Consider the following 140308-nt stretch of genomic DNA (forward strand, 5'->3'; position numbering starts at 1 on the left):
TACCAATTCAAAATAAGGTTAAATATTCAGTGCGTCTTATAGCAATTCTTACGCGCGGACTTTTTAACGTTAGCACACATTCCACTGTGGGAGTTTCTCGGCAGTGAGCAGCTCACAGCACACTCGCACCCCCGGGTGCTCGTGCCTTTTATTTGAATAAAAGCAAAGTAACTCACACATTCAACTAGCACAGCAACTTACACCTCTCTCTAAAATAACTGCCTGTGAATCAGTGTGAGAACTGCAGGGACGGGGACCTCAGATTTAATGTGTCCAAGGTCACGCATTTTGTCAGTGACCTTGGACGTGTATGCAGAGTGCTCGCCGTACAGCAGATGGAGGGCTGCACTTTATATTAGGGGGGATAATCCCAGGTGAAATATGGCTTCAAGCCTCATGAATCCAGCACATTGGAACGTGGAGTCCAACATGAGGGCAGACCCTTACTGTACAGCCCCCGGTGTGCAGCAAAGCGAGCACAGGAGCCTTCAAAAGCCTCCTCTACAGCGGGGGAGACTGATAGGATCGAAGTCGAAGCCGCAATCCGGTCATTTCCCTTTGAGGGAGACCAGGTGAAGTGTGTGCTGTGCGTTTTGAGGGAGCAAAGGGAGACTCCAGTCATTTGGAAATCTTGTTGGATTAGTACAGAAGGGTGGTCACCCTTGAGAAATCTCAGGTCGTCCTTGTGGAAGGACCCCCGCGCCCCCCACCCTCTCAACCCCCTCTCTTCCTCCCGCATCCTTGTCTCCTCCCCCTTCCAACAAAAAAATCCCCCTCCCTCCCTCCCTCCCTCCTCCGTGCGCTTGCAGATAACCGTATTGGTCGCTGGGCCGGAGCGACTGCGCTCCAGCGAGCAGTTAGCGCATTATCACGCGTTTGAGCGGTCCGTGTGCGCGAGGCTGTGGATCCGCCTCATGAAAGTGGACAGGTGTAGCGCGCCATGTTGATTGGGAAATGAAAAGAATAAAAAATAAATAAATAAAACGCCAAAACACTGTGATATTTACCTGCTCTGTGAGCCAGTGCTGCTCTCTGCAGCTGCAGCCGCTGCAGCCCCGCCGCCCCCTCCCGCTGTAATATTTATGACAAAACAGAGGCAAATCATTCTGGTCACGTTTTTTGGCTGACAGCCGCGCTGTCCTGGAGAGCTTTGGAGTGAGCCGCGCTCCAGTGCCGGAGATCTAGCGCAGCGCACCGAGTCCCGCAGTAGGATGTAAAGGGGGATTCCCAGTCACCGAACTGGTAAGTTTAACACTTCTTCCATGGTAGGGACATGTTGTGATGAAAAGTATAAAAAAAAAACATCCTCACGATTTTGATCGCATCTTCACAAATATATATATTTTTTGTAGATGAGACAATTTGTGTGTCAGGGATTAAATGGGGTAGATAACGGATCAAATGGTGGGCCGCCTCAGTGGGGGGACAAGACCGTCCAGACCTCGTTTTGATTCTGGAGGCGAGAATAACAACTCGCCAGCACTTCAGATGGGCCAGAAATCCTCTTCGGGACATTTCAGCGGCTCATTTGTATCGTTCTCTTTGCATTTTCGGCGCGGCGTGGGACACGATCGATTCCTCTGTCCGCGTTGGGCTTTTTCGTTCTGTGCAGCAAAAATCCGACAACTGTTCGTCCCAGAGGAGGAAAGACAATCTAATAGAGAAGACATGAGACAAGGCTCGTAGTCATTTTGATCGCCGAAGTCTGTCATTAGTGATTGTTGATATGCGTCAGTCACGTGAAGACATGGAGGCTCCCCGATCATGTGGCTCAGTTCACAAACTCATATTATTTTTAACATGTAATGCTTTAATAAGATAATGTTATTCCACAATTTACATAATGAGTTGGTCTCGAACTGGCATAAGCAAAGGATTGTGCATCATGGTGCCAATGCAGTTCTGTACCTTCATCACAAAGACCGCAAAAACAATCAAATACAATACGAAAAAAACAGTTTTCTTTAGTGAAGCAAAGTGTTCATGAGGCACTCTTCATGTTTCTTCCAAAGATCTATAAATATCGGGCTTGCTGTGTCTCGCCATGTGTTGTGGAGCAGTGTTTCCTGCAGTGCTCTCTTGTTGATGGGATGCGAAATGAGAGGTGGTGAAGTGGGTTTCTCACTGAAGCAAATAGTTTCAGTTGCTTTAATGTCAAACTGCTGTCTATTGGCAATTAGCAGACGATGCTTTGATAGAAGATCTAATGCTTTGGATCAATTCCTGCCATATGTTTTGCTTCTTGCCGTGAGGTTTTGAGGAATTTGAAATAAAAATACACAGTTTTGGTGCATTTCTTCCACATTGCTGCCTTCCCACATTCCCATATGCCTTCTGAATTCTCACATGTAACTTCTATTGGTAACATAATGAGTTTTAATTGACATTTAATTGGCTTGGCATAAAATACCAATGCAGTGTTTGTCTTTCATAAGTGTAGTTCATTTGTAAACAGCCGGCACATTATGGAATCTTTGTCAAACAAATAATATCTTCAGAATGCCTTTGATACATTTTATCAATGCTGCTTGTTGGATTGCAAGATGAACATAAGGTGATCACATGACCAATTTAATCTCTACTCAATCTTATCAAGTCTTTTTTTAATCTTACGATCAATTCGATTCTTTGAAAATACAGTAACGAGCTCATCTTGATATCAAGTAGCTCAGACTGGGAACACCAGGTGAACACCACCTCCAGGTGGACTTTTCTGATGAGACTGATGTAAAAACGCAGAAGTTTTCATGTTACGTTAAAGCTCCCCTTCCCCGTGATGTTTCCTGACTGTGTGCGTGTGTTTCCCGGTCTTCTTGAATCCCAAAGGGAAAAATTGTTTTAATATATTCCCATTTCCGTTCACTCTCATGAAGGCAGCCATGAGTTTGCTCTGCATGTGGGTCATTGTGTGTTTGCGTCTGTGCGTTTATTTATAGAGAAGCTTTGATGCTGCTGGTGGAGAAATATTCCACCACACATGTCACTCACCAGTTAGATACCACAGCGTAGTTGAGGGAAACTAATATTTTGCTTTCCCTCTGATCTGGGGAGTCCTATTTATCTTTTATATAACAAGACGCTGAAGAGGAGATGGTCAGAGTCTTGGTGACGCTGTTATAGGACAACAGTGTGGGAAAAACACGCAATATTTATTCAACAGCTGCTCATTTCTCTCTTTTATTTTTTTTAGCATTTAAGGACTTGAATATTGTTTTACTTGTGGCAATGCTTGTGTTACGTCTATAGAATGGACGCACAGCTATGCACACATTTTGAAGGACCGAAAAAGGTTATGTTAAAGAACCAATATTCAAAGGGTTGGCTTTTCACTGACAATTCAAAGCGGTCCAATTTTGGCCAATGTGTAAAAAGTCACTGAAGTACCCAGAAACAATCACATTTACCGCTGCCTAAGGTACCAGAAATAGGCTTTCTATTAACGGACAACTGTATATTTCTATATTTAGAACTATATTTTGACAAACATGCTTTCTTAATCGCCACAGAAGTTGTCAGAACGCAGTCTCCTAACTAGCCGGTGACTGCCTTGCACACAGATGTATTGCTAGTTGAGACGGCTGAGGCTGGGTACTCCTGCTGAGACTGAAAACACACTGCACTTATTTCCCTTAACCCTGCACAGTAAATCACTATGTTCCACAAAGTTCAAAGAAACATGGAGGTACAGCAGATCGTAGCATCAAAGGACAAAAGCAGGAGGAGAATGGTGGAAAAGTGAGACGCACGTTGAGCAAATAGAGAGAAGAGATGGACCGATAAATCATTAGAAGCGAGTGCAGTGACCAGGACGAAAATGGACTATAAAAAGAGGGATACAGAGCAACATGGAACCCATACACAGAGATTTTATTGACTCAGTGTGGCCACCCAGAGATATCAAACAGGAACGCAGCTTCTCGCTCGCATTTTTGTTGTGTATCCTTGTGGCGGATCACAAGATCGGCCATGTGAGTGAATGAGTGAGTGAGGGAGTGGGTGAGGGAGTGAGGGAGTATCTCGGCGGTCCGCGTCAAATCTCTCATGACACCGCAGCGAAATGCATTATGATTTCCGATAAACACAATTTCTCCAAACAACTTTTATTGCCTATTTCATGCTGCCTGCTGACTTCACTATAGCGTTCACCGGCCTGTAGACTCTGCAGCCTGAGACAGTTGGAGATAACAGTTTGCTAAGTATCTTGAAGCCTAAATACGCCTGTAAGACACGAGTGCAGACATCTGCATCGGCTGAAATGAGAGTGTGTATGTTGTGTGAGAAGTGCCAGGGGAAAATAGAACGTCTTCCATATACTTGCTGTCCCGACTGGTGGGACTGCAATTGTGATTTAGTCCAATATCATGGCTCTCCTGGTTTTCTAATGAAACCTCTTTATGCGGGAATGGAGAATGAATCTCTGACATTTTTGGTGGTGTGTTGCTGGGTTCCTCAGGTCAGACCGCTTACTGTCATTATGGTGTGTGAGTGCAGCCACCAGCAGTGAAATACCTTAATCACTTTAACCTGGCAGACAACTTCAGTCTTTTTCTCTAGTACCCATCGGTTCCACTTACTCGTTTGCTCTTTTTCTTTCCCTTCAATTGCCATTTTCTATTATCTTGACCTCTTTAAATTCTCTCCACTTCTCTAGTGCGGTCATTCGTGGACATTCGTGGAGTGAGAGTCAGTTTCAGCTGTAAAACATAATATATATGTGCAGAAATCCTCTCCCTAAAGGCACAAATCTGCTTCTGAATGCTAAATTTGATTAAATCCAAGCTGGTGGTGAACACTGCAGGAATGCCAAATTCCAGATTTGCTTTTTCACTGCAATGTCTTGTTATATGACTCCTTGGAGGGTTTGACGACTTATGCTACGGATTAATACTACTAATGAAGCGTGTCTCTTTCTTTTTGTGCTGCTAGATGAGTAAGGTCAATAGATCAATATACGGGTGGGGTGTGGGGGGGGGCACGCGACTCCCCATTGTTAGCGAATGAGAAAAAGCTTCTCCGTGTTAACTCGCCACACCCGCAGCGCACCCTCTCCATTCGCTGAAAGACGCAAGTGGCAGGCGCGTTGTCTAGTGGAATATGTTGGACCAGTCCGCCTGACTTATTGATGGTAGCGCTGCTCGTGCATCCAGTAGAGGCGGCACAGAGCACACCGGAAGCTGCTCTCTTTGGGCCTGTGCATTGCTGTGTTCGTGGCACTGTCACAATTGCTGAAGCGGCGCTGGTTTCGCTACTTTGCTGATCTGCAAGTGGTTGTAGCGTGCAGCAGACAAACAACAAAAGCAAATATTCTATGAGGAAGGAATTGCATTTGTAAGGCCTTTAGGGATACATACGATACATTTCAGTAATGTGGTAACTACAGAACTTGTTTACAAGAAAAATCCACAGGCCACATTAGGGATCAAATGTTTTATCCTTCCACTTATATACGTATAAACCTAACGTTTTGTCCACACATTTGGTTAGACTGTCAGAGCATCTTATAGGTGCCTTAAAGGGACATATTTAAACGGATTGGTTAGGATCTTAGCACCAAAGGCCCAAATATCCTGTCCAACTAATTGTCAAATAGCACACTAGATCCTACGTTTCCCACAATCCAGCGCCATCATATTCATTTTGTTCACTTTCCATTCGAACTTATTTCTGCTTTGTTTCAAGCACAATTTGTAATGTCAGGCTGTAATCCAAATGGTTGAAAGCTTTCTCCACACCTGTGGAACAACGTTATAAAAGTGTCCACATGCAGATTCATACTCCCTCACAAGATAACTGTTACATTGGTGAAGTGCACCTTCAAATGTTGAAAAATAATAAATCAACATCTCCTGGTTGTGAGAGATTTACAGTGTTGGTGTCCAGATCAATCCAGGTTTTTCTTGCTGAACAAGAACATAATCTGTCACATAATCACATAATCAGCAGTGAGTTTCGTGGTTTATTGTAGTGCAGCGTTCCAGCTACCTTGATGCCCTGTGACTTTATTATCTATTCACATCTAAAACCTGCCTAGGCGGAGGCAGCTTTTAGGCTACTTCACTGCGTTCGAACAACCCATTAACTCCCTCTGATGAAGAGGGCTGTTTAAAAGGACAGATGAAGGGAGACAAAGCTGATCACATCTGATCACTTCAGAACATGTAAGAAATGTTCAAGTAATTACAGATATAATACGGACATAATGAAAAGAGGGTAAATTGGAGATGCATAAAAGCGTTTACCCTCTTTTTATAATATTTTATATTCTTTTAATCATTGCTATTCTCTTTGATGGGCATGTGAGCAGCCTTCCAAAGCGCTGATTTACGTGACAGCGTCCACTTGCTGCAACTTAATTTGACCAAATTTGGCCAGCTTTCACTCTCAATTTTGATTTCTTCTTGTCTCATGAAACTCTGATTGCATTGCCGCCTTGATTGGTGCTTGTGACGAGTGGGTCTTATTTTTTACCAGCTCGGCTCTCTGTATAGCCGGATGTAGGCTACCAAGGAGTGTTTTTAATGAATGTGTGGAGCCAAATGAAATCCATCAAGCACGCTGTCAGGTGATAATGATGTGTCCCAACCTGTAGACGACAAGGTCTTTTTGTACAGTGCTGCTCATATAGATTACCAACTGTGATAATTAACTCGCCTCGTATAACTTCATTATTGATGTTCTGGTAGCAACCTGTCAGAATAGTGGGATATAAAGTGCATGGACAAACGAGTGGGATTATACACAGCCACAGATATTCCACTGTGTAAAAGCAGAAAGCCGTGTTGTAAGATGGATGGTGAGGGGAGGTGAGGCAGCACAACTAGGACTATCCAAAAGCGAGATGGATAGATGTAGTGAGCAGGGAGCAAACATCCCCCTCAAGCGAGCGCACGATTCAGCATCCATCTGCACACCCCTATGAGCCCCCCTCTCATCCATCACTCCCTGACTGCACCTACCTCCCATTCTCATCCTACCTCCCGTTACCCCCCCCCCCCCCCCCCGTTCCCCCACCGTCCCTTTGTCCCTAACTTTTCCCGGGCATAAGCGCCGATGGGATTCAGCAGTTTCGTAAGCACACAAGATGTCTTTCACCTCAGATGGCAATCCATCTTCCGCCGTATCTGCAGGGAGAGCGTGCAGAGACGTGGGCTGGCAGTGTGGGCTGGTGGCAGTTTGCCATACATTGTGGACTACATGGTGTGATGCTGTGTCTTAGCAGGAGTCACGATAAGCCATTTTCAGTTATGTGACGTTTGGCATCACGTTCATGTACAGCAGTGTTGGTTTGAACGGGCCTGAAGTTGCACTTCCACCTGTAATACACCTACTCTATTCTGTTTGCTGCATATTTAAAGCGGTGTTTTCTTGGGAGGTTTCTGCTGCTGTGTTAATCAGAGGCCCAGGGTGGAATGTTGTTGCTCTCACTGAGCAGGTTGTGTTGTTGGCCTGTCCAGGCCGCCTCGTTGGGAGCCTGCCAGGGATGCTGCTGCCCAGCTGCTGGGCTGCTGGCTGTTAGCGGTGCCGGATGAATCAAGTGGGAAAATGAAGTCTTTGATCGATCGTCTCACTGCGGACATTAGGAATGCCTAAGAGAGCCATGAGTCAGCGTGCTGCTTGTGTCGTCAGCCTCCTGTTAGTTTTGTCCTTCACTCACCTTTCTTGACACATGATGCTAGTTTCCCTTTACTTGCAAACTTTCCACTCCTATAATAATCTTAGTTTCCCCATTCTGTATTCATCAAAGAGGAAAGAAATAACAATTTCCCCACAGATAATAAGTTTCTCTTTTAAATCTTATTTTTGGAAAGAAAACAATTACACAAATCCACTTTATTTATTGTTGTCCAAGTGTGAACGGCTCTGACAATCCCGTCCCTGAGGTGAATGCGAAGCTCTTACAGGAGAGCTGAATCATTTCCAGCAGCTGGAATTAAACCACAGCGGCAGGTTTACTGTTTAAAAATAAGAATTCCTGCCCAGAGGAGATACAGACACTTAAACCCAGACTTTTCAGATAACATTAGATGGCCAAACCATCAGCTTATGGAAGATTGAGCTGCTTATCTGTCATTCTTAAGTAGTCCCGCTTCCAGCTATTATACTTCTATTGATTTATAGCAATACTAAGTCAGTCACAGAGTCTGAAAATAACAGCTTCTTTTTTTTTGGAACTATTTTAACACTTTAAATCACCACACAAATGGTCTATAACAGACAGACATAGTCGTATGTGGAACGTTGTAACACCCTCAGAAAAATGCTGACCAAGCACATGAAGTGTTATTCATGGTATAATTAGATTATAATTATAATAAATAATTGCCAACTACCATGGTCACATCTAGATTGCAGAGGAGCGGGGTGATAAAATGGGGCCCTCGTGCTTGGTGCAGGATCAGCACTTTCAACAGCAGCTGGTTGAGACGTCGGCATGTAGCAGTACAGGAGACAGATTTAATAAACCTTTTCCGCCTCATATCAGACATCCCGGCAGGCGCGAGTGTGTTGTTTATCAGACATGTGCACTGGCCCGGAAGCACAGTTGTCGTCTCAGGTGAATTTTGTGTGAAGTAAGTGATGTGTGCTTCTTAACTTTGAAGTAGGATTAGAGAAGTGACATTATCTGAATAATGGTTCCATGTCAGATGTTTTTTGGGGGCTAAAAGGGGCACTGTATGCAGGTGTTACTTACTAATTACTAGTAGTTAATTGTACGTTTTTAAAAAATATAAATAAAAACATAATGACTGGCTGAAAAAGACAGTTTTGGCTTGAATTAATCTTGGCATCCACAAGCTCCTGCGGCAATCTCTTAATTGCCCTCTTTTGATAAAACTGTGCAGTTATCATGTGAATCCAGCGCATATCAGCTATATTTCACTCTTGCTCACGGTCTCATGTACACTGCTATGACGTGTTATTTTATTTCCCAAAGACATAGCTAATAGACCACGATAATAAAAAGCCATACAATATGTTGTTTTAGACTCCGTCTGGGCCAAAAGGAGGCCCACTTTTTGTCTTTGTGCTTGGAAGAAGCAATTTAACCTGTGATGAGAGACGTGTTGCCGGGAGAAAGAAACGAGGACAGCTGAGAACGCCTGCAAGGAAATTCCACAAAGAGAAGCGTAACAAAGCATGGAAGTTTTTACACTGGAAATAGGAGGTTGTGCAGTCCCTGTGTAATTTACAGTAATTTATAGGGTTAAATCGATTTACCAAAACCAATAGAAGACTCAGTGACTGAAATGAAGCCATCCTCTATGATGATAACGGAAATCCAAAGAACTATTAGGCACCAAAGCAGTTGTACTAGACTTTTTAGATTTAAATCCCCAATTGTTTTATATAATGTTACCGTAACCTCTTAGAGCATAAGAAAAACCACCCAAACCACTGTGTTTACACGGTCTAGTGTCCTTCCTTCCTCTGTCCCTATACATACTATTATGTGGGGACTGCTCCTGCCTGCAGGTCAGAATCACAGCTGACAAAATGTCATAAGCCCTGAATATGAAATGCAGGGCTTATGACATTTTGTCTTGCCCCCAAACTGCCTTCTAACACAGACTTATTTTTTCTACTTTATTGTTTGTGGACTTGTGGCTCTCATCCTTTACCTGATCGTCACAAAGCGAGTATTCATTATTAATGGGCTGAATGTGGCTCATTGTTGCCATTGGTCACAGAGTAACATAAACAACTCCTGTTGAAAGCAATGCAGTTCGCTCATTTCACCGGTACACAATCATCCCTTTGTGGTTATTGGCAGGACTGTTGAGAGAAATGGGCGACTGGTAGAATGAGTAATTGCAGAGAAGCGTTTTACTCATGTGAAAAAAGAACACATTTTCTGTGGAGATGAAAACTCGGATAACAGGTGATTCGTTCTATTGGATTTCTTTTTGATTGCGTAATGCTACATTTACATTAACATTTACGTTTTACATAAATGGTGAATTCAGTTTTTCTCCTGACATTAATTTACTGAAATGCTTCAAACACATACTTGCATGAGATGCAAGACACTGTCAGGTCAATGCAGTATTGACTTGTATGTTGCCTCTGTCATTGTTGTAAGTGATTTGCTTTCATACGTACACTATTCCTTTGTTTGCTCCTTGATTCTCTCATGGCACTTTGATCTCTACCATATTGAACAAAGAATGCTAACACACTTTATTTTGACGGCATTAACACAAGATATTCTGTGGTTCAGAGAGGAGATGGGTAGTGTGTTTGGTCTTTTCCCGGGCCTCAGGCTTGCTAAATTAGCAGATCAAGGATGCTTCAGATTAATATCCCAACACCACAAACCCCATGGAACCCATTTGTGAATTAAGAAAGACCATTGTTCCTTACTGAGTCCTGTTCTGCCTCTAGCTCCTTTTCAGACGGCAAATTAGGCGGAAAGAAAGTGAGATAAAACCATGGAAAAAGGGCATGCAAGAAGGTGAGAGCAAATGCCGGGGCAGAGGAAAGGCTAACAGCGAGGGCCGACGTCAACGCTGCTGGTGAAAACCACCTGTTGCTTTTACTTCAGAGACTCAGTGAATCGATTTTTTTCTCCCCTCTCCACATATCAACAAGAGGTTTCATATCTAATCAACTAAAGCTTTATGAGCTTCCTTCCCGAAGACGGGAGAGCGTGCCCTCGGCCATGAATCAAATGATCTACATGCAAAGCAGTCTGTCTCAGCCAGAACACTGAAAGGGGAGCAGAGTAAGAGGGGACGTGAGGGATGTAGGAAAACATATGAGACAGAGGAGGTGTGGAGCGGGGTCGCCAGGAGCAGGTCTCCCTCTGATAGCATTGTTTATGTGCCGCTGTCCGTGGATCATTGATCCATTCGTCTTCATTATGACTCCCTGTGAGATGTATTAACTGCTGCCACCCTCAGTTGGGGGCCTGCCATGTTGACACGGTTCCTGTACCAGCCTACCAATGTCCCTGCCACCTCTCCACTTGGCGGCAGAAGCTGATCGTTTTATTCCGCTTATGGCAAAAACAATAGCACGATTTTAAGTGTTTTTATTTTTATTTTTCTAATTAGCAAATATATTTGTATAGTCATTAATTGTACAAATCCGGTAGAGATAAATCGTACTATGACAGTATACTGATGTTGAGTGTCACTGCCATCTTTACAGTACAGTTGTGTATTGTTTCTTAATGTTTCCATTGGCCTTTTTTGCGAGCTTCCCGACCTATTTATCTGCTGTATGTTGCATAATAATGAATCAAACATCTATCCACTCCTGCTAATGTGAAGCATGGTTACATCTTTGTGATAACGTTTTGTAAAGTACATCAACAGTAAGCACAGTCAGGCTATAAATCCTTTTTCATTTGTTAAAATGTATTGACTGTTCTGGTGCCGAGTCCCTGCTTAATGCACTCCTGCTCGCAAATGACCCCCGAGAGACTTCCTGCTCCAATTCCTGTCTGAACTCCATTGCAAAGTATGGTGTTGTCTAACAACTCGAGCCCAGTGAGGCATCATGGGTCATCAGCAGCAGCGGCTGAGTCTGATCCCCTGACAAGATCCCTTTCACCTCGTTCTGTCAACTCCTCGCTCCCCGCCACTTGTCAAATCTGACAAATTTCACTCTTACTTGCTGTGCAGTGTTATTTTCGAGTAAATATGAGACAAGCTGATGGATAACTGTGTGATCTTTCTGTCATCTCTGTCTTTCTACTCTTTTCTTTTTTTCACAGCTTCAACCACAGATCCGGCTATCATCCTCATCGCTGTCTCGTTTGAGCCACAAGAAAAAGAAAGACGGAGCATGGTCTGGCGTGGTGGCCGCCGTTGCTATGTGTGAGGGAGTGCTGTGGCGTCAATGGAGACCGAAGGCTATAGTGACCTCCTGGAGACCAGCGATGGTCAGGGGGTAGGCCTGCTGGATGGAGGGGGTGAGGTGAGGATGGAAGAAGGCTGGAGCACACCCTACCCCCTTGGCTTCCAAGTTTCCCTGACCACGGTGCTGATGCTGGAGCTGGTGTTGGGCTTCAGCAGCAACCTGACCGTTCTTGTCCTCTACTGTGCACAGTCCAACCTGGTGGATTCAGTCAGCAACCTGGTCACAGTCAACCTCCATGTGCTGGACATACTGGTCTGTCTGCTGTGTCTGCCACTGACTGTCGCTGTGATCCTGCTACCGGCGAACGAAAGCGGAGTCGGCAGCTTGGCCACGCTGTGCTGCTTTCATGAGGCTTGTGTCACATTCACCAGTGTGGCCACAGCAGTCAATGTGCTGGTTATCAGCTTGGACCGATATGACATCTCTGTGCGTCCGGCCAGTCGTCTGCTGACACCCAGGAGGGCAGCACTACTCCTGGCAGCGGTTTGGGTCGTGTCTCTGGCTGTCTTCTTCTTGCCCTTCCTTGAGGGGGATTTCTTCTCTTCGGCGGTTAAGGACAATAAGGATGAGCAGCCGAGAGGGCAGAACAATGACTCTGAGTTAACCACTGGGCTGAGCCCCATATTTTCCTCCATCTCTCCTTCCTCCTTACCATCAACTCATTCTTCCTCCCCCACACACCACCTCACTCCAGTATGGCAGAACAGGACGCTGCTGTGCGTAGGAGGCCAGGGGTATTACACAGGCCTGGCTATGTATTACCACTTGTTACTCCAGGTGCCATGCTTCTTCATCGCCGTAGCCGTCATGTTGTTCACCTACTCTAAGATCCTGCAGGCCCTCAACATTCGAATAGGCTCCCACATGATGAGGAGTAAGCGTGCAAAGGACTCCACCTGCAGGATACGCTGCAGGAGGCAGAGGAGGAAGAAGGAGCTGAGTCTGCCCACGGAGGTAGTGTCCTCCAACCAGAACCAGAATCTCACCAATCCACCTCTCATCCCGTCGCTCACACCTACACCAACATCGCCCCAACCCCTGCGCTCCATGCCCCAGGCGATGTCTGACAGCGGAGCGACAATAACTACTGTCAGTACTGCTGCCACCACCCCGATAGCAACGACCCCGGCCACCCCTGCTTCTCCAACCCCAGTTTCAGCCCCAGCACAGCCCCATGCCACCTCCCCGCTGCCCGCGTCCACCATGGGTGTGCAGGCCTCGGTCTCTGCCATCATCGCCCTGAGGCGAGCGGTGCGCAGGCACAGGGACCGCCGAGAGCGCCAACGTCGCGTCCTTAAAATGTCCCTGCTCATCATATCCACCTTCCTGGGCTGCTGGGCCCCTCTGTCGGCTGTCAACGTTCTGATCCTGTGCATGGGTCCCAGCGACAGCCTGGTGCGGCTGCGCCTATGGTTCTTGGCGATGGCCTACGGAACCACTATCTTTCATCCCCTGCTTTATGCTTTCACCAGGCAAAAGCTGCGCCGTGCCCTCAAAACACGTGTCAAGAAAAGGGTGGTGTCCCTTCTCCAGGTAGACCCGGCTCCCAGCGGAGGGACAGTTATTCATAATTCCTGGGTGGAGGGGGGAGGCCAGAGGAAGAGTCGCAAGCCGCGAGTGGAGGCCAGTGAGGGCACTGACCGGTGCCTCACGGAGGCAGTGAGGGAATGAGGCCGTTCTTCAGTGTGTTTGCATGAGGCAGTGAGTGTGTGTGTGTGTGTGTGAATTTTTATCTATTTTACCAATTTGCTAGAGATGGATCATGTGTATATTTGCGCATGGATGTGAGAAAAAAAACTGTTAGTTTACAAAGGTCAGGACAAATCCTGTGACCACTTGTTCCAGGCAGATGTGGAAGCAGACGAGTCCAGGGCTTCAATTAGGGCCTTTACACGACTCTCTTTACACAGGGCCTCATTAGTCCACCTTCTGACTGACAAGGTGGCCACCGTGTCTCCATGACAACACTGGGGAAGCATACACCATAGCCATGTATGATAAAAACAATAGTGTGCAGTTGTATAGGATAACGGTTAGACAACAGCAAATGCATACATAACTGCTCCTGCGTGCACTTTCAACTTGCATGTGCATGTACATATGCCACACACACACACAAACACACACCTACACCTAAACAGGCACACTAATCTATATTTAGTCATTATCTGTGAAAGCACACCAATATCTACCTGCACAGATATTCTCAGTGAAATCAATATTAATGGAAGTCTATATTTCTCTTTATTTCCTTCATTTATTCATGCCTTAATTGAGTTATTAATATATTCTTGTGGTGCTGAATGTCCAGCTGTATGTTTACAATAATGTATCAGAGTGATAGGACAGATACTGTATATGGTATAGCAAATTAACAGCGGGTAAATACCAGCATTCAGAAGTTTACAAGCTTGTATGAAACTTCCAGGAAACTGCAAAAAAAACGGATTTTCAATTGCGAAAGGCACCATATTTTGGAAGGAATGTTTGTAAGTTAAAGCTCAAAGGCATGACTTTAATTTTGATTTATTGAACAAACCGAATGAGTAAAAATCCTGATGACGTAACCGAGGGCGTGTGATTGCGATTGTATGTTTGCATGTGTGCATGTAGGCATTAGTCTTTGCGTGTGCGGTTGCGTAAATGGATAAAGGAGTGTGTTTGCGATTATGTGCAATAAATTCTGAGAAAAGCAATGACCCCTGGGATGTGAACAAAGCGAATGTGAACACAGAGTTTATGGTTTTCTACATATGGTTTAAATTAATAGGGGGAAGAGAGAAGAAAGGGGACTTAATCATCTGATTAACAGAAAAAGGCCAATGGGCATAATGTAAAGGCAGAATACTTTGAGCAATCTTAACTACACAGGCTACAGTAATACTGAAATTGTATCACCTCAGTTTTAAAGTGGAAATCAAAGGGCAACATTTTGTGGAAATGAAATGCTGTCTGTAGTCACTGCAGGTAAACTAGCATCTTATACCGGAGGTATTCCATCATCGGGCAAAAGAAACTGGTGCCATGGGACGTCTCCTCGTATTAGCTGCTGGTTGCTCTGCAGGTCGGAGTCACTGCTGTTGGACAGAACTTTGAATGACTGCGGAGGGAAAAGGCCTCTGTCAGCTTCTGGACCGAGTCCTGGACATGTTTCACTATATCTATATCTCTCTTTCTCCTCAGGGCTTCATGTCTCATTTCTCAAAGTGCTGGACATAAAACAATAAACCAGCCCTCAATCAGCTGTTGTATAATGGGTGTTACAGTAGATTTATGTCAGTAAGTAGATAGAGTACACTTTAAGCTTTATATGGGCTCGTGGAGAGCGTCTTTTGGATTTTGGATCTCCTTCATCCTCAAACCTTTTACAATATTTGTGAGCCAGACAAAAATACAATAATTCTTGTGTATTCATGTACATATTTCAGGGATGTAAATATTGAAGTGTCTGTTTTGGGGGTTTTAGTCAAAGAAGATAGTTTTTATTTTAGTCACAATCATCTGCCGGACAGAAAATCAGCCATTGTGATGAACTCTAAATGAGTTTGAAAGCTACTGTAACAAGAAGATACATGTAAGTGTATTTGTGTTAATACTATATGTGTGTACACTGTACTGTACATTTATGAACATGTGTATAAATATTAGTATTGTATACAATTTATATTATGTGTTATTGTATAGATCGGAACAGAATCTGTATTAAAAAAGATGATCTAAGAACTGACTAATCTCAGTGTCTGTTTCATACACGTTTAATGTTCAATGCATTGGTTTCCATCTTTCAAATATAATATTTTACTTTTATATAATTTAACAAATAAATGTATTTACACATTTCTGCCTAGATGCCTTTGTATCTGCTAGGATACTATAATGAATATGTATATGGATGTCTTCTTTTTCATTTCAGATTTTTTACACAAACAAAAAGAGATAAAGAAAACTCAATTACAGAAAATGTATAGATTTTGCAGAAATGCCTTGTAAAAATCCATACAATCACATTTATGTATATAATGACATTCTTAATAATCACACTTTAAGAGTTCAGAACGATCTAATCTGTATTGGAAAAGATGACAATTTTGTTTCTCGAATATTGGCGACCTTTGCAACAAAAAGTTGCCTCCTTTACTGGGCCGTGGAGGCAGTCTGCTAAGAACGTCTTGAAATTCATCCTGCACAGTGTAACTGCGCGAGGCCTCCATAATACTTAATACCAATACACAAATACAGAGACTCCTTTTTCAAAGCTTCTCCTCCATTTCTACATTTCCCTGCTCCTCACTACTCGTCTCTTCGATCCCTAAATCTAGAAACTCCGTCCTAGATACCTGCAGTATTTAGTTCTGACTGTGGTGAACCCTCACTGGGAGGTAACAACTGTGCTAATCACCAATACTAATGACACTTGTTAGTCAGGTAAGAATCTGTCAAGGCAGCTCAACCTCAGAATGTTAACACTTCATTTATTTATTTTATCAAAACAAAACTGTGTGCTAATACATGTGTGGAAGCCTGTGTGTGTGTGTGTGTGTGTGTGTGTGTGTGTGTGTGTTTGTGTTTGTTTGTTGCCTTACTGACTCAACACCAAAGATTCCTCCATTCTGCTTGAAAATCTCATCACCTCCTCTTTCACACCCTCATTCCCTCTCCTGGTTCTCCTTTTTATTCCGTCAGCCTGCATCTCTCTCATCTCTTATCCACACTCAGGCCTTCAAGAACAAAGCGAGGAACAGCTGCAGTGTTGGTGAAGGAAGGAAAGTCACCTTGGGGGATGACAGAGGAATGAGAGAGAGAGAGAGAGAAAGAGAATCGGAGGCAGTATTGAGTGGAGATTATAGGAAGAAGGGGAGGCATAGGAGCTGGCACTGGGACATCATATGACTAATAAAGGGAAAACACTGCATCACTGCAGAACCTCAAAAGATAAAACAAAGTGGAGAAAGATGAGATTTCACAGATTTACTGTTTTCTCATAATATTGCACCATGCCCCTCATGTTAGGGTAGTATAGTATTTATAGTCTGTTACAGCTTTGACTGGATTGGGTGGACCGGCCGGTCCCAGTTCTTGCAGACGTCTTTAGATTTGGCCAATATTGAATAGATTTCAATATTATCTGATGCTGAGATGTTAATCGATACAGTTCTGAAAATGTTCGTGTTTACTCGAGGTATGTTGAGACGTGCTTGTTCATAACACAAGTAACAGAAAAGGAATTTGCAGATTGCAAGTAGGATGTGCCAAATACATGGAACACCTAATGTACATCATGTTAAATATGTGTATGAAAGGTTGTGATTAGGTATATGGGTGATACTAAATATGTAAATCTTAATATGTTTCATATTCATTCAACCTTCCACCACAGTGATGCACGAAACCACCGCGACCTCTCAGCGCATCAAGCGGGGCGCAAACTGTGACGTCATCAGCTTACGTGTCGCCTTTGCAAGTCAGAACGTTACGTTAGAATACGAGCTGGTAACAAAGCACACACAACGAAACGAGCTCAATGAGTCAAACGAAAACAAAGGCCTCGGTGGTGTCAAGTGTTGGTTTAACGGAAGTCACATCCATGCGATGTTATTCTTTATTTAACGTTACTCATAATTAACTGGTCCCTAAACACAGCGTTCATTTTTCTTAACCAAACCTTACTTGGTTACCCAATTGTTTCTATCATGCCTGCATTATGATCTCGCTGTTAAAAGGGTCGTATTTGTATGGGATCACGTTTTCCTGTGGAACAAGGGTTTATAATATCAAACACAGTCTTTCGCTGCTCTGCTCTTTCTCTGATGACGTGCCAACCAGCCTTTTGTGCTCACCAATGTCGCCATCATGTGTTCGAACTATAGCATATATAGCAATATAGCATGAGGAGGACTCGGTATTTCTCCGAAGTTACAGTCCACTGACATTGTGGCTTCTTTGTCATTGTTTTCTTTGATGAGCCCCGTGTTCTTTTGTGCTTCGGGTACTACACGTTTACCTTAGTGTAGAAAAAAAGCTGGTTGAATACAAGAACTATATTAGTAGTTGCTGCAGTACCTACCATGCGCCGAAATAGCTCAGTTGGGAGAGCGTTAGACTGAAGATCTAAAGGTCCCTGGTTCGATCCCGGGTTTCGGCAGCTACGTGTTCCTTTTAGTCTGTTTGTATTTTATTTTTTCAATCACGCCATTTCAAAACGATAGCAGGTCAATCAATGCGCGGGTATTACTGATTATTTGTTATGCGAAATTTATTAATGTTTCTTTGTCATGGTTAGGTGGTTTAAAAATAATGGTACTGGGGTTCAATACAAAATATGTGAATGTGAAGCAACAATGCATACAAACCCGCATAATTAGTGTGATAGTATCGCATTTCTTCTAAAAATCGAGTAGATTAAAGTATAATGCGGGGAAAGAACTTCTTGTGTGGACCCACATTCTCTAATTATACTTCTCACTGCTTCGTCTTTCAAATATTTGGATGTATAGTTCACTGTTTCTTGTTTAAAATCTTAAACACTCTTAAACAATGTTTACGAACACCGGAACCGGAAACACGTCAACCACGTTAGTACATTTAAAATTAGTTCACTAAAACCTTCACCAGGGGGCGATGTTGACTAATAGGTTATTGAACTTGAGCGGCTCTTTTGAAAGTTCATCTTCGGGCAATGAACCAACTGAACATTAGATCGCAGGAAATTCTCTCTTCAAACGTCTTTACGCTGTTACTTCTACGTCTGTGCCTTCTGACCTTTGTATGTAGTACATATGATCTACCATCATCATTTGTCTTTCACTTTTTCACTTTCTCCCAGTGAGAGTCCCCCAGTTAAGATCCAGACCACTCCTTAGTTTATTTATACACACCTTTCTCAGGGAGGAGTAAACTCGTTGCTCTCCAAACACGTCCTGTTAAATGTTTATTTTGTTTGTGTAGGTAGATTAGGTTTGCAGGAGAAAGACAAAGTGTCTGTTGTCTGTTTAAGAAGCAGACAGAAAGGGAGGGTGTGTTTAAACTTGACCTCTATACTTCATACTATTCGTCCTCCGAAGTTAAGAAACCTTGATAAATAGGGTTTTGTTTCTTTAAATGGTGCACGTCATTTACTTCTGAAAAGTTCATAATTCCTAATGCAACACAATGTTTATCTATCAGCAAATATGTTGAAGCATTATACTGTGAAAATGTTTCTTTTATGAAGCTTCAATGTTCAAATGTCAATAATGTTATTCAGCAGAAAAGGACTATAAAGGACTAGATTGTCTGAACAAAACACTTTTGCTCTTAGTAGAACTCCTCAAATTGTAACTGTAGATTTATTATATAACAGACTGTTACCATGGTACATTGTTGCAAAGGTCTGGCAATTATCCCAAACGATGATGTTCTCTAACAAACCACAGAAATAAAAAAACCTGTATGTTTCGTGGTACTGTAGCCCATAATGATGGGACGGTTACATTGACGCCTGAAGTCAAATGACGGTGGGATTTGTGACTCAGATCCAGCTCACCAGTTTCACAACCTTCTGACTCTTTATGGTCGGTCAGTGACTTACGTTTTTTTGGCAAGTGTGCGTGAGTGTAATTATATAAATGACGCTCCAGTTTATCTCCATTAGAGTGTCCCAGCAAGCAGTGCCAACGATTGTCCTGTAGCTGCTATGAACTTCCTGTATGCTGTTCAAAGAGCTTCATGTGTTCACCCGCCTCGGCCTTTCAGTCCTCCGTCCAGTGTTGTGATTAACTACTGTGAAGACTCAGATGCTGTTGACTCGGCAGATTTGTTGAGTTTGCGCGTCAGCACTGCCGAGCGAGAACAGGATGAGTGCTTTTGTTTCGCTGCAAAGACGATCACGACGGGGCCACTTCCTATATTTACTCAGCTCCGTTCCAAGTGCACTTCCTCCTTTCAGACCCGAGATTGCACTTTTGTAGCCTTCATTGTGTGCTGCCCTGAAGATGTCACGTGGCCGTTGAACTTTGGTGGGGATCCCACCAAACAAACATGAATTACAGTCGGAGAAAGTGAGAGAGGGACACACAAAGACCTCCAGAGATGGATACTGTTGCTTTCAAATGTGCTGTCATCAGGCGCCCGCTGGGGTTTCCGTGCTGCCAAAAACACAGAGCAAAACTTTCCTGGTCAGGAAAGCTGAAACGGCCTCTCAGTTCTTCCACCTGTTCCTGATAGCTTACAATCAGACAGCTACTGTAACTCACGCTTCACCATCCAAAGGCTTTTTTATGTTGTAACTGACTCATTTTAAAGGCCTTTTCTCATTGGTTTTGTACAATATTTAAAGAGGTCAAATCTATGAAGAACTCGCTACGATTATCCTGAATTGTTAACATTTCACGTTTAAGTGGTTACGGCCATAAATTTGGTCAGTGTTATAGTCTTGCTTCTCTTGACTCGGGCAGCATTCCAGTGTCTTTTCTCACTGGTTTATTTTACAAACCAAAAGCCCGTCAATTATGAGGGCTCTGAGTTGGTACATTTTGTCCATAGTTAGAATACATAACATTGCATTTCTCTTGATGGAACTCATTTTATATTGTGTTATAGGGAACGTGTTGGTGTTGCGTTGTTCAGCACTTTACCTGTCTGTGGAAACGAGCCCAAGCTGTGTAATTGACGAGGAGGACAGAAGGAAAATGAGCATTTGGGAACGCAATAACAGATCAGCTCAAAGGCTTCCTGTCAGCAAACAGCAATGAAGTAAAAGCCATTTAAGTTCAACTCCTTTTCTTCAGATGGCATCTCATTATTTTGGTCTTGGCAAAGCTTCAATTCAATGAGAATGAGAATGATAAAAATACTTTTATAATAATGAGTTAGACAAACCACTCCTTGCAGGTGAGCTGACACACCTTTGGAAAGCCGAGTAGATGCCAGAAAGTTTGTTCTGAACATTTTCTTGTGTGTTAGCCAGCTGCTGTTGGAAATGTTGAGGCCTGTAGTTGTCCTCGGGTAGAAAGCATTTAACGGGTTGTCCCTCCTCTGTCGTCCTCTCTTGTCTTTGCAGTTGTTGACGGACACCAATGAAACATGATCCAGTGAGACACGCTATAGAGGAAGAGACACAGAAGGACTTTCCCATTAACCAGTACGTTGAAGTCTTTATTTAAAGCACCCGAGTGAAGCTTTAAAGAGGTTGTAGCAATGGGGGTCACTGGATCAGGATGTTCTTTCTGTTCCTTGAGGGGTGCAGTGTGTGTTTTCACATCTTTATGGGAATATTGCCCCCAAAAAAAGAGTCCAACACAGCACTGACTCCAGCAAAACTACTTTGCAAGCCCTCATCCTGCTGCTAATCAACTGACAGTCTATAGATAAGCAATAAATGATTCCCCAAATTCCTTTGACGACAGGAAAGCTGTTCCAGCCAAGGCCGACGACACTCACTGAGACCGGGCGTAACCGGTTTAACACCTTCGGCCAGCGAGGACTCAGCACGCAGCGTTTGGCATCGCCTTCGCCATCATGTGACATCATGTGTTGTAGGACTGTCAGCACAGGTGATATGACGTTTTGTAAACACCAGGTGATACAACCACATACTTGCCAGCCTACCAATCATCCTTCTCCTTGTGTATGTTTATGCAGCGCTAATGTCATGTATTCTCCGGCCATCCCGTCTGTTTACACGGATCAGACGGCTTCTTGAGTCCGAGGAAGAAGGAAGGACTTGGCTCAGTTATGTTTGGATGAGTTTGTCATAGATTACTAGACCACACGGCAGACAGAGATACGTGAAATGAAGCACAGCGATACAGGCAACACTTCATCAAGGATTCTTTTGGTTCATATATTTTATTAATATTGGACCCTTTGAAAACGTTGATTTGATGATTCAGTTTTTAAGCTGGCAAAACACAAACTCCAACCAATAGAATTCCTGCTCCAAATGGACCTTTTGAATGTGGACTAGATCTTGATCCACTATCTTTGAAATGAGAGAAGGTCCTCCCATCTGTCTGTGTGTAGGAACATAGTTGAGCTCAATATGAGATGAGATCATTGCAATCTATTCTTGTCATTTCCCTCTTGAGCCCCCAAAACAGTCCATAGGGTTGGTATTATTATCTCTCTGAACTCATTCCATCTTTCTCTCACTGATATAGTACACTAGCGGTACTTTGGCATATAGATGGTGCGTGCTGCTGTGCAGTGTTAAGTTGCTTGTTGGATCCACTGAGCCATCACAATGTCAGAGGTTGCCAGGTGTCAGATGACCATACCGATGCTTCTCAGAACACAAGGTGAAGAGGTTAGGATGATTAAAAGCAGAGCTCAGACACTAAGGAGCCTGAGACATGAACTATCAAGTAACACCTGCGGCAGAGTAGCTACTCTGCTCGTCCTCGTGTGAACTGCAAGCATCCAGCTGTAATTTAAATGTTTGTGCAATGAATGGACTGGTACAACCTGAGCATGGTACCGTGTCTCTGTGGCTAAAATAACAAGAGTCACATGTCTTTTGTAATAAGTGGGGTAATATAAAAAATATGACATTAAAAACAAGCGTCCATAGAAATCAACAGACCTATATTTACATTTAATTTAATTTGTTGTAAAAAAGAGATAAATAATAATAGTGTAGTCTAGTTAAACTGTTCTGTCTGTGTACAGACATTTAGCATTTGGCATTTTGTCTAAACTAGATAGAGAATAGTTTCATTTGATGGGCTTAAGTTGGGAGTTATCATCAATTATAACGATGATCCATGAAGTCCATGCGGGCACAGAAGAGCCAATGCCGTGGAATAGGGGAGGGGAAAATAGGTCCCGTGGCAACAGGTTCCCATGAATACAGTGACATGTGATTCCAACCCAGTATATCACAGGACTACAATGTGATATGCTCTTAAATAGCTCTGGTCCATGCATGCCACTGAAGCACAAAAAGTTTAATATTATTGCTATTAAATGAGCCGAGTACATAATCATGATCTTCAGGAATAAGACAGCCTCACATATCTTATACATAATTGCCTCATTCAAATATCTTCTGGCCTCAGCTCAAGGTACTCAGCCACAGCAAGAACCCCGTCTCATTCTTCTTCACAAGACGCCTGCGTGTGCAGCAGACGTCAACAGTCCTCGGCTTGTGCCTACGTTTGCTACGTGTGCTGATGCTTTCAGGGGTTCTCCGTCAGCTAAGCCCTGCTGACACACCGGCTCACCACAGAAGATAAATGGTTGTTAGAACTGTTCACACACACACACACACACACACACACACACACACACAATGAGCGTTTAGTGTTTTCTAAAGTAAGGGCAAGTTGACTTGACTTTGGCTGGTAACGGGACACCTGATCTAACTTTTCATTTCAGCCATGTGTAGGAGGGACGTCGGTGAGGTATCTGTGGGTCTGACCTCATTGGGGAGGAAGGCGTGGTCATTCATTTAATATCATTTATCTTATTCCACAACGTTCAATCTATGCATCCGCAGCATGGTTCAGAGTATTTCCGGTTGTAGGACTGGAAGTTTTCTGACATGGAATAGAGGGTTTTTTATTTGGGTGCCAGGCTGGAAAATGTTCCCAGAGACGTGTGGAGAGGAGTGATTGCAAACTCTTAAAGGTTCCGTCTCAGGTCCCCCTTCCTTCCTTGCTATATTTAAGCTGTTAAAGAGCTTGTTAAGCGCAAATGTGCCGTCTTCTTTTCTGGCACAGGCCGCAACTTACTTCATTCTCTCCTACATTAGGGCTGTGCCATTTTTAGCATCATCTTGGGAGGTCACGTCCACCATCCCTCCCTCCTTGCAACACACAAGGAGATGAGTCGCTCATTTAGATTTTGTTTCCTTTTCTTACTTTCTGGGACACCTCACCTTTTGCCCAGGAAGGGCTGTCCAAGTTACCAGCTCTTTCTTTCTTTTTTTGGCAGAATACCTTTTTGAAGCGCCTATTAGAGATAATAGGTGGGAATTGAGGATTACGTTAGAAGCTGCTTCTGAATTCTCATCCACCTCGCTTCATTATCTCATGCCAGTACAGCTCGTGCTGGCATAATTAGCGTTTTTCCTTAAGCCGCGCAACCTTTGTGTTCCTGACAGCCCAAGGCGATTGGACCTACACTGGCAGTTTGTGTTGACATATCTTTTCAGAGAGTAAGCCACGTCCTGGCAGCACCCTCCCTCTGCTGCCACAGCGTTCTCCCCCAGTCTCAGAGGGGCAAAATGCCCCCCCTGCCCCATCCAATGACTTTCCAGCCACGGCCCCGTTTAATTCACCCGCTTTCTTCATTGTGAAAGTTACAGCTTTCTTCATCGTTCTTTTGTGCTTTTGTTGGAAAGCCTTTCTTGATCTCTGGGATTTACCGCTGGTGGTGGTGGGCTCCGGGGTCAGGGTTATGTAACCCGGATTATTACTTGGGACAAATTGCCTCTGGCAGATCTGAAACTACAGTACATCGGCCATAGTTTCAGACACATATCTAATGGCGCGTTTCCACCGAGAGGTATGGTACGGTACGGGTCGGGTCGGTACAGGTCGGGTCTGTTAACCATGATTTGGCGAGCGTTTCCACCGCCAACAGTAGCCTAGCCTTACTTGATAGGCGTGGTGTATTCCAGAAAGTAGTGACAACGTCACTTGATATGTGTGGTATATGACGGAAAGTAGATTGAGGTCATTCGCGCGAAAACTGAAAGCTAACCGCAAACAACAATGGAGGACATACAGCCGATCCTGTTCTTGCTTCTCGATATGTGGCTGTTTGTCAAAAGGAGACGACAATCTTTGTTTGAGCAAAGACCACGGTAAAGTAATGCTGCGCGGCGACATTGTTGCGACGGTGTTGTAGTTTAAAAATGGCGCCTCGTGTGTTGTCTTTCAACTTGCGGCACGCGCAAATGACGACACTCTTTCAACCAATCAACGTTCTGCAGTGAGTCTAGCTCCACCCTTTAGTACCAAACAACTGTGCCAGGTACCCCAACTGAAGGGTACCCAAAAAGTGGTACGGTACGGTTCGGATTTTTGGTACCATTCAACTTTTGGCAGTGGAGACACAAATAAAAGGGACCCGACCCGTACCGTACCGTACCGCTCGGTGGAAACGCGCCATAAAATGATGGTTGGAAGAAAGATCACATTATATTAAAAGCTGTATTTAAGAATGTGTTTTATTGCTGTACATGTCAGTCCGCAACCCAAAGTTCTGCAGATCTGCTGGTTTCTCCTTACTGGGAAGGACATCATGTGCTGGGTAGCAGGTGTCTACAGGTGCACAGTGACAGGACACGTGTAAATGAAAACAGAACACGTGTGCATGTTTCTATTTATGTTCGTGCGAGTGAGCGTCTGTGAACCAGGGACGGCCTTTCATGTGAATTATTTTACTATTAAGATATTTTTTTAAGCTCGTTGGCAAATTGCCAAATTGCCAAATTGTTTGTCTGTTGCATAGTAACATCAGTACGGGGATTTTCTGTAGGCTACTGAAATGCGATACGCAACTTTGGTGGCTACAACTTCTTTGTGCCGAAAGGCAGCTATTTACTTACTAATAATGTAACGGACAACCTAAAGCAATATGGTTTGCCAACAACACCCTTGAACAGTGCATTATTGACGATAAAGTACAGCCTCTCGTACCTCATTGCTTAAATGTTATTTTATATTTTTTAAATATTATTAGAAATAGGGCTGGTCTTTTATTTTTGTCTTGTATAGCAGTGTATGCATGCTCTTACCTTTACTTGTAGATTACGTTAAGTCCATTCACCTATCCTTCACAGTCTCTTTGTCTCAATAGACATTATTCCTCGGAGTCAAAGTCGTCTTTGGTCCGATTCAGACTGTAAGTTTTCAGTTATCAAGGACTGATAATGAGCACTTGACGTTCGCTACTTGACTGTTTTAGCTAGCACATGCTAACTATGCTATCAGTCTGTAATACGTGAAGAAAAACAACAGTAGAACGAGCCCATGTGCTCACACACGCCACCTTCAGGCAGGCAGAGGTACTGACTCCGCAGCAGTGACAATCAGGAAGAGGCTGCCAGTCCAGCTGCCTCCTTACTGCTTTTTAACTGCGCCGTTATGTCAGATTAGCACTAGTAGTACTAACAGCATTAGTACTAACATATGTGAAATACAGGAGCCAGGCTATGGGATGGGAGGACATGTGACAAAACAGTCTACAAGCATTACATTGGTTACATTTCTTTTCACATTTCATAATGACACAAGGGGAGGCTCCAGTGACCGCACGTCACTGATTGCAACCTACCTTTGTCTTTTTTCATTTGACGCTCTGACCTTCCCCCTTGGCATACTCTGGCCTAGGTCCTAGGACCCTCAGAATTCCCCCCGCCCCCCTCCCGCACCTTCCCTCGTCCCATCATTCCCCAAGGATTACTGGGTCTATTTTGTTTTGGCACCAGCAAGTGACAGAAAGAGCGTAACGAATGATAAGGCTGTACACTGAGGAGTTGCTCAGCTTTCTCACGGGCAAATCCATGCTGGCTGGTGTTTGTTACCCAGGATATATCTCATATATGTCAGACCTGCTTTATTAATGTGTTGGTCATCCCATCCTACCTCTAATTTTTGGAGGACTTCAAATTATTTTGTATCAACTGACACAATTGCCCCACTATTTTAGCTTTACATGACTCATTCAACCTGCACTTCTGCAGTGTATTTATTGTTTTCAAAAGTTGTATTAATAGTTACAGTCCAACTCATGCAGAGTCTTATCTGCGTGTGTACTAGATGCATACACCCTTCGTAGGTTCCTGGAGATAAGAGGTCTTGGATGAGTCCCAGTAGCAGAGTAAATGCTGTTATATCCTGCACATCACTGGTGACGCAGGACAATAATGTGTGATGTGTCATCCGCCTCTCTCCATATCTCTCTCTCTCTCTCTCCCTATCTCTCTCTCTCTCTTCAACCTTTACATTGTCATCATTGGTGTCCAGAGACACTGAAGATAGAAACTTGCCCTAATCATTTACCCAACAAATGACCTCAAACCGCTGCCATCACCACATTACCTCAGAGAACCCCTGCTGCGCAGTTGTCGCAATCACAAAATGGCAATAACACATTTGCAATCACCTCCCCCGCTTTCACACTAAAAATGCTGCAATGTGACTCTCGCATCACTGCTTTCGTGTAGGGACATTTGTCAGATCTACTGCTGTGAACCGTTTGACCTTCACAGCGAATCTATCTACTGCTGAGAATACCAATCTGCCACTTGCACAGTCAGTATTTGACCAACAAACTGTTACTCCCATTGCCATGTCCCATAGCGATGTCCCATAACCCTGTCCCATAGCCTTGTCCAATAGCCATGTCCAAAGCCCTGTCCCATTGCCTTGTACAATAGCCTTGTCCCAACTTGTCCCATAGCCTTGTTCAATAGCCTTGTACCATAGCCCTTTATCATAGCCCTGTCCCATCTTGTCCCATGGCCTTGTCCCATGGCCTTGCACCATGGCCTCGTCCCATGGCCTTGTTCCATCGCCATGTCCCATAGGCTTGTCCCATTGCCTTGTCTCATAGCCATGTCTCATTGCCATGTCTCATATCACCGGTCCGACTAACAATGAGGGAAGGTGGAAATTTAGTAAAAAGACAATACAATTTTGACAATAAAATGCACTTGGCTGGACAAATGGACACATCTATGTTTAAATGCCCATGATTTACCGGGTGTAAACCCATCAATTGATATATTGTATGTTTATTGTTTTTTACATGTATACCATTAAGGGTTTTGTTTATTGTTTATTTATTTTATGCATTTCTGAATTATCATCATTAGAGCGTCAGCAACAGTAGTATAGTAGTGCTAATAGCCATGCAAGGTCAGCCATTTGGTTCTGATTCATTATATTTATGAATGGAATCATTAAATAACAAAGGATTCTGCATCATTTAGTGTTTTCCTCTTAGAAATAGCATATGCACCTCCTCAGTATGTTTTGGGGGCTCTCCATCTCAGCTGCATCTGTATGTTTATGTCTGTCTGGTATTTTTCCACAGAATTGGTTGTGGTCTAGACAACGCGGTGGGTTTTTCATCACAATGGCTTTTTGTGTTAGGTTGTGTTCACCTACTATCCGACCTCCTTTTCTTCCTCCTTTACGCTATCACACACTGCAGCGCTGACTGTGCTCGGAAAATTCCACACTGCAGCAAAGAGAGGGGCGGCAGCCGAAAGAGAGAGGCCGACGTTGATTGGTTAAAGAGGGAAGGGATGTAAATATGCTCCAAATAAATAAATAAATCGATGAACACGTTAAGGACCGAGTAAATCCTGATGTTATAGATATAACAATGATGTGCTATCCAACATTATACGCCATGTTATAACATCTTTGTTGAAGAAGAAGGGGGAGCGGTATTTATGCAGCAAGATGGAAAGAAGTCGAGAGATGGAGGGATAGAGGTGTGAAGCTGTTAAAGTAACCTGTGCAGAAACATGCAGCATCCCTTATCATGCGCTCTGTGAAGAAGCAAAAAAATTATTAAAATGTATTAAACCTCGCTCCTATAATCACAGATTCATTTTTTATCCATTTGTTATCTAGCCTCCCCCATCCCACAGGCCGACTTCTTATAAATAACAAAACTATAGATGATTCACACAGATGTATATGATATAATAATGTAGCAGGTGCTTTCACTGAAAAACTGTATTTCTCATAACCATCATTGAACTGGCCCATTTACATTGATATTGAAACTTAAACATGCATCAAGTGACACCCACTAATCACAAACGTATTCAAAAAGTAGTCACTCTCTTTTAGCTCTGTCTTTGGTCTCCCCCAGTTTTTCCTCTACAGAGAAATATCAGGCCCTTCAGCAACAAAAGTGTGTCGCTAGGTTCACCGGCTAGTTAACTATTTCTGTCTGCTTAGCAGGCCTGTAGTAGGTTAAAGGCCTTCCCTCTCACCCGCAACATTTTTTAGCTTATTCTGGGGAATCCAGAGGAGTTCCCAGGACAGCTGGGAGATATAATCCTTCCAGCCTTTTCTGGGTCTTCCCCGAGCTCTTCTATCACTTGGGCGTTGCTCGTAAAAATACCGTATGTATGTATATGTATATATATATATATATATATATATATATATATATATATATATATATATATATGTAATAACGTAATAGGTAATAGTAAGATACCGAACCACCTCCGCTGACTCTTTTCGACAAGAAAGAGTAGCGTTTCAACTCCAAGATGTCTTCAGATGTCCAAGCTTCCAGGCCACCATACACTAATTTCAGCCGCTTGTATCCGCAACCTTGTTCTTTTGGTCATACCCAGAGTTCGTGCAACACTGAAAAGTTACACCCATATCCACAGAGGAGGCTGCTACAGTAGGCGATTATCCTAAATTCAAAGTAAACGTAACTCACACAGGCTCAAACAAACAAAAGTGACATGGAAACACACTCTGATCCAAATGTAACAGACGTCACGATGCAACAAATCATTCAAAGTGCTTCAGGGATCTGCTGCATACAGATAGATTCCAAACAACGGCCCTAATGCATTATTGACCAACATGAGACGATTTGCATTTTTGTCATGTTCTGTGTGAAAGGCCCTTCATACAAATGTTGTTTTAGACTTCATTTGATTTGAGTGACTCATGGCTGCAGGGAAGTTCTGGTCTGCTCTTTAAATGGGCATTTTCAGGTTTGTTCAGAGAAATCCCAAAACCTTTTTGTAATGCAACTACAGGAATACGTAGCTGAGCACTAAAATATAATGTGGGATATCTGCAGGTGTATGTCTCAAACTGTACAGTTTATCTTAGTCATCTTATTTCAAGTGGGTTTTTTGTGCGAAATTCTTTCAGATACACTTTTGGGCAACACTACAAAACAAATTATTTATATACAGGAGCCGCATCTAAGAGACCTGAGTTTACTAAACAACTAAAATGTGCCAAATACATCTTTTATATATGTAACTAATGTTCGGCACAATTCTTTAATGAGAAATGAAAGGTTTGATAAGAGCTTTTTTAGTCCCTGAGTGAGAGTGAGTATGTTACCAGATCCAAAATGAATGTATTATTCACATAATTAGAATGCCACTCACCCTCCTAGTTTACTGCTGTAAATTATTAAAATATCATTCTTCTTCTGAAACTTAAACAATCACTTATTACAGTTAACAAACAAAACAACAAACTGAATCGGTCTCAGCCTGTTAGGAAATCTAACAATTTTAATATGTATTGATGTTATGGTGTAACTTTCATCTGGTTGTTGTCTGGAGAGTACTAAATATCACTTTAAGTTCTCCTGTTCCCTTCTAGTACATGTGTGGAGAAGCCCACACAAAGTAGTGTTCAGTCCAGGCTTAGTTAAGCACTGAAGTATTTTAACTTGTTTACGTTCTTGTCCCTCATAAATTCTGAGACACGGAGATTCTAAGTAATGTAATTCCAGGAACTCCACCTCTGCTTTTGGATCCGAAATGGTACTTTGTGAAAGGCAAGATATCTCTCCCATCACTCCACTGGAACTCCTTCCTGACAGTTGTCCTGGGAACACATGAAGCCAGACCCCTCTCTTCTTCCCAACTCAACCAGAAAACCTTTGGACGGGATTTTTTAATAGAAAATAGATGATGTGAATGTTTTTTGGCAGTGAGTCCCCCAAAGTCAACAGAACCATCTGGACAGTGTAAGCAACCCATGGCAGGGCTCAGCAAAGGCACAGTGGCTGCCGTTGGCGGTATAGGTCTTTGCGTTGTGAGATTAGAAAAAAAAACGTTCCAGACGGTCAGACGGTGACTACATCAGCAGAAACAACAGCTTCCAAGACTAAAATGCTTTTGATAGTCTCAGATATTGTAGTTTCTCACCACAACAGCACTAATCACTGGTATTGAAGAACTGACCTGCCAGGGCACAAGTTAAAATCAAACTGGTGTGGCAGTCAGGTTTATCTGTGTAGGAGTCATAGTGACAATTGTGGTCCACATTAAGGGAGTCCACATGCCAAAGCAGTTTCGTATTAACTGAAAGTTGCAACTACTGTAGTCTGCACAAACGAATGCCTTGTGGGAATGGAGATTAGGGAGCTAACTATATGTCCCATGCAGGAACACAAAATTGTTTTGTGGACTTGTGCTTATCTCAAGTTTCACTTGAAAACCACCTAAAAGAACAAGCCGTTTAATTCAAAACACAACACTTGTATTGTTGCCAGTTGCACATATAGCAGTCTATTTTTTGCAGCTCTCGGATATTTAGCAATTTGAGCAAATTTATGATTCGCTGACAGATTTATTGAACTTGGAGGCAGTGATTCCTTTTTAGAACTGATGTTTTGTACGGACCTAGAACGGTGGAATGCAGCTCCCTCCCTTTCTTTGGAGCATGTGGACATATCATACACATTGCAGCGCTAGCTAACAGTCTCCATACCCGTTGGATAGTGAAATAGGTCGTGGAATCAAGGATTGTGTTCTTGTGTGCAGGGCTACCACCTCTGAACAGCCTGTACTCAGTGTCAATATAATGTCATGTGGTTTAGATATAGTCACACTGAATACACTGGACTATTACATAACACACCGGGAGCACAAAGGATCTCCATTCCCTCAGAAACATCTGCACATGCACATACGTTCAAGGTCTCATGTTCTCAAACACACACATACACACCCGCACACACAAGACTGATATGTGAGGAAACTCTAAAAAGCTCTGACATCTGCAGACAAAAACAAGAACTCGCTCTCTCTGTTCAGCCAAGTGAGGAGGAGTCTTTTTCTGACTTTTAACAACATGTTTACCACATGTTTCCTGAGCGAAAAAAAGAGAAGCAGTGTACACTTCAGTGAAGACACTGCGGTAAGGACATTAAAGGTCATGACCTTTCTATCTAAAATGATCTTAGTTGCATTTTTAGACAAATTATTTTTCAGATTAGATTCAACTTTGTTGTCACTGCACTTTTAGCATCCAAGGAAAGCAGATAAAGTGCAGAGAATATCTGTTTTGCTTGGTTGAGCAAAATAACAAACCCTAAGCCACCATTGCATCTAAATTACAGGGACAAGCGGTACACTATCCCACACGCTAAACGCAACCTCTGATTAACTACACCATGCATTTAATCCTTTACAGTACGGATTGAAACAATTAAATAGAATAGATTTGAGTCTCTAGGAGTTTAGCTACGCTGCAGTGGGGGATAGGAGTCCTGCTGTTCCCCAATGCCATGCCATTTTAAAGCTCGCCTCTGCTCATTCGTTTGAGCATCTGAACCATGAGTCGTTCCATATGACCCAGGGAGCATGCGTGTGAGTGAAAATCAAAATATTATGGTTCTAGATTTTGGCAGTTTTAAGAGCCACGTGACGTCGTGAGTTCCACGGGAGGAACAGTGGGAGTGGTTTTGTTTATATAAATAAAGCTTTTTTTCCCTCACTCCCTCCATGTTTTGGTCATATGGAAATCATCAGTGTACAGTGAGCTGCAGGGAGAAATGCAGAGCTGCAAGACCAGCATACACTCTCATGGTTAAAATCATGCAATTTAGACTATTTTATAACATTGTTAACCTTCCTCCGTTTACATTAAACACACAGGATAGTTAGTGAGCCTAGAAAGCTGCAGGGAAAATAGCCGCTGGTGCTTCTCCCTGCTGTAATACAAACTGCCCAAGAGGTTAGAGTTCTTTTGTTTTTCAGTCTCCACCCACTGAGCTTTTTTTAGGCAAATGCACACCCGTTACTCTGTTAATACGCTGAATGAGTGCTGTTGCACCACCACAAAACCAAAGTGAGTTTGTGCATGTTCTTTTTCACTTATTTGATCTTTGCTAGGACTAGCAAATAGTTTGGCTCTGTTGCCTGAGTTGAGAAGCACAGTGGCTGCTTGGCTTAGAACTCCTTGTTACCCCAATGCTGCTACTGAAATGCTCAGATGTACATTTACATGTACTTGTACATAAGGATAGAATATATTGATTTACTCATTTTTATGGAAGAGTGCCCTGTGATTGTACTGCTTGAATTTGTCCTTGTGTTTTGTATTCATGTGTACAAAAAAATGGTAATTTTGAGTTAACATCTTGCTTTACCCTCATGTGTGCGGTGTATGTGCACGTGTATCTGTTACTCTCAGGCTGCAGCCTGCTACTAATAGTGGAGGTGTTGACGGCTGCTTGAGTGTGGGTACTGTGAGAAGTTACAGAACCAGGATAACTGTGGTGGGACGGAGGCTTATTTGTGATCAAAGGAAGAAAAATCTGTGGTCAGACTTTCTTTGGCCATCCTACTTTTGTGTAATTTGTTTCTGCTTGTTTGACTCTTTTTTATTAAAAAAAACAAGTAGCAGAATGTTCATTCAGATAATGTAAATGGGTACGGTTTGAGAGGGTGCGGGGGGGATAATTTGGCCCGGTGTATTTGTGTAAAACTATGCCAGCAGAGTGACAGGCCCCCCAAACGGAAACCATGGCGACTATATATAACCTGCGGCTGGGATGGTATGTGTCCTGGTCAGGTGTACGTGAAGCATGAAATAAAGGACTGATAGAAATTAAAGGCTGCGTTGACTGGCGTATTAGTGCATATCACACTGTGTGGTACCATTACACCTCTCTGGCAATGGAGACCACAAGCCAATAAAAGCCTAGATATCTCTACCCACACTGTTCATACACACGCTGTCCTCTGGAGACCGTTCCCATGGGGATGTGATAACAAGGATTGAGTCACTGGGTGGGGAAACTGGGCCATCACACTAGTAAGTTAAACACGTTTCATTATTTCCAGCTCAGGCATGTGAGCAATGGCCCACAGAAAGGCAGCTGCCAGCAAACGTCAAACTCACAATTTGCTTTCCTTACGATGCAGTGTGAACTGTAGGTTCACAAACAGATATGCTTTGTAGACTTAAGCCAATCAATCAGCGGCTTCTTTCAAAGTGAGTCAGAGTCTAGCTTTTTGCTTAGTGACAGGGTGAAAGTGTCAAGCTGATACCGTGGTATTATCTCCAACAACCTAAAGAGGCTGCAGCGACTTTAAACACTACAATCGTCTGGTATCAGAGCCTCTCGTTACTGCCCTCATTTATCTCTGTCACTTGTTGGGGGCTTTCCTGCCCCTGCTCGATACAGCCAGTTCAGTTCGTTTTGGCTCAATTCCATAAGGTTGTGTATGTCCTCAACTTTCACTGAAAGGCACACAACACGGAGTAGATAACACGGCTTGTTTCGAGGTATCAGTGTTTCCAAGTGTTTCCTTCTCACTGGAATATTGAGTTACTCAAATCGTTGATAAGGTTGCTCAAATGTATCTCCAATTCTCCCTCAACCTTTGATCTAGAGGAAGTTGGTTTATTGGGATTAGTCAGCTCTTCCCCTCCAGCCACAGGCCACAGGCCACAGGTGTTACAGAGATGTGCTGCAATTTCATGGGCTTCAGGAAGGCATTTGAGGAATGTGTCAACTCACTTGACAGACCTGAAGTTGTGCGTGCGTTTAGGCCGTTGTTGAGAAAGTAAGGAAAGCTATCACCAATGATGTTGACACTATTACAGACGTATTGAAATCAATGTTCACATTATTAGATTTGCTGTGGTTGGGCAGTTCTAACACAGCTGGCATGTTGTGCAATTTCTATTCATTTTAGTTTGTTTATGTTTTTAGACAGTTTTATAATTTTTGTTTAATCATTTTGAAAATGATAATGAAACTGGATGATTGGTCAGCATGTGGTAGTGCCTGTCCATTGTTTCACTCTCCAGCATCTGCTTTTATAACCCTCACCAAGTAAACAATATATTGTAGTTCCTTGACTCATTGACGCAAGAGAGTTTATTGCCAATCTGCACGTTCGGATGTTCACAGGAAAATGTTATTGACCATCTAAATAGGAGGTCTGATGGTTTATTTACTCTTTGTATATTGCCCTGATTCACGTTTTATGAATGTACCATTTTCCAAAGAGCCGCATTGCTGTCTAAGAATTACAACTGCAATTTCGACACGAGCGACGTGGGTGCTGGTGGAGATTTCATGTAAACAAGGCGGTCCTTGAGTTGGCATCGAGTGTCAGAGTGGCAGCAACGCTCCCGTTACAAGAGCATCCCTTGCCTCAGTGACGCAGCGTTCAGGCCCTTCCCCTTTCTGAGGCAAGCTCTCGTACACACCCATGTTTCACTTCCTCACGTGTCTGAGAGTGAGGGGGAGGGCTTGTGAATGCACTGAAAAATGGAATGTTGGTTGAATAACACTGTTGCCAATACACGGCCATACATCACATGTTGAAAAGAAGGCCAGTTTCAAAACATTTTCAAAATGTTCTTGGCCTCAGGTGATACACTGTAACAAATTTCTGTAAATTTACGGTGTATTTCTAACGGTATCTTACTGTCACTTTTATCCAAAACGTCCATGGTTTGACATAATTTTATGTGGAGTATTTGGGGGTTAGGTGTCTTGCTCAGAGACACTTTGACTTGGCATAGGGAGCAACCAGGATTCAAACCACCAACCTCGCGCTGCACAGCACACCCTCCCTATCCCATGCGCGGCCATCGCAGTCATTTCAGTGGCCGGAATGTAAAGATTGTAAATATTTGTATTATTGAAAGTGTTCATTGCCTAAAAGTAATTTGAGTGTCAATCGTGACGTCAGACGCATAGTCTCAGTTCATCCAGAACACCTGTGCAGTTCGACATTGGAGGAGTTTCTCATTGCCTCGTCTCTCCAAGTAACATTGGTGGTGTTGAAGTGTTATTTGCCTATCATGATTAACATTCTCCTTCCTTGCATCTTGTTGTCTTCCTCATCTTTGACATTTTAATATTTTACCAATGACAGTGTTTCTAAACATTTTATTTTGGTTTGTTTTACAGTAACCACTGGATTAAGGACGCCAGCCGTTTGCTGTGGTCAATTGAAAGTGTTCCATAGCGTATTATTGCAGTTAGTTTACCTTGTTCCTAATAATTTTATGATTCATTTTTTATTCATTATTCATTATTGTACACATGCGGCATATTTTATGTTTTGTTCTTGGTTACAAATATCTAACATTTTTGTCTTAAGGCATCTAATAAACTGCAACCACTATGACCGAAATGAGTTTGGTTGTCTTTCTTTAATTTGTGGGGAATTAAATGCAAAAGTATACGGTTATAAGTAAACGGTAACATTCTGGTATTTATAACACAAAAACAGTAATCCTATGGTAACAAACTGTAATCCAATGTACGGCAACATACCGTATATTATGGTAGGGCACTGTAAATAAAACTGTAAGTTAGTAGTGTCGACTGCCAGTAAATTGCAGTTAATTCACAGTAAAATTGGTTCAAGTTTACGGTAACATACAGTAATCCATTATACGGTAACATACTGTATTCTACGGCAGTGTACCATAAAAAACAGCAAATTACTGCCAGTATTTTACTGTTAATTTACGGTGACATTTTTCAGAGTGTAGTAACCAGGTGAACGAGACAATAAAACTGCTTCTACACTGTGACTTGATCGGAGGTGTTTTCAAATAGCATTCAGTTGTTTTACTAGAAGGTCAGTACATTGTGGGTCAGTTAGGACAGGATCAATAAACGGTATCTGAAGAACTCAATTGAAATTGTAATACATGATCGATAAAGAGAACCAGGCACGCAGCACAATGTTGTGGCTGTGATGGGTGCCAGCGGAGTGTCCATTGCATTTGATTCAAAATACGAAGAACACCTTTTATTGTTACATTTTTTAAAGTGTTGATTTATTTGTTCACGGCTTCCAGAGGCTTTCTGCTTGGTCTCCGTTGGGCGGACTTCACAATGACTCCTGTGTTTGTAGAAGGCCACTGATGTACAATGGGCGCGGAGGAGGCTGTTGGACGTTGCCTCGCGGCTGTGTTTGATAGCCGGATTGAGGGCCCCGTGGTGCAGCCTGGGTTCTTTTGTCTCTGGGTACGGACCCATGACATGTTAGGGGAAGCCGTGCTGAGCTGACATAACACTGACCCATCAACGAGGCTCTGGTGACTCTGCTAGAAAGTCGGCAACTCGTGCACATGAACAAACTCACTTTCTTGTATCTTTTATACTGGAACTATGATCTTAGTGGGATTTGTAGAGTAATGGAACAAGGTGCACGGGTTTATTCAGTTTCAAGATTAGAAGAAGAATGTTTGCTGTGTAAATGTGTTTTTTCTGTGTTGAAGACATCTTAGGAAGATACATTTTTAATCAGATCTCTAGTCTTTTTAATATCTGACCGGACATCCTGGACATTCCGAAATTTAGAGCACAGACAGTAACACATGCAATTATCGCAGAGTTGAGGCCCACTACATATTTGCAATCACACAAGTAAATCCTTCACACGGTAACATGACACGGCTACGGTTGTCTTTCCCCAAAAATGGACTGCCGTGAATAAGGGTTTTAGATTTAGTATTGTTCTGTTAATCCTGGGATCAGAATGTCTGGGAAGACCAGTGTGTACCTCCCAACACACACACACACACATATTGTTAGACAAACACTCTCGCTTCTCTTTTTTTGTTCCTATCCACATTTCACACCAGACCACCAGGGAGTCCTTACCTGTGAAACCAGTGGAAAGAGAAGAACGGGTGCCCTGTTCGAGTGCTGATCATTTAATCCCCTCCCTGCCTGGCCCTGGGATCCTTTCTTTCCATTTGTAATCGCAGTGCTGAACTAGAACATCAGAGATTAGTGCATGATTAGGATGTCTACTGACCTCGGCTTGCCCACGGCCCCTCAGCTTTATCTCGTCTGGCACCGACTCATCAGGGTGAGTGCCACTCGTGAACACATTTCCACGGCTGTTTTTGCTAATATTACTCACAACCTCCTTAAAGATCTCACATCTAAAAAATATTTTTTCTCAAATGAATTTAACTGGCCTATAAAAAAAGTTGAACATGGCTCAGCCGATGCCACAGTACAGTGTTTTGTATTTGGGATCGACATACATTAGCCAGTCAAACCCGTGTTGGGGGCACATTCTGGTTGAAAACCTGTACGGTGTCTTCTGTCCGCTTTCCATTGTTAACTTCTCTCTGTTGCAATTATAGGGGGAACATCTTGCAGCCATAACTTTCCCAGAGATGTATGTTTCTGCCTCATAGTAGGATAAAATGAAAACAAGGGAATCTTTCTATTTCATATGATGTGAACATGGCATTAGTCTCTAAATTAATGTCTGTCTTTTTCTGCAAGTAAATATGCCTCCCGTCTATAATCCCACCTAAACACCCATCAGGTGTGCTGAGACGTGAAACCAAAAGCCGTTATGGTATTTCCAAAAACCAATGCCTTGTGTGCAGTTTCGATTTCCTTCTTGCCATTTGAATTCTCTGCAGCCATTTCATGTCGCAAGACTGCGATTACACGGACAATGAAACCCGCAGTCGATTTAAGTCGAGTACATTGAGAAAAAAAAAATGTCCTCGGCGAGTGTTTTGTTTTTGTCGAGTATTTTTCCTGCTCACCCCTCCCCCCGTTTTCGCTCCTTCCTCTTTGTTTGCGCGATCTGCTCGAGCCCCTCTCCCCTGCCCTGCCTCCTCCCAGCGACAGATCCGGCTCTATGATTGGCCAGTCGCGGGTTAGAGGCGGGGCTTGCTGGCTGTTTGTGCTTGTCTTTGTAGCTGGAGGATCAGTTCAGGCGTCACTTTCGTAACGTCCTCACGACGGGAACGGCCGTCGAATTAAAAACGTTTAAATCTGCATAAGTAGCCGTTAATTACACATTAAAACAACGGGGAATATCCCAAAAACAGCGGAGGAGTTTATACAATGTGTTCTCCTTAAAGGAATATAGTGGAAATAAGGGTTTTCGTCGTTGGCTCCGTCCTTCCCGTCCAGCCCTTTGTTTTTTTTTCTTCTTCGACCGCTGTGCTTGTGGAGGCTAACAAGCTAACGGAAAAGAGCTCGAGGATAGGGAGCCAAACGAGCGGCCGAGCCTCTTGCCCCCCGAGCGACGTGGGTCCCCCCAGCTCAGTTGTCCGATGCGGAGTGAGGATGAGTCCCGCTCTGGAAGCCCTCATGCAGGCGGACGGGACTCCGTATCCCGGAAAAGGGGTGATGCTTGAGCCTTTCGTGCACCAGGTGGGAGGCCACTCCTGCGTGCTGCGGTTCGGGGAACAAACAATATGTAAGCCCCTCATACCCAGAGAGCACCAGTTCTACAAGAGCCTCCCCCCAGAGATGAGGAAGTTCACCCCTCAGTATAAAGGTAAGACCCCCGATCTGCTGAGCTCGGTTGATCGGTTGGTAATGTTAGCAAGCTGTAACCCCGGTTTACTTCTCTGTGTGCCAAAATTAACACGCCGTTCTTTGCTGAATTTAATATTAAATGTATCAAATCGCGAGGATATTTTTTTTTACGTGGGTTAAGTGAGGTTTTGATGAATTGCTGCGAGCGCGCATAGAACACAACGTGCACCACACAACACTCAAATATGTATTTTGATACATTTGTATTTATATTTTTGGTCGAGCCTCTTTTTAAGTGACCATATCACATGGCATGTTGGAGCAATGCAGGTGCCTTGGTGTGGTCCTGTGATAGAGGTAAGACACACTGGCACCTGACCCACCGCCCCAGTAATCGCAGTGTGGGGGTATTTAAATCCAGCCAGGAAGAGGGGGGGTTGGAGATCGTAGAGCTCTTCTGGAGTCTGTGACAAAGTATGTCCTTATAGCGGAGCACATTTGAAAGGGCATTAAATAAAGATACTTCAGTAAGATAATGGAACTTTGTTAAGCAATGGTTCAGTGCGGAAGGGTTCAATTCAAACCTAGACATCAAAGCCACATTTAACAACCACAACTTTTGAACCTAATAAAACGACACTCACTGATAGGGATCTGCAACTCAGACAAAATCCTAAATATTTTATTACAACCAATCGGGCTATAAAAACATTAAGATTATGCACCGATTGTGAACACGCATGTTCCCACGGTAACTGAGGTGTTTGGTGGTGACTGCGCAGCTCCCACTGGCACCGCACCGTCCACGAGGAAGGAGCATGCCGGTGACGTCATCAGTCAGGGCCTGGGCGGCGGAAGAAACGTGCCCGCTGGGCCCTCTGCGTCACCGTGTAGCGCTCAAACACCAACGCCTTTACACTTGTTTTACAACATTCGCTCTTTTGTCTGAGGTTGTTCTCGGGCTAAATTATTTTTTTAATTCCCTGCTATCCAATTACTGTTTTTTTATTTTTATAAACGTCTACTTGTGTTGTTGGGTGCAAAGTGTTCCGTGTATCTGCTACTTTTTTCTCTCGGTCACTTTCGTTCACTTCCTTCCTTCCTTTATTCCTTCCTTCCTGTCTGAGGTTTATCTTTATCTGCAGCTGTGATGTTTATTCTCAGTGCTACACCTCCCCCACCCTGCACACACAGGTCCTTTTAGGGACTTTTATCAGGGACAGGGGGGTCTAGTGTGGTGCCTGGATGATGTTATAAAATCATCATTGGCATTAAGGTAGACATGTTTAGTGGTCATTGAGGTGATTGTAGCCCTTCAACCCGTCTCTCCTATTTTGAGTTGGAGAAATGGGTTGATACTCAACAAAAAAAACCCTGCAAATATCTTTTAAATGTTCTTGTTTCATTCAAGGCTGTATTATGAACTGTGTAAAAAAATCGACACAAAAAAACACTCATTGTCACTGAATCATGGTTACGTACTTATCATGTCATGTAGATAAGCAACTCTTCTGCTTGCTGTCATGTCACTGTATGATGTTTTATGTGGAAAGAGAACTGTACTTCATTTTCTCATGTCATTTCCTACTGTCTGAAACTGTATAAATACTTATTGTGTGTTTCATAAGGATGTTTAGAAATTGCTTAATAAATTTCCTGCTGAGTTTGACAACTTTCAGACTTGTGTGGTATTTTGTCTCTGGTTTCCTCAATAACAAAATTATAACCTATTATTTGTACTTTTTCTGTTTTGTCATATGTTGCCTGTGATAATACCTGCTCTCATTGTTAATATCCTACTCTTCACTTCCATCTGTCTGTCCCATCTATGGTCTGAACCGGCATGTGGAGATGTGAACATGATGATGGCTGTATGACTGGGTCTTTGTGGAAGTGTTTCAATGTGAATTAAAAGAGATTGCGCAAAGCATGATCACTGTACTAAAAACATTTTTTTAGTATGTTTACCAAATGTAATAATTAACATAATAAAGTCTGCTTAACCATTTGGTACTCATGACCACTCTCTGGTTCTCCCCCCTCTCAGGTGTAGTGTCAGTCAGTTTTGAAGAAGATGAGGAAGGGAACCTGTGCCTCATCGCATACCCCCTCCACAGTGAATCTGGGGACCTAGAAAACAAAGATCCCTCTGCAGACTGCGAGCCCAAGAGCAAGATGCTGAAGTTGATCAACAAGAAGCAGTCCTCGCTGCTGGTGGAGAACGAGAACTACAGCAAGGACCGAGCTCGCCACAGCCGGAAAGAAGACAAAATGATGAGGTGAGGATGCTCGTCCCAACACCGCGTCACTTCATAACCGATGAGTCTTCATCGACGCATTCTGTAACACCAATGTTGCGCGTCTTTTCTCTTTCGTCACTTGTGCAGTTACAAACGTGATGAGATGCAGCAGCAGGCCGAGGTTCTCTACTTCAGCCTGGAGAAAGGCAACGTTGTGCCACAGATCAAACACAACCCCTGGAGTCTCAAGTGTCACCAGCAGCACTTGCAAAGGATGAAGGAGAACGCAAAGCACCGCAACCAGTACAGTATCCTTTCACGAGTACACGGCCGGCATTTGGTGTCTCTGTGTGCACTGAAGCAGACGGATGGGTCTTAGACATTAATATAAACAGTTAGTTTTAAAGGTCTTTGGTTACCGTGTGATCCTTAACCCCCCTTGACAGAATTTATTCTTCTGGAGAACCTGACCTGGCGCTACACTGTACCGTGTGTCCTGGACTTGAAGATGGGAACCCGCCAACATGGAGACGATGCATCAGAGGAGAAGAAGGCCACTCAGATCCGCAAGTGTCAACAGAGCACATCTGCTTCTATTGGAGTGCGACTTTGTGGCATGCAGGTACAGCGGAGATGCAACACACCTCCTTTGGCATTGAAACGTTTTTGTATTGGCTACGCGCCGAGCCCGAGCGCTCATGTTTCTGTGTAACCTGCAGGTGTACCAGTCCGACTCAAGCCAGCTGATGTTCATGAATAAGTACCACGGCCGTAAGCTGACTCTTGACACTTTCAAGGAGGCTCTCTATCAGTTCTTCCACAACGGGTGTCGCCTTCGCCGGGAGCTGCTGTCCCCGGTGCTGCGCAGACTCCGGGAAATGCAAGCGGCCCTGGAGTCCTGCGAGTCTTACCGCTTCTACTCGAGCTCCCTGCTCATCATCTACGATGGAGACCCTCGAAGGACGCACACGAGACCCAGACACCGTGGAGGCGAAGAGGGTGACGAGGATGAACCGTCTGATGAAGAGGAAGAGGAGGAGCCAGAGGAAGAGGAGGATGACGAGGAAGAGGAGGGGGCCTTTGGTTTCCCTCGACCTTCCTCTGCAGGCAGCAGTCGCTCCTCCTCCTCTGGCACAGGAGAGACCAGCAGCCCCGCGGTGGACGTGCGCATGATTGACTTTGCTCACACCACCTGTCGGCACTATGGAGAGGACAGCGTGGTGCATGAAGGCGAGGACAGTGGCTTCATTTTTGGCCTCCAGAACTTGATCAACATTATCTCTGAGCTGGAGGATCACAGTACTGACTGATGCCGGGCTGGAGCCAACACGGTCTAAATTTCCAGGGTGGGACGAGCTCGTCGACCTGAAACCCTGCTACTCCAAGGTGCATCGCCCTCACGCCTACGTGGACGTCTGACCTTCAACCGCTTGGAGGGAACCTCCGACACCTCGGGGTCAGAAGGGAATGGCGCGTGATTGTTTACGCGCGCTCTCTCAACCCGACAGAGGCGAGGGCGCCCTGCGTCCTTACTTGCACTTTTCTCTTTCTGGGACTTGCTCCTTCTCTCTGTCAGACATAGCAGGAGAAACGTTGTATGAGGCCACAGACGTTCAACAAACACAGGGACTCCTGTAGCATCCTGGGACCCTCCACCTCCCCGGCCCCTTTCCTCTCTCCTCCTCTGGTACAGACGAGTTTCTTTATTGTGGAGTTCTCTCTGAGAGAGAGCGTGAGAGCGCGGCAGAGTAAACGAAAGCTCAAGTGTAGTTGTCCGACATGGTGCTTTACCTGTGATGTGACATTTGTTTCGGTTTATTTTGGATGAAGTTTGGACTGCCGGTCCTGCATAGCACATTACTAGTGGGAAAGTTGACTGTACAAGCTGACCGTGGCTGGCTAGGTCAGTAACTTGAAATTTGAAGCTTCGGAGAAGGACATTTCTTTCTTTCTTTTTTATTGGTGTCCCCCCCCAGACAACAAACATGGTTTGTGTCCACCAGGCACTTGTAATTTACACATGTTGGTGGAAGAACAAGATTGTATTGGTCAAGACAAAAGGATTGGCCTTTTTTCAATAGTTTGTCTCCCCTGTACTTTTTTGTTTTTGCCTACAAACAAAAGACTTTTGGAGAGGGTAATATCTTTGTTTTGTCTCTGTGCTTGTTTTTGTCTGATTTTTTTCCTCTTCATTCCTGAAACTTTGACTAAACAAAGAATATATTAATTAAAAACACTAGCTACAAAGACTATATAAAGATTATTTATTTGAAGGGATTGTAAAAAAGAAGCCGCTACATTCCATACCACCACTCTATCCGTTCTGATACCAACTTTGATTTATTCTACTATTATAGACGATGGCTCTCTGTAAACCTGTGTGTTAACAATGTCTTGAGAAATAAAGGCATTCATTTGTTATAACAGCTTGTGTCCACATGGTGTTCATTTATGCATACATATGTCTATTAAGACATTATTCACTTAGTTTCTACTCTTAACAAATGGACACAGGGGTCCAAGGCATCTGATTTCTAACCAGATTAAGATTCGAGCTTCACTGAACCACATCTGTGTGAATCTTTAGATCGATCTCAATGCTTCACCTGGCAGAAGAAAGCTCCCTTTACATCCTCCAGAGGAGAAACGGTTGTCTACTTGCTCTTCTATTTAAAAAAAAAAAAAAATGTTGCTTCTTGTGCTGCCTGTGCAGCAAGATGAAATGATGAGTCAGCCAAAACCACTTTCTGCGCACTGAGGATGTTTGAGGTTGATGTATGTAATCTAAAAGGAATAAAAACGCTTTCTCTCTGAGGTGATGTTGGTGTGAAGGACGTTCCTTAGCAGTGGGAGCTGAAGCTGTTTGCGTCTTTTGGGTAATTTTAAATACTTAAGACAAAATCTCTATGCAGGAAAGTCTCTACCAAAGGAACAAGCTTTCCCCTCAGGGTTTACTTTATTGTTTGCAACGTTGCAACGATAACGTCATACAAAGGTTGTAAACCTCATGTTGCCTGCTTCCTCAAGGCCGGTGTTCATTATTAAGCGGTTGAGGACTTTTGGCCTGGTTCCCGTTCGGCGGTGACATCGGTGACTGATCTGCACCGGGCCTCAGATTATACACTTAAACCCTAAAAAACTTCCTGCTGAGCTGTAATGCTAAGCTGAAAAAACATGCGAGTTGTTAGCCGACAGTCAACACATCCCAGGCAGCATCCTCGGATGACCCGCTATTTTTTTCAACCAGCTGGACCCTGATCCCTAAACTCCCCGGTTAAACGAGTGCACGGCTGTAAGTCCACAGTAGCACTGATAGAACGCTGCGTCACCATTCAGAAACTTGGCACACCTGCTTTACACAAAGGGTGGGGTTGTTGGTGACATTTCCAAGCGCTGGGCGATGACGAGATACAGCGGTACCTTCCTGGTTTCATACCAGCGCTATTGTACGACATAAAGGAGAGTGTAAATATCACACGCGTTGTCAGATCCACAGTCGACTTAACTGGGACAGACTGACTCAGAGTCTTCAGATGACCCACATACTCCGACTTAGTGTGCAACAGTATGTTAGTCTTTTATTCTCTTTTTATATATTGTTCTTTATTTGTGAAAAATAAACTGCACAGTATGTGCAGAGCAAAGGATAAAGTCCATGTAAGCTTAAGCATATTGTGACATTCGTGCAGGTATGAAGCCAAAAATGAGAAACAAAACACCTTGAATGATTGAGCTGTTCCAAGTGTAGTTTGGATCGCAGAGGATCCAGATTTTTCTGCCCTGCCTCTGTCGGTCAGGACATTAGGTGAGGGGGGTTTGCAGAGAGAGATGATAGCACAAGGCACGAGATAAGAGGGATTATCATTTCTCTTTTTACATCTAAAAATAACCGGACCTTCCCTTATCATCCGCTACCTGCATCATAACAGATTCAGTATGCGTCTGTCCTGTATGGCGTTGATTTAAGCTTCTTCATGTGGTTTTGACTAATACTCCCAAACACACACTGTTGCAATCAAACTTCTTCAGCCCCAATTGCACATTAGGGTTCATTGGCCAAATATACAAATTCTCAGCGGTATACAAAACGAATTACACAAAAACTGAGTAGTTCAATGGAATAAATATTACAAGGATTTTATCAAAACTCACACAAAATCATTCAACCCCTTCATGTCAAGCATCTTCTGTACTTATTAGAGCCCTCTTTTGCTGTCAACTGCCTCCTTTAAAGGCAGCCGCTCATCCAGGTAGTGAAGCCACTGTGCATTCAACTTTGAACTTGTAATCTATACTTCCTACTGTAGAGATATCAGTGCTTTTGATATCTCTTTGTATCTCGTCTCCTGTTTGTGCAAGGCAATGATCTCTTCACTGAACATTTTGGACAATGCTTTTGACAGCCGTGTTTCTAACATGCAATCAACGTCACTCTCAATAAACCCCCAGCCAGTCCAGGTACGTCTTCTATCTCAGGCACACTTGAACTAATAAAGCCCTTCATTGGTGCATGTGCTTGAGACAGGTGGTTGAATATAAGTGCTGAAGATGCATGTCATGAAGGGGTTGAATCAGAGGGAGCAGTACTGATTAAAAGCATTTTGTGTTGAATTTGGATGAAAACCATGGTAATATTAGTTTTCATGAACTATTTCAACCGTTCTTGTTTGCTTTGTTTATTGCAAACAGCTGAAAGATTGCACAACTGGCACAACCTTATAGTGCACAGCAGGAAAGTGTATTTGATTAGGGGCAGAAGACAGCTCACCTGTGTAATGAGGGGTTGCTTCACTCCATATGCTAATTTTTTGTCTTTTGGTATTTTCTTTGGATGAGTAGTTGATGGTGTTTGGGTAGATGATCTGACTGTGTATACAAGGTATCTTCATTCTGACCGATGGTGTTAAAAGGCCTTCTGTTGCAGACACGATATTGTGCTGCAAGAAAGAACCTATTTCTTTGTCAAACAAAAAAGCAGAGAGAAGTGAAAACTTTAAATAACCCGGATAGCAACAAAGAAACAGCTCTATATGCTCAAAGGTTGGAAATGTAAGAACTTTTGAGAACTTGTTTTGAGAAATCTACATTTTTTAGATACTTTACGGGAGGACTGATCCCAATACAAACCTTGTGTCATTTTAGGATTAGGGGAAGAGCACTGGGGAAAAAAAGTCAATATTAGAGATTGGCTGGAAGAGATGAATAGAAGACCACAAAAACCACCCACAATTATGCTGGAGGCTCTTATGTGACCGGGAAGCCAACCAAACTCTTGTTGCAAATGAAAGATAATACGGGATGTGTCATTTCAAACAGCTGTACTGTGATGTTCCTCAGGAAGATTGAAGAGGTAGTACAAAGAAGAGACCGATACCTGGCACACTACAGCAATGCTTTCAATGTATTCCAGAAGTTTTTTGCAATGGAAAATGACTTATGTCCTCACAGGCAAAGAAGCATTTTTTGTTGTTGCAGGAAATGGAATTATTCACCTGAACAGTTTAAATACGAAACGTTTTAGATGTTGAATAGTTGAAAAAGAGTGTGTGTGTGTGTGTGTCCGTATGCCCCTGTGTAAAGTTCAGGATGCCACGCAACAGCTCATGCTTTGACTTTAGTGTCAAAGCATATGATGCAATCCTCCTTGAACTTTGCTCAACCCAGCGATCAGATAAATCAGCCACCACAAGGAATAATAAATTGCTCAGAAGAAGAATGTATGATAGCATGAACCTGCACACGCTGTGCTCACATTGGTTGATCCATTTTCATATCAGGCCAGTTGCATCACAGTCGCAGTCTCATCACCTCCTTCATTTTGTTAAGCATCAAAAGGTCTCCATTCACTTCCCCCTTCTGTTATTTTCTTTCCTTAATTGAGGCGATTGTTATCTTGGCCTCATTGCAGCACAACAACAGTAACCCCATGTGAACAAGATGGACGAGTCCTGAATGCTGAGGTTGAATAAACAGTGCACATACAGAGACTTCTGCTCTGGGTTTTTTCCTTTTGACGCGACCAAATGAGAGCTGGGATTGTGTAACTGCTCAGTGGTGTCACGCACTGTCTAATTTCTCACCAGCGCCAATGGAGGTTGTGTCAGGGCCCCCATCAGCTTCCCCCGAGATCTATTTATGCCACCAAATCCACTGGAGTCTGTTGTCAGTTGATCAGCATCACATATTTATGCAGATGGTTAAGTGCAGCAACAGGTGCACCCGAATCGTGCTGGGGAAAATATTCCACACGCCTCTCCGTGGGGGGTCAAGTAGAGGCACGGATAGCTGAGATGGAGCTGAATGTGTCACTCGGTCTTTGTGGAGCGTCTTCCCATCCGGGCCCCAACTATTCATCTAAGTTCATCTAAGTTCACTTAGAGAACTTTTTCAATCTTTGGCATGAATTGTGGTGACATACGACACTGTATGCGGAATAAATGAGGCACACATTTTAGGGTGAGTAAGTGTGTGAGCATGTGAGCCCTTTCTTGGGCCAATCAAAGGACCCAACAAGACGTAGGAAGATATTTGTTCCCACATTGGAGCACACCCACATTCGTTCTCCCTGCAGCAATCGCATTGAAGTGACTGTGTGTGCTTAAAATAACGCAGACAGGCCAAGACACGCAAAGAAAGCAATGGCTGTATGTTTACTCGTCTGGATTTACCCCGATGACTAGGGTCCGATTAATCAAGGTGAACCGTCGCAGCGTTATGTCGTGACTTGCCACTCGCTCCCCGTTCTCCCGTCGGTGGGATTTTCCGGTTCTCTGTTAGAAGATCACTGCATTAATCCTCCTCGCATACATTTTCCACTTCATACATGACGTGACACCAGACTTTTTCCCTGGAGTAATTGCAGTGCCCTTAGATGGATTATAATGAGTGAGTGTGTCTGTGTGCGTGGGAGGTGAAGGCCGGATGTTGAAATGGAAAGTCCTCCCTAGCTGGAAACCTTTTAATTACTATAATAAATGTTATAGAATGGAACTGACAATAGTTTCACTTCTCATTTATCACTCTCGGAGGAAGTCCCTCGCTTTTAAAAGACAATGTAGGTCTTCATTATATGTTGCGTTGTTTCGAGTGTTACTTAACATAATTCTATTCAGGCAAAGTTGTCTGCTGCCGGTTGTCCGTGCATGAGATGTCTTCATTTAAGTTTTGCAGAAGCAAAGCTTTGGCTGTGACACCTTGCACATTTATTGTGTGTAAACAAGAGAAGACTCATCTTCGATGGGGTCGTTTGACTGTCACAACCATGTTCACCACGTGAAGTGCGTAGATGTCAGAGAACCTTTGAACAGGTTGCATAAGACAGTTAGATTGAAGCTGCTTCGAGCACAACTGTTAGCCTGAGATTAGCAGGACAAAAGCCAACACAGCGACTTATAACCTGTTGACTAAAGACAAGAGAGCTGTTTGGATATTGTTCAGATTGACAGATTTAGGGATATTTATTTTCATGTAATGATTATGTAAAGCGCAAAAGAGCCGAGTTGTTCTTCATTAACCATCTACTGCTGTGTTCGAAAATATCTGCAGGGAGGAGTTATAGGTCTTTACATGTGTGCATGCTTATGTAACCCACGTGCATGAGGTTGGGGACACAATGTTCTTCTGTCTGCTGCATTACATTTAACCCACGACATTAACCCTTCACCTCTTTTACTGCACATATACTCTCTGTTTGTTGTGGTAGAATATTGTATTCCAAGGGTCGCTAAGAGTTCAGAGCGGTTGTTTACCATTTGAATAATCCGATTCACCAGCGAGCCCCCAGTGCATGCAAATAATCCACCATGTGAAGGACAATTTGTGATTCAACCGCTTATAAGACGGGAGAGAGACGGTCGGGAACATAATATTGTCCTGTTACTATAAACATCAAATGGTGACCCTTCCAAAGCCCCTAACATGCAGAGATAGAACAAAACAATTCAAATAAAGTTGTTTAAATTAGAGGGGAAAGTTGGCCTCGCTAACGGGAACAGAGCTGGAGTGTGTACAGCGGGTGACCTCGCTTAGATGGAGAGTATTTACTGGTGCAGTAGACAAGAGAGTGAAACTGTCTCTGAGACAAAACAAAAACGGAAATGAATGTGAGAAAAGAATGAGCCTGGGTCGTTAAAGAACGACCGAAACAGTGAAAGAAATTCAACATTTCTTCACGTTACGGCAACGTCAAAGACTCTTACACAACGCCGGCCATCAAGCAACATTTGCATATGTCCATGTGCACACCAACAAAGAGAAGAAATGTAGAATGAGACATGTGACAGTAGTGCTGGAAGTACTTTGTTTATTTCCTTCCTTCCTGATAAGTAAATTACAAGATTCATGCCACTTTTATTCTTGTCTGTTCAATGTGAAGCTGCGGCCAACAGCCACAAAGCCCTCTAAAGCTCCCTGATGAACACATTATGTCCCGTTAATTTGTCCGTAGAAAAACAAACACAACCAACAACAGCTGGCAGTCCTACAGGGGTTGTGTAAGAGTCCACTGGTTGCCAGCAGAGCAAACTAGTTGTTTCCTCATTGTCGTAATGAGCTGACCGTCTCCTGTGGCCTCATGTTTACAGCTGAGACACGAGAGTTGCCGTCTTCTCACCTCATCAAGGGGGAAAAAGAGAGATACTGTGAAAAAAGTCTTCACCTGTATAAACTGTGTATAGTGTATACACAGTTTGTACAGGTGACGGTTATTTTCACTGTATTTACATGTGCTGGACTCATTTAGACCTTTGTCTTAGGTCCATAGTTCCTCATGCTGACCAGTGCAGTTTGAGTAGAACGTGTTGGTATAAACTGAGTAAGCGGGGACTCGTTCTGTGTTTGTCGCTCGAGTCGATGTCATCAAAAAGTGAAGAAGTGGTTTCAGGTGTGCACGGAGGAATATTCTCCATAAAGGACTTAATTTGATTTAATCAAGTTCAAATTTGAAATGTTTTTGTATTTTACTTGAGTGGTTCCATTTTCTTCAACTTAATACTTCAGCTCCACTTTAAATATATAAATATTGTGGGTTTTTTTTATTTCCCTACACCTTGACAGCTCCAGTTACTTTTAACTTTTCTAGTTTGGGGAGTTTTTTCTGTGCCGATGGTGGGTTTTGGGACAGAGGATGTCGTATGTGTACAGGCTGTAAAGCCCTCTGAGGAAAATTGCGATTGTAATTTGCGATTTTGGGCTATACAAAATAAAATGAATTGAATTGAATTGAATAGTTAGTACTTGTGTGTTTGTTTCTTTGCACTAGTCTAGTGTGGTTTGGTTTTGTGCACTGCGGCTGTGACATGGCAACGTTTAATTAAGTTTATCCATTTATCTATTAATGTGTCCATCTCAACAGTATATGAAATATTTGAATGGGACCTTCAACATCTACAGCAAGAAAATGCAACATACGTATTTATGCAGCAGTATTATGACTGTATTTGTGTAGTATTTGTGATGCTCAATGAAAATAATGTATGCTATTTCCTACAAATTCTTTGAATGCAGGACTTTTACTCGTCATACTGATATTGTTGTATTCTTACTTTACTAAAGCAAAGGGTCTGAATAGTAAACTACTGGGTATCAGTGAGTTTCTGGGAAGTGTGTAGAGACTTGTAGCGGCTCCCAGCACACCTGTGTCCTGCAGTGTGGTAGTCAAACAGACAGCCGGAGACAACGCCTTGCATGCAGCTTTGTTCTGCTGAAGGAGCCTCTCCCTGATCGTTTCCCCAGTGCCAAAACACTTTGGGCTCTCTGTTTTTAGGGAGTGTTGTGAAAGGCCGAGCTCTTTCTCTGCCATCATCCTCTTTTAATTATGTGAGAAAGGATTTCGCCTCCTGTGACCCGAAACTCACTGTTGATTGTTCACCGCTTTCTAAAGAGGGAAATAAAAGGTATCAAGGTACTTGAAGCCAATCTTGACATCAATACTGACGACAAGGGACGTACAGTGAGACATGTTGGACATAGTATCATACTGCTGTGCTACTTCTTCAGTTGACATGATCACTGTGAGATACATGTAGTGGACACATGATGATCTTTACGGATAAAAGATTATTTGCAGGGCTTTGAGGTGCCATTAATTCTGTCGAGTGCTCGTGCTCCCCTTCATGGTTTTGTTGGGTGTAAACTTTGTTATCTGGTGGGAAAAACCGCCAAACTGCCTTCACTCGTCTGCATTTCCTGAAGTTGACCAGAGATCTTTTGTTTAAGCCACTGCTGCTCTCTGGTGGAGACGTGAAGGTTTTCCGATGGGGAAGAACGGCTCAGGAGAGAAGAAGAGGTCGTCCGATTGTTTACGTACTGACGGCAAATCTAGAAACAATGTGGACAAATTACGATACGATCAAACATTCGGAATCACAACAAAATGTGTATAAAAGTGTATCAAAATTAGTAATATTATTATAATTATTATGGTAATAATGTTAATTTGTATTAAATAAGAATTATTAAATAATTATATAATAATATATAATAATTATTTTAACAAATAACTAAATTGACCACGTGTTCTACACTCGTTTTCCTAAAAACAGTGGCATGTGTCGACCGGTAGAGGCCTGTTCTTCAAATCCTTGTTCTTCGTGTCCGTAGTGGTGACGTGTCTGTTAAATTTCCCCTCCTCCTCCTCTTCCTCCTCCTCTTCCTCCTCCCCGCGGCGGCTCAGTCAGTAGTGAGATTGAGTCTCGTCAGATTTACACAGTAAAGGAGCCCGTAGAAGGACGGTTGGGACATCATGGGCAGTGAGTATGACTTTGCCGCTCAACGTGTACGATGATGTGTCGATAGAAAGTGGCACGATTCTCTAAATAGAGTTTTACCTGTTTTGTTCAACTTAGCTCGGTTAGCTAGCGGTGTTAGCGCTGGCATTGATAGCCGGCTAGCTAGCGCTGCTAATTCCCAACGCCAGCTAGTTGGCTGTTGATTTTGTGCTAGCAAGCTAGCTTTTTATGGCAAATGGTTGGTGGATTCCAATAAACAATTGGGTAGTATTTGTTTCACGATGTTTTTTTCCATCTTGGTTCGAGATTGTAGAACCGTCACGGTGGGTTTTTTATGTCGACAGGAACATCTTCCTAGCTAACTTGCTAGCTACTCATTCAAAGACACTGACAGTCTAGTGATGACGACGCATAACAGAACCGGTGTTATCTTCAGCCTGCTGTTCCCAAACCATGTGCCTAACGCGACGTAGCAATGATATTAAGGTTATGGGTCATAGCTGGAAACCCGGTGATACAAATTTCCCCGTTTGACATGAATGTGTTCGGTACACGTTAGTGGATTGAAGTCTGTAGAGTCCGCCCACCATTCACTGCCACGTCCCACTGGTTGAGCAGCTATTATTCCATACAAGTCTCATTAATGCTCATCGTGCGTTTCCTGTTCCCAGTCAAATTCTTGGAGGTGATCAAGCCGTTCTGTGCAGTGCTGCCAGAGATCCAAAAACCCGAAAGAAAGGTCTGTATTACGCTTATTAGTACATTTGCTTCTGCCACTAATGCCAAAAAAAGCTGTTGTTGATGATTACTTCACGTACTGTCATTGTCTAACAGATCCAGTTCAGAGAGAAGGTATTATGGACTGCCATCACTCTCTTCATCTTCCTGGTGTGTTGCCAGGTAAGTGACACAGTTAACTACTATGTTACAATGTTAATAAAAACGTATGGGGAAAATCCACATGATTTCCCTTATTTTGCAATAATTTCATTTATTTCTAATAGTACATTACAATCTCTTGCACTCACAAGCTTCATATAGCAATTTTATGTCAAATCAATTGGTTTTTATACATTATTTTCAAGATAATAAAATAAATGTATCTTACCATCACAATTTGTCATTCAGTTGCAAGAAGAGAGGGCCTGGTGCTTTTTAAATAAAGTTTAACTGCTAAACGCAAAATTCAGAGCATAGCTAATGTCTTTAGATATGGCAGTGGTTGAGTCGGTTGCTCTAAACTGACAATGCTAATGTCCTTCAAAGGGCAATCAACGGCAACAGTGCTGACAGACCTAACACTGTTTACTTGAGGGGGAAGAGGAGGGTGGGCTCTATGCTACTGCAACATTGGCGTCTGCTGTGAACGCATTATCAGCTGTGATTGCCGTAAGGGGTAATTGCAGAGCGGGGACCAAGAGCTAGCCAGTGGGGCACGTTATCATACACGCACAGTGAAAGTGGGATTCCTACACACACACAGAGAGACTGACTTCATTCGGTGAATTCAGACATTTGTCAAACAATCCCAACTGTGAATGAAGGGTTTCAAGTTTCACTTGTAGTATTAAGAATTATTTTCCAACATTTGCTAGTTTATAGAAGGAATGCAACTCTAACCACAATGAAATAAAATTCTGACTTTTTTTCCTGCAGATCCCCCTTTTTGGCATCATGTCATCAGACTCAGCAGATCCATTCTACTGGATGAGAGTTATACTGGCCTCAAACAGAGGTATTTGTCCTGCTAATAACTGAGTAATGGATCAAATGTTTCTGCTCTTTCACTGCTATATCGTAACCTGAACATCTGCCCTCAGGTACCCTGATGGAGTTGGGTATCTCGCCTATTGTCACCTCGGGCCTTATCATGCAGCTGCTTGCTGGAGCTAAGATCATTGAGGTTGGAGACACACCAAAGGACAGAGCCCTCTTCAACGGAGCTCAGAAATGTTAGTAGACTCAAATCACTTACGTAAACATATGATAGGGATCTATAAGTATGTATATAGATTGTCTTACCACTCCTAATGTTTTGCAGTATTTGGAATGATCATCACCATCGGCCAGGCCATTGTATACGTAATGACCGGCATGTATGGAGATCCCTCTGAGATGGGTGCAGGAATCTGTCTGCTCATCATCATTCAGGTGAGAGTAGAAACTTTCGTCAATTTGTCATAACCATTTTGTACTAGGATATGTACTTTAGCATCAAAACGTTGTTAATAAGTAATAAAACTAAAAAGGAACAAACCGATGCAGATTGTAGTTACAATTTGATTTGGTGTAGATTCACAGTGGTGATTTATTATCACAGATAAATTCCTCACAGGGATGTTAACACATTTGTTCACTACTTTTAATTAAAGGGCTGCATCTGCAATCTTATTGCGTTTACTCACGGGGACAGTATGCTCCAGGAGCTCACACTTTATTATTTACATTTAAGGGTATAACTTAAATAGTCGGGATAGACCACTTAGACTTTCCAAAGGATGTGAATTCATTACGAAGTGTCTGTTCTTCCTCAGCTGTTTGTTGCTGGGCTGATCGTGCTGCTGCTCGATGAGCTGCTCCAAAAGGGTTATGGTCTTGGTTCAGGGATCTCGCTTTTCATTGCCACCAACATCTGTGAGACGATCGTCTGGAAGGCCTTCAGCCCCACGACTGTAAACACTGGAAGAGGTAAGAGCCCCAGAGGGCGCAGCCAGTATGTGATTCTGATGTGCAGCTGCTGCACTTAACAGGACCGTGTCTCACACTGTAGCTGTGACTTTCTGTTTCTAGGTACCGAGTTTGAGGGGGCAATCATTGCGCTTTTCCATCTGCTGGCCACTCGCACGGACAAAGTGCGCGCTTTGAGAGAGGCTTTCTACAGACAGAACCTGCCCAACCTCATGAACCTCATCGCCACCGTATTCGTCTTCGCTGTAGTCATATACTTTCAGGTGAGTTTCTAGCCTTTCTTAACATGCAACATTTCTCAAAGCTTCTAATGTGTGACTTTATATTTTAATGGACAATATAATAGAGACGGGGAATGTAAACAATTAAGGATTTGCTCACACCAAACTCCTCCAACAGGGATTCAGAGTTGATCTGCCCATCAAGTCAGCTCGCTACCGTGGGCAGTACAACACGTACCCCATCAAGCTCTTCTACACCTCCAACATCCCCATCATCCTGCAGTCCGCCTTGGTCTCCAACTTGTACGTCATCTCCCAGATGCTCTCCACACGTTTCAGTGGCAACTTCCTGGTTAATCTGCTTGGTACTTGGTCTGTAAGTATACACTTAATCAAATGTTTCCATGCAATTTGTCGAGCTTTTTTTTTTTAAGACCGAGCCTCTGAAAATGTACTCTGAAATCTGCAGCGGTCCCTTGTTTTTTTATAATGGAAATAATTTACCAACGCAAATGCTACTTGAGTCTCAAGCAGGGTTTTTTTTTGTCAACTAAACTAATGGTGTTTTTTTTTAAAGCCCCTTTCCGATGAACGGACTATATGCAGTCATATATTTAGTCACGTTTATATGAAAATGTTTTTCTAACACTCTTACTCTTCTCTCGTGTGTGTGTGTGTAGGATGCAACGTCGGGCGGTCCGGCTCGTGCCTACCCTGTGGGGGGACTCTGTTACTACTTCTCTCCCCCTGAATCATTTGGCTCCGTTCTTGACGACCCCGTCCATGCAGTCATCTACATCGTCTTCATGCTTGGATCATGTGCCTTTTTCTCCAAGACCTGGATTGAAGTCTCCGGCTCATCTGCAAAAGATGTAAGTTGTAGCTGTTTTCAGCCAGGTGTCGTTATGAGTTTTTTTTAAACGGAGTGTGTTTTTAAAAGGGCCGTTCTTCCCTTTCATCCAGGTGGCAAAACAGCTGAAGGAGCAGCAGATGGTGATGAGAGGACACAGAGAAACCTCAATGGTCCATGAACTGAACAGGTATAATCCCAAAACCTTGTCTTTTGTAGATATCTTGCATTTCATTTACAGAGCTAATCAGCTGCAGATACAAGCCCTCATCATACATTTACATGAATTTATGTTTTTGTCACTAACATTTCAATAACCTCCATCTTTAAAGCAACTCATTGAAATCTTATTTCAACGTACCTTCCTTTTAATTCGCTTTGTGTAATCCCTCCAAATGTGTGACACTCGTCTAAGATCATTTTTAATCACAAATTCAGATTATTTGGTAAGGCATCGTGGGTATAGGGCAGAGCTCTTCACATCAGGTATTGTGGATTAGAAACGCAAATGAAAAGTAATTTTTAAAAAAAGTCGTATAATTCCAGACTGGACTTGCCTCTTGCAAACACATTTACGGAAAATCACAGATGTACCTACATAAACGAGTTGAATTGCATTTAGGTGCATCAGTTTCACGGTCTTTATTTCCTGCATGCTGCCACACTGACATGACCTTTGGGGAACTACTATTTTAATTGTCCCATCAGATTTTGTCTTTTTTAAATGCTATTTGAATGCCACCCAAATAAAGAAAAGCATAATACCTTGATAAAGACACGGGTTGATTTCCTTTTGTTTGTGGTTAGGTTTTCCTAATTTTATCTTCTATTCACTGCAAATCAGATGTGCAACCCTGCTCACCTCACGGTTCTTCACTTTGCAATCATACTTAATGTATTTGAATATCTACTATTCTTGTTATTTTGCATAATGAAACACCCAGTTGAAATATTTATTGATCTTTGTCTCAATCTGCTTTGTGTCATAGGTACATCCCTACTGCTGCTGCCTTCGGTGGACTGTGTATCGGTGGTTTATCAGTAATGGCCGACTTTCTCGGCGCCATTGGCTCCGGCACCGGTATCCTGCTGGCCGTCACCATCATCTATCAGTACTTTGAGATCTTTGTAAAAGAGCAAAGTGAAGTAGGCAGCATGGGGGCTCTGCTCTTTTAGAAAAGCCAATATCCTCCCACCCTTTACCAACTTTTATTAGGATCACCTACTTTACATTCATTTTACATCTCCGAGAAGCCCCCGCATCACCAGCCCTCCACTTTTCAGGATGACCAAGGAATCTCCGCTCAAATTGGACCTTACGAGGGGGTGGGGCTGCTCAGCTTTTTGCTCCTGCCTTGAATCCTCTAACGCAACACGAAGACAGACACTTCAGTTGTATTTCATCAGATTGTCAAACTGACTCAAAGTTAAAGTTTCCCAAAATGAATATAAAGGCTTTCTTTTTTTGTATGAGATGAGATCCTGCGGGAGTTTGGTCCTTTTTTCGGACTGACGATAGAGCGCTTCAGTATGCCGGCATACTCGACACGGATGATGGAGGTCAACTGCCTGCTGTGTGCTGAAATGTACTAAATGTTCTGCTTGGTGTTATCTTAGTTCATACTTTTTTATTTTCAGCTTTATCTTATTTCTTCAGCAACCTGCCAATTGTGCGAAGGTGTGGAACAGAAGCTAAACTCTGAGTCAAGTACTGTCTTTTTTTTCTGATCTGTGTCCCTGTGTTATAGCTGTAATTGGAACAGAATATTTTCGGATGAGGCTGTGGAGCACGCATCCGCCTGTCGCTGTTTTTAATGTATGGCATTCCCAGGGAGCAGCAGTATTAACTCACTATTCACATTCAATCTCCCACTTTCTAAGATTATTTTTTGTTGTTTTTAATTGTCTGCTCTCGGCATCCTTGCATTAATCACTTTTTCCACACCTGAAAAACAAATTATAATTTTACTGTACATAAGCCATGCATTGAATAACTTTGAATTTGTGTAAAATACAATCTTTTGAATATGTAAAAAATAAATGCATTTCAGAACAAACTTGTAGAAAAAAACATTCTCAATAAAACCTTTTTGTGGGAAACTGCTTAGTATTTTGACTCTTCTACTTGCGTTTAAGCTCAGCGTGGCATTTTTTAAAGAGTATAACAATTCCAAGTATTTATTAATGTACGATATCCTCCTATAAGGGATGGTGGTCTACAACAATCTGGAATTGTTGGCCAGTACCTCACCAAACAAAAAACTACTTAATCTAAGTACCAGTACGTTTTTATAATGGCAACATAACTTCAAGCCATGCATCGCAGCCAGGTATTTGTTGCAGAGTTGTGCAATGCAGATATACTGAATATTAATATACTGTCCTAGTTTCCATACTAATCCTCCTTTCTTGGATTTATCTCTTGTCCCAAAATGAATTTATTAAAATTCATATTTACATGATAATCGTATCAGAGTTAGAGTGCTTGTGAGCGATCGTTTTATGTTCTATGTGTCTCCTGTTGGGGGCGACAGATCGCCACCGACCGTCTGCGCTACCGGAAACACAACCACAGAAGAAGACCGCGCTGCTCAAGAATAAGATGGTTATGAAACCAGCTAACGCTAGCTCTGGATGCTGCACTTAAACGTCGCTGCTTATTCATGTGTTGTGTAGCGTGTTAGTGAGACTCGTTGTCCTCGGCGCTGTTGCTGTTATTTTAAAAAAAGGAGAAATTTTATCCGCCCCAGCGTGAAGAAATGAGCTCTGTCAGAGAGGAAGGTAACCATCGTGTGCTAAACCGGCTAACTTCTCTGGAGAGCTAACGTAACGTTAACCCTGCAGTGTTGATCGGAGTCTGAATGAGAACATGATTTGTGCTTTTTCCCCAGTTGTTAAAAGCGTAATAAAACCGCATTGTGTTTCTATGAGAACCAAGACTTAAACGATCGACACACCACGAGTGAACAGGACTGATGGAAGCGTCACGATGAGTCACACTGATGTAACGTCATCGTTACTCTCAGTCACCTTGAGTCCTCCTCACACTTTGTCCTCGACTTCACCACACGTCAAGGTTTAAAACATCTTGCGCTCCATTTACGTACGATTTTGAGGTCGATTGTGCACATTGTGTTAACTTTACATGTATTTGACGTCTAGGCACTACAGGTAATTTAACACGCAAGCCACATTTAAAACGATGCTAAATGCATTGAATCTTTATGACTGGTGACACCTCACAAAACTTTTTTTTGTTTTTTTGTCCGTTTTTAGGTCAACTGACATCAAACTTTATATAAAGTAGTTTATACTAGCTTCATCTTAATTAGACTGTAAAGTTCTAAAATTCTATCGCAGCATTGATGCATCAGTACTGACAAAATAAGATGGTGACATGTGCTCATTTAACAGTAACAAGAGACATTGTGTCGCAGAACCTTTGAACTTTGATAGTACATTTCGATGGTAATATGTTGCTACTACTTCAGACCTTACCTTGAACTGGAGTATTTACATGGTTTTACTGATAATTCTAGTTATCGAAAGAATCCTATTGTGCTTCTTTCACCACTTCACTTCTCATCTTGTACAACTTATTTTCTTTTGTGCCTTGATTTTATCATCAATCCGTTGATCTGTTAATTACGGGTCATGCATTGTTTAGTTTTTCAATTTGAGAATAAAGTGAAAAGTGCCATCACAGTTTTGCAGAATCAAATTCACTGCAAATCCTCACATTTGAGAAGGTGGGAGCAGCACATGTCTCAATGCCACGAACACACTTATGACACCAGGAGCACCAGAAGTTGCACCGACAGATCATTCTTTAATAAAAAAAAAGGCAAAATGTTGACCGGTTCAGTTTACACAGCGGGCTTTAGTGAGCAACGTGCACTACACAGTTTAAATGGGAATGACAACAGGACCGGCTTTTACTTTGATTATCCCCAAATCGAAAAATAAGTTGAGGCAGTTCTTCTAATTCATGGTTTGATTGACTTGTTCTTTCAAATTTTTCTCAACAGGTAAAGACAGAATTATCTTCGTCACCAAAGAGGATCATGCATCACCCAGCAGCGCAGAGCTCGTCGAGGAAGATCCTAATGATCCCTATGAGGAACGCGGTGAGGAGCAGTACCACTACCAAGAGAACCCTGTTTTCAGACTTATTTGTTGCTCCGGTTAGGTTTGATGAAGCCAATTTCAACCTGTGTATTAATTCAATACCTCCCTCTCTCATCTTAGGTCTGATTCTCCCCAGTGGAGAGATAAACTGGAACTGCCCATGTCTGGGTGGGATGGCCAGTGGTCCCTGTGGGACTGAATTTAAGGACGCCTTCTCCTGCTTCCATTACAGTAAGGAGGAAGTAAAGGGTTCCGACTGCCTGGAGAATTTCAGGGCCATGCAGGAGTGTATGCAGCGTTACCCGGAGCTCTATCCGCAAGAAGATGAGAAGGAACAACAACAACAACAATCCTCAGAAACCAAGCCGACCTCACAAGACTCTGCAGAAACATCAGGTGCAAACTCCTCTGCAACCAAGGAAGACTCTGATACAACAAAACCCAACACAGACGACTCAGTGGAAAGTTAATGATGAGCCTTGATGGCAACGGGAGCAAAATGCTTTTAACGGCACTAAATTCCAAATTCAAAGCGTAAAGATGAATCTGATTGCCTCCACACAGCGGTGGCTGAGCCCGGCAGCAAGCAGCTAAAGGTGCTAACAACATTAGCGGTGCCGAAAAGGCAACAGTTCCGATGGCGGCCGGTCGGCACGTTGTCAGCTGTGTCCGCCATGTAAGCGCAGAGCGGCGCCGATTAGCTAGTGACTTATTGTCTACTCAAGTAGACCCTACTTCACTATATCTTTACATTGCAAATAATCAACCTGCTGTTAAATTAATATTCTAAATTTGGAATTTAGCACCCTTTTAAAGTCCAATTGAGATCCGTTAGTCATCGCTTTATTCAGTCTTCAGATTATATCAACGTCTTTTTCAACTTTTTTCTGTCTATTCATTTTTTCTCATCAAAAGAAAGAAAATGTTTCTGAAGAAATATTTGAAATTTTCATTTTGCTCCAACGCCAAATTCGGCCACAGCGAGGAGCTGATGGGAAGAGGCCCATCTTCAAACTGGACTCTGATTTCGATACCAAAGTCCAGACTCACAGACGTCCAGGCTCCTTCCTGCAAAGTGTGCAGAACTGTCCCACTGTCAAATCTAGTCTTTAATCGCTCACTTGCAAATATGTTTGTTCCCGTATTCACACCGTACTCCATAACTCTCCATGGCTGCAAGGGGAACAGAAAAGGTAAACAAAGAGGACGGCGCCTGGCTGTTCAGTCGTATCTAAGGAACAACCCTGAAGGACGTTCCAATCAGGCCGTAAAAAAATGTCACATAAATGCCCACGATAGTTGATAACATGTCCTGGCAGCTTCAGGCTAATGTGATATGTTGCCGCATTCCCATTTGTAAATAAACCCTTTCAAGCCCTTGCACTCTGTAACGTGCATGCAGGTGATGTTACTTCAGTCCCTGAGGGTTTATGGCTTAAGGCCTGAGGTGAACATTGGGATCAGGCTGTCATTCATCTGTAAAGTAAAGGTTTTTTCTATTTGATTCATAAAGTGTGTCCAAAGACGGACCCAATACATAAATATGTCTCCCTTGCTGACGTGGGATTTTGGTAGATATGTGTGCGCTCCTGTAGGAGGAAAAACATGGCGTTCAATTCATTTCATTTGGACGTTAATCTCTATTTATTGAAGAGGGGCTTATACTTTCAAATTAAGTGAAACATTCAAGTGAGCTAAACAAAAGAATCAATTCCATCAAAACCTGGTAGACTATGCTCATTATACACTGTACACCTCAGTGTAATTCTGTTTGTGTCAAGTCAAGATGGTTTTGTGTGTCTGTTGTGATTAATCCTGACTCTAAATTTATAAGATCACAGTAAAACATCTTTTGTGCTCATTTCCATCCTCTCGGATCTTCTATTTCACATTTATTGTGTTTATAAAAATTGATATATGACTTTGACTCAATTTCTATTGGTAAAATAACATTTCATTAAAACAAATAATTGCTAAATTCACAGAGCATGAAGAATATACTGAAGGCTACGAACCATTTCTACTGCGTAGTCTTTAAGTAGTGTTTCCACATTTGGCATGTGTCCAATATGACTGCATTTCTCCTGCTAATCTACAACCAGACTTAAAACCTTTACCTGGACCTTTTGTGTCCAACGCGGGACGGCAGGACGTCACTTATCCTTCTAAAAACCAGCCTGTCTTGTTCAGCCATTTGCTCTACAATCACATAGTATATCTCTGCAACCACAAAGTCTATTAAATATATAATAATAATGTTGGTGATACAACACAGATGTGTAATTATCACTGTATGAGTTTCTGGTTAAGAGTGAATGAAGATGGCAGCAGAAACCAAAAGTTTCAGGTTTGCCAAAAAAGAAATAGCGCTTTCAGGCTGATTGTCCCGTTCCTTCTGCAGTTTGACTTTGATGAAGTGAAGAAGAACAAAATAAGGACGTTTTTAGTAAAGACATTTCAGGCGAGGTTTCTAAAATGGCCATTTCTGGGGATCATTTGTGCCATTTGTATTTTCTCATGTATTTCACTTTTATGCCACTAATGGTGTTCAATACATCCAAATACAGTATAGTTTGAGTTAAAAATCAAGTCAAATAAAATTGACCTTTCCCATTAAAAAAATAACCACTCAAATGAACTGAGTGTTATATTACATTTCATGTCATTTAGCGGACGCTTTTATTCAAAGCGACTTACAATAAGTTCATTCAACCGTACGGATACAAACTCAGGAGAACAAGAAACAAGAAAGTGCAATTTCCTCAAATAAACCAATTTACAATTTGCTATACATAAGTGGCGTTACTAGTATAATTTAAGTGCTACAATTTGTTAGTCTTTAGTCGAGGTAGAGTCTGGAGAGGTGTGTCTTTAGTTTGCGGCGGAAGATGTGAAGGCTCTCTGCGGTCCTGGTGTCTTCAGAGAGCTCGTTCCACCATTCTGTTGAATCCAAATGGAGCCAATTTACCATTTAATTGTGTAAGAACACACATAAAACCCAAACTATTTACACCATCTTTTGCAATACTTCATGACCTTTGTCTCCTCCCCGTGGTAGAAAATGGGTGGTGGAGGTGGCTGCTGAGCTTTTACAAAACTCCAGCATCTCTTTGGCCAACTGCTCCCTGAAGACCTTGTGGGTGAAGGACTTCCACCGGGTGGGATCTTGCCCATCTGGAGCAGATAGCTCTTCACCACAGCGATGTCCACAAAGTGGACATATCAGTTCATGGTTTTGTGGCTGACGGTGTAATTTCCGATTAGACAAGTCCACACCACCATGCTGTTGTCCACGTTGCTGTCTGGACTCGTTTTGCGACACCCCGGCCTCAGGCGCCAACCTTTTTCTCCCCCCAAAGTGGGATGTGACAGAAAACGTTTGAGAACCACGGCTTTACAGCATGAAGTGTTGTGGAGTCACAGCTAGAAATGGAGGTGGAGCTATGTGAATTTTGACATCTGGGAATTCCTTTAGTTTTTGTTTGAGTTGTTGGACGATGTAAGAATGGATTATATGCGTGTAGACCAGGTTCTGCTGGGATTTGCAACAACAAATAAAACTTTGTGATTAGTGCATTTGTTTCACACAGTCTGTTGCTTTGGAGTTCATTTTATTTTTTGTCAGGTATTACAAATGCTGTTATATTAAAGTATTTGGCATTGCAATAATAACCTTTTTTTCTGAACACACCCCAATTGCACGTGTACTCTGTCATAAAGACCGAAGGTTTTGACTCGTACAGCTACAGCAGAGGGTAACATTGAGTCGACCATACGAGAGAAACCCTTTGAATTGGTTTCAATTCATTAATTCAGATTTATGAAATACTCCAAAACATCTCCAAATGCGTCATTGCTCTCTCCCAGTGACCTGCATCAGCAAAGATCCACTCTTTCCTGTGAGTAGTAATTCAATTATTCAGTTAATTACTCAGGTTGTACTTTCCACTCTCTCAGGCGCACAGTATTGACCATGTTAGCTGCTAAAAAGATAAAAATGAGAACACAGGCTATTATACTTTCTTGAAGGATCCTTTTCTTTTTTTTTTTTTTCCCCTTTCTTCATTATTACATTATGATGCTAAACATGCACCAACTGCACCTCATCAAAAATATGATGTTGTTAAGCTCTAGATGTGCTTTTCTTTTACACAAGCCATCATTTTATGTAACGGTTGTTGACCTGTCCAAAGGTTTTCAAACGCAGTCAAGCATCAGGAGTCAGAGGCCGATGACAGTGTTTGTCCCACTTCAAACTCACTCACGGATCAATAGTTACCAAACACCCCTTTTTCTGTCCGTGCCGTTCCATTGGTGGATCACGGAGGGCAAAGACGACCAAAAAGCCAATGAGACATCACCCTCACGTTTTGCTGCCTTCCATCTCCAGCGTGAACTCTGCGTTCAGGTTTTTGCTCCAGTGTGTGACAGAGACTCTCCGACAGGATGTCTTCGTTGAAGGAGATATGCAGCGGTTTACCGCTGGACCCCTTGCCTGTGAATCGGGGAAGGGACCCCGACGTACCACACGCACCTTTGAGAACCCCAAACCTCACAGCCGAGGAGGAGCGGGTGAGTGAATGTGCAAACAACGTCTGTTCATTGGACATTATTCTGCACCTTGAATCAGGCATCAATGGCCTCTGTGCACCTTAAATACAGGTGCAACTAATGTGATAGAAAATGGCTACATTCTGTTTTATGCACACCGACAAGAAACTGAGGAATGGTGAGTAGGTTCTCCTGAGCTTCTCCCAATATAACAAGACCAAGTACGATCTAAGAATGCTACTCTAAGGTGAAGATTTTGCTTCTCTAATGGAATGGAAACACTGTTCATGGCGAAGCTCGGCTGTGTTCAGAACTGTCTAACAAGTTTAAAAAGGGAAAAAGTAGAATACTGTTTAACATCTTGAAGCGATGTGAGCTAAAGGAGGTTACAGCTCACTGTCAACTAATACAAATGTGTCTGTGTGGATGCGCCATTTATCTCCATGCTTTGCTGTGTACTGACTTATTGCATCATCATTGTTGTCTCACAGTCACAGTCTGACTGACCGAACAAATTGATTATTCTCTAAAGTCCGTAACTGATTGCCCAAAGCGAAGGCTTCACTCCATAATTAAAAGAGACAGTGATTGCTCTGCCTGCCATCTGCCTGCCAAGTGCATCTGCTCATCCATCGGACTTGAACACTGTATTAAAACATTGATTTGCCGTGTTCAGCGTGTGTTCATTAGTGTAATTGCCTCTTCCTTCTAGTTGGCGCTGAGAAATGCTTTGCGTTATTTTCCTCCGTCCCACCACCCAACACTCGCACCCGAGTTTGCTCAAGAGCTGCGGCAGTACGGACACATCTACATGTACCGCTTCTGTCCCGCATTACGCATGAGGTGAGGCAACCGGAATATGACCCGACATTTAAGTGTCAAAGTAAATGCTAGGTTTTTTTTTACTTTGGTGTAAAAACATCTATACAATCCTTGAGATTTGCTTAATAAAACCAAAACACATGTTCAGGAACAATACAATACTGGCATGAACCGGTGGCTCGTGTTAGCTAACCTTTGATGCACGTTGCCCTGTAACCTGCCTCTGGTTGACTTTAGTTGACCTCATGACTGTGGATAAATATCTTACCACGAAACAAGAAGCAAACACATTGTACAGAAATCATCTGTATGTAAAACCGGCGGCCACAGTGGCTTCTGTTCAGAAAAGGTACAATGTTGCTTTTAGTCATTGTCTAGTTCTGCTCTTCAGCATCAATGTTTGAGTTTCCCTGCGTGTCTGCAGAGCTTACCCCATAGATCAGTACCCATGCCGTACACCTCAAGCCGCCTCCATAATGCTCATGATCATGAACAACCTGGACCCAGAAGTCGCTCAGGTGAGCCTCTAACGCAGCTTGGAATTAACTTTGTTAACACAGTGTGGGAATTCTTTTGTTTAATTCATTGTGAGGGTGACGTCTTCATTTTCCTTTTTCCATTCAGTTCCCCCAGGAGCTCGTCACCTACGGAGGGAATGGACAGGTCTTCGGTAACTGGGCCCAGGTGAGCCGTGAGCTAGCTCGGGTTTAGCAACAATGCATCCAGTCTACGTAGTTACACATTGACGACTTGTGGATCTTGGCGCAGTTTTGCCTGGTGATGCATTACCTGAGTGAAATGACAGAGGAACAGACTCTGGTGATGTACAGCGGTCATCCGATGGGCCTGTTCCCCAGCCTGCCATCATCGCCTCGCGCCATCATCACCAACGGCATGGTAGCTGCCGAACACACAGTTGATCCAACTTTCAGCCCGCGTACTCATGTGTACTGACACACACTCTTGTTTTTGCATCCCCAAGGTTATTCCAAATTACTCATCTAGAAATCAGTATGAAAAGATGTTTGCCCTCGGTGTATCAATGTAAGTCCAGAAGGTGCTTTTGAGTGGTAGAGTTATGCGGTATTAAGCCTCATGTGGGTTCATCATCATCATCATGTTTTGAATAATCTTTGTTCATTGGTTACAGGTACGGTCAAATGACGGCAGGCAGCTACTGCTACATTGGTCCTCAAGGAATTGTTCACGGCACCATGGTTTGTGAAGTTATTAAGAAAATAACTTAGTTCCCATGCCGAAGGACAGGAACCCAGAAAGAGGTTGTAGGATTAGTGTCACAAGATAGGGTTCGGGTTAGTAAGAAAAAAGCAAGCAAGAAAAAAAGAAATTCTTTCTCTTATACTTGATAGTTTCACTTTTGTAGACCACTAAAGAGGATCTAAATGAAACAATCTGAGGAGGCCAAATAAAGGTCATAACTGTGACTACTGCTTGAACCCGTTACCTTAATTCTTCCCTTCTGCGTCTCCCTGTAGCTCACCGTGCTGAATGCCGGCCGCAGGTACTTGGGCTCTGATGACTTGAGGGGACGCGTGTTTGTGACCTCCGGTCTGGGGGGCATGAGTGGAGCTCAGGCAAAAGCTGCCGTCATCGCCGGTTGTGTTGGTGTGATCGCGGAGGTCCGTTTCTGTCGAGTCCTTTCCCATAAACTCTCTGACCGAACAAGAACACGGGAAGTGCCGTGTGTCAGTGTGACTGTGAATTTGATTTCCGTGTAGGTGGACGAGGCTCCTCTTCGAAAGAGATATGAGCAGGGCTGGCTGATGGAGATCACCAGCAGCTTGGATCACTGCATTAAACGCATCAGGTAACAAAGAGAAAACGTCATCATGAGTCTGCAAACATTGCTGCAGACTCATCTTTACTCCATTTAACTGTCATGACGGTGTTAAGTTTTCGTGTTTGCTGTATGCTGAATCAGCTCCCACCGGTCACTTCCACATCCCAGAGAGAGACAGAGAGCGTTGTCATTCATGATGGATTAAACCGTACAACATTAGCTCCCAGAGCCACTATCCTGTTCCTGCCTGATAAAACCATCCTAAACGTCTGGTCATCCCAAAATGCCATAAACTCTGTCAACTAGTGATAACATTATTTGGTTTTTCCCAACAATATCAAAATGTGCTTTTATACTTTTCAGAGAGGCCAAGATCTCCAAGACACCCCTCAGTATTGGTTACCATGGCAACATAGTGGACTTGTGGTAAGTTAGAGGTGAAGACGCCCCGCTGCCTGGACCCGGTCCGGGTCTGCAGTGAAAACCTTTTGTGACACGCTCACGAACCTCTTTGTTCTGCTCTTCTGACTTTCTAACCAGGGAGAGGCTGCTTCTGGAGTATGAGAGGACAGGGGAGCTCCTGGTGGATCTGGGCTCAGACCAGACCTCCCTCCACAACCCATATAACGGAGGCTACTACCCAGTCCAGCTCAGCTTCCGTCAGGCAAATCAGCTCATGGCAACAGATTCTGACCGTTTCCTAACTGTAGTCCAAGAAAGGTAATGTAGGTCACCCAGATGGAATTTTCTATGATAGTTTCTGCAATGAATGCCTCCATTGAGTTGAAATAATGGGGTTTTCATGCAATCACAGCCTCCGCAGACAAGTTAAGGCTATTAACAAGCTGTCTGATGCTGGTTTGTTCTTCTGGGACTATGGCAACGCTTTCCTCCTGGAGGCCCAGAGAGCTGGTCAGCAATTAAAAACACAAAGTCACTGAGGCCATGCAACAATTATCCATCAGTACACGTCAGACCTTTAGAGAGGCTTCTGTTTCTTTTCTTTTTATAGGAGCAGAAGTAGAAAAGGCCGGCGCAGGGGCAACAGAATTCCGTTACCCCTCTTATGTCCAGCACATCATGGGGTGAGACATGTATTCAAGATAGCATTGCTCATGTAATATAACTGTGTACAATTGTTGTGAGTCCTTTTCTTCTTGCTATAAAGAGTTTGTAATGACTCCCCTCCCACCTTGGCCGTAGGGACATTTTCTCTCTGGGCTTTGGCCCGTTTCGTTGGGTATGCACATCCGGCAATCCCCAAGATCTTGCTGAAACGGATGATATCGCTGCTAATGTCCTGGAGGAAATCAGTTCCAATGTGACTGATAAGATCAGACAGCAGTACAATGATAACATCCGCTGGATCAGAGAGGCTGGAAAACACAAAATGGTGAATAACTTTCAGGGCAACGAATGAATCACTCAATATCAAATCTGATGTCAATAATAAACACAGGATTTCCTCTCTTTATTGTCCTTGTTTAGGTTGTGGGATCTCAAGCCAGAATCCTCTACTCTGACCAGAAAGGAAGAGTCTGCATTGCTTTGGCTATAAACCAGGCCATTGCTGAGGGACGGGTCTCAGTAAGAGGATAAATTGTCTGCAAAGAAAATCTTTTCTGATGTTAACTGCAGTCGGAATGATACCAAGCTCGCATGTTATTTCTGCTGCTCAGGCTCCCGTGGTTATTAGCAGAGATCATCACGATGTTAGTGGCACAGACAGCCCCTTCAGGGAAACCTCTAATGTGTATGATGGATCTGCCTTCTGTGCAGGTATGTTGAAAACCAATGGCTCACGTGTTACCCGCAGGGCAAAAACACAGTGATGTCGGTGATTTGTGTTCAGTTGTATGCATATATATCCACCATTTCTATAATCACCATCATAATCATGTTCGAAAGTCCGAGCTCTCAATCATTTGCCCTTACAGACATGGCCGTCCAGAACTTTGTCGGTGATGCATTCAGGGGCGCCACATGGGTAGCCCTGCATAATGGCGGTGGTGTTGGCTGGTAAGGGAGGCTGGTCATTGAGCAAACAGTAATACGGGTAAAGCTTTTGAATCATAAATACGCTTGCGCCAACAAGTGCTTACAACATTATCTCTTGTCTCACCCACAGGGGCGAGGTAATGAATGGAGGCTTTGGGTTGCTGTTGGACGGCTCGGACGAGGCTGCAAAGCGCGCTAGATTGGTGCTGAACTGGGACGTCTCCAACGGGGTGAGAGTGCTGCGAGGAGAGCAGCACGATAGATCACAGCCTCGCTCATTGTGCACAACGTATAGTGGCTCCCATCTGGTCCTGTGTGCTGCAGGTGGCTCGCCGCTGCTGGTCCGGAAACTCAAACGCCTACGAGACCATCCAGCACACCATGGAGGAGAACGGCCAGTTGCGGGTCACCATGCCTTTCCCTGTGCAGGATGAGTGCGTGCTGGACCGTGCCCTGCAGGGCTAGCCAGATTATCAACAGCCATCTACATGCAGCCTCACAGCAAGGAGGCCTTAAACGATAGTCCTCTCAGTAGTATCCCAGCATCAGCCCTAGTGGAAGTATGAGGCGCAGTGTTGTTATATAGATTGTTTGGCATAAATACACATCCTTTTGCCAGGCTAAATATTCTTGTTATTGTGTGCTGAAAATTAAACTACCAGGGTTTATAAATGATAAAGCCTTTCTGAGTCATTTTTTCCATTAATCTACAAAAATCTGTTGTCCAAAATGTCAATGTCAGCTTAGTTAACGTAGTTATTGCTTATTTTATATTGTCCAAATGTGAAAGTCATATTTTGGTCATGTTGGATCATTTCTTTCTGCTTTCAACCAAACATATTAAATCACGGTGCTAAAAAAAAAGAAGAACGAAGAACGAAGAACGAAGAAAAATAAGTTATTAAGAAACTTGAGACAGATTCACACAGCATTTAGTCTGCTGTTCGCTCAGTTAATAACGTTTGGACAGTTTACTGACTGTGTTATTGAGCATTAATAGCTTTGTGTCTGTTCCGTCTCACTGGTTCCCTCCCGTGCGTCTTTACGCGTGGTTGTTCCTTTAAGAAAAATGCGTTTGAGTCTTTCCGCGCTGACGTCAGGGAATTGGAGAGCTTGGCTGAACCCTGGAGGAAGAACACGCAGATAACCGTGATGAGCACCAGACAGGCACAAAGAACTGTGAAGCTTGTTTTCTTTCTTTCCGTCATTTAGTGTGTTTTGCTATCTCTTCTAATTACATCCAGGTATCTTTGGATCTCTGGACGGTCTCTGTGCCACAAGACCGGTGTTGCTTCAGACCTCCGCCCTTTTTTTTGTGACAAGGAGGTTTTCTAGATTTCACACCTCAGTTGGTAGATGTTCTGTCGGGCAGCACGAAAAGTCCTCTTGACGTACGCGGATGAACTGCGATGACACGGGGAACTTTTTGTCGCAGACACTGATGACATTTTCTCTGCAGCACTGTTGGCTTTAACAAAAAAAATGCATCAAAACCAGGAGGAGCAGTCGGTAAATTCCAGCAGCGCACAGCCGCCAGGACTCCGCGGTGACAGCAGCTTGGGCAGCGGCCCCACGGAGCTCCAGCCGCCGGCTTACTCCAAGCTGGAGTTCAGCAGGCACGCAGTGACAGAAGACTACAAAATCACCGCTCAGGTTCTCGGCCTGGGCATCAATGGCAAAGTCCTGGAATGTTATTGCAAGAAAACGGGAGAGAAATGTGCCCTGAAGGTGTGTGTTTATCTGCCCCCCCCCCCCCCCCCCCCTGTGTGAGCGGAGTGGTCGTCTGGAGGCTGCTGTCACTGGAAAGAAAGAGAGCAGCCATCAATTATTCATTGATTTGATCTCCACCATGTTGGAGCGTCTTATGTTGAACATGTGCCCTGAATCTCCTCTTAAAATATGGTTTGACTGATTGATTTTTAAGTTTGTATGATTTGTTGTTGATGCGATGCAGATGAAATATCAACCATGGATGGAAGAACCGACGCGTCTGTCACACAGTGATGTGCTGGGATGCTCTGACACAGTTTCCATTCTGCTCTCTGATTGCTGTGCCGACAGTGATCGGCCCTGTTATTACTCATAATCTGACATCGAAAACATTTTGTTACTCCTTTATGTGACCCCATTAAATGTTTACCGTGATGAAAAGTGCACTCGGTAAATATGAATTATGAGGAATTCAGTACGAGTAAGTCAACAAAAATCTAGCTTGAGGGTTCCAGCAGAGCTGGAAAATACAAACCGGAAGAGCAGCCCCATGTGTGTCTCCCCATGTTTTATTTGGAATCAGTGGGAATGATGTTATGTTCTGTCAGGGGAAAAACTATTATTTTTGGATAGTGGCTTTTGAAAAGTTGAAGCCTCACATCTGAGCCGTTTCCTCCTGCTGTGCTGGAAGAACGGACTCTTTGACAATGCGTTGTATTGTGCATGAGTATTTAGGCCCGGGTCTGCGTGTCTACGACAGTAGGACATCCTCCGGGCTGCGATGCTAGAATGGCAGCATTGTGTAAAGCACTGTGTCCCCACATGCATCATACGTTTCTGTCGTTGTGCGGAGCAGATCCTGTACGATACTCCTAAAGCCAGACGGGAGGTTGAGCTGCACTGGCGAGTGTCCGGAGGTCCCCACATTGTCCGAATACTCAGCCTGTATGAGAACATGCACCAGGGAAAGAAATGTCTCCTCATCGTAATGGCGTGGTGAGCATTCCACATTTATTCTCTGCTTGATTTAGGCCTCTACGGGAAAGCTTGAATGGATTCAATGTGTTTTTCTTTCATTTAGTAGAGACATTCATTTAGAACAAGAAAGTGAAGTCATTAAACTTAAAGCTGCCTTATATGTGAATCATGGAAACTCTTTCCTGGGGTTGTTTGAATTACATCCTCCTTTATGTCCTTTATGCTTAAAAGGTGTGTATTGTGTATCAATTACAAGTACTCCTTTTTCGGTATTTCTGTCCTGTCCATGTACATTACTTTCTGTTGACATCCTACTTTTAAATCTAACATGAGTACATATTTAAACTAAAAACTATAGTGAGACGTGGCCATGCGGAGCTATAGAGTGGTGACACGTTAATAAACCGTCACAGACTGTTTTGTGTGTTGTGGTGCTGTTGTAGTGTGAAAGTGGCTTCAGCGTGTTCACGTCTGCAGTTACACAGCAACGTCCGCACATAGAACACGTTTCAGCGCTAAGATTTGTCATGACTTGACCAAAGAATGTGGAAACATTTTCTGATGCACAGCCTCATGATGACGCACCGGGTCTCCAGTGGCTCTGAAGAAAGGACTCATGGGACAGTAAATTGTGACTCACAATGACAATGTGGTTTGTTGCCAAGAGGCCTCTCGCTGCCCAGTTCCCATGTCTTGGTTAATCTCTTCACAGTATGGAGGGAGGGGAGCTGTTCAGTCGCATTCAGGCCAGAGGGGACCAGGCCTTTACAGAGAGAGGTGCTCGATAAGCCGCTTTAACGTACCGGTCTCTACGCTTTGTCCTTTCTGTGCTACATCTGTGCCATGTCTGTCCATCAGAGGCGTCGGAGATCATGCATGACATCGGCACGGCCATCGAGTACCTCCACCTCATGGACATCGCTCACAGGGACGTGAAGGTGCTGCCGCTTCTGCTGCTGTAGTTCCAACCTAAACACGTTGTTTTGGAGTTCTAATTGTTTTCTCGTTCCGTGTGCACCACAGCCTGAAAATCTGCTCTACACCACCAAGGAGAGCAACGCCGCGCTGACGCTGACGGACTTTGGCTTCGCAAAGGAGACGACTCTGCAAAACTCCCTTCAAACTCCCTGTTACACTCCGTATTATGTTGGTAAGTGTTTACTGTCAAGCTGTCAAGTAAGACATTGAAGGAAATCTGCTGCATTTGTGTTAAAAATGATAGTGAAAGCATTTTTGTAAGTCACTGACTTCCATCTCGTCCACTCGTGTCTTCATATTCACCGGCTTTTGTGTGAATGTGCCTTTCGTTCTCCACGACATTGCATTGTTTTTTTCTGTGTCTGTTCGTCCATTCAGCCCCAGAAGTGCTTGGGCCAGAGAAATATGACAAATCATGTGACATGTGGTCTCTGGGCGTCATCATGTACATTCTGTGAGTATCATGTGCGTTTGCAACGGATTCAACTTAATTAAAAACACACCACCGTTTCAGTACATTGTGTATTAAGGTTCAACTCTGCAGTTCGGTCAAAGAACACAGAAAAATAAAAGAGCCTCTTTTTCTGTTTTTAGATTGTGTGGATTCCCTCCGTTCTACTCAAACACAGGTCAGGCCATATCTCCTGGCATGAAGCAGAGAATCAGGTTGGGCCAATATAAATTCCCCAACCCCGAGTGGGCTGAGGTGTCGGAGGAAGGTGAGACTTTGTTCTAAAATATCCTAAATGTCAAGGAAATGTTATGAAAGCTGTAATGGAGTTCTTACTTTGTAGACAACCAGTATAGTCAGGAGTCAGGAGTGAACGTGGCATACAATAAAACATATGAAGCATTTTTTGAAGAGATTTGGCTTTAATCCCCCCAAAATGTCTTAATCAATATTTCATGTAAATTTACTGATATCTTTATTAAGATTTATTTTGCAATATTACCGCCATGTCTATAAGAATTTAAAAGACTAATATATCAGTGTTTGGCTTACAGCTTGTTAAGCCTCCCACTGCCAAAATGATCCATTTGAATGTAATAGACTTCACATATCAGAGAATTCCTGAACAACTTGGACGACATCTCCAGTAAACACAAAGGACACAACATCATTAAAGCTCCATATTGCACCAAAGACGTATTGAGTTAAATGCTTGGTATTTTTAAACTGTGTTTTGTAGCAAAACAGCTCATCATTCAGTTACTGAAGACGGACCCCAATGAGAGGATGACCATCGGCCAGTTCATGAGCCATCCCTGGATAAGTGTAAATTATCCCTTTGTCACTTCATCTAAAGACCTGCATGTTTTATTCAACAGATTGTAATGTTATTTTTTTTTTACCGCAGCAATCGATGGTGGTCCCTCCAACCCCCCTCCACACCTCTCGTGTTTTGACAGAGGACAAGGAGCTGTGGGAAGATGTGAAGGTGGGACACATAGTTTACATCCGTTGAATCACAGAATACAACCACAAGGTGTCAGTCAAGCAGCGGACTTACAGCACAAAATGTCTCCCAACAGGAGGAAATGACCAGCGCTCTGGCAACGATGCGCGTCGACTACGACCAGGTCAAGATCAAGGACCTGGACACGTCCAACAACCCTCTGCTCAACAAGAGACGCAAGAGGCCGGGGCCTGGAGGAGCTGACCAAGCAGGAGAGGATGCAGGAGTAGAGGAGGTGTATAACAGCCTCTGAGAAGTCACGGCAGTAGTACAGCCGTTGTCCCAACAACATATCACTGATTGTATTTGATGTACTTTTACTCCTTCTTCACTGCCCTCAATAGTCTAATTAATGTTGTTTGTATTTGTTGTTACCACTCTTAAGATTGAGAATAAAATGCCTTTTTTAGAGTTTCAACTTCATGTTGTGTCACTTGTGTACAGGAAACTATAAATGACACCGTTTATTTAATACAAAGAGATCTAGAATCTCTTAATAGAGATTATGGGTTATTATTATTGCTGCCTATGGAGTACATGGAATGCAGAGATTGTTTTTTGTTTAGCTGTAAACAAAGAAAGACTGAATTTGGATGTTGGATGTTGGTAAGATTACATTCAATTTAGTTTCATGGGTATTATAACATATGCATTCAAGGAACATTCTACCTTGAAGTGGTGAGGGTGATATAATAATCCCCTGTGATCCATCAACGTTGCCAGACATTTCCACACACTCAAAGCGTTTTCCTGTGAGAGCCTCTATTAAACAGTTAATACTCCCTTGTTGACTTTTCAGCTACAAGATAAATGTTCACTTTTCTGTTGAGTAAACTGAGGAAAAAAGAATCATAGTAGCTTAAGAGAGAAGGACCTATGGAATAGCAGACCCAACACCCACGGTTTACCCTACCCAACACCCTACATCTAGTGTGCACATTTTTTATGTGAAGCAACAGTCTCACAGTTCAAGCCTTACTTAAGTAAAACAAACCATCGACACATTACAATTAAAGGTTTAAAAAAGAAAACTGTTTATTAAGCAGAAGAGTGTCTCTTATCAGTGTAGCATGTTATACTGTATAATTCACCTTAATATATTAATATTAATATACAGTATATATATAATCTTCATTTTTTATTTTGGATGTTCTATTACATTTTATTATATTTTATTTACTTAATATTACCCTCTGGGAGTGGGTTGCATAAAATACAATACAATGTACAATGTAAATGTATGCTATTTTTTATGGTGTTTTTATTTTTTCATTATTATGTGGCTCATGTTTCAGAGTTGCATGCTGGGACATAACAGTGATGAGTGAAGTATACGCTGTGGGATTAAAACGTACCATTTGGAATACAAACAGTGCATTCACAACACGCAGCTATTTAAATACATTTGCATGATGACCAGCTGCGAGGGAAATACTACTAATCAAACCGGTTATATTATAATAACAGGTTTATACATATATGTTCAGGACTGAATGGACCGGCTTCAGGAATAAATAAAGAACAAGGTAGTGACGGTGTTGGGCAGTAGAAGGTGAAAACACGGGTCTTGTGATGGCGTCTGGTTCGCTTCCTGGATGTAATATAATCGGCGATCTACTGACTACCCATGAGAAAAGTGTCCTCTTCACTCTGCTCAAACCTCAGTGTAAGGTCAGTTCATTACTGTCACTAAATGAATATCCTTAAAAAATGTACCTTTGGGCTTTTCTGTATTTTAATTTTGATCAGTGTTTGGCCAAATGAAGTCTGTCTGAGACGGTTATACTTATTGCCTTACTTAACAATTTGAAATACGAAGGAAACGTAATAACATTTGTTTAAACAAAAAGTGATAGTGTGTTGTGAAGGTAAACTATTTGAAATAGTAGTAAAGATGGTGTTGCGTCCCTACGTGTTATCAGGTGCATTTAAGAAGACGAAGCTTGTTGGATGAATGAGCTTTTCTATCAGGGCTGTTTAGTATACATTGATGATGATGAAGACGAGGACGATGATGATGAGGAGGAGGAGGATGATGCTGATGAGTTGTCCCTGGCCCCATGGGGATGGTAGGACCTGAATCAGGGGACCTAGCTAATGTCAGGGCTTTAATATAATTGGAAGTTAAATAGAACATTTCCCACCATCATCAGCCTCCAAAAAAGAGGTCACAAGCTCTCTGAGGAGCTCTCTAACACAGAAACTAGACTAAAATGTCTCAAAGGTTACTCTGAGTGAAAAAGGAACAACTTATTATACATTAAGAAAGCAGTTTGGTGGATTGTGCCAACTCTCTAAAATACAGTTTGAATTTTAAAGCAAATAGAGGAGAGACACAAACACTGACTAAACCATATGCCGAATCAAGTATTCATGGCAGAGAAGCCCCTTCAGGCTGGATGAAGTGGTCAGAAGTGAATGACTGCTGGTGTATTTCAGCTGATCAAAACCACGGTAGCCCAGGTACTTTTGGCCAAAGAGTCCCAGGGTGAAACTCCAGCCTGGAGTTATTTGGGTTGTGGCGTTCTGTGTCTCATCGAGGAAAATGCCATTCACACCCACTTCCTGCGTCTCTACTGTGTCAAGGTAAGCGGAATGGCACAACTGGTTAGAGATGCTCCACCTGCTCCACTGACTCGTTTCCTCAGTGACGTGACATGCTGGCTTCATTAGGTGTGGACGTGCAGTTATGTGCTATAGTTTACTTTCATTTGAACTTTCCTTTAGTCACAGTTCTCTTGCTTAGTGCATGTACTTTTTATTATGTAACTACTATGATAGCTATTTTTAACATCTTTCCTTTTGTACCCTCCATGTAAACAGCGTGCCAAGTTACTGTGGGAGCAGGAGCTGTATGTCCCATTCAAGTACATTGCAACTCGCACATTCTTCCATACGTTCCCTGCAGATGTAAGCAATCCTGTTTTAAGGTATCGCCGTCTGCAACTTGCTCATCTGAGAATCAGCAGGAGTGTTTTAAGGTGGATTTACTGTGTTGCCATAGAGCCACCAGGTAGGCCTCAACTTTGCAAATGAGACCGAGGCAAAGGAATTTCATCTGGTAGTGAAAAATGTCCAAAAATACCAAGGTTAGAACTATTGACTCATACATATTTCACAGGTGTGTTTGCTCTGTTCTGTTATGGCTTTTGTTTCCTCAAATTCTACAACTCCTCCTTCACAGAAATGACGTCGGTGATGAGGGGAATAACAAACTCTGTGAACGAAAACAAGTCAACAAGTGGTCCTCCTGTTTCAGGGTGACAAAAATGTCAACAACTCCAGTATCACAATCGAAGAGAGAGCAGAAGTGAAGGGTGATGGTTTACCTTTCTCCCGTAGAATTAAGCTACCGGACCATTTGGACAGAGGGCAACACTTCCCTTCTTCACCATCCACAACAACTGCACCAACCACCGGTTCAGTAAGTCAAATTGTGCAGTGAAATGCTAACAGCTTGGATGAGCAGAATCACACAACATGACGCCCTCAAAGTTGAATTAGTCTGTGTGGAAAAAAACATTCTAAATCAGCCCATTGTCATATCTGCTTGGAGAAGTTTATGGATCCGGACGCTACTTTGAAGAGGCTGATTCCACCCAGATTCACTGAGAACGGCCCGAATGACAAAGACGTCCCTGACGCTGGCAGACTAAAGGATGTGCACAGGGAGCTTAGGAACAGAGGTGCTGTATTTTGAAAAGTGCCATGCAGCGTATTCTCCTTGTATTTTTTTATGCTTCAAAAGAAAACACAAAAAGTATTGCTGGATATTTTGAGGAAGTACTTTTGCATCTTCGACAGGCCAATTATCTCCGGCATTGCCGAGAACTGCAACGGCATCTGTTTCCCTCGCTCTGAAGAAAGGACCTTTGCCACCGGTGCCTTCCAGGAACGACCGGCCCACGTCCCAGCAGACTCCACAGTACTCAGACCCACTGAGTCATGGTCCTCCTCGGGTTCCTCCTCCTCCACCTCCTCCTCCTCCTCCTCCTCCTCCACCTCCTCAAGCTCCCCTGGAGAGGATCCAAAGGAGTGCGAGTTTCCAACCTGTAATAGGACCAGGACACTTGCCGTCACAGCTCTGTACATTTGAATATGTAAAATGTGTGGTCGGAATGAACTTAACTTGTGTTTGCAATTTCAGGTGGGCTCATCAACAGCTGCAGAAAAAGGTGAACGTATTCTGACTGCAATGAGAGAAGTATTCAGACAAAAGCAGCTGCTCCAGTTGGGTACAGATGGGAATGATATGAAGCTGGAACAGTGATGGGCACCTTTAAAGAAACATTGATTTCAAGTGTGCTATGTACAATGCACTTATGATGAGCCTTATTTAAAATATGAGTGATACAGATGCTGGTTTTTGTAACTGTCTTCTACAATAGGCTACGATGGATTAACCTGCTATGTTGTTATATAAAATATATGTGATAAACCCAACATTTGCCAGGTTTTTTGTGCCACTTACTCAATTCATCTCAGTACGACAATACATATAGAATCACACTGAGATCAAAAGAGTGAGCTGCATAAAAAGTCTCAGTTCAGTTCTATGCAGCTGGCCTATAGGCCAACACATACACACATTAAAGTAAAATAAACATAAAATAATGTGAATCAAAAAGATAAAAGTAAGACTAGAAGATGAAAAAACACACATGGTTAGTTATAGTTATAATTAGTAAAAAAAGAAAAATAAATCAAATAAATAACGATATTCAGAAATATCTAAACATTAAAGCAGAATGTTTAAATATTTTACTTTGATGCCGATGACACATTAAAAAAAGAAGTATTTTTAACTGTGAGTTAAAGATCACTTGAAGCCAGTGATGAAAATGGTAGAGGATTAATACAGCATGCTCATTGGTTCCTTAATTAATCAAACAAATACAACATAAACATAAATGGTAAAAATAAATAAATAATTTATATTTAAATAAGCAGTTTAGTCATTTAAGAATCTGCACAATGTGTCAACGATATGAGACAAACTGAGATCATAACTACATTTTTACACATTTTACGAGACAGGACATAAAGCGCGTGATTGACTGCAGGACTAATCTTGGTTGCTATCGTGCAAACGTGGTCCAAATTATTTTTTTACAATAAAGGAAATTACCAAAATCCAACGCGGAACTCTTCTTGTCATCGGATGCAATTTTGTTTTGCACTGATATGTATGTTACTAAAAATGGTACACGTGGGTAGAAGTAACGATGCAGTTACAAGAGCACAGCAGACAATAACAAGCGGACGTGCTTGCGCGCGTGCCCACGGACGCGACGGTGAGCGCGTGCCCGTCACAGCGCTCACCCGCTTCATTCATTGCTGTCCGGGCTGCTGCAGGGACTCGCGCTGCACATCACGCCGGCCAGAGACCTTTAAACCGGGACCATGAGGGGGGGCTGCCGGCCGAGACACACTCGGGACAGGGCAGGTAGGGTGCAAACTCCTCCTGAGCTCTCACTTTTCTCCGTTTTCTTACCTATGCGTATTTATGTGTATGTACGGGGGGGAGGAGAGCGCTCCGCAGCCGCTGGACGAGCGAGCGGAGGAAGTAAACAAGTCTCGTGTCACGTAGGCACGTTTCGGAGCTTCACGCGGGGGGAGACGCTGGATTTCAGCTCTCACGTAGCGAGGAAATCGTTGGCCAGCGGCCCGGATGCTGCGGCCTCTCCGCTGGTTAGGTGGCTCGTGGGCTGCCTGCTGGACGCGCCGTGGCCGAGACGATGTAAACACCACTTTGTCTCCAAACCTCACTCCTGGGTTACAGTGTAACGCCGTGCGGAAAGAGAACCCACGCGGGAGGAGAGGTTCTGTTGGGGCTCGAGAATGTTCTAGAAATGCCCCGAGTGTGTTGTTGTTTTGGTGCAGCTCACACCTTGTGCTGTGTGGAAGGACGAGAGGGTGAAACTTCTGTTCAGATGGTCCCTCGTGTTTACAAAGGATATTTTTAGTGCTGTTGATTTCTTTGTAGCCACTGAACGATTGCTTTTAATAGCATTGAGGGCAGTGAATGGGACATGATGTGGTGTTTATCGGGGTCTCTTGGGTGCTCGCTCGAGGCAAATGAACCTTAATGTTCCAAACATTTCAGCCTCGTCTGTCTTTGCATGCTGTCTTCCCAGGCCACTGTACTTTGTTTCTTTATCATGGTTCCTCCAAGACTGCCTCACTTACTACGTGAGGGTTACGAGCACACAAATGGCTTCTAAACCAATGCTAATACAATAACCCATGTAATCCGGTGACTCTGTCATTATAAGAACATGTTATCATGAAGCCATATTTGTCATGGCCTGTTTAACATCGTCTCACTGTGCTGTTTTGTAGATAAAGGTCCTGCAGAGAGGACAAACTACCAGGTCTGTGATCATTGCTTGATTGCATGCTCACATGGAGGTGGTCTCGGTGGTTTGGATGTTGTGTGTACTGATCTCAGGCTTGCTCGGTGAGTTGTCTGTCTGCCTACACATAGAGAGGTGGGGCTTAGCAGAAAAACAAGAAAAACACGCTAGTGTGCGCGTGTATTTGTGGATGCTGATCTGGTCATTTTATGGATAAACACAGACACTACATTGTATTTGAGCCGTGCAGTATGTGAAGAACAGCTGAAGTGCGTACAGTTGGTTGCCCCTGCTCTTAACAGTGATGGGAAGGTTAAAAATACACTGTCCTTGGGTTAGCATTGCCTCCGGAATGCCCACAGAGGCTTTATGTGTTTATCTCTGCAGACGGCAGGCCCAACATCCCTACGTGCGCTTCCCGATGGCCGTACACCGCCCACAGTATTCACCCCCCCCCAGGCATCAGATGCTGCCAGCACCAGTGAAGCTACCTTCTTCCACCCTCTATTTTTATTCTCTTTTACATCCAGTAATGCTTTTTTCTCCCTGTTTTGATTTTTGCCCCGATCCCTTCTCTGAATAGCCACAAAAAAATCCCTCCCTCTCACCCTTGTTTATCGTATTGCTGGCTCTCTCCCTGCAGCTCCCTCCCTCCCTCCCTCCCTCCCTGCCTGTCTCTGCTCCCTATCTGGGGGAAAGTTCACCCGCTCACTCAGAATCTCATTATAGGCTTCAGGCAAAGCTGCTGTGGCCTACGTGCGTGTAGTCCCTATGCAGTTATTTCACACTTGCTTGGCGCACTGATCGTACCGATGTTTTGCATTCGGGAGCATTCGAGGGCAGGATTGTTTGTGTTATTTCTGTATGTTTGTGCTTGCAAATTCGGCGACATTTCTGTATAATGGAGACGTTTAGGGAGACGTTCCGGCTCGTGTGTAACGGCCTCCCTCAGACACTGACGGGTCCTATACACCGATTCTGGATTCTTAGTTGATCAACACAGAATTAATATAAATATATATATATTCTGCAAATTCGCTCTCTCTGGCACACCCCTTTGATCGAAATGTCCTTCTTTTTTAAGACTTTGAGTCAATTTGTTGTCAAATTAGAATTTAAAGGTTAGAATTTAAACACAAATCACAGCTAAATTAATCTGCTGTCTTACTTACGCATGTGTGTGTGTGTGTGCGTGCGTCTGCGTGCGTGTGTTACTACGACTAGCTCTGAAGTGTTGTGCTGATGGGATTAGTCCTTCTGACACTGTGCCCTTTGACCTCTGAATGTGTTTACTGTCTCAGCGGATGCTGAGTTGATAACACACCTGAGAAGTGAGAAACATCTTCGTCTCAACTAGTTTGGCATTTTTTGTTTACATTACAGCGGTCCAAAATAAGGGCTTTTAAAAGTAAGTACACTGCGCCACCCGGTGTTACAACTTTAGTATTACATTAGGTTTCATCGTGTTAAGAACGACCTCTAAGATCTTGTAATTGTTCACATTGTCTAAAAACAAACCTTATATTCTAAGTATTCTACATAATGAATTAAAAGATGCACAAAAGGAAAAACTCAAATCCCACAAAACAACTCTGCATTGAAAACAATACTATTTATTTTAAAATAACATACATTGTGTTCAAATGACAAACACCATCACACGAAATAAAAATTTACAATAACTAATTCCACAATGATGTGTTCAAGGTACACTTTAAAGAATGTAAAAGTATCCAGTCAACGCCTAATCAAGGATGTTGTTTAGAGTAAAGGAATCTGTTGTGAAAAGATTTTGCAGAATTTTCTACTCAAATAAAGAAACTCAAAGATACTGTTTAAACCAAAACATGTGTTTTTAAAAATAGATTTTTCTTAAAATACTGTTTCAGCAAACAAAAAGTCAGTTATGTGAAGTGTGCAACCTACAGAACAAAGTGAAGTAAATAAATGTATTCTGCTTCGGTTCGGCCCCGGCACCTCATCAACATCACAGGCATCGCCTTGCTTGACCACAGCTGTAAATATCATGTACTGTAGGTTCCCTTCACAGCAGAGCACCAAAGTACACTAAGCACTGATACAGTATCACTACGTCATTGGAATACGAGTGAAGCCGTTGAGGTTCTTGTTGTGTTGTCCTGTGTGAGGAGTCGGGATGGACAATGCAGATGTGGATTTGCATTCTGAATGTCTGTGTGTCCTGTGAATGTGTGAGGGACATGATGTCCATTGTTGTGTTTGTGTAAGTCATTCCAGATGTTGTTTGCCTCTGTTTTTTTTTCTCTGCCCAACAGACCTTTAGGACTGCTTACGTAGGTGATGTCATGCAGTGTTTTGACTACAACCGCAATCTGAGAGTAAAACATGAAACCTGCTTGTATTTCAGAGGATCTGGTTAACTGTAAATGAGCAATACAACGCAACATTTAACATCGTCATTACTTGGAAATGAAACTTGAGCCAGTTTCCTACTAACAGTCTCTGATAAGTGTTTTGAGAGGTTTCGGTACTGGAATGCTTTTCATGTAGAACTTTGCTGAAGTCTGAATTTTCCCCCAAATTGTCTTCTATTGTTTTGGTTGGACAATGTTAATCCCACATATTTTGGATTGGGGCCACAACGCTGCTGTATAGATACCTCGATAAATTAAAACTAAGGTGTGTCTGCTGTAAATGAACAACAGATCTCGTGGAAGACTTAACTTTACCTTTACTGGATACGTATAATTGTTCATGATCAATTGAACTGCAAAAATGTGCTGAGTCTTTTTTTCTGTGGTTCAATTATCTTTACAAACTTACTATGATATTGGTTCGTCAAGGCAAACAATTTGAAGATGTCATTTTTGGCCGTGGGTAGTTGTTATGGGTCACTACTTACAATTGTTAGCTTCAGCCCTAAATTATAATTTTCTTAATTTTCACAATAGACTAATATGCTGTGTGGAAGACGAGTAAATATATAAAAATAATGAGGAGAAGAAGCTGCAAATAGGAAACATGACCAGGTTCGCAGATTGTCGAAAATAATCGAAATAAATGAATATTACATAATGTGGAAGTTGTTGTTGTGTTTTGCCACAAGAATCCTGTACGACACGCGGGACACGTGACTGCGTCGTGCAAAACTTGTGGCCACGAGACTTTTGGTGATGGTGTTTGGGTGATCTCCCAGCCGTCAGCACGCCCTCCCCATCTCCCACCCGCTCCTCCTATTGGCTGCTGGACCGCTTGGCTCGTGTCTGATTGGTTGAGGCCGTGGCTGCATTCAGTGCCCATGTGTGCGGCATGTGAGCAGCTGACGGCTTATTTTTCAATCGTCGGCTCTTACCCCCCCCCCCCCCCCCACCCCGGTTCTCTTGCACACTTTGTGGGTCATTACGGTAACTTTTTAAAAGATGGTTATAGAAGTTAAGCGTTTTACTGGGACGTTCTCTTATGGTAATTTAAGGAATTTGTAGCAGCTACTCACAGAAAGTCCAGTAAAATGTAAAGCTAAACAAGACCAAAATATAACAATAACACAGATTATTAAAACAACCATCCCTTCCCCCCCGCGTTGCGCTCATTCTCCAGTCGTTACGGGAATAAGAAACCGCTGTTTCTCTGCTGATATGTGACCCGCCCCCCCGCTCCCCCCACCTGCAGTCTGCTGAATCAGACTACCAGGGGCTACAGCCCTCAGTTCCACCAGAAGCCGGTCCAACCTCCACGATGTTGGACAACGAGGAGTTTATTCTAGACGCGTATCCGCGGGAGCTCACCCAAAACCCGCTGAAGAAGATCTGGATGCCGTGCAGAAACGCGCACATCGCGCACAGGCGGGGTAAGATGCAGAGGATGCGACCGGGAGTCGCTGTGCATCTCTACTTAAAATCATGCGCTATTTGATTCATGGTGTGCGGATGAAGATATTGCGCTCGGTGAAATTTACGCAGGTTTTTTAGTTGTTGTTTATTTTTAAAACGGCGCGCACAAATAAATAAACTAATATTGTTGCGTTCTGTGTCCTTTGGAGTGTTAGACGAGCGTGTCTGTTTGTGTTTTCTGACGTGACGCACCCAAATGCATCGATTTACCCACGGTACCCCCACCCCCCACCCCCCACCCCTGTCATCCAGCAGCGTCTGATGCTGTGAGGCTGAGCAGCTGTGCTTTTGTCCTCCCCCAGTCTGGTTTGCACTCTGCAGGTCGTCTTCCTCCTCTTTGCTGAGTCAACGTCTGTTCTGCTGGTGCTCGTCCTGCATTACACAGGAACAGTGTGTTAGAGCTCCACGAATGGAAATCATTCATTTAGTTGGCAGATGAGTTGATCCTCAAATAATTGTACCAAAGTAAACCACTTTTTTCTCTTGTTTGCCAGAGATGTGCTCATACGTTTAAAAAAAAGTCTGGAATATGAAAAACCTCATTAAGGACACCAATGACTGTAAAACCTTCACCGATCGTTAAAGTGACTAATCAGGATGATGTCCTTTTTAAGATTTTAGTTTTAATCAATCTAAACGTTGTCATTTGGTAAGAAGGTTAAAGCAACAAGGCCAAGATAACAGATGAATGTACATCCTCAACATTCCGAAATACAAACTCAACATTTCAGTGTGTTTTTCAACCTGCCTGTCGTGCAACAGGGTTGTGTCCTTCGTGTGTTCCTCTGGTCAGCTTTAAAGAAGTACGTGAGGGTGGAAAAAGTGCTGTCTACATGCCAATATCCTCCTGGTATTTACATTTGTCCTCCCTTCAAATTGTCTTGCTCCCCTCCAAAGCTTGTATTTGAGCAGTGAAAGTACGTAAATCCAAGATGTTAATCCGATATTTCATGGTTCAGATGATTCCCAGACACTGGTTCAGGACCAGCTGATGGGGCGCAGGAGGGGACTGTGCAGAGTAATTATGAGCAAACTTCAAGAGTAATTCAACTCTTGCTGAACGGAATAATGTTTACAAGCCATGCCCTGCTTATTAAATATAAGTAGTGAGTTCAATCCATTAAACGTGTGTTTCTCTCTCTCACAGTGTGCATGACAAACTGCCCGACCCTCATTGTCACTGTTGGACTTCCAGCTCGAGGAAAGACTTACATTTCAAAGAAGCTCACTCGCTATTTAAACTGGATTGGTGTGCCAACCAAAGGTATCAAAACATACATATATATACATATTTAAACCAGCCAGTTAAAAAAAATAATATAAATAAATATATATATTGTCACTTCCTGTTCGCTAGTGCACTTTATTTTTTAATTAAATTTTTTTTTTTTAACGTTTATTTTAAACTAACCCACAGCATTTTGTTTTATTTTATTACTCGTGCACTGCTGTCTTGTCGTCTGTTGTCATACTGTCTACTGTCACGCACCAACTGCCAAGTCAAATTCCTTGTATGTCTGACATATTTTGACAATAAATGTTTCCTGATTTCTGATCATTTGTATTTTATTAAATTTTTCACTTGAAACAGAGTTCAATGTTGGCCAGTACCGGAGGGAGTGTCTGAAGATCTACAGGTCATTTGAGTTCTTCCGTCCAGATAATGAAGAAGGTTTGAGAATCAGACGGTAAGTTCGCTCTGATTGGCCGACCGCGAGCAATGGCGGTTCTCTCCACGATCTCGTCATCTAATGGTGGATATTCCTGTCTAGTCTTTGCACGGTACACTGACTCTGTGCCTGCTGCCCCTCCACAGACAGTGTGCGTTGGCAGCACTCAATGATGTCCGTCAGTACCTGAGTGTCGAAGGAGGACAGGTGGCGGTGAGTCCTTGATTTCATCCCTGGTTATAGGCGGGAAATTAACATTTCAAAACTGAACATCAGAGCTGAAAAAGTGTTTTTCACGGCTTTTTCAGGTGTTCGATGCCACAAATACGACAAGAGAAAGGAGAGGAACTATTGTCAAGTTTGCTGAGCAGAATGGCTTCAAGGTGCGTTAACGAAAGCACAGCGTTATTTAAGTGAAGGGCTCACTTTGACCTGATGGTCTCCTAAGTTTACTAGATCACTTTGTCAATGCAGGTGTTTTTTGTGGAGTCTGTGTGTGAGGACCCAGATGTCATTGCACAGAATATCGTGGTAAGCCTTCTCTCTTTTCTATCCAGTACATTAATATCTTTGTCAAAGAGACAAAAACAACACTTCCTTACGCAGGATAGCAGGACATGCTTGTGTTGTAGTCAAAATGCAGGAGCGGTTTACCTTAGAATGTGATCACATGAAGGCTTTTTCATGTAATGGTGCAGCGGACCGAAGAGAACAAACTGGGTCGAAGTGAGAAAGCAGCGTGAGGCTGCCGTCCTCCTCTGTTCTCTGCTGAAATCCTCTCCTTCCGTCTCCACCTTTTGTAGCAAGTGAAGTTGGACAGTCCAGACTACCTCCACTGCAACACAGAGGAGGCCGTTGAGGACTTCATGAAGAGGATCAAGTGTTACGAGTCGTCCTATCAGCCTCTGGACGAGGTCCTGGACAGGTGAGGAAACCTCGGGTGACTTTGATCAGATGGAAACTGAACTCATGGAGATGGCAGGTAGTTGACGGACTGTCTCTCTCCAGGGATCTGTCCTATATAAAGATCATGGACGTGGGCTGCCGCTACCTGGTGAACCGCGTCCTCGACCACATCCAAAGCCGAATTGTCTACTACCTGATGAACATCCACATCACGCCACGCTCCATCTACCTGTGTCGCCACGGGGAGAGCGACCTCAACATCAAGGGGCGGATCGGAGGAGACTCTGGCTTATCGGCCAGAGGAAAAGAGGTACAAACAATAACACACAATGTCAGCAGCAACTACAACACAGACACATGAAGAATAAATAAATATCTAAATAGATCGAATGAAACTATTATTATTATTATGTGTTTTGTTGTATTCTAGTACGCCAAAAGTCTGAGGAAATTCATCCAGGAGCAGAAAATCAACGATCTGAAAGTGTGGACCAGTCAGATGAAGAGGACCATCCAGACAGCCGAGTGCCTGGAGGTGCCCTACGAACAATGGAAGTCCCTCAACGAAATCGACGCTGTACGTTGATCCCCGAATTCATCAAAAATACACAACGAATCTGTTTACTCAAGCTAAGCGCACACTGTCCCCTCTTCTCTTCCAAGGGGGTGTGTGAGGAAATGAGGTACGAGGAGATTCAGGAGCACTTCCCTCTGGAGTTTGCTCTCAGAGACCAAGACAAGTACCGCTACCGCTATCCTAAAGGAGAGGTGAGGACGCGCCGCTCCCTCGTGTCTCCATCCGTCAGGGGTGAATGGGTTTGTCTCCCGCGGACAGTGAGTCTCTGATCGCTCTGTGCTTCTCCTTCAGTCCTACGAGGACCTGGTGCAGCGACTGGAGCCAGTGATCATGGAGTTGGAGAGACAGGAGAACGTTCTGGTGGTTTGTCACCAGGCCGTCATGCGTTGTCTTCTGGCATATTTCCTGGACAAGACTGCAGGTATGAAGGACGTGCAGGCGGCTATGTGAACACAGTTGTGTGTGTGTGTGAGCATTTTCTGATTGTTTGCTAATTCATGATGTGCATGATGATACGTTTTTAAACTGGAATTACCACCACGCCTCTCAACCAGTCTCAAATTGTAAGATGCAGGACACGTTGTTCTGCTACATAACTCTCTGTCTCTTCCTCTGCAGATGAGTTGCCTTATCTTAAGTGTCCTTTGCACACAGTATTGAAGTTGACCCCCATGGCTTACGGTGAGTCTAGGCTTGTTTTCATATTTAGTATTGACAATTTCTACTCCACATTAAGCCCAAATGCATCCATATTTTTTGCAGAATAATTTTGACTGAATCAAGAGGATAACGCTCACGTCTAATTTTCTATTCAAAATGAATTTGTTTTTCCCTTTCTCAGGATGTAAAGTGGAGTCCGTCTGTTTAGGCGTGGACTCTGTGAACACACACAGAGACCGACCGGAGGTAGGTGTCCCAGGCAGCACACAGAAATGTCCGTCAGTGGACGACGTAGACAACTTCAGCCCACCTCAGGGGTGATTCACCTCCAGTTAGATACGCTGTGTGACGGTTTTTAATGCTTTAGAGGCGCATTGTACGAGTTCCATCGCATTTAGTGTGTATGTCCCTTCTAACGATGTCCTGCTGATCCGTCCGTCTCTTCCAATTGCACCGAGAATGTAAGAATCATTCACTCCTGCCAGTGACCCCTGACTGCAATCAAGACAGCTGTGACTGTTGACAGTGCTACCTCGGCCTTTATTTGCTTTCTTTGGGGTTTTCTTGTCTATTTTTGTCTAAATTCAGAAATGCTGCAAATTACACAGAACAAAGTGGGGAAAAATCAAACTAAATATTCACTGAATAGAAACAGGTCTTAAAGGCTCAAGGTGACAGTTGCGTATCTGTTCGCTGTCTGCCTCAACGCAACCGGCCTTCTTCCGCCACGTCTTGGTGCACCCACGGGTGTCGACAATAAGACTACGTCCATATTGTATGCACAGTATTGGTTTATTTAGAAAAGCGCTATGTAAAATTAAAGTATTATTATATATGTTTTTACTAGTTCCTGTGCATTTCGTTTGATTTGGCTTCTTCGTAGTGGCTCCATAACTGGAATCCCAAAACGGGGCCGATCACTGCTGTGTTTGTGTGTCCAAATGTGCTGTTATATTTGTTTTGGTTTGTGTTCGAGCTTGAGCTTTAAATTGCTGTTTGAGACTAGAATCAGGTTTGTGTTTGGGTCCAAATCGATGGTGAATTATGGAGGAAAATGACAACAATTACATGCCTTTTTTATGCTTTTTAAAACAGTCTTTAAATACTGTGAATGATTTAGCATTGTTTTGATGTTGTTTTTTGTTACTATTTGTATGCAAGTGACTTACATTTAACCGTAACATACATGTTGATGCATATGACGCAGATTGAAATATATTTTTTATTAACTCCTTGTTAACTCTTGTTTACTGCTTAAATGTTAAGGCTTAATCTACAATGCCACTAAACCTCCATTTCAAGATGTTTGCTGTTCACCATAAAATAATCACTATTATTGTCAAACTGGTATTTGGTTAATTTGCATGTTTTAATCATTTCATCAATTAAATGTTTTAGTTTGTGAAGGTCATTGTAAATATAAAAATGTAAGATTTTAAGACTAATTATCTTACTTTTGATGGTGAATACATAAATGATCAGTTAATTTGTCTCAGACAACAACTTATGTGTTAAACTACTGTCTAAATGTTTTAAATGTTTACTTTGACTTTGTCGTATTTTCTTCTTATTATATTGCACCAAGTCAAATTCCTCTATGTGTATCATATGTGGCAATAAATGGCTTGTGATTGTGATTCGGGGGTTTGAGTAGACTTGGTTTCATTAAAGCAGTAAGTAATGTTTGAATTGTGATCTATAATAAAATATTGACTTCTGCTTTTCCTCAACTGTGGTGTAGTGGTTGTCAATGAGGGGGAGAACTTTTAGCTAGATGTGTTCCAATGGCTTTGTCTCATGGGAGGGTTCACTGTAAACCAAAGAAGAGGGGGGGGTGTGTGTGTTTATGCATGCATGTACCCTGCATGCATGCATAAACACACACACATTTTAGGTGGTTCTCTGACAATGTAAATCTAAATTTCATACGCAATAGTTCCATTCATATATTCTAGAAACACCGCACGAAAGCAGGAATTGTGACTTAATTATAGTTTTGTTACAGCTATTGATGCCAGGGGAGTATTCTATATGGTGATACAGATTGAAATGAATATGTACATGTGAGATACGTGATGCAGGATTGTAACTTGGTCCTTCTGTCCTCACTGTTTCAGAATGTGAAAGTGCAGCGCTCCACTGAAGACGCTCTGCAGACGGTCCCAGCTCACCTCTGAAATCCTGCACTTCCTGCTTCAGCTGTGACCCTGTCGGACTTTCTGTTCGGACCTCTGAACGATGCTCTCCTACTGCCCGGACTGAAACTGAAATGCACTTTCACTAACTAATCGATTTTTACGTGTTTGTTCTGTAGCTCAACTTCTAGTGAAGGAAGCTAGAGGAAAATGCCAATATTTTTGATAACTGTCTACTTCTATTGTTGCAATAATATTCCCTTCATTTTCAGCACCTTTTCCATGATTATATTTAATATTTTCTGTATATTGTGCACCATGTATACTGCCATATGCTCCCAGTGTTTCTGAAGATTTTACAGCAAGAAAAAGAAAAAGTACCCTAACCTTGAAAAACACTTCAAGAAACTGTAACAATACTTTAAGTTAAGATGCTTTTTCCTTAAATCCACAGTTTCCCTAAAGAAACTCAACGTTTTGATTCTTATAACTGTTTTTCTCTGCTATTTGTCAAATTATAAAGAACGATTCAACAATTGTGATTGTCTCTACTCTGCGTAAACAAAAATAATATAAATCTTAGAAATTACGATAAAATCTATTTGCCACATGGGATGGAAATAGCATTGTAAATGCAAATGATTTGTGTATGTAGCTCATGTTCTGAAATTAGAAATCTTTGGATGTGGTCCTTCCTTTTATTGTCTTCAAACCAAAAAAGAAGTTAGTGTGGACTTTGTGGGGGACTGTTTATAGGACGTACAGTGAAATGTTTTGCAAATCTGCAGTAATGAGTCACTTAATTCGGCGGCATTTGAACGATTTTCTCTTTCAAATGGATGCCTGCCTGATGCTGTGCACACGGTTGTTTCATGTACATTGTGTGTATTTTACTGTATGTCAGTGTTTTGAGAACTGTAGACATACTGTAATGTTATACATTTGATATTGTATATAACTGTTCAGAAAATATAATTACAAATGCCTTGTTTGTCTCAAGCTGTCAATCTGAATAAACCTATGTTTGGGTTTAAGAACTGTTGCATGCTTCATAAAAAGATAAGTAATATAACTTATATATAACTATATATATAACTGGAAGAACTGGACATTCTCCTGTCTAATTTCCCCGAAAAGGGACCTCCGCTCATCCTCCTGGGTGACTTCAACATCCAGACAGAGAAGTCATCTGACCTCTTACACCTACTCTCTTCCTTCGCTCTGTCACTCAGTCCCTCTCCTCCTACTCACAAAGCCGGCAATCACCTTGACTACATCTTTACTAGAAACTGCTCTACCACTAACCTCTCTGTAACTCCACTTCATGTGTCTGATCACTTCTTCATCTCTTACTCCCTTCCACTCTCTATAACTAACAAACCTCCCTCATTGACTAACTCCATACCGGCTCGTCGCAACATTCGCTCCCTCTCTCCCTCCTCGCTGGCATCCTCTGTTCTATCAGCCCTCCCTTCAACTGATTCCTTCTCACTCTTGCATCCAAACGCTGCTGCAGAGTCTCTCCTCTCAACTCTTTCCTCCTCTCTAGACTCTCTCTGCCCTCTTACGACACGACGGACTGGCAAATCCCCTCCGGCTCCGTGGCTGTCTCAACCGGTCCGTGCCATGAGAGCCACCATGCGAGCGTCGGAAAGGAAATGGCGTAAATATAAACGACCTGAGGACCTGCTCGAATTTCAATCTCTCCTCTCCTCATTTTCTGCTTCTATCTCTGCTGCCAAAAGCTCCTTCTACCAATCCAAAATCGAATCCTCATTCTCTAACCCCAATAAACTCTTCTCGATCTTCTCCAATCTCCTCGAACCCCCTACCCCTCCTCCCCCCTCCACCCTTCTTCCGGGAGACTTTGTCAACTACTTCGCCAAGAAAATAGCTGACATACGCTCCTCCTTCTCAAACCCACCTCCTACTTCTCGCGTCCCACCGACCTCACCTCTTTCGCCCTCACTTCCCTCTTTCACCGCCCTCTCTCCTAACCAAATTCTTACCCTAGTAACCTCTGCCCGTCCGACCACCTGCCCTCTTGACCCCATTCCATCACATCTTCTACAATCTATTGCACCTGACCTTCTTCCGTTCCTCACCTGTCTCATCAACAACGCTCTGATATCTGGCTGTTTTCCCAATTCTCTGAAGGAGGCAAGAGTCAACCCTCTCCTGAAGAAACCCACCCTCAACCCTTCTGAAGAAAACAACTACAGACCGGTCTCTCTTCTTCCCTTTTTGTCCAAAACCCTTGAACGTGCTATCTTTAATCAACTCTCCTCTTATCTCCACTGTAACAACCTCCTTGACCCCCACCAGTCAGGTTTCAAGGCAGACCACTCTACAGAGACTGCTCTCCTTGCTGTCTCTGAGCAACTCCACACTGCTAGAGCTGCCTCTCTCTCCTCTGTCCTCATCCTTCTGGACCTTTCTGCTGCATTTGACACGGTCAACCACCAGATCCTTATTTCCTCCCTTCAGGAACTTGGTGTCACAGGCTCTGCTCTCTCCCTTCTCTCGTCCTACCTCGATGGTCGCACCTACCGGGTAACCTGGCGAGGATCTGTGTCGGAACCTTGTCCTCTTACTACTGGAGTTCCTCAGGGTTCCGTGCTGGGTCCCCTCCTGTTTTCGCTTTACACAAACTCTCTTGGCGCTGTCATTCGCTCGCATGGCTTCTCTTACCACAGCTATGCCGATGACACCCAACTAATTCTCTCCTTTCCTCACTCGGACACCCAGGTGGCGGCTCGGATCTCTGCCTGTCTAACTGACATCTCTCAGTGGATGTCTGCCCATCCATCCATCCATTGTCAAACCGCTTATCCTGCACACAGGGTCGCGGGGGGGCTGGAGTCCATCCCAGCCAACTTCGGGCGATAGACAGGGTACATCCTGGATTGGTCGCCAGCCAATCGCAGGACTACACAGAGACATACAACCATTCACACTCACGTTCACACATCTACGGGCAATTTAGAGTCACCAATTAACCTGATCCCCAGAGCATGTCTTTGGACTGTGGGAGGAAGCCGGAGAACCCGGAGAGAACCCACGCAGACACGGGGAGAACATGCAGACTCCACACAGAAAGGCCACTGGGCGGAATCGAACCCAGGACCTTCTTGCTGTGAGGCAACGGTGCTAACCACCACGCCACCGTGCCGCCCGGATGTCTGCCCTCCATCTGAAAATCAACCCCGACAAGACTGAACTACTTCTCTTTCCCGGAAAAGATTCGCTTACCCAGGACCTGACAGTCAACTTTGGGAACTCCGTACTAACGCCCACCTCGACCGCTAAGAACCTCGGCGTCACACTCGACAGCCAACTCTCCCTGACTCCCAACATTGCCGCGACAACGCGATCCTGTAGATACACGCTCTACAATATCAGAAGAATACGTCCCCTTCTCACTCAGAAGGCAGCGCAGGTACTGATTCAGGCTCTTGTCATCTCCCGCCTGGACTACTGTAACTCCCTCCTGGCAGGTCTCCCTGCCACCGCCATTCGACCTCTGCAGCTCATTCAGAATGCAGCAGCTCGACTGGTCTTCAACCTTCCGAAATTCTCCCACACTACTCCACTCCTCCGCTCTCTTCACTGGCTACCGGTGGCTGCCCGCATCCAGTTCAAAACATTGGTGCTCACGTACCATGCTGTGAATGGATCGGGTCCAGCTTACATCCAGGACATGGTCAAACCCTACACCCCAACCCGCACTCTCCGCTCTGCATCTGCAAAACTACTCGTCCCTCCCTCACTGAGAGCAAAACACTCGACTAGGTCTCGACTCTTCGCTGTCCTTGCGCCGAAATGGTGGAACGAGCTCTCTGAAGACACCAGGATCGCAGAAAGCCTTCACATCTTCCGCCGCAAACTAAAGACACACCTCTTCAGACTCTACCTCGACTAAAGACTAACAAATTGTAGCACTTAAATTGTACTTGTAACGTCACTCATCTATAGCAAATTGTAAATTGGCTTATTTGAGGAAATTGCACTTTCTTGTTTCTTGTTCTCCTGAGTTTGTACCCTATGGTTGAATGCACTTATTGTACGTCGCTTTGGATAAAAGCGTCAGCTAAATGACATGTAATGTAATGTAATGTAATAACTAAATCCAGGGTTTACTGCTCCATCAGAGTGCATTTTTATGCAGACTTTGGTCACGTAAATGACCCACTATTCATGGCAACGTGACCTCAAACACAAGGTAACAGGTGGAAACATGGAGAAACAGGATGGCAGACGGGTGTTCTCTCTGTTCAAATTTTATTCTTTATGGAGTTGTCTGAAAAAAAAAAGTCAATCGACAATTTTAAATCCTCTTATTTTGTGAGTAAATCAGAGTAAAAAGTTAAAATAAACACAGTTGTCGTGGTAACGTGATATGTTGAAGCAAAGTGCTGTCCTAATTATGTCCACGCCAGTTTCAAGCCCTTGAGATCTCTGACATGCAGCAATCTGCAGGTGACGTCAGTAATTGTCTGAGGATTCAGGTTCCGATGAAGTAACGCGGAACGCTCGAGAGTGAAGTAACACGTGTTAACATTTAATGTTAGCATCATGTCCAAAATGAGTCAATAAAAAGTCGTTTGAAATTAAAATAAAAACAGTCACACTATCATTTACAACATTCTATCAATGGAAGCATAGAACAGGATGTCGAGGATATGAAGCAAGAGAACACGTCAAAAAAGTCAAAATATATTAGATGTCATAAAAGGATATCGTATAGTATCTGAGAAAGAACATCATGAAAAAAGTCTTCAGCTGTGAAAATCTCAATACATCTTTAACGTTTGTGGTAGAGAGCAAGTTGCTGTTGATGCTTCATGACGTAAAAAACTCACAGTACAAAGAATGATGCTTTTTATTTATATTCACCTTCAGCAAGTATATTTATTTGAATTATTATTATAGGGTTTTTTCTGTGGACTTTTGTACTGGTACAAGAAACATGCCACCAATTGATTGCCCTCGTTGTTAAAGGTTGGTCATAACAAAACATTGATAAATTAAATTAATTTTCATATAATATATATATTTTTAAAAAATCTTACCCTGTGCTCATGAATATTGATATGAATAGCTGTTTAAAGGTCAGGCTCAGACTTCTAAACGCAGAAATGAACATCTTATGAATATGAATTATGTACAAAATCCATATTTTTGAGCAAAAGGTGTTAAAGTTTAAAGGGTAAAAGCCAATTTGCCAGTACATCTCTACTGCCTCCCTTTTGTTTCTCAACTTCTCATGGTTGATGAGATCTCCTCCTTTCTGCTTTGCGATGTGAAAGCTCCACAGTGATAGCAAAGTTTTTGGAAAAGAAATGTATTCCGTTGTTTTCTCGCTTTCAGAACTGCAAGAGTAAAAGAAAAAACAATAACATATCCCTAAAAACAGCACAATGTATAAATAAATCCAAGCACTTGCATTCAAAACACGGACGCTGAAGTAAAAATAATGCAAAGACTGAACCACTTGTGCATGAGGCTGCATCCCTGCCGGCATTGAAAGACTGAAAAAGTACAACTTACATTTTTGAGGAACTCCTCTGCGACAATACGAGCCCTGGCGTTGACGGACAGCTTCATTTCACTGATCTCCTTGTCAATTTCCTCCATGAAATGAATGACATAGTCAACCAGTTTGTGTTTGTACATCTGCTCCGTGTGAAAGTTGGTGATGAGAAAACTGATGTCGTAGCCCTGCGAAATGAAGATTAAGAAATTACAGCAATAACTTATGCAAAGGTTCCCTTAACATTTTAGGTGAAAAAAATATATATGGTGAAAAAAATATATATGTTCCCACATTTCCTCCTACACGGCTCCGTTGAGCAGTTTTCCATAATTGAATAAGAATGTGTGGGGATTCTGTTAATGTGACACACTTTCAACGTGCACTTACGTCCACAGGTTTCCTCCTCAGGATGAAGAAGTTCTCTGCTCTCATCATCATGAAACGCATGAATTTATGGCACAGAATCTTCTCAATCTCATCTGCCTGCAGCAGAATATTTAAAATTGGTCAGGATTAGAGATATAGTTCTAATCCGTACATCCATCATCTGGAACGCCAAATGCTCAACGACCGACCTGCTTGACAGCGATGCTGACTCTGACAGAGTTGATGGAGCCCTCAATCAGGACTTTCTCCTTGTCATTTCGGCTGATGACCACAGGCTGGAGGAGCAACTCTTTACTACTTCTGGAAGTGAGAGAAACACACACAATCCCCTTCGTTCACACTACTACGAGTCCACTGGCGGCTGAAGCTGGATCGCAGATTTCATGCACTGCTGGCTGTTGTTCACCGCTCCAAAGTCGACTCACCGCACTTCCACCTCTGGCTTGTTGTGTCTCTCCACCACTTGCGAGGAGAAGTTCTCCAGGCAGAGGGCGGCCTGCAAGGTCGCACGAACCGCATTGAGGTATGGGCGCAAAGTAGCCGTCTGAGGAGCAGAGCGAGAAAGTGTATGAGAAACGTCTGGATCTACAGGAAGAAGTACGTTTGCTGCAAACATATTGGAATTCCTGTAAAAAAACAGGCTCAAACACTTCACCTGATCACAGAATAGAGTATCAGGACATTGGCGTTCTCACGGTGGTTCACTTGACCCAACCAGGAACCATCTCAACTCCTCGGTGCACGAAAAAGTGAATTCTACTATCAACGGGGAACACTGATCACGAAGAGGAAATCCTGAGGCTTGGATACTAAGTGATATATTTTACCTACATGTACAATACAAGTTGGCCCAACTTAAAAAAAATATTCTGTCTGTTGTATTTATAAAATGTTATAGCCACTTAAACACGATCAACAATATCAATTAAATGTCATGGCTACCAGTCTCATTTTTACCATGCAGCCAGGTTTAAGAAAATTGGACTCGGATTAATGTGGTAATATGTAACAATATTGTCTGTCCTGGCAGCAGAAGAACGCGTGTGTGCACAAAAGTCTGTGTATGTTTGCATGCTGGTCTGTTCTTTGGTATTTTAAAAGGATCAACTTGTGTGCCGTGTACATGTAGGCTACAGAATGCAGACTATTGATGGACTTGCATATGCAGTTATGTTGCAGCCTTATTCCAAAATTAATTAAATCATTTTATTCCCATAAAATTCTACACTTGAGTGAAAAAAAACTTGATCAAAATTGGTTCAAATTAAAAATAAAGAACGGAAATATAACGTGTTGGAAGAAGGCGGTAAAATAACAAAATGTAGAAAAAGCGAAGCCCGGTTAATCCTGCACTGCGCGTGCGTGTGCACATGCATGTTGTATATTTATTTATGGAAGTGTTGTGTCTACAGACCGACTAGTGTTTTATCTTGTATCCCTCTCGTGTGATGAATGATTTCAGCTCCTTCTCCAAACACAGTTGAAAGGTTGTTTCTGACAGCTGCGGACCCGGTTTGTCACCCGATGTGGGTCCACAATCAGCATCTTTCTACGTGACATGCCGACGTGGTATAATCACACACGTCGTTATAATAATCATGTTCATTGCCATCTGAATAAACAACGGAAAAGGAGAATACATATTCTAATACATCGCATGGGCTTGAAAACAGAGCAGCTAACGCGAGCCTGCTAGCTAACGGTCTGCTAAGCTAACGCCAGCTAGCTGAAAGGAGCCCCGCGGCTTCCTGCTCGGACGGGCCGTAATGCGGACTGGACTTCTTCTCGACACGGTCAGATGTATCAACTGTGTTACGTTACATTGCGTGTAATTAACGTTACTCTTACCATTGCTCTGTGTGAGGAGACGCGGCTGAAGGCGGAAGTAGCTGCACTTGTAGTTCAGTTGTTTTTTTTGCGTGAAAATACCGGAACTCAGTTCTGCCTCGGAGGGGTTTTCTGGTGACGAGGTTTTAGACGAGAAACATCGGCATTTCAACGTTTTAAAAATGTAACATTTAATTTAGGTGAATCAGCATTTCATGTTATGAAAAGGTCTTCTTTGATACGCTGACGAAAAAGGCGTAAAAAAAACCCCGGCATTTAGTCCATATTGTGCACTTTTGTTTAGTGCCTTGACGGAAGTCTCTCAAGTAACTCCGATAAAGTCGTGATGGGGAAATTCTGGATTATTAGTAACATCAGACTACGTGATCGCCAAATGTGTGCAGAGAGGAATAATGAAATGAAGGGATTGTCCATATATGCAAGTGGATTCTTTATATTGCAAGAGACAAACAAACATTGAGACACGTAATCGTACATCATTGATATATTCAAGAGTTTTATTATTTGACATCCCAATTTTCCTTGACAACATTGTTGGCATTGCAGTGATTCGTTTCCAATAAAGAGAAGGAGTAATACCAGGGCAAAACGTTGGAACTTTTCTTTAAACGGAAGAGAACTCATCCATTTAAATTTAATCCATCTGCCATTAACCATCTATACACCGGAATGCACAATCCGTTAAAAATATGAAGTACTTAGCCAACCTGAGCTACAAGCAGAGAGAACAGCAATGACAGAGACGGGACAGGAGACGGGTGTATGCGGCGTTGGTGACACGTATTGTAATTCCAAAGCGTTAAAAGATGTCTGAACAACATAAGACATACAGCGGGAATAGTAGCATACAAGTAATGTTACATAAAAGGCAAATATTAATATATCGAGGAATGAATCCATGTTTTAGGGTTGTGACTGCATTATCAGCTTTTACTTAATGTCTACGCATCTGCAGTGTGAAGCAGTTATAAAGCCACTAACACACCAACTGGAAGGGAAAAGGCAGAACGTTGCGATAGTGTTAAACTGATTCTCTGGGAACATGTTTGACAGGGAAAACAAGTGAGGTCGTATCATTTGAAGCTTACCGAAGCGCATGTGTGGCAGACGTTGCCCAAAATCAGTAATCCCTCAATATTATTTTAAAAAGGCAAAAACATAAAAAGAAAGTGCAAAAAAACAGGTTTGTGTTTCAGGCTTGAGAAATAACAACATTATTGTTAATAATGTTGATTATACATATATATATATTAATTAGCTGATCTATTAACTTTAAAAAAAGATCAACGCAATCATGTTTTGACTGATTGGCAATAGAAATAGAAAGCGAAAAGAAAAAGAGAATAAGATACTTGGGATGCTGACGTTAGCCAACATCATCTCACATTACAGAGCTGCAGCCAGTCGATCTAGAGTTTCCAATTGCCCTCTTTGAACATGGCTCCATCTTGCCCCCTCAGTGTGAGAGCAAAGTCAGAGAAACGGGGGGGGCTCACTAGCAAGTCAGGGACTCGGTAGGTCAGAAGGGGTGTCATTCTTCTCTTGTGGGATCTTTGGGCACTGGATTTATCAGCAAGTGTGCGTGTGTATTAATATGTGTACTGTGTGTGTGTGTGTGTGTAGTAGTAGTACATCCATGTGCAGCGTACTGCGTGAGGGTTTGTGTCGATGGAATAAACAGTGGCGTGACGGAGGAAGACCAGTAGGGAGGTCTTCTCCCTGGGAGCGAGGTGCAGGTGATGTAACCAGTGACAGAGCGTTTCAGACAGCCAAGAGAGAAGATGGTCCAAGTTGTCCCTCAGCAGCTGCAGCTTTCTGCTGAAGGTTTAGCTCTGTCATTCCTATCCAGTTTTATAGGCTCCGGGAATTCATTGTACAACTCCACCTCTGTCTCCTGAAAGGCAGCCAGAGAAAGACCATCACGACGGGGGTAAATGTAACTGACGTGCTCATCAAGGCTGCATTTTAAAATCATTCATGATGATGTGCAAATAACAAAGCACACATTTGTCATCTCAAGCTACCCACCTGTTTAAGGGCGTTGCGTGCAATTGTCTGGAATGCCTGTTCTACATTTATGGCTTCTTTGGCGCTGGTCTCAAAGTAGGGGATGTTGTTCTTACTCTGACACCAAGCCTGAGCCCTTTTGGTGGTTACCTGGGTGCACAAAGAGGAGAAGAGATTCAGAAATACAGTGAGCTGGAATGTACAAGGATGAGTTCATGGTTGTGAAAAAAAAAAAAAAAGTCGGAGATGTAAAACCTTGCCGACACGTCAACGCTCTATATGTCTGTGTGACTTCTTAGTTTGCGCGCTCCTCGGATCCATACTTTCTGGATGGATTGTTTTGGACAATTTGTTTGATGGCATCTCTTAAACCCCTCTTCCAGAACTCTGCAACCTTTGCGCCCTCCCACCCCACATACAAAGATGGGTCCATTACATTTTGAGTGCATGAGATGCAGTTTGGCGATATTAAAGCTTTCAGTTCATGCATTGTGCGAGGAGCAACATGTGTTCTGTGAATCCAATCGGCTTGATGGCTAAAGTCCCTGGAAGATAGTTGCATGTTGTGCCACAATAGGTTACAAAATGGACCGCAGCTCTTCGGCCAACGGCCTGCCTTCCACAGCGGCTCAATAGATGAGGGCTGGCAGGAGGCGATGCGACATGTAATATTCTGTTGAGACCCGTCCACCAGGGGAAGTATAGAACCATCTGAAATGTGTGTGTGTGTGTGTGGAGAAATGTTATGTTCCAAAACACGCCAGAAGTGCACATCGTGCAGATTAAAATGTTTATGGATGTCTTGAATGGACGGGAGTGTGTGTAGCCATTTACTACTCCTTTGAGGGAATGAAATTGGTTGCCTACTCGATTCAAGGCTATAAAAGCATTTGGAGTGAAGACTCCAGTGAGGCAAACTATTGAGTTTTTTGGCTAGAGAAGTCAGAAACAATGAGTAGAATTTCACCATTTACAGGCGAAACTCAAAAAATTAGAATATCGTGCAAAAGTTAATTTATTTCAGTAATTCAACTTAAAAGGTGAAACTAATATTTTATATAGACTCATTACATGCAAAGTGAGATATTTAACGCCTTTGTTTGATATTATTTTGATGATTATGGTTGACAGCTTATGAAAATCCCAAATTCAAAATCTCAGAAAATTAGAATATTACACTCAATATCACGAAATCAATAAAAAAAGGATTTTAAATACAGAAATGTCAGCCCTCTGAAAAGTATAATAATGCAAATGTACTCATTACTTGGTTTGGGCCCCTTTTGCATTAATTACTGCCTCAATGCGGCGAGGAATGGATACTATCAGCTTGTGGCTGACCAAGATGCTTTAATAGCGGCCTTCAGCTCTTCTGCATTGTTTGGTCTCATGTCTCTCATCTTTCTCTTGGCAGTGCCCCATAGATTCTCTATGGGGTTCAGGTCAGGCAAGTTTGCTGGCCAATCAAGCACAGTAATACCATGGTCAGTGAACCAGGTTTTGGTACTTTTGGCAGTGTGGGCAAGTCCTGCTGGAAAAGATTTTGAATTTGGGGTTTTCATAAACTGTAAGCCACAATCAGTAAAATGATATCAAATAAAGGCTTGAAATATCTTACTTTGCATGTAATTAGTCTAGTCTATATACTATATTAGTTTCACCTTTTAAGTTGAATTACTGAAATAAATGAACTTTTGCACGATATTCTAGTTTTTCGAGTTTCATCTGTAGATTCTGGGAGCCGTGTAAAGCAGTGGTCCCCAACCAACGGGCCGCGGACCGGTACCGGGCCGCACCACAGAAAGCTTATATATTTTTTTCTTCTGAAAAATGTTTTATTTTGAAAATTGACCTAATTATGTGCGCTCGTCCCGCTGACATATTCCCCACGCGTTTTTCTTGTCCTTTTACCGTGCACGGCAGTTTCGCCGACCAGCGAACAGAGCGCGCAACTACTCCCCCCCCCCCCCGTCGGTCGTTCCGCCCGCAACGACTACTACACTCCTCCCGTCAGTCGTTCCGCCCGCAACAACTACTACACCCCCCCCCCCGTCGGACCTTCTCGACCGGTCCACGAAATATTGTCTGACATGAAAACAGTCCGTGAGGTAAAAAAGGTTGGGGACCACTGGTGTAAAGGACCCGCTGTTCCATTTGACTGAAGGTACAGCTAATACTCCTTTTTGTCATTCTGAGAAATAAGATTTTCCCTGTGGTCTCATGGTGAAGGTCAAAAGTTGAATTAAGCTCTGAAATGGGTTCCTGCAAACTCAGCCTATATCGCAAACGGAAATACATTTTTTGTGTATCTGAGAAATTGCATTTATGAAAATCAACCGGATGGAGGAGCGGAACGACGCATTGAAAAAAAAAAAAATCCATAACAAGCTCCCAAGAACAACGAGCGAGCACTTTGCCAAGTTCACCGCTCGCTCACACACTACCAATACGCTGTTATTAAGGCAACCCGGAGAGAGGGTGATACATGGATCTTTACTAACTACATCGGTAGTTGTAAGTTCATGTGCCTTGAACTTTACCAACAAGAATTCATTTGCTGAAGATAAAAAGGGACAGCTGTGTATTCATTAAATAATCAAGTATGTGATCATTAAAAGACTTCCAACATCATGTAGCCGCTGTCGACCAATACCAACCTGTCTGTTCTCCAAGTCAATCTTGTTGCCGAGCACCACGAAGGGGAAGTTCTCCGGATCTCGAGGGCTCGCCTGGATCAGGAACTCATCCCTCCAGCTGTCGAGTGTCTTGAAGGTGTTGGGCGCAGTCACATCAAACACCAGCACACAGCAGTCTGCTCCGCGATAGAATGCTACGCCCAGAGACTGGAACCTCTCCTGGCCAGCCGTGTCCCAGATCTACACCACCACAAGGAGACAAAAGGTGTGGCAAATGGACGAGATCAAAAAAGCAGTTAAAACAAATATTAGAATCTGGGGAGGTAAAGAGAAATACTGATGCATCAGTCTAGTTAAAGGAGAGAACAAATAAAGGGGAATTCTCCAGGATGTAACCTTTGCAGCTGGAACTACTGTACCTGCATTGTAACGAGCCGGTCGTCCACCATCACCTCCTTGGTCAGGAAGTCCGCTCCTATTGTTGCTTTGTACTGGTTACTAAACTTCTTGTTCACATACTGGTTCATTAGGGAGGTCTTTCCCACACTACGAGTGGTAGACAAGACACAGCAAGATGACAGATGTTAGACCAAGGGCAAACATAGGTGAAAAAAGCTGGTACATATTTTGTATGAAATGCTCATTAATTGCAGATTATTAATTAAACCATGTGTTTATGTGGATGTAATTAACAGTGCATTTACAATATGTTATCGTTTCATGCATTTTAAGAGGATCGAATGGCCGTCATCCCAAATAAGTGGAGGTGCAACCATCACAGACAGAGAGATCTGATTGGCCGTGATGGAGCACTGATGTACTATATTCTGGGCTGAGCCCCACACTCATTGTTAACATTGACACAACATTGGTTGAGCCAAACGTCTTAGTACAGGTGCTAACATTTTTGCGCCGTGCGCTTTGGTGCCAAGATAAAACCTTTCAAGCTTTTTGATCAGGAATAAAGATACATTTCTTTTGAGTGCTGTGGAGTCTGAACCAGAAAATGGGGGTTGAAGGGGCCGTAGGGTAAGTTGAATATCTTTAAATATCTTGTAGTGAATTGTAGCTGCAGGGTTGGGATCTAATGTCAAAGATCCCTTCTAGAATCTCAGTTACAGCCATTTCAGAATACTGTGGCTTAATGTTCCGTTTTCATAGCCTGAGTAGCTGCGATAGTGTAAAATTATGCAACTTCCTGGCTTTTAGAAGAGCGCATATTTTAGTCTCCCGGCAATAATTTTGACTTGGCTATTGAGATTTCTTCTAGCCATGAAGAAACAGGAATCAGGTACCTACATCAGAAACATGTCAGACAAAAAGTCAATACAATGTCAGTAAAGCAATAGTTTCTGCAGATAAAAGGTTATAAAGTTTAGGTCTGTTCTGCTCGGGGTTGTACAGCAGAATATCACTTGCTGCTAGAAGGAACTAACACAAATCAGACAAGCCTCCAATTATATGAAACAAAAACAGGAATAGTGCTTTTGCATTTAGTGTTTTTTTTCCACCCAACTATTTTTAGAACAAACCAAACCGACATTTCATATCCTGAATTGCAAATTTTAACATGTAGAGTGTGACGGTGACTCACCCAGAATCTCCGAGGATGATGACTTTCAAAAGCACTTTCTTCCTGGATGTCATTTTTCCGCAGCTGCAAAAAGACAAAATATAAAAGGTTTAGTATTCAGACGATACTAAGCAATGCCGTCCGAGCGCCGCCATTGAGTCAAAACCAATATCCTATTGTTTGGACAATAAAATTTATAAAGTAAAAAGTGTTTCTATGCAGATCGTGTTTCGCCTGTGGACCAGTCGGGTCTGAATACCACACATTCCAGTCATGCGCTTTCTAAGCCGTTTGACAAATCACGAGGAAAACATCATTCTTTCTCTCTTGTGCACTGCAGGAAGTTCCCCTTTAGGCCACCGACTGCTTCCCTGTCCTACAAGGCCAAACCAGGTGGCTCATCCAGCAGTTGTGTGCCAATAACTTATTACTGTGTGTGTTGATCCCCCTATATTCAGATACAATTAAGTGATCAACATTTACATTGCAAATACAACACTATTAGGGGACACTTAATATTTATGTAGTACAAAATGTACTTTTGGTATACCCAAATGGAGCAACAATAAACTTTTGTCTGGTTATTCTGGTCAGTCAGTCACTGAGCTTAAACTGCAGTTCAGGATTAAGCAATCTGAGCTCTCTAATACAATGGTTTGAATAATTTCTTCCCGATGTCGTCTACATTATGAATTATGAATCACAGCCCTCTAGCTGGTGTGATTCACAGAGAAAGTGTCTGAATTGTAGCTGGGCGATGATTCATACAACCACTTTGCAAGAGATATATATATATATATATATATATATATATATAAATAAAATTATATATATATATAAAATTACTCCTTGATATTCTGTGAAAATAAAATCTTCTGTATCTGATCATATGACATGTGTCTATTATCTAGTGCCTCTTCCTGTTACTCATTTTGACTTCTACTTTAACAGACAAATGATTTATTTTTTCATGTAGTGAAGAACTCATAATACGAATGAACTGTGTGGCAGTTCAATTTAAAAAGACCGTTAAAACAATTGATCGCAGTTGTGTTCCCTCACAAAGTCATCCATCTATGATACATCAGTCAGTCTGAAAAGGTTATCACACCGCAACAGTGATTACATATTTTTGTCACAACTTATGGATAAAACGTGTTTTGCAAGGACACAGTGATCTTGACCTTTTCTGTCCATTTTCTATCAAAAAGAAAAAGTAAATGAATAACCTGCGAGCATGCGGGGGAAACCTTTGCAAGCACAAGAGGAGCCTCTCCTCTCTCTGAGAAGGGTTTTATCTTTGTTGGTTCCTGCCGGCAGAGACATTCTGACGGGAAAGCACTCACTAAAGTCGTTTACGTGCGTGGCTGTTGGAATTGGACACGCGCGTGTTGAGGTCATTTTTGCCCACGGATTTAGTCATTGATTTGCCTCCACAGCATCTTTGACTGAATGCATGAACTGTCAGTGAGGATGGCATCAGTAGCAGCTGTGATACCATACGGCGTTTCCTCATCTCATACTTACTATCATCTTAACTGTCACTTTGGCCGTAATAATACATGGTAGGTATTTACAGTATATAGAAAAGTATAAAAGCAGATGCATGTTAGTCTGATATTGTTTGCAATTAAAATATCTAACAATCCTGTCCCTGATTTGGGTGAATAAAAACGATTACTTGCATCATTTTTTTGGAAGTGGCGGGATGATAACCGGTTTAACAGAAAACAACCTCCAAACAGCTCTTCACGGAAGTAAACATCTGCCTGCACAAAGCTTCAAAGATGTTTCAGACATGCCAATCTGCCAGCTCACACACCTTTTCTAATCCATGCCCTTAAATGATGACTGATTAGGAAACTAAGCCTGTAAAACCAAAACACTAGAAACACAAGCGCTCCATCGGGAGCTGGAAACGAACAATCGCATACTTTCTGAAAGGAGCGTGCACAGCACTCCAGTGGCCACCAAACCGAAGCACAGAATGTGACCAGCGTGATAGGGACTCGTCGGCTAACAGAAGCATGAACACATCGCTACAGTTCGACATGGCAAAACTCAACGGAGGTCTTTAACCTTTGCCACACAGCAGGACATCAGACATCGATAGCCGAGTTCATGACATCAGCTCAGAGGTTCAAAAATTGGTTGGATGCTTCTTATCTTACTCAACAGTCGGTTATTCTGCACCAACACTCGGAGATTCCAATGATGCAACTCTCGAGACGAGTATTGGGAAAGAAACTGAATACACTTCATTGAAGATAAAAGGAAATACAACTGTGGAGGTATTTATACAATATCTGCAGGTCTGAGGAAATACCTGAAGATACGACCCAAAACAAAATAAAACCAACAATGTAATCCATTTTCCTAAAAGGACTCATGTCTTTGAAATATGCATGGAAATATGTTTGCCATCATTTTCTGTTAAGACATAGTTAAGACAGCAATGTGCTGTCTCACATTGCTTGCAAAAGCTTAAATCATTGTGCCAACATTTTTATTACGTGAGCTTGCAATAATCGTGCAAAAGGTTAGAGATTGATGCAGTCTGCAACAAAATATCTTATTTTGCTTTAGAGAATACTTTTTATTCGATTCACCTCTTTCTGGTAGTATTTCATTTCCTGTCAATTATACAATTATTGCAAATATGAGTTTAATGAATAACTGCCGTGCCCAAAAAATAAACCAAATACGAATAACTGTGGCAGAGAGTTGAACAATTGTTTCATTCTTTGCCAAAAAAACTGATAATTCAAATGATTTTTAAAGCCCAAAATTATTTTAGGTACGTCTTATCTATCCGTTGTTCACTGACAAACACACATCTATTTACATTATTTAAAGATGCAATAGGATTACTTTGCCAACATCTGCATGTCTCTAAAAAATTGGCATCACCAATAGTATTAAAAATAAAATGTTATTTTATGGAGACAAATTCCATTGAACACGCAGGTTAATATTAGCCTGTTTGTGGATTGTATGGACGAGCATGAGTCGATAACTCATATGTGTTGTGCTAAAGTCAAGACAGAAATTCTTCCCTCTCTGCCTGTAAATGACTGGCACGAGCAGCTGGAATTCACCGATCACTTGTGACATGTTTAATGCAGGAACGCCCACAAACACACCAAAAATAGATTTAGACTGCTTCAGGTGTTTCTCAATGTTCAAACTCATGTCTACGCATCTTGTCATTGTTATGTTTCCTGGTTGGCTACGCAACACATGAGCCCTGGTTACTGCCCATGTGATCAGCAGATGGTTCAGTGAACAAGGGTCAACTAAAAGATAAAATGCAAACATATCGATGGGATGGAAAACAATAAAGGAATCCATTACAAAGTATAGTGCGATCAAAACAAGGTCATGGTTCAACTAAATACTTTCGAAATTAGTTGTTTACCTTCAGTTACACAGTACAATTTTCACATTCTGTTATTCAGGATCGTATCAAAAAAGAAAAATATATATATGTTTCAATAAAATAAAAACCGCTTTCCCCTCGAGTCTCTGGATAAAGCTACACATTTAAATCCAGTACTCCTTACAGGGGAACAAGCGGGAAGGTTCACTGCGAAACAATTCCAGGCATTTTAAACATAAGAAGCCTGAATAACGATAAAATATGCAGAGGAATATGCTGTTTTAAAGAATCTAACAATTCAGGTAAAGGCATCAGATGAGTAAAGCTCAAATGAAGAAGGGATCCTAACTCAGGATACTACTCCATTATGGTTTGCAGTTGCAAAGTACTGAGATTAATCATTAAAAACGAGCGCACAGAGCAGTCGCAGGTCACAGTCATCATACATCTTTAGGTAATATGTAGAATTTCGAAATGGAAAGCATCATTTTACACGTAATCTCGGCTAGTTTTATAACGTTAGCTCCTAATAAAAGCCGGTTTATGGGCGTTGTAGGGATCATGTACCTGCGTGATCTGCAAAGGATCTACAAAGCAAGCTGACGCAGAGCCAAAGTCACGGGATATTTATGCCTGTTGACAGGAGTCAAGTCGATACTCGCAACCATTAAAGACACCTCGACATGACTGATCAACCGCACAGAAAAGTGCTGGTTTCACATCCCGATTCTGCAAACATTTGTCACGTTTAACGTTAGTTTGCGACCTAACGTAACGTTACACCCCGACCGACCCACGTCGTCTCCCCGGTTCTCCTGCCTCGTTTGAAGGCGACCCGGAGGAGCCAAAGCCGGGCCTTGTTTTTGTCAACCGGCTTCTCGTGAAGAAAACATAATTAAACAGCAGTTGGTCGTTAACGTCGGCGTTAAAAGGCCACTGGGTGACATGATGAGAGGTGCGACCTCACGGGTGAAGACAACGCGGCTGGCGTTCCCAGAACTTACCTTGGGCTTGATAACGGGAACCGACCGGGCTGCGAGCGGACTGGCTGTTGTTGTTCAGGTGCTGTTAGCCTTACTGGCTAACTGGGCTAACGAGGCGTTCCGTTAGTTAGCCTGCTAGCTAGCTCGCCGTCACTGAACTCGTTCGCTGGCGTTAATTCGGCAACGCCGCGTTTCAAATTGCAAAGAAAAAACAAAGGTGTTGTCCTCTGCGTGTACACCAACAACAACAACCGTGTCGCGAATTGACGAGACAGGTAATCGACCGCCGGTGGGTAAATGTTGCGCTTGGCTTCAAGGCGTAAGGTCTACCAGCGGGCTAAACATCGGCTACCGTCCAGCGTCTCTCTTCCCCTTTCACTTCCTCCTCCAAAACACCGCCTGCGCGCTGCGTCAGACGCAAACCACTGACGCAGCCCACTTCTGGTTTCAGTATCCAGCGTGGACTCAACTGTCTGCATCGCTGCAAGAGCAAAATGGCCCTTTTGGTGGATGGAGCACGTCCAGGCTCAGTTTAGGGGGGTGCCGTCATTATAGTTATGCATGTATTGCATCGTGGATATCCGGTTTAATCTCACATTTGGATTTAAATGTATCGGTGTTGCAGCTATTAATGAAACAAAAACAGATTAAAAAAAGGAAAAAGAGCTCAAGATCACAGCAGCACAGACTGTGATATTAAAACATGGCTCTACAAGTACCAATGCATGATGCACCTGCGTTCTAAATGCCCAGTTTTTTCCAAACCAAACATCCCCAGTTTGAAGCACAGTTTTCTTTAAAAGTTTTCTTAAAATGTGCGTTGAACCCAAACTGAGATGACCATCACACTTACACATGTGCACTCTGGCTAATCAGCAATCCACATGAACCCCTCACTCTGAGGAATCCCCACCGAGGTGCTGTAGACCAGGACCAGAAGAGGAAGGAGAGACATGATGGTTCTGTGTGGTTCAGTTAAGGAGGGAGAGATCTGAGGATCCGCCACTAGAGGACAGAATCAGCCTTGAAAGCCTGTGTGTCCACGAGTGTGTTTGATAAACTGTCTTAAAATGCTCGTCTTACTGATATGACGGAGAGGTTATGTCTGTTTTCTGTATACTTTAAAAGTATGACATCATTTGAAATCTATAACAAATGTGTAATATTGATAAGATGAGATCTCATGATAATTGTTGGTACCCATGTTATGATATAAAGATATAAAAGTGGCAAATTGTTTTTTTTCTATCTTGTGGAATATTTATAATGTTCTATAGATTTACTTCATATCTTCATTCATATTTAGGAGACATTTCTAACATCTGACCAGAGACAGCGAGTTACATATTAATAAAGCTGGTATCATTTCAATTTATCTTTTTTTAATAAACAAATTACAGACAGATAAACCACTATAGAAGTAGTTTTTGGAGTAATTCAGAAATCTTGCGTCCACATCTTATTGTTCATCATTCTCTCCGTGTTGCAATGATCATTTATCCAACAGAATCTTTAAATAATTAAGTACCAAGAGAAGCGTGTGTGAATATGGGAACAAACAACACTAGACTCTTTGTTTTTGTCTTTTTTAACATCTTTATTGAAACACGCAGACTCATCAGAACAACCCTTGCGCATCACAAGGTCATTTTTCCACATCCACCTAACAGAGGACTCATCTGGGCTTTGTCCTTCTCCATGTTCATGTGTAAGCGTGTCTTCATGGATGTGTTTGCGCTCCTTGTTAGAGGGAGTGTGCCTCTGCAGATTCCTGATGACCGCTGTTTATAGAGGAATTCCTGCCTTCTCGCTGCTATTGAATGTGGAGTCTTTATGGCCTCTTTGGACCTCCGTTTGTAAACACAAACACTGCGACACAAAAGGACGCGAGGGAGAAAGTGGTGGACAGCAGGGAAGGAGCCACATACTTGCTGCATTTCTATCTGTGCTGCGTATGCACGCTGTGGGATGAGACCAGGTGAAAGTCTGTTCCGAGTGGGCAATTGATTCAATAGCGGAATAAAAAGTTATTCTTCTTTAGGAACATACAGCATGTGAGGCAGGTGAAGAGCTCATCCACTGCATGGTGTGTGTGTGTGAGAACATGCATCTCTGTGTGTGGCTGTCTGGGAGTCTGAGAGAGGGAGAGAGCATGAGATGAGTTAATGAGATGGACATATTGTGTGTGTGTGTGTGCGCGTGTACGTGTGTGCGTAGCAGGGGGTGGGTGCATTAGTCTGTGTCGGACAGCAAAGAGCGCCGCAGTTATCTAGGAATCTGAGCCAAAGCAACCTCACTAACAGACAGCGAGCAGAAGCAAGAGGAGGACATGGAGTGAGATGAGCTGAGGCACCAAAAAAAGGAAGAAGAAGAGAATGAATGAAGCACAGTTTGTAGAAAAGGGGGCAGTCAAGGTAAACTATAGAAACATTTAAAAGAAAAGGACAAGGTAGCAAACACTTTCCAAGGGGTAGTTGTTGAGAATAAGGAAAGTGAAGGGACATTTTTCAACAACGACAAAAGGACAAACAACTTACAACTCAGGGAAAGAAGGTTTTCCTTCTGGATCAAGACCTCAAGACACAGGTCAAGGCGAGCCGGCATTTCTGCATTTTCCCATGGTTCCACTCGGCCCGCTCAGCCTGCTTCCTCTGCTGTCGCTGTGTGTGGGAGCACTGCTGTCCTCGGATGCGTCTCCGGACTGCACGCAGCCTCCCTGCAGAGACACGCTGGTGGCAGCCCCCATCCAGCCCAGGACTGGAGCAGGAGTGGGTACCGTGGCCTGTGAGGGTCAACCTGGCACAGCAGCCTGCAGGATGGGGGTTTCACTGCCAGCCGTCTCAGAAGTTCCTCGGATGGCGGAGCACAGGCACGAGTTCGCCCAGGTCAAGCCTAAGGTGAGCGACGTCACCTACAGTGCCACCAAACGAGACGTATTATCGGCAATGTTAACATTTTGTTTGAATTAAAGCCACATAATGCAAGTTTTATTGTCAGCCATGTAATGGCGAGAAACATAGATAGACGAGCGGAAGCAGAGACGCTGTCTACTTCTTCAAATGTGTCATGGGGACTGAGCCGCTTACTGTCAGGCAATGGGCAGCGGGACCTTTCCCACAGGGACAGTCAGCAAACTAAACTTGGCACCACCTAACAGAAATGGAGAAGTGAGACTAAGCAATCAAAGAACAGATAAAATTAGATCTGCTTTAAAAATGTCCTCATCATATAGTTATGATGAGCTCATGCAGCAGCAGGTGTCTGACCACAACGCCTGATGTAAGTATAAGGGACAGATAGATGTGACACTAAACCTTCCACTGAGTTCTGCATTCAATTTGTAATGCACAATAGCGCAAAAGCATAACTTCATTTTTGTTATTTAAAATCCCAGCATTATTTCATTCAACAACATCTTCTCCCTCAATCTTCCCTGACAAATAAAGAGAATTCGGCCGTGTTGTGTACAACAATGTCTTCAAATCAAGAATCACCCGTGAGCACTGTCTTGCAGACCGGAGGCGTCAAGGAGCGCCTCGTTCAGCTGCAGCGCTGCATGGGCTCCCTCCAGGACCCCGGCGGCCCCTGGAGTCACGGGGGCCAGGAGAACAACTCCCTGGGAGCCATCCTGGCACTGATGGCAGCGGTGCTGACAGAGTGTGACCTCCACTGCCACAGCCAGGCCCTCGGTGCGATGGCCAAGAGACTCGGTGAGCTGTACACGTTTATATCCTCCATCGATAGAACACACACACACACACACACAAAGAAATGCCAGCACTGTCACTCCCCCACTTCTAGTAAACACAACCTCAATGAGCCCTGCTAAGTGTCGGTCATAGGTGAGTGCATAGGAATTTAACTGCCCTACTAAGGATGAGAGAACTTAATTTACAAGCACACACACAAACACACATGCTGGAGACTCACAATGTGAGGGAGATTCTTCACACAAACTCTGTGTAGGACATAAGGCGATGCTTTCATCTCAACCCTCGTGTCTCACACAAGCCAATCTCTCTCTGCGTTGACAGAAAGTGCCGCCGTAGGAAGAGAGGGGGAGAGGGACCTGTTGCTTTTCCTGAAGAGTATCACACAACATGCACCCACAGGTGAGGCCATCTCGATTGACCACATGAAAATGATTGTTGCTCATCCAGTTGAGTAAAAATGTACTGTGTGTTGGTCTCAGTTTCCCCCGTGGAGAAGTTACATCCTCAGGACTGTGCAGAGATTTACAGACTCGGGATCAAAGAGAACGGGATCTACACCATCCAGCCGGACCTGAACAGGCCGGCATTGGAGGTATTTCGGATTCACCACACTCGTAAAACACAAAGCGGGACGCTCAACCTGTTCCTCTTCTTTTAAAGATGTGCGTGCTATATGTGGATCACTAAAACCCAGGCTTTACAATATCAATGTCTTTGTTCTGGCTCAGGCTAAATGTGACATGGAGACGGCGGGCGGCGGGTGGACGGTGATCCAGAATCGGCGGGACGGCTCAGTGGACTTCAACAGGACGTGGCAGGAATACCGTGAGGGCTTTGGAAGTCCACAGGGAGAGCACTGGCTGGGCAACGCGGCGCTGCACGCCCTCACCTCCGCCGGCCAACACCAACTCCGCATCGAGCTGGAGGACTGGCACCAGCAGAAACGTCACGCCACCTACAACAACTTCAGAGTGGCCTCAGAGGCTCAGAGGTGGGACACGCTGCGGAGGCAGATGGGTGCCGTTCAGTTTCTCAATCTCACCCACAGCAATGAGTTGTGGTATTTTACCAGCACGGCCAGTGCATGGCTTGTTGTGTGTGTGCGTCTTTTTAATGTGTATCCTACTTCCCCAGTGCACACATGAGGACTTGAATGTTACGTACAACCTCATTTGCTGTGTGTCTTTCTTCCAGGTACCGTCTCACAGCACGGGAGTACTCTGGTGATGCAGGCAATGCGTTGAGCTACAGCAAACGTTACAACCACGACAGCAGATCCTTCAGCACGGCCGACCGGGACCAGGACCGCTATGCAGCTGGGAACTGCGGCCAGTACTACGGTGCGGGCTGGTGGTTCGACGCCTGCCTGGCAGCGAACCTGAATGGACGGTATTACCGTGGGCGCTACAGCGGCGTGACCAACGGGATCTATTGGGGGACATGGTACATCCTGACAGATGGACGAACTGGAGAACGCTACTCCTTCAAGAGGGTGGAGATAAAGACCAGACCCAAAAACATAGTGGGAACATCCTGAGTAATGGCAACGATTCTCATTGATTAATCAATCAAGTCACTGTGTTCACAGAGCAGCTTTCATGTCACTTATCGGTGACATGCAGATGGCAACTAATAGATGAAAGAAAATATACAAAAGATATTGTCATTCACTAGCAGAATATTTGAAGATACACAATATTCTTTTGTTTATTGAGTGGCTTCTCTTTTGCAAAAACACATTTATTGTTTCTCCTTTGCATTAATATGAAGAAATAGAAAGTATTGCATGCAAAAGTGTTATTGTAATAAATTTCAAGAATCTTTATTGCCTATTAAAATAAATATTCTGTCGCGGTGTGGTTAATCAGTAGTCTGCCTAGTTAAGGCTGTGTCCACAACTAACTGTTGTTACCACGTAACAGGTGACAGGTGACAACTTCACACACAACATTATTAGAACAGAAACTGCTCATAAAAGAATGTGTGTGCCCCTACCGGCCTAAGCTCCATGATCCATCAAAATAGGCTACTGTCTGCAACAGCTCACATGTGTTTTAGGTCAGATGATGCCATGAGAGAAAATGTCTCACTCTATGAGGCAAAGAAGTCCCTGTGACCCTGCAGGGGGCTCCAACAGATTTTCCAACGCAAACCTCAACACCGTGTTGTCCATGCAGCAGAGAGTTGATAGGATTCGTAAACCTGTCTCTACTCACAGACCTCTGTTCTGCCTCCAACTGCATTAACAGAGAGCCAACCCAGAAGCTCTTTGGTTTGACACTAGACAGAGAGAAGCCCAGTTTGGAAGCGGCCATTTCTCTCACCTTGCTTTGCTCATTCCTTCCCCTCGTCTAAGCCTGATACACCAACGCTGGCCGTCAGGAGCCTTTCTTTGTCTTCATACCACAAAACTGTCCTGCACCCACCTCTATAAACGCAAACACACACACAGAGCACATACTCTGCTTCCTTCACCTGCTGGGCGGTCTCTCTGGCTGTGCTTCACAAAGGCTTTTCTGGGTGACTTTGGCCATGCGTGTGCGATGCTTGAGTCATTATGTGGACACAGAGACACAAGCATTGAGGTGGTGTTGGGTCGGTCGGTGAGTGTGTAGATGGCTGCACCTATTTTAGCGTCGCTCCCGGTGAGCTGTCACTCTGTCCGACAAGCAGGGGTGTCTAATATTAACCAGAGAGGGGGCTCAGAGGGCTCTGATGGGAACACACAGACTCCAGGCCAGCCATGGTATTTCACACACACTACTTATACAGACACTAACACACTAGTATTATATTATGTGTGCGCATGCATACCCACACAGACTGGGCACGCACACACACACACACACACACACACACACACACTCTGACTGGTCTGAGCAGATAAGATGGTGTGTGATGTGTTTGACTTTATTAGAACAAGTGCACATTAGATATAAAATGGCCTCCAATGAGGACGGTTTGATCATGCCGCTTAATTATTGTTATGCAGCCACAAGCTCCTTAATGCTTTCTCTTTGTCTTACACGTATACTTGCACGCAAAAGCAAACACACAGACAGGAGACAGTTTATCATCAAGACCGATCATCCATACAAGCAATTATACATATCAGCTTTCTCATTTCGTTTTGTGTGTGTGTGTGTGTCTGTGTGCGCGTGTGAGGGTGCGTGCTTGCAATGTAATACTAAAGATGATGGGTTGCAAGGTGAAAAGCTCCATGTTGTGCCCCCTGGTGGCTCCTGGTCATACTGGAGTCAGAGAAAATCTTTATTTTAATTGAAGATTACTGGTGTCATCTTCATTGGGTCAAATCACAATGAACACATTCAAGTAGATTAAAATAAAGTTGCATTCTTTGTAAAATACTCATCCTGATCAATCTCTCAAATGTAGCATAGCCTAGAAAAATAAGTGCACTACTGATGGGAAAATGAATCACTTCAAAAGTTCAACCTCCTTGTCGTGTTTTACTCATCATCACATTACTTCTTTTCATCATACTCCTTCATTATGTCCTTCACTCTCAACTCATCGCCCGTAGAATCCAATAGATAAATACATACGTGTCATTCTTACTCTGGGCTGCAGTCACTTTATAGATGAATGTGTCTTCTTGCTTTCTCCTCTCCTCTCTGCATCCATCAGTCTTGTTGACAAGGGAGGAACAGAGGCCCAGGGTTGTGTCACCACAGTATCCTGGCACCGTGTCTGGAGTGGGGTGATAGTGGTGCTGCTGCAGGGTGAAAGGGGTACAGGCAGGCTCTGCTGCCCCAGGGCCGGAAGCCCAGCCTGGGCAGCGGTTAGCCAGCACATCCCTCTGAGAAACTTTGCGCTCCTTTTTACAGAAGTTCCCCTGAGCCCCGTGTGATTCGTTACAGCACGCCACAAGAAGACATCAGATTAAAAACATGCGTCCAACGGATCTTTTGACGCCGTTAGAAGATCCGTTAGACGTTGGCCATCATTGTTTGCCATCAGAGTGTGCACAGAGCACTCTCTACGCTTATGGGGGCAGACACAAGATGTCTTATCTGCTGCATACCCTGCGTATTTGACGCACTGGCTGATCAGCATGCTCAAGATGGTCTTACTATCTTTAGAGACGATGATCAAAAGCCAAATCTTCAAATAGCCAATGCTAAACTTAATTTTTTTTAAATCTCATCGTTTATTTCCTTCAATCCAGTGTGGCTGATCATCTGGTAAACAGCCTCACTCTGTGTAAATATGGACAACAAATGTGAAGGCTTGGTCTGACTTCAGTATGCACTTCAAGTCTCAGTCCTTCAGATTTATTTCAGTTACAGAGGACCTGCATGGATCAAAAGTGTGGCTGGTGTATTTCATAAAGAGCGTGAACATGTCCAGCTTTAACCGATAAACAGTGCATATCGACCCATTGGCCTTCGTCTCAAATACTTTTATAGTAAGACATAAGAAATTCCATCTGTCTCTGATTAACACCAGGTGGCATTGTTGCTTAGCAAAGAGGAGATCTGGGTTGTGATTTTCTGTCTGTCTTGCCGGCACTTTCAGAGGAGAAGCTTCTACTCCATCACAAACAAAAACAGGCATAAACATTCGGCATACAGAAACCGCAGAACCATAGATATTGTGCTCTATATGAAGATAAACAGTTGAAAACTGGGTAAAAGTTATGTGGAATCAAATGTATGAGGAAGCAAATTATGTCATTTATGTCAAATATACATGTTTCAGTTCAACTTGATTTCTTCATTTATCAGGTTGATGAGTGAATCAGAACAAAAATGAAGAAGACAAATGTTCAAATACAGTTTTGGGGGGATTTATCTAAAATGAAAAATATTTGCAATTCTTCTTTTCAACACTAGGGCACTAGAGGTTAGAGGTCAAAGGACCAAACACACCATGACAAGAAGAATTGGAGAATTGGAAAATTTCTACTTTTTTCACAACTTCTAAATGCATCTACAACGATGGAATATCTACGGTATTTTCCATACTGGTAAAGCATTGTTGTGTCTAAAGTAGAGAGGAAATCATTGAGGTGATAAAATGAAAGATGCAGGAGGAGGTGGTGTCCTCTGCGTCCTGTGGAAGGAACTTTTCATTCTCTAATCTGCTTTCATGGTGATAACGGTGCGCATGTGGGCTTTTGAGGATGACTACGGGAGGAAGGCTCAGGGGGAGGAAGCAGGAGTTGGTGAGGTTTCGAAGGTGTGTGAGAACAACAGGCCGTTGGAGGCGCCCCTCCCTGACCACAGGGCCACCGAGAGACAGCTTGTGCCTGTTTTTAATACTGGTCCTGCAGAAAACCAGAGCAACGCAGCGTTCCGTTTGAAACCGGAATTCACCAGAACAAGTGTATCCTGATGTGGTGAAGAGCTAGGGTGAAGGGGTGGGGGGGAGTAGGGTGGAGAGGACACAGAGGGCGCCATGTGGCGGGCCTCCCTCCATCTCATGTCATTTCTAGATCTGCACAGGAAAGTGAAACGTTTTTTGTTTTTTTCCAGGGAGATGAAAAGACATTAAGGATGTTGTGTGTGTGTGTGTGTGTGTGTGTGTGTGTGTGTAGCACTGATTTTAATGAAAATATATTCATATAATTCACACTTGGTGCAGCATCTGGTTTCTGTTGGCTCATGTGACACTGCAGAAACAAAGCTAGATTACTTGAATGATCAGGGCTGTGATGCCTGTAAAATAATACGATTACAGCAGTGGATTATGAGTCCTCACACATGACTGTGAACAACAGCAAACCAGAAGTGGAAGTGACATAAAAGACTATTTTCCAGTGTCTTTCTCCCTCAGCTTGAGCTGTAGACGTTGACGCCTTAAGAAGCCTTATAATGTTTTCAAGGATCGAAAAAAAAATAGAAAACTAAATTTCAAACCATCGCATAAAATCTGACGTGATTAAATAAATCAATTATTTGATAGAAATGCTTCACATCAGCTGTTCGCTTTTCACAGTTGCTGGTGATGACTGTTTCCGTTATAATCCCCCAAACTGTCACTCTGACACTGAGAGGAGAAGGAGACAAGGTTGAGAACGCTGATCAAGCGAACCCTATTTCAGAAATCAAAGGTTTATCTAATCTGATAATGCAGACTGACACAAACACAGATGAAAGAAAACCACCAGGTCAGAAACGGCTCATCGTAATCCACAGATACCGGGAAAAGATTTGACAATTAATAAACCAACAAACAGGCAAAAATATGAACAGGGTGTATTTGTGTGCGCGTGTTTGTTTTCTCTCTGGCTCCAGAGAAGAAGAGAAACACAGCTGACCATTGGTCTGCTTTACCACATTCGTCACACTGTACTTCACTTCTTCACTCACACACTCACGTACACACACACACACACACACACACACACGCACACATTGTTTGTAACTGCCATCTCATGACTTGAACAGAGCAAGAGACAGAGAGGTACAAAGGGCAGATGAATTAGATCCTGTTTATTCGTCTATATCTGTGTGTGTGCGTGTGTGTGTGTGTGGGGGGGGGGGGGGGGGGGGGGGTGCGTGTGTGTGTGTGTCAGACAGACGATGGGTTCGCTCTGGAGAATCAGCTTAAGCAAAGAGGTAAACATGTCTTCACAGGAGAAAGAGGAAAGTCAGTGGATTTAGAGACTCTCAATCACTGAGGATCAAACACAGAATGAAGAGAGAGATGCACACACACACACACACACACACATAGAAGCTGAACATTTAGACTCTTTAGACATTAAGCTCTTGTTGTGTTTTAACTGGTCGGTTTAAGTCAAGGTTTCCAGAGGATTGAACCTCTTGACTTAAGCGGTCACCACTTTTCATCTGACACCACCAGCAGGTCAAAGAATTTTTTCTCATCCTTGGGAAATATCTCATTATAGTCAACGAATTAACACAAAGCTTTGAATAAAACATTTGAATTCCAGTGATCATATGCAGCTTTTCTAGTTAGCACATATTGTAATGACCAGCAACAGCCTTTTTAATCCTTATTACACACACAATCAAACACATTTCAACATGCACACAAACACACACACTCTCGCTCCCACAGGAACTGAATTCACGCAAAGACAAAATAAAAGCACGTTGCCTGAAATCGCGGGGTTGAGGGTTCAAGTGTTTTGAATTCTACAACTCCCTGGACAGCTCCCGTGAAACAGTTTGACTGACAGGTTGTTAGTGACAAGGTGTCGTAAACTTTCACTTCCTGCTGCTCTCCGGGTAGGAAGTGAAGTAGAGGACCTCTGACCCTTGTGACTTTGTGAAGATTCTGCTAAAGACTACACACAGAGAAGTCAGGGATCAGGTAAGGACGTTCACAAGATGGGATCTTAAAAACCTTCAGCAAGTCAGGTGTAAGTCAACGGTAGAAGGAGAGTGAATATGCAAGGAATACAATCTGCACTCCAAAAGTATGAATACTTTCATCATCATAACATGGAACTCTTGGCAGGAACGATGGATCACAGTTTCGGGGTAAAAGCTGTAGCGGCAAACCAGTCCTCAAGAGTAAACATGACATTTTGAACACAGGATTTGGTGGATCGGTCTCTCTCAGATTGGACTCTGAATAAAACCTTTGATAAGAGTGAAAATAAGAACATCGCCCTTCCACCAGGACGAATCATCACTATTTCTTAATGGAATTATGTAATTTATCTCTTTTCTAGTCAGAGGCCTCACACTTAAATGGAAATAAGCAGAGACCTACGCGCCGTATCAAAGAAGGATTATTGCACATTAAGTAGAAGATTAGATTTTCCTTGAAAGGTTACCTGAGAACCATTGAGAAAACAGTGTATGGTTATGGCTAAAGCCAGAATGACACGACATACACTGACTTAGGAAAGCGCACAGGCCGTTTTTTTAATGTTTTTTGTGTTTTTTACATAGGATAAAGTGCAGTATTTGACCAAAACCTCCCTGCCTTCCTTCCTTCTGTTGGGACCCAGTACCTGGTGGAGACCAGGGTTCCAGTCTTGTTGCTTCTGCATGAAGGACTTACTCGCTTTTAAATTCAGTTTTGGGTCATATGGTGTTGAAATTTGGCACACATCATCTGATTACACCACAAGCCATTTGTGCCACATGTGATATAAATAGATTCTGTTTATTACTGTATTTATATTATTTATTAATGGGTTTACTTGGTAAGAGGATGGGAATGTGGAAGAATCATGTACCAAATAAACAAATGAGTATTATCATCAAATTTTCCTAAAAACGCAAGAGTTCTAATACTTGCCCATTACATAATAATGTTTATCATATTATATAACTAGAAAATAGAGCGGCACGGTGGTTCTTGTCTTACCGACCATTCAGAGCAATCTGCAACACAAGTCACACGCATTCACACACAAGTGGCTACTGCATACATGGCGGGAGCGTTTCATCAGGAGCAGTAAAGGTACCTCACCTCATACCTGCTCAAATTTGTCTTTCTTTTGACTTGTTACCTCAATACTGCCTCCGCTGGCTGACATCATGTTTCTGAACGATATTACTCATTACTGCTTCAGTGATCTTACAAAGAAGCAGAACATGTGCAGAACAGGCTGTTTACCTGCCTGTTGTGTTTCATGCTGATGCTCACAGTCAAAAACAACAGTGAAATACACTCGTGGAGCTGGAAGTAACGTATTGTGGGTAAACAATTTGAGTTGCAATGGCAGAGTGGGGCTGTTCTTCTAGACTAGATGATCATCTTCTGCATGTAGAATCCAGGGAATTGGATGAAATGTAACAATGGCAGCCTGTATCCAGAAGAGAAAGTTAACTTTAGTTAATGAATCACTGTCTGTCCACTGTGGATGACATGATGCACTGCAGAACTTGAAGCTCAAACCCAGCATACACTTTTTTGATTGAGTTAGAAATATGGTATGTGTCATGTGTCCATATTGCGCCCAACTTGGAAAACTCGCCCCGCCGTCTGCGGAAATGATGGATGAAATAGCCAGAAAGAAAAATAACATTCCTCAAGTTCAATACCAGTGACTGGTCAACAAAGGAGTCGGTCAGTGGAAGTTAAATTAAATTAAAATGAAAACAGAACAGAAAGAAAGAAAGAAAAAAAATACAAATATAATAAATTATTCAAATTGAATAAAAACACTAAAAGTATTAATTTAATGAAATGTGTTTACCTAAATGTCTTCTCTTTTTAAAAAAATCATCATATAGACATCCTATAATTACTAACTATCAATGCATGGAAACAACTTCCGTTATTTCCTTTGGAGAATATTTTCAATTTGCAGTAATGTTTAAGGAAATGTAAATCTTGAGATCGTATTTTGCCAACATTATTTTAATTGAAAGCTGGAATAGTTCTCCAGCACTGCAAACTACATTTTTTAATATCATTTTTCTAGTCTTATTAGAACGTTTAGTTTTTTTCCCAGCCAACTTTTCCAACATCTCCATGATTCATCACAAACGAAAAAGCCCTAATGATACCAAAGGGGGATCCATGAAGCTTTGTTTTCTGCTGTGTGAGGTTTTTTCGATTATCAAAGCATGTCAATGAAGGCAAAGGTCATGGTTTAAATAATGTTTTTTAAAAAATGGTAAATGCTCTGTCACTGTAAGATGAGGGAGGAGGAGGAGGAGGAGGAGGAGGAGAAGCACTCCTTGGCTTGACTTTACGTTTGACCTTTTCAGAAGGAGAACTAATCCTTGAATATAATGGACTGTAAGATATGGAAAATGACTGCGCTGTTATCTCTGTTACCCTGGAGACCATCAGCAGCACCCAGGGCTGCTGCAGCTGCCAAGTTATTAAGCATCCAGTTTGTATTTAATGGAAAAATACCTTTTCTTCAATCGCCACAAACTCATACGCACTGCTTTAACACTATAATATTCCTTTTTATTCACTCTGGCTTTTGAAGGATGCTCCTTTTCATATTTGTTTCAATGGAAACAACTTTCGTTCCTTAAATTGTTGTCTTAGATGTGTTGAGGATATTGTGGATATAATTTGTCAAAATAGAAGATTGCATATTGAGAATTAGGTCAAAATAGACTAATCAATGGCCTTATCAAACCATCTTCACAGTGTTAATAACACGATACTGCAAGACAAAACATAGATTTAGAGTGTGATGAAAATAAAATCAAACCCTCTCTTCTGGCCTGAGTTTGAAATATCAACTATAACACGGCTTTGCAAAATTATCCTGTATTGAAAATCTTGAAAAAATTATCCAAATATATTTTCTCCCTGGATGGAAGCGGCTGCATCTGTTTAACTCTTATCCCTAAAATCCAACATGAAAGAAATAAGATCCCACAACAAAGAACCGGAACCGCAGATGGCTCTTGCAGATAGCTTAAAAAATAAAGGAAAAGTGAGCTGCATTTGTCGAAATACACCAAATAAAAGCTTTGCACATGCAGAACATTACTCTTGTGAATAATAGCCAATACACCCCCCCCCCCCCCCCCCTTACACACACACATAAACCCCTCCACCCAGACCCCTTCTTCTAATCTATCTATCTATCATTTACACAGATCTGCTCCAGTAAATGATGCATTCGCTGCATTAGATGTATTTGTTGTGCGTGTTTGAAAAGGCGGCGATAATCTGGGAGAGAGAGATAAGAAATGCCATTTATTCCGCAGCACTTTGGAGCCTATTTCCCGGGCCGATCAGCCCCCATTCTCCCCGACACCTCCAGCAGCTCGCTGATAACGATTAGGCTATTTATTATCTTCACAAAGAACAAAGATTAGCCAGCACCGATGAAAAATTACCCGGGGATGGGTTATAATCAGCGGGACCCCGGGATCCCACCAGCATTGGATTTCTATTTCAATCTGGGGGAGCGACTCAACACACGGACACACACACACACACACACACACACACGACAACACGTATAGATACATACGTGCACGTGTCAATGCAATAAGCTCTTGGTGCAGAACATGATTAACTTAATGCACAATGAAGAATGCTACACAAAATGTAAAATAAAAAAATCTTCGTCATAATAATAGCACGAGCCCAAATAATAATCCCCTACAGCAAATTAATTCAGCCTTAATTAAGATGAATACTAATAATAAACGTTTATATTAGCCTATTTATCTATTGTCATTTTTAGCATTCAAACCATAGTGACATTTCATTTTTATCTGTATTATGAGGTAAAACTACTTCCTTCCATTGGCAGTCTCATAATGAGATTCTCGCAGCTGAATCGGACTGTGACCTCACTGCGCTCGTATGAGAAAAAAGACCAGTAGAAAAAAAAAAGGAGGGTGGATTGAATTAATGTCAAATCCTAAAATGGAAGTGGATGTTCGGCGCCGATAAGGTTTTTATCGCCACGCCAGATCAAAAGGGCTCACACTCAAAGCATGTGTATTTCCACATTATCATGCTGATGAGCTCTAATGCTGCCACGCTTGTCCCCCCGGTATGTTCGGCTTTCTTCAGTCCATGCGGCAGATTTCCTCTTAATACTGAAAGAAAGGAATTGTTTTCACTGTGTAAATGAGGAATTTCAGTTCTTCACATAGAAAAACAAACGGATTTATCTAGACAGGCTTTTTAATCACCCGACTTTGACGTTTATCACGGATTTTAAGAGGGACGTTAAGGGAAGTTGTTCTGGAATATATGTTTTATTTTATATGTTAAAAAGAAAGAAAGAAAGATAAAGAAATAGAGATAGCAAAACAAATAGATAGATAGTGCTGTCATTCAAGTTTCGGCCCAACAAAAACCGCTCTAATAATAACTGGATAGCTGTGAGTTGTAGCACACTTAAAGAGAATGAATACTTTTCGAGTTTCAGTCAGATGAACATTCTGCTTCCATGTTCATCGCCTCCTTTTTCGGAATTTCGAAAAATGGGCGTTTTTGACCACAGCGGAAGGGTTCATGTTAATTGCCTCAGAGGTTTTACGCAGTTATTTTGCTCAAAGGCAAGATAGGGAGCCCAATAAAATAAACTAAAAAACTCAGACTGCTTTACGGCAACATTGTTTCCTTTTAGTTCGGCAGTGTTCTTCTCGCACAGCGGTTTCCGTTGGAATCCCATGATGCATTACATTTTTTTCCAATAGAATTGAATGTAATCTAATATTTGCGTATTTATTGCCTTGGCAGTGGTTTGCCACGCAGTGCTGGTTGGCCTGGTCTTACATCCAGGGTGACGCACTGTTTATGCTCCTTAGGGTCAGTGTCCTTCTTTGAGATCACCCACTGGGACTGCAGCAGACGGAGGACCCCCATCTCCCCCCATCTCCCTCCCTCGCTCTCTCGCCCTCTCTCTATCTCTCTCTCACTAGGAAAAGTTCATGTCCTGATTCTGTTTTTCTTCTTCACTGTGAGGCAATGACGTCAGGAGACGGCGTCGAGCAGGCGGCCGTGTCCGCCGGTTGGGGCTGCACGCGCTCCCTCTTCAATTAGTGTCTGTCAATCATGTGCGAGGGTAGAGAGGGGCTAGAGGGGAGAGAGAGAGAGGGGGGAGCGAGGGAGAGGGGGGTTAGAAGGGCGAGAGACAGAGAGAGACAGTTAGAGAGAGAGAGAGAGAGAGAGAGAGAGAGAGAGAGAGAGAGAGAGAGAGAGAGAGAGAGAGAGGGACATATTACTAAACAAAACATTGTTTCTTCACCTAAATGTAAACCAAATGCGTGAGTATAACCCTGAACGCATCTTAACAAGAGTTTAGTGTATAGATTATAACTCTTAAAAATCATTGCTTTATTTTTTGGGGGAAATTGTGTTTTCACAATTAGAAATATTGCTTCACGAAGGCCGAGCGTGACCACAGGCAAATAAATATAGCCTAGTGAATTTCCATATATTTGTCACCAAGAGATGTAAACACACCAGAACACACTTATTTTAGTCTGTATTGTTGAAACAATGGTTCATTAACGGGACAGCTCTCTCCAGAATTGTTTTGGTAGCTACTTTCAACCGTAGTCCGCATATTAACTAGTCACACATCATTACTGGATAGAGACATTACTTTTGAGTTTGTCCAATTATGGCGCTTTGAGCACCAAAAGTAAAATGATGTATAGTCCAATTATATTTGAGACATCTCCGTGGCTAATATTTGCAATAATTTACCGTGATTATGAAATTATACAAAATGGAATTCACCGGGGAGACTAATGCCTATAAACAGCCAGATTTTGGGAATATTACACTCGTGATTAATATTACACTGAAACATTGAATTCCATAGAATAAATAAACATAAAACAAAGTCATAATGTCTCCGCCCTGAGCTGCCAGGCCATGTCTCTCCGTGCGAGTGTTATTGAAGGGTCTTTTTTTCTGGTTGGGGGGGGGGGGGGGGGGGGGGGGGGCGAGGGAGGAGGAGGGACTCTGAGGTTTTGCAGAGGTGGTTTGCAATTGGCTGAGTCAAATCTTTAACGGAGACTCCGCCCCGTGAGCTTGACAAGCCGGGCCGCGCGCTGTCACCCGCACTGGTACGTGTTGCTTTAAGTCCCGGCGGACGGAGAGGACTCTTGACAAACACCAGCCGACTACCGGAGAGGACCCGCCGCAGCACAGAGGGGACACGGAGGGGACACTTCTCCCAAACCGCGCCAGCTAATAGCCGCGGCAGAGGTACGCAGTGTTTGTCTGAGTGTCGTGTTGAGCGTTTTTAAGTGAGAATGCGCGCATTGGTTCGCGGACGAGTTGTGAGCAGAGTGATGCAGTAGTAAATACTTTGCGTGTAGACGAGTTGTTTTGCTCGCAACACATGAGCTGCCCCCCCCCCCCTCTCTTGAAAATATTAACATCCGATGTTTGATCTTTTTTGCAGGTTTTCAAATTCGACTCGATATCAAGGAGGAGAGAGGGGATTTAAAGTCAGAGGAAACACTGCATTAAATGGACACAGTGAAGATCTGGTAAAGAACACACCATTTTAGACCACCCTCTCCCTCTGGATACTCGTTCACTCCAAAGCGCGGAAACACAGAAGCCACCACGATGGATGTGGCGGCTGATCAGCCCCGCTGGATGCATCACCATGCGATGCTGAACGGACAACACCCGGACTCTCATCACCACGGCCTGGGACACAACTACATGGAGCCCACGGCGCAGCTCCTGCCTCCGGATGAGGTGGATGTTTTCTTTAATCACCTGGACTCACAAGGAAACCCGTACTACCATAACTCTGCGAGGGCCAGAGTGTCCTACAGCCAGGCGCATGGTAAGATGAGCTACAATGGCCTTTGTAGTATGGAATGTATTGACTAGGCAAAAGTAACTATTACCGATAATAAAAGAGATAATAAAAGGGGTGGGAGGGATAATAAAAATCTCCCATTTTTATTATCCCTCCAGATAATAAAAATGGGAGATGTTATAATTGGGATTTACAAATAAATAGTGCAATATGCGACATATTATTTCTTAGTTTAGGTATGTATTTCATATATACTATTTCAGGCTATGTTACCTTAAATCAGGCTAGTGAATCAACAAGTGTACTTCATTTTGCATTCAAACTCGCAAGTGACAAAAAAAAAGTAATGCAGAATCAATCATCCTCATCAATTTTGGTCTTTTTGTATTTCTCAGCTCGTCTGACGGGGCCTCATCTCATCCACAGCCCGGGGCTTTCATGGCTGGACGGGGGGAAAGCCGCCCTGTCGGCTCACCACCACCACCACCACAACGCCTGGTCCGTCAGCCCCTTCAGCAAGCCCAGCCTCCACCACGGCGGCTCCGCGTCCCCCGGCGGCCTCTCCGCCGTCTACCCGTGCAGCAGCGGCTCCAACGCGGCCTCCGCATCCTCGTTAACGCCGTCGTCCCACTCCAGCCCGCATCTGTACGCTTTCCCCCCGACGCCACCAAAGGACGTATCACCGGACCCGGGGGCCGCGTCTCCCTCCGCCGCCAGAATGGACGAGAAGGAATCTATCAAATACCACGTGTCGTTATCGGAGGGCATGAAGCTGGAGGACTGCGGTCCGCTGAGGAGCAGTCTGGCCTCCATGAGCGCGCAGACCCCCTCCACGCATCACCCCATAGCGACGTATCCGACCTACTCGCTGCCGGCGGCGCACGAGTACGGCGGCAGTCTGTTCCACCCGGGCAGCCTGCTGGGCGCGTCGTCCGGCTTCAGCTCGAGGAACAAAGGCAAGACACGCTCGTGCATCGGTGAGTCCACCGCAAACACACCTGGGACTAGTTTTACAACGAGCTCAATTCTACCCGAAAATAGTCAGAGAGGGTTTGGATCGGTCTGCTGTTCTGTAGCGAATCAGTGGTGATTACACTAAAAGTCGAACTAATTGGTCCCAGGCAAATACAAAATAACTGCATGCATTTTTTTTAAAATTCCGTGGCAGTCTCTTTATGAATCTGTGGCTCAAGTAAGCATTTTTATAGACCAAATCGTGCAGCTTTTACTGCCATATTTAACTATTCCTAAAATTATTATTTCACAATCGCGTTAATACACAAGCATACACAATTAGACTGGATATTAATACTAAATAGGTTTATAAACCATAGCTAAAATCAAGCCGATCTAAAACGTTATTACCAGACACCTCCTTATGAGGCCATAGTTGTCAAAGAAAAATACATTTTAACCTTTGAACAACAGTCGCCATCTAATATACTGTTTAAAATTCAGACATCCTGTAAAACTAAGTAAATAAATTCCAAATTGTACGAAGGTTATTTTCTTTTGTTTTTTTTTGTTATGTATGCCAGCATGTGCTGGCTGTGATTTTTAGCTTCCTTATGATTATGGAAATCGTATTATTCTAATAACAATAATAGGCTAATAAATCAAACGGCTGATACTGTTTTCTTTTTTTCAATCTATGGCTGCACAGGCCTATAAGCCCGCAGCCGACAGTCCTCCGACACTGATAATCCTCTTTGTGTTAACCGTGACTCTGTGATTACTGGCTGCAACAGAACAGTGAACTGGAACCAGTCCAGAGGTGTGAAAGGAAGATATGCAGGTGTAGCGAGCCAAAATCCTCCGTATTTAGGCTGGGAGTCGCTTCTCTGTAACACAAGACACATCGTACATTGTCCTGATTATTTGATTACAGACCAGTAGACCTTAACCTGGATTTAACCCGTTCAATCCACTTTGAATAACTTTTTATTAACTGCAGCTGAACATTTAGTTCTAGAAGTTCATTATAATTATTGGTAATAGGACGAAATGACAGATGTTGTTATTCGGTTTATTTAAATTTTCATTTCCCATCACAGATTGACCTAAATTATGAGATTTTTTATCTTTAATGGTTGTAGTTTGCCTCAGCAGCTTGGAAGGGGGAAAGGCTTCCGGCATCTATGCTCATTTATTTTGCTTTTCTTTTAGAAAATACAATATTTTCACATATCTCAAGGAATATTGTTGATGTTGAAGGAAAAGTTTCTCAACAGCATAAAATATTACTGATTGTATATCTCTTCTTGAACCTTTTGTACTGCTTATAAACCATGTATATATTTTTTCTTCCTCTTTACTCTCTGTATAAATTCCTTTTGATGATCAACATGGGTATATATACATATTAAGTATATTTATTAGTTTAGATCAGTAACATAATCATCATGTTGAACGCAAAGAGATCAAGGTTGAGGAGCAAGTTGTATTCCAGCCAGGTATCAAATTTAACGTCACAAAATTCCCTTGTCCTTCTTCAGAGGGCCGCGAGTGTGTGAACTGCGGAGCCACATCAACACCTCTGTGGAGACGTGACAGCACGGGACACTACCTGTGCAACGCCTGTGGTCTGTACCACAAGATGAACGGCCAGAACAGACCGCTCATCAAACCCAAACGCAGGCTGGTGAGTCCCATAACAGGGAGGCAGGGAGCGAGTGTGTGTCTGTTTGTGTTGGAGATGGCAGTAAATAAAAAGAGTGTAGGGAGGAGGGAGAGGGGGGGAGAACGTACAAATCCAGGAAATATCATATTTTTCTAATGGGTTTCCGGGAATTGTGCTTGTCGCTCCCCTCCTGCTCCTTGGTGCTCAGGCAGTGGGACTGAGCTGCTTCTCTTGTCACCTTTGATGGTGTCATTGATAGCAGGGCCACAACCCCGTCCCTCGAAACAACACTGGGCCTCACTGAAAAGCTACTCATTCACTTCTTGCATTTTATTTGTAGGGGTTTTCAGTTATAATTTGTCCACTGAAACTCAAATTATTTTAGAATTCATCAAATAATAAGAAAGAAAAAAAATGACAGGGTGTTAACATGTTGGTATTTTTCCATTTTTATTAAAGGGCAATATGTTTGTTAAAGTGACAGAGCAGCTTTTATGAACTGCTCAAAAACAGCATTGATGCTGCATCTTGACTCATGCTAAAACTTTAAAACAACACACACGTCAATGCCAATGTCTAAAATGAATTACATGAAGTAATAATTCCTATTTAATTATTTATTATATTGAAAGCAATACCTTTGGAGCCTCAATGCCTTCAGCCTAATTAACTGTGTATCTGGCAGTGGGCCGTCAGACTTTTAAACGTTTAATCCTGGAAGAATGGAGGTGGAAAAAGCTAGACAACATAATGAAAGCAGAGTTTTTCAAGCAGGATTTTGAAATCTGAACACTCGATTAAATCGCGCAACTTCCTCACTCATTGTGGGAAGGAAACCGGTGAGCAACAAACTAGGATTAATTGGAAACAAAATACGGTGTTTGGCCAATATTGTGCTCATGATTTCGAGTTAATAAGCAAAGCTGGTTTCAGATGATCGGTGTGGTTGTTGAGGAGCGAGTCTCCATCGCTGCTACAATGAGGTCTGAACCTGTCGACCGACCCGCGTGCACGTAAACCCAAAACGGCAGCCTGCTTCACGCAAAATATATTTTATATTTTAATCTCAGCGTGTCTCCGTGCTGTTGCTATAATATCATATAAACGCGCCGTATAGCAGCCTGGTTTCCGCAGGGCACCGCGGGGACTCTCGCAGCTCCAGAGCCTTTACGCCACTTGTTTCCTATCCGGATATCTGACCGGTCCAGATAAACGCGCCTGTTTCCTCCCGCGGCCTCAGACCTCATGGCGCAGAGCGAAGAAAGTACAGCACTGCAAGACATTAACAAATGTATTTTTTAAAAGACGATTGGTTGAAAGCTTTGGAAGGTATGTTTGAGAGGATTTATATAAAAACATATTATGATAATGATTCAAAACATAATGAGGTTTTCTTCTAGTTTACTTAGATATTAGAACCTTTTCAGTGATGGTGGACATTTATTTCCTGGAAATTAGACCTAATTTAGTGAAAAGCAATGAAGAATCCCTCAGCCTCTGGCTGTTATGACTCCTCACTCATGATCCCTAAGCTTTGCATGTGAATTACTAACAAATGAAGCCATACTGTGTCAAATTAACATTTTCTAATGTATGCATTTTTATTTGAAATAATCAAAATATTAAGGATGTAACTCCCGAAGACAAAATGTACAAAGAGCTCTAAGTTCAGTTGATTAATCATTTTCTCACCCAATGTGATCATTCATTTATTGTTTAAGAAGAATGAAAAATGATTTTGCTGACAGTCCAACAAAAAATGTCAGCATGACCTCCAAGAACTTGTGATGCACATTATTCATGCAGTTTCATGAGGTAATAGTAGTTAATCCATAATTTCTAGAAAAAAAATGTATCTATATAATATTTAAAAGTTGTGGCTCTAATCCATCAATACGGAATCATACATTTTTATACTGAATATTCTTATATGAATTCTTCTTCTCCAATCTGGCTCCTGCAATGTCTGCTTGTTCAGTGGAGCTAATCAAAGCTTAATATCTTTCCACAGTCTGCAGCCAGACGAGCAGGCACCTGTTGTGCTAACTGTCAGACGACAACCACCACACTCTGGCGGCGCAACGCGAACGGAGACCCAGTGTGCAACGCCTGCGGCCTCTACTATAAACTGCATAACGTAAGTCTTTCACTGCTGATCGCCAAGTTGGGCCCGACAGGGTCAAGTGGACGGGAAATAGGCCGGCAGGTTACGCTGATTGTTGAAGGATAAGAGAGGCAGAAAAGAGAGAGAGAGAGAGAGAGAGAGAGAGAGAGAGAGAGAGAGAGAATGAGAGCGATAGACGTTTTACTCTCAGACACTGTCGCACTCGTTGCTGTTTTCTTTCTTTGAGCTTTATTGTTTCCATGGTGGGCGTAATCCCCTTGAGAGTCACAATGGTGGGACTGTTGTTGAGTGGGACAGCCGCAAGGCTCACATGAATAGAATTAAGACTGGAGGCATCAGGATGTTTAATAGGTGCAAGGGATGCATACTTATAAAGGACAAATCTGATATTTGAAATGTTTTTGTGTATTATGTGTATAGCCAAAGCCAAATAGCTTGTTTCATTACGCCATCGGCTGGCATTGATTGTGGTCAAAATCAATTAAAACATATTTAATGAGACAAACAACTGTTTTCTGGAGGCCAATTTACGCTAACAGTGTATTAATCCATCGCTGAAAATGTACTATTCGTACAATGTACAACGCCGCGCTGTTTTAGGTATTTACCCAAACGTTTATAAAAAAATAGAACATATACCCCAGTAACTCATTTTTAAAGATTGAGTCCATTTAGGTCTTTTCACGGAAACACGATAGAATCATTTTTCATTCTTTAAGGAATTTACAAAGTTAACAAAATAAATCCCATGTTTTCTTCACGAAACAAATCATATGTGGGTTGAAACCCTCCCTCCAAGCTACAACCAGATCACTCACACCCCTCCCTTCTCCCTTTCTACGCAGGTAAACCGACCTCTGACCATGAAAAAAGAGGGAATACAGACACGCAACCGAAAAATGTCCAACAAGTCCAAGAAGAACAGGCGGAGCTGCGACAGCTACGAGGAGTTTTCCAAGAGCTTGCACGAGAAGAGCTCTCCTTTCGGCTCTCTGGCCGGACACATGTCCATGGGCCACCTGCCGCCTTTCGGCCACACTGGACACATGCTTCCCACGCCCACCCCCATCCACCCGTCCTTTGGGCACCCGCACCACTCCAACATGGTGACGGCTATGGGCTGAGATAGCGAGGAGGGGGCTTAACGTAACGCCGGGGGAACCTGGGAGGGTCGTGCGAATGAGGGGATGAGGGTCTCACTAGAGGACACTGTGTGCAATGTTACAGACACGCAGTTTGTGTGTCTTTGTCTTGATTGTCTCTTGCTTGATTATGCCAGTTGTACGCTGGAGAACAGATGCATCATGGGAGGAAATGATCTTTGTGTTACTCATCTATAGGTACATTTTGATGGAGGAGGTCAGAGGGGGACTTTCCGCTCGTCGTCGAGCAGGCACCCGCATGTAAACACAAAAAATGTCATTGCACCTCGTAGTTTTGTCCCCACCGACTGCAGTGTTGCCCAGTATGCCGTGCCGAACTGGTTTATAGTAACTGTGAATATTGTAAAGTGTGTGATGGAAGGGGACATCCCCAGTAAGGGAGATCACATGGGCAACATTAAATGAAAATATGCTGGATTCCTTTGCTTATGGATATTATGGAGTTTTCACAAAAGAAAGAAACCAAACAAAAAGGTGTATGTATACTAATTTGACACTGTTTATTATAATTATTGTAATTATAATTATTATTGTTATTCAGATAATTTATTTTCACTGGCTTTTTCTTTTACTATATCACCTGAATCATAATATGGATATTGTTATCCCATTTATGAATATATTTTTAGCTGAAGCACTATCTTTGAGCTGGTCAACGTTTATACTCGTAAGAAATAAAGAGATCAAGTTCATTACCCCACCGCTCCTTCTATTCAATATCCAACATTCAATAGGTGTAGTTCTTGAAAATATGTAAAAATATAGACAAATATTTGGCTAATTTGTCTGTCCTCTGTTCCATGATGGGAAATGGTCCCACACTATAAAGATACAATTGACCACCATCATAAATTAACTATTTATTATTTAATTAATCGATTAAAATGTCGCTGACACCTGTATAATAACTATCTTAGCGTTATTTCATCTGCGTCATGCTCCGTAGCTTTCTACACACCTTTGTTCACATATGGACTCACACATGCGCTTTATTGCAAGATGAGAAAATGGACTTTGTTCTCATTTGTGTAGCAAATATGGTTCTACGGGCATGAGCGTTAGCTCAGCATATACACTTCTAGCTGCATGTCTGAGTCCGTCCAAACAATCAACAACTACAAATCCAACAACTATCCCCCGTAACCTCCTTTGAATCATTAGTCGAAAAACTTACTGCGCCGAGCAAAGAAATATACACACAAACCTCCGTAAAACCACAAAGCATCGTGTTCACACTTTGTTATTTGTGCAGATGAGGTGATGATGGCTGAGGTTTGAATAGCTCCATGTTAGCCGCTGTGCTAAGCTAAGCTAAGTAACTGCTGCCTGTAGCTTTTTCTACACTACAGACACAAGAGTGACATCAATCTTTTCATCTCATCTCTTGGAATTGAGCGCTTAGCCCAAAGGGAAAGACTTCTAGAAGTGTTTTAGGGTATAAGCCACTCTACATGCTCACAGTCCGAATGTAATACACCAATGTACCGTATGTGTACCCTTTTAACCTCTCCATCATAACTTTTGATCCACATTTCCTCATCCTACCATATTCAGAAAGCCCAGTTGTCACAAAAACTGAAAATTTGGAGGAAGTTGTATACTGTTGATAACAAACAAACCTTATGAGAATAGCATTGGTGACTGAGAAAATTTATTCACAAAAAAAATCTCATTTGTAAAATTATATTCATAAATGACAGCATTATATTCATTAAATTGACTGGGGATATGGGGGGCATTTGCAACACCCATAACACCTGCTTGGCTGCATAATAGATCATACGTATCCCGTCCTTAATGGAAAACCTTTTTAGTGATGCCCAATAGAACAGTGTCAATGCTTTCAAGCCACCCTTCCATCCCTTGTTGACATTAAACTCCACTTTCTAATTAACAGGTTACTTTACTGAGCAGCGGAGATTAGTGCTGTTGACAGGAATTGAGCAGGTTGAGCCATATGTTCTCACAATTACTTAACCAGTTGCATCTGCTCACTGGGTAATACTCTTATGAAATGGGTCTTCTCGTTACACGGATAAAAGTCATATGCTTTTACTACAAAATATATGTTTAACATCACTGCTAACCATGTTCTTTTAGACTCTTGAATGTGATTTTCCTCCTTCACAAGTAGTTATCACGTTGCTATTAGTTACAAAAATGAATCACAGTGAACATAACATCTGCTAAAGGATCAAAGAAACATTTTCTTTGTGTGGCCGAAAACCTTTTAAAACAAAACAAAATCTATATCAAGCCAATTAATAAGATGTGAATGTTCATATAAAATGCCTCCACCATGGTAAAAAAGTGTGGAAACATTTAGAAAAGGATCAGCAGTAATATAAACTCTACAATTGATCAGTAAATTACGTAAAATATTTTTTCACGTTTCAAAACCTTCAGTCTGTTCTTTGCTGCACAGTGAGGCTTGTGGCGACACGCAGTTGAGGGTCAACCTGAGTGCAGCATGCTGCCTCCTCTCAAGACTTCCCTGACCTCTGACCCCGGAAGCACTTACACTGTCATGCTTTCAGGCCTTCCCACTCCACACTCAGACTTATATATAGACACTTTTAAAATGTCACGGCCTTGCTGAAAATATAAACGAAAGAATGTGATTTTCCAATAAAAGGGAGATAGAAAGCAGCCAAGTATCTTCTCAAGGTGAACCTCCCTGAGGACCTTTGTGGAGGAGAGGTTTGGGGACTGGGTGGCCACCCTAAACCACCAGGGAGATTTATGGCTCCCACCTTTACACGGGCGCCCCATCCTTCGACGATTTGTTTTTCTACCAAACTCAATTAAAGGAATCTAGAGGAGAGCCAAAAGTGACTCCAGAGGAATGAGTTAGCAGAGATACGGTGATAAAGCAGATGAAAGGGGGAAGGAGCGTAGATTCATCCAGTTCAGAGCCCTAATAATGATGAAGGGAGCCGCCGTCTGCCAAAAATGGGAGAAAACAACCCTGGATCCTGATGACGTCAATGTCAAAAGAGTATCTAATCAACTAACAGATAGGTGGTGGGGTAAACAGCATCATACCAAAAAATATAATAATATAATATTATTAATATTGTGGATTCCCAAGTCTAGGTGGTAGAAAACCTTTAACACAGTTACTCAGATCTCAGATCATAACATGAAAGACATAAATGATCCTTTACTCTAAGTTGTTCATATTTCAGAGATCCTTTTTTTCGCTCTCAAAGCACTGCAGATTATGTCGGATCACCAAACACAGTCAAATGTGTTGCTATCGCTCTGTTTTCATCTGGATTTGTCATGAGGTGAACATAATAAATCAGTTGTGTTAGTCGTCATTTCAAACCAGTGATAGGATAATATCAGAGATTTTGGGGAGGCCGGTTTTGTTATTAAAAATTTAAATTTGTGTATCCCTGTCGAACAGAGTACAGCTATAAGATACAGAGTTACATTTGTTCTCTCCTAAACATGTAAAGGGTCAAGATTGATAACAATCAATATTGCGACTGATGAGCTGTTGATCAAATGCAGCACACATTATCTGCGTCAATATGAGGGAAACATGTAAATATCAGACATTAAGTTAAAACATTTTCATCCATTTTAATACAATATTCCCAGTTGACAATGACCATGATTTTCTGACTGCCTTAAACTATTGAAGAGCCTAAAATCTATTTTTTAAATGAATATGATGATACAGTATACTAGCTTCCATCCATCACAAAGGTGACCATTGTGACCATGTTTAAAACTAAATGTGATGACATTAAATGAGAAATGGCATGCGTGACGTCTCCTACTGTGAACTTTTGAACAGAACTCTAAGTTTGTGTAATTCAGTGATTTTACTATATTATGAGAAAGTGTAACAAAGAGCATCAGTGAAAACTGAAAACTAAGTTAAGTAAGTAACTAAATGAGTCTTGGCACATACTTAATAAAACATGTATCAATAGCTGTTTGAAGCTGATAATATTCTTCTTTGAATGCTTTGATTATTTTCTCTTGGAATTTCTTCCATGTTGTGGGCGGTCAATGCAAAATCTAATGCCGAAGTCTATTCTATGAGTACTTAGTTTTTTTTATTGGCGATACCACTAATCTCCCCGCTAAATTCTGCAACACTGTTTTTGCTGATGCAGTTTCAAGTCAAACTATGCTATTATTTCACCAAACTGAAGAGACTATTTGCAACGCATAACTTTCATGCAGCTCGTCATACGGTGAATGTAAACTTCTATATCATCATAAGCAGGGATGCTAGTTGGTACTATCAGAACATTTAGTACAGGTGCTGTGCTTGCAGAAGGTTCGGATCCAGTCTCTGGATAACCAAGAGACAAATAAACCGGCCATGTGGGCGATTACTTTGCAACAACATGGTCCCACATTTTGCTCTATGAGGACATGGGGATTTGACTTGTGTTTAGTCTGCATTAACAGGACCCTGCTCCAATCGGCGATGAGCTTCGGTAAGATATGGGTTTGATACCCAAAAGTCGTTGCCTCTGCTAAGATCTCATGTTTGTGGATGATAAAACATGGGGATGTGCTGCAGACGTGTTGTTCTACACACAGATATCACATAGCAAACAGGATTTATTAACATAGAAAAGTGAGATAACACTCCCTCTAAACAGGAAAAGGAACACTTACAGAGAACAGGAGGATACATTTTGACAGAAAGGAGAAATCCGAGCATATGTATCTTCATTGTATCATGGAGCAGTGGTACACTCACACACACACTTGTGCACACGAAGACTATAAGGCACACACTGTAAAGGCGCACACACACACACACACACACACACACACACACACACTGGTAGAGCCGGCTCTGCAGAAAAGGTAGAGCATGCTGACACACAGTGCATTCTCTCTGAAAAGTGGGACACCCTCCAACCATCCGATCCACAACCACTGACAAGTCCCTTTCAAACTGCCTTTCTTCTCCTGTCTGAGGCAGACAAATTCATCCCTCTTGTCTTCGAACAATCACCTCTTTTCTTCTGCAGTTTTCACCAATGAAAGAAGGAGGGAGGGAGAATACATCTGCCCCACAGAGCTACAGTGGGCACTAGGCCAGTGTCCTGTGTGTTAGGGCCCTTGGGACTGGGCGTCTGGGCCCCACTATCTTATGACAGAGTCTACAAAAAGCCCATGGCTCAGCCCTCAGGAAATCTGAGAGGCGGGGTATCTAGGCCGGAAGGGCAGGAAAGACGGAAAGAGGGACGAAACACCTGAGGTGCGTTGCACTTTTGGTGGCCTGTAAATGTCTAAATGCAGAGATTTGCTTCAGACCAACTTTGCCAACAAGGAAAAAGTGCCCCAGATGGACATACGGGTGGAGCAAGTAGCCTCACATCATTAGTCATTTAGACCAAAGTCTAACAAGCGAAAATGGGCTAAAGTAAGTTGAATGCATGTTTCTTATCAAGTACTCTAATTTAAAAAGTTAAAAGCATTAAGAAAAATCAAATGATTTTCCGACAATGAGACAAATATTCTCCTTATTAGCTTGGAGCTCTCATGTTTTCATCAGCCGCAATCATAGCTTTTTGTTTGAACATGAAGAAACTTGATATTTGGGGATGGCGCTTCAAGTTTTAGGAATTTCCGATGTGCATGTGTCAACCCTTTAGCACACCAAATAACTGATCAATTGAACAAGAAAATAATCTGTTCATTATTTCATAAGGAAAATAATCATAAATAGCAGCCCTACAATGATAGTGAAGACATTTAAGTAAAATACAAAAGTGTCCAACCTAAAGGTGGTGTTAGATAAAAAGGTTGGATTGTCAGTTTGGGAAAGTTGTCAGGCAATGTTTTTAAAATGTACAATGTGGAAAAAAAACTTTTTCTTGCACTGTTCAGTCGACAGGCACTTTCCTTGAAGTGTACTGATGCCACGAGTTTCTTTTTTTCCTAAAAAATGTAATGTATTGTTGGTAAATCCACTCGAGACTAAAAAATAAACCGTGGCTCCTAATATTTGATGGAGGAGGAAGTGGAGACCTTCTTGTGACTGTAGAAAGGAAAAGATCAGTGACTGCTGCTGGCACACATTCAGATTCATAAAATCTGTTTCACTGCACACATGTAGGCACACACACACACACACAAACAACGCACTCTCTGTAGATTAATCGCCCTCATTGTGTTTCATGTGTATGTGAGGACATCTGACAGGCACAACGTGACACTGGTCCACACGCACACTCACTCACTTTGTACTTCTACCAAATCACGGCACCCCGTGATTTGCCATGAGCACAGACGCTTGAGAGAGTATAGACGATCATTATTAGGGGTTTTTTGTCCTGGAGGTGAAGTGTGTCTGCTATTAATTTGCCTCTCAGCTGACTTTCTAGCGACATCCAGGCCAACAACAGCTCACAGCAGAGGCCCCTTCTTTGGCCAGGTACCACATTATTGGAAACAAACGAACACAGACAGAGGGAATAAGACAAAGCGAGAAACATGTTCTCGAGGACAGTTGTTGCGCCAGCAAAACGATGAAACAGACAGAAAAGGGAAGCTGCATGTTTGTGAAAGATGGAAGAGTATGTCTGGGTTTGGGCTTGTGTATTTAAGTGATCAGGTTGTGTTAATTAAGCAGAGCTGAGTGGCGTTGGAGGCTCAGCATTGAACTCATGCCAAAGGGAACAGCTCATATGATGAAACTCCTGTGATTTTCTTACAGCACTCACTTCTCACTCAATGCACTGGAAATACAAAATTGATAATAAGTTAAATATGCAAAACCCGACGTAGATGCACACACACACCTCCACGGGATTACACACACAAATCCACAAGGCTTTGATTCTTCCCCATAAGACTTTGATCGCAAAGGTATCCCAATGTGACATGTGTGCTGCAATCTCTTTGTCGTCCCTCACATCTGTCTTTCTCCTTACTCTTCTTCTCTTTTTTTTTTTAATTTGAGCGGATTGCCTTTTTGACGAGCGCACCTCGTATCACCCTGCACCATCAAACTGCTTTTCATTTCCTCTCCATTTTATTGCTTTTCTCTTTCTTATAATTTGCAGTGGGCCTCTTTAACCCTTCGCTTACCCATCAATTAATTTGACCTGCTTATTCTTTACTCTTTCATACAGAATTTGTCCTAAAAGTTGTGATTTTTCCCAAAAATCAAAAACATACAAGCAATCTCATACAACCAAGATGCACACAACAACATAACCTTCACACACTCGAGACATGGATACGGAGAGAAACAGAAGTGGTGGGATAAGTGTCAGTGATAAACACTGATCCGCCTCACCTGCAGCTTCTGCTGCTGTTTAACCCAGCAGACCCCCCCCCCGCTCCCACCACAACCCTCTGCAACCATGTCCACCAGGCCTCCAACAGCTTCTTCTCTCCTTTAATTTCACTGCTATTGTTGTGGCAGGCCACAAAACCCCATTGCATTGTTTTTTATACAGCCCCAATATAATCCGGCTGTTTTGTCACCTGTAGAAGAGTCATTTTTCACGCAGTGAAATCAGTAAAGGCATACGCAGCTGCTACAACTCCACACAATGTGTCTTTCCCAAACAGTTTAACCCCGTTACCCAGCCACTGAATCCTATTCATCAACATCTAAACATCTGAGATCTGCTGAGGTATGTGAGCGTACAATGATGGATCACGCACTGCACAAAATGTCCTTTACACTTCCTTTTGTTTGTTATTTAGTATAAATTATTAAAACAAATGAAAGCTCACGTGTTATAGTTGGAAAAACTGT

General features: G+C 42.9%; 12 protein-coding genes, 1 long non-coding RNA gene and 1 other non-coding gene across 26 annotated transcripts; 12 read left to right on the forward strand and 2 right to left on the reverse strand.

The window, feature by feature from the left end:
• Window positions 1-874: 874 nt before the first annotated feature.
• On the forward strand, window positions 875-15592 carry LOC120835554 (G-protein coupled receptor 22). The gene is made up of 2 exons (XM_040204579.2): window positions 875-1242; window positions 11720-15592. The coding sequence occupies exon 2, from the start codon at window positions 11845-11847 to the stop codon at window positions 13534-13536; it is 1692 nt and encodes a 563-aa protein (XP_040060513.1). The 5' UTR covers window positions 875-1242; window positions 11720-11844; the 3' UTR covers window positions 13537-15592.
• Window positions 15593-17934: 2342 nt separating this feature from the next.
• Window positions 17935-18007, forward strand: trnaf-gaa (transfer RNA phenylalanine (anticodon GAA)). Its single transcript has one exon. It is a non-coding gene; the product is annotated as a tRNA-Phe (tRNA).
• Window positions 18008-32520: 14513 nt separating this feature from the next.
• On the forward strand, window positions 32521-35968 carry LOC144388932 (uncharacterized). The gene is made up of 2 exons (XR_013453191.1): window positions 32521-32657; window positions 35743-35968. It is a non-coding gene; the product is annotated as an uncharacterized LOC144388932 (long non-coding RNA).
• Window positions 35969-37568: 1600 nt separating this feature from the next.
• LOC120834987 (inositol hexakisphosphate kinase 2) lies at window positions 37569-43753 on the forward strand. The gene is made up of 5 exons (XM_040203425.2): window positions 37569-39106; window positions 41135-41366; window positions 41475-41635; window positions 41774-41949; window positions 42047-43753. Exons 1-5 carry the CDS (start codon window positions 38893-38895, stop codon window positions 42635-42637), a joined length of 1374 nt encoding a protein of 457 aa, XP_040059359.1. The 5' UTR covers window positions 37569-38892; the 3' UTR covers window positions 42638-43753.
• An 8093-nt stretch (window positions 43754-51846) lies between these two features.
• sec61a1a (SEC61 translocon subunit alpha 1a) lies at window positions 51847-57913 on the forward strand. The gene is made up of 12 exons (XM_040204055.2): window positions 51847-52075; window positions 52726-52793; window positions 52889-52954; window positions 53711-53789; window positions 53875-54006; window positions 54096-54205; window positions 54589-54742; window positions 54845-55005; window positions 55142-55339; window positions 55644-55835; window positions 55927-56003; window positions 56803-57913. The coding sequence occupies exons 1-12, from the start codon at window positions 52069-52071 to the stop codon at window positions 56987-56989; spliced, it is 1431 nt and encodes a 476-aa protein (XP_040059989.1). The 5' UTR covers window positions 51847-52068; the 3' UTR covers window positions 56990-57913.
• Window positions 57914-58368: 455 nt separating this feature from the next.
• chchd4b (coiled-coil-helix-coiled-coil-helix domain containing 4b) lies at window positions 58369-61802 on the forward strand. The gene is made up of 3 exons (XM_040204632.2): window positions 58369-58594; window positions 59842-59940; window positions 60062-61802. Exons 1-3 carry the CDS (start codon window positions 58573-58575, stop codon window positions 60409-60411), a joined length of 471 nt encoding a protein of 156 aa, XP_040060566.1. The 5' UTR covers window positions 58369-58572; the 3' UTR covers window positions 60412-61802.
• Window positions 61803-64268: 2466 nt separating this feature from the next.
• On the forward strand, window positions 64269-69792 carry uroc1 (urocanate hydratase 1). The gene is made up of 19 exons (XM_040205095.2): window positions 64269-64513; window positions 65205-65335; window positions 65739-65832; window positions 65939-65998; window positions 66083-66211; window positions 66297-66358; window positions 66465-66531; window positions 66811-66954; window positions 67054-67142; window positions 67479-67541; window positions 67656-67835; window positions 67930-68027; window positions 68128-68200; window positions 68319-68508; window positions 68604-68702; window positions 68795-68894; window positions 69053-69134; window positions 69244-69343; window positions 69438-69792. The coding sequence occupies exons 1-19, from the start codon at window positions 64388-64390 to the stop codon at window positions 69576-69578; spliced, it is 2028 nt and encodes a 675-aa protein (XP_040061029.2). The 5' UTR covers window positions 64269-64387; the 3' UTR covers window positions 69579-69792.
• Window positions 69793-70200: 408 nt separating this feature from the next.
• Window positions 70201-74654, forward strand: LOC120835777 (MAP kinase-activated protein kinase 2-like). 2 transcript variants are annotated; one of them, XM_078092084.1, is made up of 10 exons: window positions 70201-70841; window positions 71680-71819; window positions 72514-72578; window positions 72660-72739; window positions 72825-72951; window positions 73158-73233; window positions 73374-73498; window positions 73970-74055; window positions 74138-74218; window positions 74313-74654. In XM_078092084.1, the coding sequence occupies exons 1-10, from the start codon at window positions 70596-70598 to the stop codon at window positions 74487-74489; spliced, it is 1203 nt and encodes a 400-aa protein (XP_077948210.1). In that variant the 5' UTR covers window positions 70201-70595; the 3' UTR covers window positions 74490-74654. The 2 variants fall into 2 exon arrangements, with proteins under 2 accessions (XP_077948210.1, XP_077948211.1); XM_078092085.1 differs by having other exon boundaries at window positions 70251-70841; window positions 71068-71819.
• A 1054-nt stretch (window positions 74655-75708) lies between these two features.
• Window positions 75709-78679, forward strand: LOC120835774 (actin nucleation-promoting factor WAS). 7 transcript variants are annotated; one of them, XM_040204983.2, is made up of 9 exons: window positions 75711-75907; window positions 76676-76822; window positions 77060-77146; window positions 77241-77325; window positions 77421-77496; window positions 77579-77660; window positions 77796-77922; window positions 78041-78288; window positions 78384-78679. In XM_040204983.2, the coding sequence occupies exons 1-9, from the start codon at window positions 75809-75811 to the stop codon at window positions 78504-78506; spliced, it is 1074 nt and encodes a 357-aa protein (XP_040060917.1). In that variant the 5' UTR covers window positions 75711-75808; the 3' UTR covers window positions 78507-78679. The 7 variants fall into 7 exon arrangements, with proteins under 7 accessions (XP_040060916.2, XP_077948214.1, XP_040060917.1 ...); XM_040204982.2 differs by having other exon boundaries at window positions 75709-75907; window positions 78041-78679; XM_078092089.1 differs by lacking the exon at window positions 76676-76822 and having other exon boundaries at window positions 75712-75907.
• A 790-nt stretch (window positions 78680-79469) lies between these two features.
• Window positions 79470-91443, forward strand: pfkfb4b (6-phosphofructo-2-kinase/fructose-2,6-biphosphatase 4b). 4 transcript variants are annotated; one of them, XM_040204980.2, is made up of 14 exons: window positions 79470-79682; window positions 85609-85725; window positions 86053-86149; window positions 86278-86344; window positions 86440-86514; window positions 86606-86662; window positions 86935-87056; window positions 87140-87347; window positions 87468-87614; window positions 87701-87805; window positions 87906-88035; window positions 88233-88295; window positions 88456-88520; window positions 90392-91443. In XM_040204980.2, the coding sequence occupies exons 1-14, from the start codon at window positions 79640-79642 to the stop codon at window positions 90449-90451; spliced, it is 1356 nt and encodes a 451-aa protein (XP_040060914.1). In that variant the 5' UTR covers window positions 79470-79639; the 3' UTR covers window positions 90452-91443. The 4 variants fall into 4 exon arrangements, with proteins under 4 accessions (XP_040060914.1, XP_040060912.1, XP_040060910.1 ...); XM_040204977.2 differs by lacking the exon at window positions 79470-79682 and adding an exon at window positions 84232-84418; XM_040204978.2 differs by lacking the exon at window positions 90392-91443 and having other exon boundaries at window positions 79528-79682; window positions 88456-90004.
• Window positions 91444-94673: 3230 nt separating this feature from the next.
• arpc4 (actin related protein 2/3 complex, subunit 4) lies at window positions 94674-98507 on the reverse strand. The gene is made up of 6 exons (XM_040204985.2): window positions 98181-98507; window positions 96758-96876; window positions 96521-96632; window positions 96333-96428; window positions 95960-96130; window positions 94674-95781 (listed from the first exon to the last, which is right to left on the reverse strand). The coding sequence occupies exons 1-6, from the start codon at window positions 98181-98183 to the stop codon at window positions 95776-95778; spliced, it is 507 nt and encodes a 168-aa protein (XP_040060919.1). The 5' UTR covers window positions 98184-98507; the 3' UTR covers window positions 94674-95775.
• Window positions 98508-98663: 156 nt separating this feature from the next.
• On the reverse strand, window positions 98664-109452 carry LOC120835775 (ras-related protein rab7). The gene is made up of 6 exons (XM_040204984.2): window positions 108780-109452; window positions 104418-104480; window positions 103243-103369; window positions 102845-103063; window positions 100209-100337; window positions 98664-100074 (listed from the first exon to the last, which is right to left on the reverse strand). Exons 2-6 carry the CDS (start codon window positions 104468-104470, stop codon window positions 99979-99981), a joined length of 624 nt encoding a protein of 207 aa, XP_040060918.1. The 5' UTR covers window positions 104471-104480; window positions 108780-109452; the 3' UTR covers window positions 98664-99978.
• A 1535-nt stretch (window positions 109453-110987) lies between these two features.
• LOC120835773 (fibroleukin) lies at window positions 110988-114323 on the forward strand. Of its 2 annotated transcripts, none has more exons than XM_040204981.2 (6): window positions 110988-111655; window positions 112273-112468; window positions 112793-112870; window positions 112951-113063; window positions 113200-113462; window positions 113666-114323. In XM_040204981.2, exons 1-6 carry the CDS (start codon window positions 111377-111379, stop codon window positions 114006-114008), a joined length of 1272 nt encoding a protein of 423 aa, XP_040060915.2. In that variant the 5' UTR covers window positions 110988-111376; the 3' UTR covers window positions 114009-114323. The 2 variants fall into 2 exon arrangements, with proteins under 2 accessions (XP_040060915.2, XP_077948219.1); XM_078092093.1 differs by having other exon boundaries at window positions 111022-111655; window positions 112990-113063.
• An 11578-nt stretch (window positions 114324-125901) lies between these two features.
• On the forward strand, window positions 125902-133250 carry gata2b (GATA binding protein 2b). Of its 2 annotated transcripts, none has more exons than XM_040204785.2 (6): window positions 125902-126076; window positions 126276-126671; window positions 127043-127603; window positions 129143-129288; window positions 131279-131404; window positions 132238-133250. In XM_040204785.2, exons 2-6 carry the CDS (start codon window positions 126446-126448, stop codon window positions 132514-132516), a joined length of 1338 nt encoding a protein of 445 aa, XP_040060719.1. In that variant the 5' UTR covers window positions 125902-126076; window positions 126276-126445; the 3' UTR covers window positions 132517-133250. The 2 variants fall into 2 exon arrangements, with proteins under 2 accessions (XP_040060719.1, XP_040060718.1); XM_040204784.2 differs by having other exon boundaries at window positions 125904-126076; window positions 127043-127624.
• The last annotated feature ends 7058 nt before the right edge of the window (window positions 133251-140308 follow it).

This window comes from Gasterosteus aculeatus, chromosome 17 (genome assembly GCF_964276395.1).
Source record: "Gasterosteus aculeatus chromosome 17, fGasAcu3.hap1.1, whole genome shotgun sequence".
NCBI lineage: Eukaryota > Metazoa > Chordata > Actinopteri > Perciformes > Gasterosteidae > Gasterosteus > Gasterosteus aculeatus.

Coding starts and splice junctions, on each gene's coding strand:
- LOC120835554 (XM_040204579.2), top strand. CDS start 11,845: ATGGAGACCGAAGGCTATAGTGACCTCCTGGAGACCAGCGATGGTCAG.
- sec61a1a (XM_040204055.2), top strand. Junction 52,794..52,888: donor TCCAAAAACCCGAAAGAAAG/GTCTGTATTACG, acceptor ATTGTCTAACAG/ATCCAGTTCAGAGAGAAGGT. Junction 54,206..54,588: donor GTCTGCTCATCATCATTCAG/GTGAGAGTAGAA, acceptor GTTCTTCCTCAG/CTGTTTGTTGCTGGGCTGAT.
- uroc1 (XM_040205095.2), top strand. CDS start 64,388: ATGTCTTCGTTGAAGGAGATATGCAGCGGTTTACCGCTGGACCCCTTG. Junction 65,999..66,082: donor TCTTCGGTAACTGGGCCCAG/GTGAGCCGTGAG, acceptor ATCTTGGCGCAG/TTTTGCCTGGTGATGCATTA. Junction 68,895..69,052: donor TGGATCTGCCTTCTGTGCAG/GTATGTTGAAAA, acceptor TTGCCCTTACAG/ACATGGCCGTCCAGAACTTT.
- LOC120835773 (XM_040204981.2), top strand. CDS start 111,377: ATGGTTCCACTCGGCCCGCTCAGCCTGCTTCCTCTGCTGTCGCTGTGT. Junction 111,656..112,272: donor TCGCCCAGGTCAAGCCTAAG/GTGAGCGACGTC, acceptor ACTGTCTTGCAG/ACCGGAGGCGTCAAGGAGCG. Junction 113,064..113,199: donor TGAACAGGCCGGCATTGGAG/GTATTTCGGATT, acceptor GTTCTGGCTCAG/GCTAAATGTGACATGGAGAC.
- gata2b (XM_040204784.2), top strand. CDS start 126,446: ATGGATGTGGCGGCTGATCAGCCCCGCTGGATGCATCACCATGCGATG. Junction 127,625..129,142: donor CAAGACACGCTCGTGCATCG/GTGAGTCCACCG, acceptor GTCCTTCTTCAG/AGGGCCGCGAGTGTGTGAAC. Junction 129,289..131,278: donor TCAAACCCAAACGCAGGCTG/GTGAGTCCCATA, acceptor ATCTTTCCACAG/TCTGCAGCCAGACGAGCAGG.
- LOC120835777 (XM_078092084.1), top strand. CDS start 70,596: ATGCATCAAAACCAGGAGGAGCAGTCGGTAAATTCCAGCAGCGCACAG. Junction 74,056..74,137: donor TGAGCCATCCCTGGATAAGT/GTAAATTATCCC, acceptor TTTTTACCGCAG/CAATCGATGGTGGTCCCTCC. Junction 74,219..74,312: donor AGCTGTGGGAAGATGTGAAG/GTGGGACACATA, acceptor GTCTCCCAACAG/GAGGAAATGACCAGCGCTCT.
- LOC120834987 (XM_040203425.2), top strand. CDS start 38,893: ATGAGTCCCGCTCTGGAAGCCCTCATGCAGGCGGACGGGACTCCGTAT. Junction 41,367..41,474: donor AAAGAAGACAAAATGATGAG/GTGAGGATGCTC, acceptor TCACTTGTGCAG/TTACAAACGTGATGAGATGC. Junction 41,636..41,773: donor AAAGCACCGCAACCAGTACA/GTATCCTTTCAC, acceptor CCCCCTTGACAG/AATTTATTCTTCTGGAGAAC.
- arpc4 (XM_040204985.2), bottom strand. Junction 96,429..96,520: donor TCAGCATCGCTGTCAAGCAG/GTCGGTCGTTGA, acceptor ATTCTGCTGCAG/GCAGATGAGATTGAGAAGAT. Junction 96,131..96,332: donor TGAGGAGGAAACCTGTGGAC/GTAAGTGCACGT, acceptor TTCATTTCGCAG/GGCTACGACATCAGTTTTCT.
- LOC120835774 (XM_040204982.2), top strand. CDS start 75,809: ATGGCGTCTGGTTCGCTTCCTGGATGTAATATAATCGGCGATCTACTG. Junction 76,823..77,059: donor TGCGTCTCTACTGTGTCAAG/GTAAGCGGAATG, acceptor CCATGTAAACAG/CGTGCCAAGTTACTGTGGGA. Junction 77,147..77,240: donor TCCATACGTTCCCTGCAGAT/GTAAGCAATCCT, acceptor GTGTTGCCATAG/AGCCACCAGGTAGGCCTCAA.
- pfkfb4b (XM_040204976.2), top strand. CDS start 84,307: ATGTTGGACAACGAGGAGTTTATTCTAGACGCGTATCCGCGGGAGCTC. Junction 85,726..86,052: donor GATTGGTGTGCCAACCAAAG/GTATCAAAACAT, acceptor CACTTGAAACAG/AGTTCAATGTTGGCCAGTAC. Junction 87,348..87,467: donor TATCGGCCAGAGGAAAAGAG/GTACAAACAATA, acceptor GTTGTATTCTAG/TACGCCAAAAGTCTGAGGAA.
- LOC120835775 (XM_040204984.2), bottom strand. CDS start 104,470: ATGACATCCAGGAAGAAAGTGCTTTTGAAAGTCATCATCCTCGGAGAT. Junction 103,370..104,417: donor ATCATCCTCGGAGATTCTGG/GTGAGTCACCGT, acceptor TACCACTCGTAG/TGTGGGAAAGACCTCCCTAA. Junction 103,064..103,242: donor ACCGGCTCGTTACAATGCAG/GTACAGTAGTTC, acceptor GTGGTGGTGTAG/ATCTGGGACACGGCTGGCCA.
- chchd4b (XM_040204632.2), top strand. CDS start 58,573: ATGAGCTCTGTCAGAGAGGAAG. Junction 58,595..59,841: donor GAGCTCTGTCAGAGAGGAAG/GTAACCATCGTG, acceptor TTTTCTCAACAG/GTAAAGACAGAATTATCTTC. Junction 59,941..60,061: donor TGATCCCTATGAGGAACGCG/GTGAGGAGCAGT, acceptor CTCTCATCTTAG/GTCTGATTCTCCCCAGTGGA.